The 133,984-nt window shown below is 42.4% G+C and overlaps 7 protein-coding genes, 1 long non-coding RNA gene and 5 other non-coding genes across 16 annotated transcripts; 8 read left to right on the top strand and 5 right to left on the bottom strand.

Annotated features, from left to right (window-relative positions):
- The first annotated feature begins 22,256 nt into the window (after window positions 1–22,256).
- fgd5a (FYVE, RhoGEF and PH domain containing 5a) lies at window positions 22,257–49,238 on the top strand. Its single transcript, XM_076096082.1, has 20 exons — window positions 22,257–24,955; window positions 30,549–30,666; window positions 31,700–31,758; window positions 32,143–32,173; window positions 35,505–35,659; window positions 36,683–36,839; window positions 40,769–40,859; window positions 41,440–41,490; window positions 41,703–41,761; window positions 42,513–42,584; window positions 42,770–42,838; window positions 45,302–45,385; window positions 45,474–45,553; window positions 45,683–45,779; window positions 46,471–46,608; window positions 46,835–46,937; window positions 47,061–47,197; window positions 47,878–48,006; window positions 48,364–48,515; window positions 49,202–49,238. Exons 1-20 carry the CDS (start codon window positions 22,257–22,259, stop codon window positions 49,236–49,238), a joined length of 4,518 nt encoding a protein of 1,505 aa, XP_075952197.1.
- Window positions 47,484–47,555, bottom strand: trnae-cuc (transfer RNA glutamic acid (anticodon CUC)). The gene has a single exon. It is a non-coding gene; the product is annotated as a tRNA-Glu (tRNA).
- Window positions 48,562–48,633, bottom strand: trnae-cuc (transfer RNA glutamic acid (anticodon CUC)). Its single transcript has one exon. It is a non-coding gene; the product is annotated as a tRNA-Glu (tRNA).
- Window positions 49,239–55,468: 6,230 nt separating the features above from the next.
- prkcdb (protein kinase C, delta b) lies at window positions 55,469–73,554 on the top strand. Its single transcript, XM_076096251.1, has 17 exons — window positions 55,469–55,559; window positions 64,222–64,349; window positions 64,592–64,864; window positions 67,231–67,399; window positions 68,392–68,423; window positions 68,522–68,607; window positions 68,960–69,089; window positions 69,190–69,290; window positions 69,435–69,519; window positions 69,727–69,842; window positions 70,694–70,867; window positions 71,066–71,157; window positions 71,280–71,342; window positions 71,598–71,736; window positions 71,889–72,077; window positions 72,229–72,357; window positions 72,476–73,554. The coding sequence occupies exons 2-17, from the start codon at window positions 64,241–64,243 to the stop codon at window positions 72,632–72,634; spliced, it is 2,046 nt and encodes a 681-aa protein (XP_075952366.1). The 5' UTR covers window positions 55,469–55,559; window positions 64,222–64,240; the 3' UTR covers window positions 72,635–73,554.
- On the bottom strand, window positions 65,335–65,406 carry trnae-cuc (transfer RNA glutamic acid (anticodon CUC)). The gene has a single exon. It is a non-coding gene; the product is annotated as a tRNA-Glu (tRNA).
- LOC142954902 (uncharacterized) lies at window positions 71,796–72,559 on the bottom strand. The gene is made up of 2 exons (XR_012955766.1): window positions 72,463–72,559; window positions 71,796–72,315 (listed from the first exon to the last, which is right to left on the bottom strand). It is a non-coding gene; the product is annotated as an uncharacterized LOC142954902 (long non-coding RNA).
- Window positions 73,555–75,470: 1,916 nt separating the features above from the next.
- sfmbt1 (Scm like with four mbt domains 1) lies at window positions 75,471–91,590 on the top strand. Of its 3 annotated transcripts, none has more exons than XM_076096365.1 (21): window positions 75,471–75,596; window positions 79,914–79,971; window positions 80,086–80,180; window positions 80,651–80,894; window positions 81,574–81,662; window positions 82,473–82,725; window positions 83,572–83,669; window positions 83,822–83,923; window positions 84,252–84,411; window positions 84,637–84,719; window positions 85,473–85,599; window positions 86,150–86,263; window positions 86,435–86,477; window positions 86,582–86,649; window positions 86,768–86,910; window positions 87,090–87,199; window positions 87,596–87,771; window positions 88,398–88,573; window positions 88,736–88,957; window positions 89,397–89,525; window positions 89,699–91,590. In XM_076096365.1, exons 2-21 carry the CDS (start codon window positions 79,947–79,949, stop codon window positions 89,837–89,839), a joined length of 2,598 nt encoding a protein of 865 aa, XP_075952480.1. In that variant the 5' UTR covers window positions 75,471–75,596; window positions 79,914–79,946; the 3' UTR covers window positions 89,840–91,590. The 3 variants fall into 3 exon arrangements, with proteins under 3 accessions (XP_075952480.1, XP_075952478.1, XP_075952477.1); XM_076096363.1 differs by having other exon boundaries at window positions 75,472–75,596; window positions 86,771–86,910; window positions 88,395–88,573; XM_076096362.1 differs by having other exon boundaries at window positions 75,472–75,596; window positions 88,395–88,573.
- Window positions 91,591–91,835: 245 nt separating this feature from the next.
- Window positions 91,836–103,160, top strand: stimate (STIM activating enhance). Of its 2 annotated transcripts, none has more exons than XM_076096360.1 (8): window positions 91,836–92,792; window positions 94,713–94,761; window positions 94,857–94,952; window positions 95,064–95,185; window positions 95,434–95,546; window positions 96,972–97,049; window positions 97,249–97,392; window positions 98,170–100,426. In XM_076096360.1, the coding sequence occupies exons 1-8, from the start codon at window positions 92,591–92,593 to the stop codon at window positions 98,212–98,214; spliced, it is 849 nt and encodes a 282-aa protein (XP_075952475.1). In that variant the 5' UTR covers window positions 91,836–92,590; the 3' UTR covers window positions 98,215–100,426. The 2 variants fall into 2 exon arrangements, with proteins under 2 accessions (XP_075952475.1, XP_075952474.1); XM_076096359.1 differs by lacking the exon at window positions 98,170–100,426 and adding an exon at window positions 101,237–103,160 and having other exon boundaries at window positions 91,841–92,792.
- Window positions 100,045–100,117, top strand: trnar-acg (transfer RNA arginine (anticodon ACG)). Its single transcript has one exon. It is a non-coding gene; the product is annotated as a tRNA-Arg (tRNA).
- Window positions 103,161–104,719: 1,559 nt separating the features above from the next.
- On the top strand, window positions 104,720–107,621 carry mustn1b (musculoskeletal, embryonic nuclear protein 1b). Its single transcript, XM_076096361.1, has 3 exons — window positions 104,720–104,954; window positions 105,073–105,196; window positions 106,506–107,621. The coding sequence occupies exons 1-3, from the start codon at window positions 104,946–104,948 to the stop codon at window positions 106,619–106,621; spliced, it is 249 nt and encodes an 82-aa protein (XP_075952476.1). The 5' UTR covers window positions 104,720–104,945; the 3' UTR covers window positions 106,622–107,621.
- trnae-cuc (transfer RNA glutamic acid (anticodon CUC)) lies at window positions 105,575–105,646 on the bottom strand. Its single transcript has one exon. It is a non-coding gene; the product is annotated as a tRNA-Glu (tRNA).
- A 1,179-nt stretch (window positions 107,622–108,800) lies between the features above and the next one.
- On the top strand, window positions 108,801–117,391 carry LOC142954669 (inter-alpha-trypsin inhibitor heavy chain H3-like). The gene is made up of 22 exons (XM_076095826.1): window positions 108,801–108,914; window positions 109,186–109,215; window positions 109,436–109,459; window positions 110,154–110,308; window positions 110,392–110,496; window positions 110,619–110,781; window positions 110,934–111,044; window positions 111,189–111,317; window positions 111,561–111,677; window positions 111,762–111,930; window positions 112,048–112,173; window positions 112,579–112,760; window positions 113,539–113,724; window positions 113,832–113,971; window positions 114,200–114,360; window positions 114,545–114,571; window positions 114,678–114,746; window positions 115,301–115,414; window positions 115,575–115,776; window positions 115,874–116,046; window positions 116,764–116,875; window positions 116,995–117,391. The coding sequence occupies exons 1-22, from the start codon at window positions 108,801–108,803 to the stop codon at window positions 117,131–117,133; spliced, it is 2,748 nt and encodes a 915-aa protein (XP_075951941.1). The 3' UTR covers window positions 117,134–117,391.
- Window positions 117,392–125,097: 7,706 nt separating this feature from the next.
- On the top strand, window positions 125,098–133,688 carry LOC142954670 (inter-alpha-trypsin inhibitor heavy chain H3-like). The gene is made up of 22 exons (XM_076095827.1): window positions 125,098–125,211; window positions 125,483–125,512; window positions 125,733–125,756; window positions 126,451–126,605; window positions 126,689–126,793; window positions 126,916–127,078; window positions 127,231–127,341; window positions 127,486–127,614; window positions 127,858–127,974; window positions 128,059–128,227; window positions 128,345–128,470; window positions 128,876–129,057; window positions 129,836–130,021; window positions 130,129–130,268; window positions 130,497–130,657; window positions 130,842–130,868; window positions 130,975–131,043; window positions 131,598–131,711; window positions 131,872–132,073; window positions 132,171–132,343; window positions 133,061–133,172; window positions 133,292–133,688. Exons 1-22 carry the CDS (start codon window positions 125,098–125,100, stop codon window positions 133,428–133,430), a joined length of 2,748 nt encoding a protein of 915 aa, XP_075951942.1. The 3' UTR covers window positions 133,431–133,688.
- The last annotated feature ends 296 nt before the right edge of the window (window positions 133,689–133,984 follow it).

The following is a 133,984-nucleotide window of genomic DNA, read 5'->3' as shown; positions in this document are numbered from 1 at the left end:
GATACACCTGAGATCCAACAGGTGGCAGCATTTACCTTTTATTTTTTTGTATGGCTCAGAGACGGACAGTACATTTGCCACTGTGCATACCGATGATATCAAACTATATTTCGATCACAAATGTTAAAAGTTAAATAGTGTATTTAGCACAGATGTCCAAATGTTGGCACGTTTTCATGAAAAATGTGCAAGTTTGTAAGAGTGTAGGACATTGGAGAAGTGGGTTTAATAATAGCAAAGACAGTTAAATAATTGACTCTACTAGTAATTACAAGACAATTGCTCTGTTCTGTATGGTTCAGCCCTCTAACTTAAGCAATTACCAATAAAACCATATTACAGTCAAGGAGGGACATGAGGAGAGAAATGGCCCATTTGAGTTAAATAAACCTGTTTCAAGAGCATAATCAAATTGTTATGGATTCAAACTGTAGCTGGATCAATAATTTAATCTTTCAATTTATTTACAGCACTTGTCGTTGTGTTGTTATTATGTCATCTATTTACAACAAACATCTGACTGCATAAGGATTAATTTTGTCACAGATTTATTGCTTTGGGTTGCTTTATTGTGAATGGCTGCATGAGGCACTTAGCATGAATAAGACATGAAATTAAGATCTTGTTATTAAGCTTAATGACTTTACTAGTGAGGGCATCTCCCTCACGTATCTGATTTACGGCGTCCACATTGTGCTAATGAATCTCGGTGTTTAATGTCTCATTATAGAATGATTAATAAACCTTGGACGGGCTTCTTTGCATTTTAAGAGACATGCCTGCGGGCACATGAACATAATTAATCCATCTGTCTGCAACCTCTCTGATATTATAGGAAATGTAGTAGATACCATTTGCAGAGGTCATTAAATGTCTGCCTAATGTATGTGCACTGATAGCATGGTGGTGCTCTCAAATGTTTGGGAATACTGTGTGTGTATGTGTGTGTGTGTGTGTGTGTGTGTGTGTGTGTGTGTGTGTGTGTGTGTGTGTGTGTGAAAGAGAGAGAGAGAGAAAAAGAGCGAGAGCACGCACAGCATGATATAGAGCTTTTTTTCCCCTCAGAGTTTTGATGATTTGAATGGTTTGATAGAGTATCAAGATTTTTTTTCAGATCTTTAATGAGATGTTCCGAATGACAGCCTCTGAAAACTGATAACTAAAAATAACTGCTGTGGCCATGTCCTTCATAGCTGACTGCCTGCCATCTCAGCCCTCCTCTCTCAGCCCTCCTCTCTCTCTCTCTCTCTCTCGCTCTCTTTCTATTTGTTCTGTCTGTCTTGTCCTCTTTCATTTAACCTCAGCTATGTTCTCATGTTAAACAAAAGGGAAATGAGATGAAATCTCATCAAAAAAAGATGGAAGATAGAAGCCCACGAGACACTTCAAAATCAGTTATATTATGAATGAAGACTATTGCTGTGGGAGTATTGTACAAAGGCACTTCAGTGATTGTGCCCAGATCTACAGGTTCAAGCAATGTTGTTGAATGCAGACTGGATCTAAAGTAGGGCAGAAGGGGGGTAGAAGTCAAAATATCTTCCATTGCTGACACATTTATAGATTCCATTGAAATGCCATCTGTCATTCCCCCACCATAAGCAGGGACGCTCTGAATGTCACTGCCGTGCCTTTGAGGTGACCCAGCTCTCTGCCATCTATCACAGCCAACTACAGTTAGCGCGTCCACGCAGAGATTGAAGAGTCCAGTCGTAAACTTGAATTACTTGATCATAGCGGGCTATCAGTAATGCGAAAACCTTCCTGGGAAGAAGAACCTCAGAGGAGCTGTTGATGTTTTCCACTATTTCCTCATCGAGCTCTCCAGTTATTCAGAAAACCTTTTCCTCTTGCATGCACCCACATGGGAATCAGGGTTTGTCAGCTTTACAGCCTCATATGTCTCCATATCCATTTGCCATTTGATGGCTCTCTGTCAGGACGTTCAAAGTGGTGTTGATTGTGCTAATGATAATGTGTCAGCAATGTGTCCCGTGTTAGGACCAGAGCGGGGCTGCCAGCCAGAAGACAAGGAGACGCTGCTGGATGATGTTGTGTTCTGCTGTAGTAAGTGATTGATGACTTTCTCTGTTGTAGTGCTTTGATTAGGACTACAGTGATTTATAGCCACTGCTCACAATTCAATTCGACTCCATATATACACTCAACAAAACAGTGTTGTGTTGCTATATGAGCCCAATATGTGTGAGTTTGTGTACATACTTGTGTGTTATCTTCATATATTATTACATTATATTGTGACGTTGTGCATCTAAATGCTTCCCAAATCTGTCTGAATAGATTCTGCAGGGGGAAAAAAACATACCCCTCAGTTCACTATTTTTTTCTATTAAAGCAGGAAATGTGTTGCATGTGAGGTATTTATTAAATAATTTAATATGTGATGGATGTGTTTACCTTTAACGGAAATTGCCTGGAGTGTATTAGCTTCACTATTGCCAAGAAGCGTGATAAATAGATCTCATGTGCAAATGCAACCATGCTGTGTTTGATGGTTTGGGACTGTGGGTTTTGGTTTGTCTTGATCTCTTTAGTTTGACTGAAGAAGAGACAAGATAGCAGATGCCATGAGTGAGGGGTTGCGACTCATTCTAAAATGTGTTTATTTCAAGTAAAAAATTTCATATTATTTTCATATTGCTATTTCGAATGCAGATGCATTCTTTTTGAAAATGGAGTATCGCAGCAATAACAAATAGGGTCCCACTGCCAATGTCAACAATATATCTTACATGGGGTTGTTGCAACATCACCAAGGTGTTCAACAACACAATCCATCTTCCTTGCGTGAGGGGTGTGGCGTCATTGCTGGTTTGCACTTTGTTCTTCCTGTTTCCGATGGGCAGAGCCCCACAGACGATTTGTGCTCGGAACTTCCTGCCTACAGGGGTGGAGGATTTGACCTTGCTTTACATAGATCCCCCCCAATGTTTGGTCCATTAAAGAGTTATTTCTAGACGATTTGCACCGAAAAAGTGCCCATCGTGTGGAGACTCCCTCACCACACTGATGATGATATAACTCAGTGTTGTCAGACTATTAAATGCAGCATCTGCATTGGTTAGTGTGTCTTATAGGTTCAAGTCTGACCCAAACACTGCAGTTATATTTCACATTAAAACGTGTTCCTTAATGACTGACTATTGTTTTATTTAGCTTTAAAGGCAACCAGTGGCGGGCCGTGTATTTTATACCTGGGCCTTCAGTGCTGTCCTACTACAGTTGAACCACCTCCTAATAACCTCATTGTGATGCCAGCATGACGGGATGCTTCGTCAATAACAGGCAATGCATATCATCAAAATCCATGTAATTAACACAATGACAAGAACAAACTCACAAGAACCAGTCACATGTATGTATATGACAACAAAGCAGGTAGAATAACACAAAACCTAAATAATACGATTCAACAGGCCTCTGCACATTCCAGCAAAACTGCGGCGCTAAGACACGCATTCCGCCACACACTCAAGGCCACCATTCAAATATTATTCACATCAGAGGGAACGATATTAACCATATCATAACAACGGTGCGGTTCAGTTCCAGGAAGAGGTCCTTCTCGATTCATGGACGCCAGTGATGACGGTCGAGCCTCCCCAGGTGTATTTCTTGAATACGTTTTAATGCATTTAATAACGGCTGAAAATGTCAGCTCGAGAGAGGCAGTAGATATTGGGATTGTCACCGCCAAACATGCCAAAACGCTAAAAATGTAATGTCACGTAAAAACTTCTTACATATCTTTAAACTTTAACTCTTACAACTATAAAGTTCTGCTAGCTAGTTTCACAACAGTCACGCTAGCCCACTGACCAATCAAGCGGCACGTTAATGCTGACGTACTTGTAGGCCAGCTGGAAGGCTCTGGAATGTCAAAGAATACGCCCAACATGTCAAACTAAAGATCTGACTGGTTGAAGAATATGATAATCAACAACAGCTAAACCATTTTTTTAAATAGCCACCAGATTTTTAGCGCTGTTTTTCAATGGTTTTAGCACTCAGACTTGTGTCCATATATTACACAGACCGCTCAAATGTCACAAGACAAACAATTGCATGGACCCATGTCCCCATTATGCTGATTTGTATCAGTGTAGTGTTAATATCAACCTTGATACATTCCTCCTATCAGATAACTCATCTTTGGGAGAGGCTCGCTCTCTGTGTCTTTCAAGGACAGCAGAGGAATTACTTGCAGGAGAACCTTAAGACAGTGAACGGAAATTTCCCTCCGGCTATTTCAACAACATTTGTTCCTGCTTGCGCTTCCTATTTCCTGTCCTCCTCAGCATGCTTCCTGCTCGACCATTCCTACTGTTCCTCCATCACTATTGTCCCCTCCTTGCTAAAAAGAGACATTGTGCATTGTGAAGACAAACATCCAGTTTGTCAGCAGTCACCCAAGAATTTCCCTTTCAGGAGTGAAACACACCTAGAAATGAAGTGGCAGACAACAGACACTTCAAGGTTCAGATTTTACATCCAAGAAGGATGACAGAGAGGGTGCTTATAAAAAATGAAGCTCCCTTTTTCCTAAAATGTATTGTGTGGTTGGTTTTATCCAGAGTTGTCAGTTAACTAATGCAGTTAGCCTAAGTACAATGTACACTAGACCAGCAGCACTCTGTCAGCCCAAATACCCACATGGTCACATCAAGTACCACTCTAATGTCACCTTAGGGAAAAAATGAGTGCAACCATATCCTAAGAGTCCATTTCTCATTCCTGCCCCTGACAGAGTCTGTGGCGCAGGGAATGAGATTTTCCTTTTCCATCAAAAACTCAAACTTCCCATTGATCCTGTATATTTTGATGTGACAAAGCAGAGCAATGACTCATTACTCATTTGATCAACGGAGGAACGTTGCGTCTGGAATTTCCTCTGACCCTTTTATTTGTGGAAGTTCTGCTTCATCAAGTAAATCCAATGCAAATCAAACCAACCAAGCTGGAACTCACTCAGGTTAAGGCATGACCAGTTACCTTATAAACAGCCATGATATACGATAGAGACTCTGTCCGTGCTGTTCCCACCCTCAGGTTTATCCCCCATGGAGTCCCTCAGCCCTGCATTTTATGTTCTCCTCTTTCCTCTGCAGAGCATGGGGCAGGTTGGAGCTTTAGGAAGTAGGGTATATCCTTCCTCACCACTGAGAATATGACTGAGGAGAGAGGCTGGAGGCCTGAAGGACTGGGGCTCTGTACCAGCGATAGGACGACAGATACCACTAGCTACAGCTTATCTCCTCAGTGGACCCACACATTTACAAGTAATATTCACATGAAACAGTCACAGGAGATAAAGTATCCTGAAATCTTTCCCCACTCAAGTAATAAACAGCAGTGCACCTAGCGGCCCTTTGAGTTAAATTACCTGTAAGATTTGCATTGTAAAATTGACACCTCAAAGAAAACATGCTCTTCTGTCATAAAAACTCCATTGCAGCAATAGTGTAATAAAATGTTTTCAGCCTTGTAATATTGTAGTTATCTCCATTCAGATCAGTGATATTTAGAAGATCCATCCACTAAAACAATTGCTCATTTTTATATGCACTCATATGGGTGTTTAAGATCGTCTATATCACATAATGAAAAGAGTAAAGAAATTGTATTTGCTTTTCACTTCAATTCATACAAAGTGGCCAACCATGCTAATAACAGCGGAGACTGTTAGCTGAACATTACTCATGTTGACATATCACACATGAATGAATCATAAGATTATTCATTTGTGTTTTCCTCTTGACTTTTAATCTTTATGTTGGCTGTACATCTGCAGCCTGCATTGTAACGAGCCATAATTTATTCCATTAATACACTTTTTCACAAATTTATCACCACATTAAACAGCCATAATGAAAATATGATGTGACTGCTTGTTAACATCTCAGTGGTGGAGTGACTTGAGCCTGTTTGAATTCCTCTTATCCCTTAAATGGCAAGAATGATGCAGTTTAAAAGACACTCCAAGTTTATTACAACTTGGATTGTATTTCTGCAGTTTTGGTAATCATTCCTAGCAGAAATATTTTGGCGATGTGAGATCATGGAGATAAAAAGTGATGGGGCAAACAATGTTCATACAGTTTTTATGAAACCCCCAGGTTAGCCAAACATCAAAAGCAAATGGTAAAATGATAAAAAAAAAATAAAAGAATTGTCTGCAAACACCCATAACAGTTAAACGCTTCTATAATCAATATTTGTTTCTATGGAACAATTTACCTTCTTTTAGCTCATTGTTTTGGTTTTGCAACCAGAATGTTTTGGTTTACTGTCACCGCTCTCATCAAACCCACTGCGGTTTTCAGTAACAGCATCAAATGGCAGAACGACAAAGTTAGCAACAAGCTGGCGAACACAGTGGAGCATTAAGCTGCTAAAGAGCCTGATATTTTTCTCAGAGTTTGGTGGAGACCAAAACAGAGCTAAAAGGACAGCAACTATAAGACTGATGTCAGGTGGACACAAAGACAACTCCAAATGAATTGCTAGCTGTCGATAACGTATTGCCAACATTTCGAATGTGTTCCCACTTTTAGTTTTAACTTCAAATGAAGTTTTTGAAATAATATGACTACGTTTGTATAAACCTGTCTGGATGTAGCTGTTCATGTTTCGTGTCACTGTGTTCCCAGATCTTAGCAACTACTTTAGTGAGTGTAGTATAATCATACCTAATAGAAATGATAGCCAAAACTATGATAAATAAGACCTGTTTATAAAAACAAACATTGAATTTATTCATCAGAATGATACAAGGTAAAACTTGTGATTATCACGGATTGAGCTCGGTTTGATGACACAACAGAGGATCCCTTAGTGCGGGGCGACTTGCCAACCAGTGTTGAGCTCATTGCTCTCCCCAACCCACCATAATGAATTCATTAGAGCGGAAGTAAAATGAGATCTTGATTAAAAACAATTTGGGTGCTAATTTATTTATTAAGGTGGTGGCCAAGTGGTGTTTACCAGCTCCTGTGGGCCACTCAGGAAATGAATGGTCGTCACATGACTTAGTATACTGAATGAATAATACACAAACACAGAGGCAGGCACTCACACATTCATATAACACTTGCAAGTGTATGTTGCACACATCTCTTTTCTCAACTCAGGCCAGCTGGCACCTCATCATCACCAAACAAATTATTGCTCTCTCTCTCTCTCTCTCTCTCTCTCTCTCTCTCTCTCTCTCTCTCTCCCCCTCTCCATCGTATGTCACTGTCTCCCAGCATCATCCTGAGTGATTGCCAGTTCTGACACCCACCTGCTTGTACCACTAACCCACCCAAATATCCTTGAAAATGAAATGCTCCGCTGAGGTAATAAAGAGAGTAAATCCTGGTTGTGCTCTCGGCCGATGGCCTGGGTGTAGTGGGGGCAGGTATTACCATATTAAGCCAAGGGCAGAAGGGGATCAGAGCCCAGCACTCCCTCATTACACCTCATCTAGTGGGGATTTATTGCTTTTCCAAAAACAGCTTGCACACAGCTGTAGTTTTAGTCCGTGCTGTGTTTGGATCATATGCCAGGTAGTTCATGTTTGAGCACAAAAGTTCTTAGGGAAATAGTTTTGTGCGTTTTACTGTAAATTGTTGAAAGTGGTGGTGAAAGTCCTGCTGCTCTGCTATGCTCACATGGCATGTTGGCTTTATGTATGAGAGGGTTTTGTGCATATGGGATGGAGACAAATTCAAATCAGACGCTATTCACATCATTAAATGTCACCTGAATCAGTATATGATGTTTAAAATATTCTTTCTCCTGTAGGATTTTGTATCTTTGACCGTAAGACCTAAAAAACAGATTAGAGTTAATAGTAATATTATTTTCATGATAGTCATCATACTTGTGTCTGTTCAGTATTAGCTAAGGCAGTATGACCAGCTTGTACAGTGACTACAACAAACATGATAAAACCATTCATTTTGAACCGATTTTCCCTCCTGATAACAGCTGTCGAGGAACAGATTAATAATGAAGTAGAAAATGAGATTATACTGATCCATTAAATTTATAACCCTCTGTAGGAGTAGAAAATGGCTCTGCTACCGATCATAACTGTTGGCACAAAGTCTTTATGAGGCACCAACAGTTGTTTGTCTTTCAAAAGGGAAAGAAGTTAACGAAAGGGAAAAAACGTAAAGGCACAGTGTGTAGGATTTGGTGGCATCGAGCTGTGAGGTTGTACCCCTCCGCTCACTACTTCCTTTCCACTTTGGTAACGTGAGAGTGCAAATCTGTGGCAATGCCGTTCACCTCGCTCAGGAGCATCTTTACCATAATAATAGCAGCTGGCAGTACTACGGTTTTGCACTCAACGGCTCACGTTACCACAGTTTCACAAGCGTGTCAGAGAACTACGGAGGCCTTCAGGTAACATAAAAGTGCAAAAGGCTCTCTCTTGAGCCAGTGTTTGGTTTGTCCATTCTGGGATACTGTAGAAACATGGCGACGTAACATGGTCATGTAACCTGGCGTGTAACATGGCTGTGTAACATGGCTGTGTAACGTGACGATGGCGATGTAGCATGGCAATGTAACATGGCAATGTAACATGGCGACGTAACACGTTGAACTCCATGAAGGGGACCCGCTCCCTATATCAAGGCCTCATTCTAAGCTAATGAAAACACAGTTATGAATAATATATTCCATTTCAGCTAATGGATCCCCCTAAATCTTTCACACTGGACCTTAAAAGGAAGAATCAGTTAACTCAGTTCTACCCTTAAGATGAGACAAGAAGACTAATCTATAGTTTCTTATAATTCCGCGGTTTACATTTGAAATGTTGTGTCAGGTGCATTTCATTTGTACCCTTTCATCGCTGCTCCACAAAATGTAGCTCACTGATTAAAAAACTGTAAAAGTCTCCTGCCAGGCGTCTACTCCATTTCCACAACAAATAGAAACTTTTTACACACCTAACTTCACTAATGGCCCTGCAGACACGTAGTAAACAGCCCATGGCGTGCCCACTGAAGGTTTTAGTTGTATCTATTTGTATTTTACACATTGTCTTCCTGGAGTCGTTGAACCAGGCTGTTTTAAGAGTGAAGCAATCCATTGGCACAGCAGGGGACAAATGTTTGGCATCAAGCTATATTTTTAACAAATTTATTTACCACAGAAGATGGAAATTAAGTGTATTAACTTTTTGAATGAATAATGACTTTGTATTTGGGAAGGCACGTTTTTAAACAATGAGAAATGCACACCTACCAATTTTACACACGACTACAGTAAAATATGAGGCAGCAGTTAAAAAATGGAAGCTCCTAGTTTAAAATATATGTCTGCAAAATTCTGATAATTGCTCTTTCATGTCAGGTGTACCAGAAAAACAAACCCTTTGTTGAAAGTTGCATTTTCATTCTAAAACTAGACTCATTTGCTGACCACAGATTTCTTCATCACACATAATCCACAGGCAAATATGTGTTCAATCACAGTTGTCAAGATGGGGATTTAGTATGTGGGGTGTTGATGGAGGATCAATACAACTCCATCATGGCTAAGCTGTCTTCTCACTGCAAATAAACACAAACCATTCCCCACTTTACGATGTTCAGGGACAAACCGAATCCAACACACACTGGAATTCAGGGGCATGATAAATTAACAGAGAGGTGCTTCTGGGGATGTGATCACACACATCACAGTTGCTCATCTTGTGTTTGTTTGTTTTTTCTGCTCAAATCTGCCCCAAAATATCTCCAGCATTTGATGCCTTGCCTACAGCTATCTCAGTGTTGAACTAAAGCATCCCCTGCCGCCGTATGATAAGAAACACAAAGGCCTACTGTACATGCCTCGATATGAATGGTGAGAAATCAAATAAGAGCAGGTGTACCAATGCCATGTTTTTCATTATATGATATTGCAAGTTATATATCTGTGAGTGCAGGCCCTTGCTGAAATACGGGGACCCTTAAGCTACTGTGTGATAAGAGCCATATATTTGTCTCGGTTATATTCTTCCCATGGTGATACTGAGGTTGAGAAATCACACCATGTGTTAAAGGGAAAGCGATAAAAACACAAATGGGTGTAAAACGGAGGAGATCATTGTTTATTGTGGTTGAGGATTTTTCATATTGCCTGAAACCGGTAACATAAACAGAAATAGAGATTGAGATTTCCAGGGTGGTTTATATGAAACATATATAAAGTTCTCTCAGATGGGAGACCAGTCCTACATGTGGGCCCAGCCTCAGGTGGATCAGCACAAGATTTGCTTTGTCTCTTGACTTAAAGCCTGCAGCCACATACTACAGTTTTACTCCTGTCCCACAAAGCAGCACCTTCTCGTAGAGTTTCCTCCCTTGTGTGTCGAGCGGAAAAGGTGAGAGACTGTAGCAATTAAAAGAAGAAGAGCAAAAGAGAAAGTTGCTAATGGGGGTGGAACATAAATCAAACGCATATATTTTCTGAAAAGGAGGAATGGGAAGGTGGTATTGGAAGGGGGAGGGTGTGTCTCGGGGGGGGGTTGGCAACCATCTGTGTGTGTGCACGAAGTGGTACTGAACACTGGCATTAAAACACATGCTCGAGTGATCACAGATACTATATATTAGATCACTAGGTGTATTTGCTGAGGTGGGATGTTCCTGTGAAAGGCTGGTGGCTCACTGGAGGTGTTTTTTTTGGGCGACTGCTGCTCCCTTCAGATCCAATCAGGATGTCAGGCTGTCAGGCACATAAATAATTGTTATAATACGCTTTAAAACCTCACACTCAGAAATTAGCATAGACTTATTGTTTATCACATATCATTCCAATCCATCCGATATCATCTGAGAGAAATACAGCTCATTCTGTAATCACTGCATGTATTATGTGTGATATAAATGTGAGAAGACATAAAGCTAAGGGAATGTTTTCATATTTTTTCACTTTATCATTTTGTTGCTATGCACAATGTTTTTAGCAACGCTAGTAGCAAAGCTCTACCGATGACAAGTCTGTCGTTTGCATGCTAACACACTAAACTAAGATGGTGAATGTGGTAAACATTAAAGCTAACATTGTCTTCATCAGCATATTGACGTTAGCATTTAGCTCAAAGCATTTAGCAAGCAAAGCACAGCTTCACAGAGCCACTAGCATGACTGTAGTTCTTGAACTACATTTGCTCGTACTCAGACTTCTTGCCACTTTGTGTGATTAAAAGCACTATTATCAATGTATTTTCCATATCATGCCAGAGGAAAATCATAGTTTTACTCCATAGTGGTTTGTCATCACAATGTGACCCCCTTGGGAGTGTTTAATCTGAAATTGAACCAGGCCATTTGGATGCTACAAATATCTACTACAGTACAGGTCTCTTACATGTAAAATTGTGATTCTAGCTAATTACATTAGCTGACAAAGTGTGAACTAAATGTTGGCATGATGAATTGTAGCCTGCCAAATCCCCTCACCTCCAACTCCATGCGTCACAGTGATTGAATAGCTTTAGAAGTATCAACAACATTCACCAATCACTTGTCTGCCAGAAGTGAAAGTCAATGACATTATGGCTATTTATGTGTTTTGATTAATTGTTGGGAATTGCCTTTTCCTTGCACATCTCCCTGGCACTGAGAGGTGTAGCTGTTGGCAGTCATTACCATAATCATGTTAGTGTTTGGCTCTGCCCTTGTAGTGGCTCTGTCCCATTATAATTCCACACAGTAGGGTAATGGATGCACATCGGAGATGAGATTGTGACAGCCTTGTCCTCTGCAGGTTAGGACACATGGTCACAGCTGAACAAAACAAAAATCTGTTGGATAAATGTGCTTTGATTATATCAGATTTGATGCTTCACATTTGGAAACATGCTGGAATTCCCTGTTTATGTGCACCCCTTTAGCCTGATGTCGCTGTAGCGTACAACCCACTGGTGCAAATGCGTCTGTCTTATAATTTACGTTGTGCTCTGCTGACAGTCTCTGCAGGAAGCTCAGGGGCTCTGCTGTTAGCTTGCTGTTATCTATCTGACTGAGACATCTCTTGTTCCATCTCAGCGGCCACTGAAAGCTTCATTTCCCCACCTCTCACCGTCACAGCTCACTGTCTGCCGCAAGGACGCATTGGTTTGATAAAAGCCACTCTGCCACGCCACATATTACATCTCATTTCACTGACACTGGTTGCGCACCTATGCTGTGAGACCCAAGCCGACCTCACCCCTTGACCTCGAGAGAAATGAAAAGTGCAGCTGTGGATAATTGTAGACCACCTCCCTGTGCGCACACACACACACACACACACACACACACACACACACACACACACACACACACACACACACACACACACACTCACATTCACACCTCCCAAAGGCAGGAGGGGAAACATGCTGGAAGGTGTTGTTGCTAAAGGGAGCCGGGGCTTGTTCAGCACAATAAGCATGTGTCCATCCTGAGGAGAACAGGAATCCAATAGCGAGGTTTGCCCCAAGGATGATATCTCCGGTTTTATGGCCTGTTTATGTCTGTGTTTGCACAAACTTTGTAATGGAGGTCATAAAATGTGCATACTGCTTGAATGTACAGATTTTCTCACAGTGGGGACCTATTGCTGCTACAATGGAAAGAACAGTGAAGCTTGTACTTTCTGAATATTATATTTTATCTCATTTATTTTCATACATTAACAACACAATTGGCAAAATAATATAATTTATGACAGTGAGGCATTCATAGCTACATTTTCAAGTGATACATATAACTATTATATAAAAATCTGCCTTGCAACATTGTCATCCTTATGCCAACGTTAAATCTGTTTAATATGACGCAGTCTGCAGAGCTGGAGAGGCTGTAATGATGGCACTGACAGTTGTGTTTTATTACAGTCTGCTGGCTAACTCAGTGCATTGACAGCAATGCCATTTGAATATATCTAGTTGATCCAATCAGTCACATTTCATTGGCTTAGCCTGAATTGTTGCTGCTAGTGCAACATGTATTTCTCAATAACAGTCAGATATGTTTTTCCGCGGCTCAGTACTTTGGGTTGAATTTGGCTTCACAACAGGAGAACCTAACTTAATTGAATAAAACATGACAAATGAATGTATGCCGTGCCCATCAACATACAATACAGCTGGAGGTTATAGCTGCACCACATTGGTGGTCCTGCTATAACCTCCAGGTGCCACTTAACCTCATTAAAGAACAATGAAAAAAACTACCCATGCACACACACACACACATGGAATATTACCAAATATTTCACAAATTACTCACTCAAAGCTTAAAAAAGGCACTTTCTCGACAGCAGTATATCTTTATTACCTACTTACGCTTTAAGTGGCTCCATCACCTGACATTTAAATCTCGGTTACTGCACTGGCGCCACAGTGCTGGATTCATGAACCAATATGATCCAGCAGAGCCAAGACCCCTCTCAAGAAAACAAGTGTGAGCATTACAGACAATGGCCGCTGGGTCAATGAGGGGTGAGCAGAGAAAGTGAGTCCCAGGAGACGGAGCAAGAGGGTTTTTCGCCGCACCAAATAATGACAACTCGGGCAATATAACCCTGCCAATGTGTTGCGACGACAGTAACGATCGGTTGTGGCTCATTGTATCAGAGCCGACCCTTTTGACCTCTAGGTTGCCATGGAAACACACGGTCTCAATAGGAGTGAAAGCTGCTGATTGGTTGAGAATGACACCCATCACTTGGGGCAGATATTACTTATAGATAATGCAATCGTAAGCGTCCTCGCCCTCTTCTGCTCCCCATTGAGAGACAGTTTAACCACACCACCGGACTGGAGCAATGTTGTGACCTATGCATTGTTGTCGTGATAAATCGCACGATCAAATATACACGCAGAAGCATATTACACACTTTGGTGGTTTTGCTTCTTCCATAAATGAAAATTGACCGGGCCGTTTGTGCTGATGTTGGTAGAAAACCCCAGCAGTTTGTGCACGAAGCATCCTCCCCCCCCCCGCCACACCCTTCATCCCTCGAGGCTCACTGTGCATGAGAATACACGAGAGCCCGGCTTAAACCACCTCAGCAAAATATCTGACCAGCGACAGGACAGGACCGCTCATGTCCCTTGAGAGTGTTTCACTGTGTAGGTGTGTGAGAGAAAAGAAATTAAAGAAAGGAAACCGACAACGTGAATGAGGATGTTAATGGCAATGAAAAGAGAAAAAACAAGGGGGAAAATAGATATTAACAGTCAAATATATAAAGAAAAGCTTCCACATGCTGCCATAACAGCCTCCTATAGGGTCACCTTGTGTTCACAGATTGGACATCAATGTCCAGGGAAATATAGTCACAATCACAATGACCTACAGTCAATCAGTTGGCACGACATACATTCAGAAAGGAGACAAAAACAAACACCGAATAGATATAGAGGAGAAAATGAGCTGGCTGAAGTGAAGTTAAAGGTGAAATAAGAATTAAAACTGATGAAGGAAAAAGACTGGTGATGTTGTATTGTCAACAAAATTGCCAACAATTAATTGATGCTACTACAAGTACTGTCTGTGTTTGCACAGCTTACTCCTCTGTGCCATAGAGCTCCATTGTTGTCCGAAAATTAGAAACACACCAGCGAGCCACGCTGTTGCACTGGGGGACATGTCCCTTCATCACCGTGAACATGGGCAGTTTGAGTCAACCCCACTTACACCGTCACGATGCTGAAAATACTTATTTGAAATTCAAAGGTGTATTGATCCACAGCTAAAAATAACCCCCAAGAAATGCTTCATTACTCCCGTTGGAGTAACATTTTCTAAAAACTATACAGTGCCCAGCTGTTAATGGAATTTATTGAGTTTTCTTTAGTAAACAGATGTGACCCATTTTAAAAGATCTGGTTTGAGTCTTTTCATTAGTTTTCTTTCATGTGCAGTCTTATCCTTTAAGATATATAATTTAATGATTTTATCTCTGGCGTCTGAAAACACATGGAATGTATTAAAGTAATCTACATCATCTACACTTGCTGTCGGAAAGCTGAGGCACACAGTACAGAGATGCAGAGTGTGAGTAGAAATTTAAACAGCACAACGATCCAAAGTGGAGGCCAAGTTTGTATAATTTTGAAAAACTTAATTCAAATTCCTTGTGATGAACACAAATCAATTTTTTCTGATTTCAATTTCAAAATTTCCTCAAACTTATGATCTGCACATGTGTTGCATGACATGAACAGCGAGTCTCCTCTGAGTGCAAAATATACAAGACCAGCGAGTTAGAAGGGGTCTCACATTGTTGCGATGGCTACATCTCTTATTTTAATGCAGATCTCTCATTTCCTGTCTGTCACGGACCCGTCTTGATTAGAAAGGACTTAATCATTCCAAAACAAAAGCCTGGTGGAGACACAAAAAGGGAGGTTGTGGTGCTGGCTGTTGATATTGTTCTATCACACAGCTCTCGAAGGGAGGAAGTCCTCTGTCTGAGCTGCCAGGCCTGGCTGTTTTTTGGGCGGGGGGGGGGGGGGGTCCTGGGGATAAGAGACCGCCCTGTTATCTTTGTGAAAAAGGTCACACAGGTCTGGCGGAAGAAGCAAAAGCAACAACCATCTGTGTTTTCCACACACTCTGGTGCGTCCATCTAGAGCGAGGACAGCCGGGCTGAGTGAACACACACACATGCACACAGACATCACATCGCTCACTCATATCTGTGCATATCTGTGATGAAACATGCATTGTCACAAGAAGTTGGAAAGCCCCCAGATTTGTTTTCCCTCTTGTGATGTGTGCGTGGGAGTATCATTTTTTTTGAAGCGCACACAATTTATGCACATGCCATTGCTCACAATGAATGGTACTGATTTATCAGAGGACTTATGGTTTGTGCTGATATTGTGTGTTATTTTTTTTATTCATGTGACACCTCCAAGGACGATATTTCATTTTGCAACTGTCAAGTATCACAAAGGAATAACTGCTTTTTGCTCTACAGCGAATGCACTCCAGCATTATGACGGACACAGCCTTGTACATGGGTTTAAATCACACAGTTTCTTCTGTTGCACGTTGTTACATAAGTCATACAATATTGCTTACACCCACAGCTAGACTTGCGTGAGACTGTACAACAGCTCTGCCAGAGGCGTGTGTTTCACTAGCAGGAGTATCTGCATCCTTCCAGTCTCAAAACGCAGGAGTAAATTCTGGCTCCGGGCTTTTTTCGGGATCCTGTGCACAACCAGAGTGGCGGTAGTGGATCGCACACACACACTTGCTGTATGTACACTCATACAGTATGTACAGCACACACTTGCATGGACACACATACACCTTATGTTCAGAGCAGATTTCATGTGGGGATTGTGTGTTGTATTGCCACGTGGGACATGAGTGTTCGAGGCCATTAAAATGGTAAACACAAACTCACCGTGGAGATTGAGGAAATATATAATGCGGTAAAACCCTACAGAGACACAGACCACATTAACTCAATGGTCCCTCACTATGAAAAGCCTTGACGATGCTTGTTAATCTGTGACGCCAAAAACCCCAGTATATAATGTTTTGACTGTGCTATTGTGCTTTATTTGGAAAGGACATACAGTAAATGCTTCTTTTTTTTATAGGGCTCCTTGTGAGTTTTTATTTTGAATTAGTAAATCATTGTTTTTACAGTGCAGTTCGGAGGATTGTCTCTGCAGCAATAGAGAAAAAGAATAACACACTTCATCCGGTATCAGAGTCTGACCTACTCTCTTGGCTTCTGGCTAATTAACGGCAGTGTGACAGCTATTGTGCCTTAGCCGTGGCCTTTTACTGCTGAGCAATAATACTTTGTTTTTTGGTAATGGAGTAGCACCGCCACTTTATCTTAGGTCAGGTTCGAAGGCTAGACTTAACACAAACAGCTCTTCTGAAATTAGAAGTTAATGTGATCAAATGAGCCACTGATATACCTCTCAATCATTTTTAAAAAGTGCCTACACATGGGGAAAGTCCACATTGTGATGACTACAGCACTGTAACAATAACACGCCTCAGACATTTTTTAATGTAATATAATGCGTCTTTGTTATTCAAATGACAACAATGATACGAGCCAGTTTCATTGATTTGCTTTGGAGTTCTGAAGGCCCTGTGGGGAATTAAACCTGTAAGTGCTGACTTCCATGGTCCACCTGTTTACTGCAACGCTTTGTGTGTGTGTGTGTGTGTGTGTGTGTGTGTGCGTGTGTGCATGCAAAAGCAGTCACTGGGGGTTGGTGGGAGGGGATCCTGGCTTAATATTGTTGGGAGAGTGGAGTATACACTGCTGACAACAGGGTTTTCTTATTTCACTCAGGTTACACAAAACTATTTTTCTGCATGAAGACACTTGAGTTTCTTTGGCCCCAGCGGTTGATGTGGTTCTGTGTGATAATGCATTATCTATCTTATCGCAGTTCTTTGTAAACACAACCAAACTCCATTAATCCGAACATAAACTCTGCCTGTGCGGTTTTCTGACATTTTAATAAAGTCTGATGTCTATTGTCTATTGTCCTCTTATACACATATCCTATACTCCGAAGTCCCTTTATCAGAATCTAAAGCTCAGGGCTGTGGTCCCACCGCTAGGAATCAATAAAACATGTCAATAATGATTTGATCCGTTACAGCAGTCAAACGCTTTGCCATCCAATTACAAAGGTGTTTGGGTCACTTTAAAGAGTGAAAGCCTGATTGCCCTTGAGTATCACATAGATCAATACCTGAACTTATTATACTATAGCTAGTTTGCATAACGGCGTGATTAAGTGCCTTCTTTTCTTAGAAATATTTTCTCTGTTGCAAAGCCGCCACTGACATACATTAGAGAACACACTGTGCCACAATGGGGGCAAAACCCAAACCATGTGCTTTCCAGTAATCAGCAGCATTAAAGTGTGATGTCACATAGCTGTAGTCTCAGAGGGGAATAAAAACACTCAGCACATTCATTGAGTGCAGTGTCCAGTGGCTGGCAATGCAGGTGTTTATAGATTGTCTCAGCTCTGGGAACAAGTTGCTGACCCCTTTCCCTGATCCCTTTCCTGTTTGGCATTGTGTGTGCAGCCGAGTTGAGGGGAGATAGAGTCTGTTTGTCCCCTGCTACTATGGCATGTTTTTCCTAATGTCTCCATTCCCCTTTTCTCTCCCAGTCAAGTCATGTTCCAGGTGGGGTGACAGAGCACAGCATGCAGCTACAGGCGGTCCAGGAAATTTTGTGTCCTCCGTCCAAAAACATGTTTTGACCGTCTGTGCCACATCTGGAGGGATATTTACTCCTAAAGCCATTCTTTTCTGCAGCCACATGACACAATACTCTTGACAGGTTCTATTTGCGCACCCTGCAAAAGCAAAACATATTTTGCACAAATGAAACAAAAACAAAAAAGGTTGTATGTAGCAATTGTGAGTAGAATACTCTTGAGAGAGGCAATTTGGCACTGCCAAAAGTCCAGAGTGGAGCTATCTTTAGTCATCCAGTTCAAAAACAAAAGATTACTTTATGGCAGCTATAAATGTGCTACTACTGACACATTAGAAATGGTCTTGGCATCAACACTCCGTAATGGTGATTACGTGGGAGCAAAACAATTGACTCACAGTGATTTCATTGTTTTGGTGGTGTAGCATATTGCAAAATTCATGATTCAGCATCCTATCCACACAAATAAACAGCTTAATTACTGCAGCAAACACAATGGGCGCATCTTTAACAGAAATTATTTCATTTTTAATACCCTCTTTAGTGAGACGCTTAATAATTTAGAAATGGTATCATTATATTTAGCATTTAATGAGATACTGTAAAGATAACATGAGGTGATTATGACATGAACTCTCTCTAACTACCTCTTTGAGTCTGACAGAGCTCTGCACCTGCAGCAGGGCTTAATTCTTCCTGCACCAAACCATCTGGAGTGAGAATTTTGCCGTGTGTATAATGTATGGGCATGTACGCCGCTGCAGCAGCCAGGACCAGAGCCCCGTGGTGCTACAGCACAGCTGATTCTTCTGTTGAGCTTCTCTACATTTCAACTCTGCTGGAAAAATCCCCAAAGTCTGCTACATTGTTTGACCTTCAAGGTGTGGGTGTTTAACCAGTGTTGGGAGCTGACAAATGAAAGTCCCCAAAGTGGGAGACGATCAGCCCCCCCCCCCGTGTTGCACAAGGTGCCTCTGCCCTTGAAAGCCCACATTGAGTCCCAGACTAAAGCTGGTCAAGGTTTGTCTTGTTCCTCGAACCATCAGGTTCTGCACAGCACCAGTCAATCAGCTCTGTGAGAGGTTACCTAAGGGGTTAACGCCGCCAACCTTTCCCATCTGTTGCTAAGGAAGTGTTGCCTGTTGTGCAGGAAACAGGGAGAGCGGTTTCCTGTTATGAAGAGAGGTTTTTAAAGGCTTGCATTCATTCAATCATGCAACAGATGCCGGGCCAGGAAGCCCTGCCAATAGCAAAAGCTTTGGTGTCCTAGAGAAATTGTATTTGGAAACTGCTTTTAGGAACCTTTCTATGCACTGTTCTGGTTCAGGACATAATAGCATAGCAAAACAGGCTGGAGAAAACGCTGAGGAGAATATATGCTTGATTTCTGATACATACTCTATGATCCTCTCTACATGTGTTCCAGTCCTTCCAAGCATAAAGATGTGATCTAAAAAAGCAGATTTAAAGCTGGCCATCATCACAATGAAACACGGGCTTATAGTCTCATATTTTTAGTCCAAATCTCTCACACTGAGTGGATTTGGTGTCAAACCGTTCCACCTCTAATATGGCACAGCACCGTTGCCCCACATCTGTAGAGCAGTGTCCTGAAACGGAACATGACCAGATGTGAATATACAATATCCCAGATGTAATGATGTGCATTGAGCGACACATATAGAGAGTGGGTTTGGTTCGCGCTCCGTGCTGTAGGCTGGTCCTGCCTCAGGAAGCGCCAAGCAGCACCTCCCGTTTCCACACAAGAGCGCACCAGTTTACTGCAGCATCAGCACTGGAGATGATGCACGCCGGCTGAAAGCTCCGCTGCAACTCTGCGAACAACGGACGTCTTCCACGAGTAGACTTTCACTGGAGAAAACAAACAACATGATCCGAAAATCTTTCTTTACCGCTTGATTTTCCCGCAATGTGTTTGTATCTGGATTAAGTTTCCACGTCATTTCGAGCGACGCGGTCGGTGTGGGGAAACATGAGGATAACTGTCGGTTCCCGTGGATGATGATGCCCCATAATGAACACAGGTTGGGTTTTTTTTTTTTTATATTTAATGCTCATGTTAAGAGTCCGGAAAGCAAACTTTAAAATGTTTTCACAGCACACAAAGTGAGACAGCGCGAGTGTGTGTGCAGGTGTGTTTTTGTGTAATTCTTGAAATTGGTTGATCCTGTCTGAACACTGTTTATTTTCCACCTATTTCACATACAAATTGATATCCAATGCATCTTGATGCAGCCTGTTGTATTAGTTAGGCTACGCCATAGGTAAAGATACATTTTCATGGAAATGATGGTGCATGGTTTTTACCATAACAACAATGCAAATGTGATGAATTCTATACACAGAAATTTGGTGTGAGTTTAAATCCATAGCACTGGATAAAGTTGCTTTCCGTGGAAGACTCCACTGGGGAAATCTGTTCTAGAATTAGTAATAGGGTTAGAGCTAGGATTATAATCCATGTTTGTGAAATTAGACAGAGAAGGTCACCTGTCTTGCAAGTGCAGTGTCCTGTGAATTTATTAAGTGAAAATATAGTTTAAAATAGTTCTCTTGTTTGTGATTTCTGTCAAAGGAAACATTTATTTTGAAAACAATGTCTCATTTTTGTTCTACAGCCTTGTCACATTGTATTTTAGACGGGCATGTTCAGACTTAACGGGTGACATTTCATGATGAGACAGGGTCTGAAATCATATCCTGTGAGTTTGGCACAGCCAAGGTCCCAGTGTCTATCTCTTCCTTTGTTTTCAAACATTTGTTTTAATTTAATTATTGTTGCATAATTCATATCCTGTTGTTTGCAGTTGGGTGCTTTGTCAGAGCGGGACCCTTGTTTTCTCTTCCAGTTGTATTGTTCTTTGACGCACTCAAAGGACCTTTTCAGAAAAAAAGTGTGTGTGCCTATGTGCATGTGTGTGTGTGTGTGTGTGTGTGTGTGTGTGCTGCAGTAGGAGTATGTTTCATGAGAATCAGGGAAGAATGACGAGAAGGAAGTCCATTTGTGTTGTGAAAATCTGTACTCCTAGAGAGGTTCATGGAAGAGGGATGGGGGGCCATGGCGTTAATGTCCTCCCCCCATGGACATCCTGCGCGGAGTCCAAGGAGGCTCTGCCGGAGCAGCTAATGAACTTGGGAATCTTAAAAGAAAGAGCGCGATGACAGTAATAGAGAAAAAATATGTATAATTGTGGGCGGAAAGCTATATGGCAAAGAAGGGCAGTTTCATCAAAAGCTCATATTAGACTGAGAGAGAGAGAGAGAGAGAGACCATGACAGGGAGAGAGGGAGAAACACTCAGAGATAGCCAGAGTGCACACAGGGTTTAATAGGATGTGCGTCAGGGCAGGTACTAAATAACAGGAAGAGACAAGGGGTGTACACACTTTATTAAGTATGGGGTGTGTTTCATGACAATTCTAAATTTTGCAAGAAGTGCTCTATAATGACTTCACAATTTTTAACTGGAAACTAAACATAAAGTCTAAATTCAAAAGCAACACATATAGACGCTCATTGCCAAAAGCAGGATGTAGTGATTTCAGATTAAAGCTGTAAATCATCCTTCATGTTTCCATTTCAATATATTAAAATGAATATAAGGACCAATAACAAAATCATCTTCAAAGGTTTTGATGGCAATTAGCCATCATTTGTTTAATCTGCCATAAGCATCCAACCTGCATGTGTCATTTCCCAGACAGGGAGATGTTATTGTTCCTCCTCTAAGTACCCTGTGGCTCTGTTGTTTTTCCTGCTGATAATGTCCCCTGCAGCATTCTGCATGTCACTGACTATTGTACATGACTTGACTTCCTCTTCTATACCAAAGCAGGACCTACATTTTTATCCTTGTGTAAGTTGATATTATGTAAAAGAATGTAGAAATATTTTAAGTATCTTTTACTTTTTATTAAATTAACTTTTACTCTCTTTGCACAGATTTTCAACATCAACAGCAAGTCCCTCAACCAAAGGTTCGCAGTCATCTGACCATCAAAGTGCAGTCCAAACTGATGTCCAGGCAGTGTCCCCCTGTCCGTCATCCGAAACCTCCTGTCGCCCCCAGACCCCTGTATGAGCCTCATGCACAAGGGGAGTCCTGCCCCCTACAGAGCCTGAGTAACGGAGACCTGGCTCACTCTGATGGGGAGACGGAGGATCTTCATGAAATGGCTGCAGAGAACCAGGACAAAGAGGAGAAAAGCGAGGATGGGGTTAATGACACCGGCACCGGGCACAATGACAAAGAGGACATAGCAGAAGGAGAAATTGAGGAGGAAACAGAAAAAGATGTAGATATATTAGATAATGATGGCAACCGCATTGGTTCTGAGCATACAGTCGAAGCTGATGATGGTTCTAATGTTGATACTACTGAGGATGAAAACACTGACAATGACTTCATCAAGCCTGCAGTTGGAAATCACACTGATGATGAGAAAACATCAACGCCTTCACTTAATCCTGCTGAGATGGAGGATGAAACGGGAGAGGAGGCGGAAGAGAAGGAACCAAGTTTTAGTGAAAAAACTGACATAGTTTGTGATTCTTCAGGACACGAACATGTGGAGAAACAGAATCTTGACCAACCACAGTCCCTCAGTCAGGGTGATGAGGACAATGATACTGGACGTAATGAAGTAGACAGTGAGCAAAGTGAGGACTCTGTGCACTGTTTACACACAGATGAGACTGAGCTAGAAGCTGGAGGATTTTCATTTGGATTCAGTGTGCTTCCAACTGTAACTGAGGAGTATCCCTACGATGTGATTGGCCCCACAGATGATGCTAGTGATACATGTGAGTCATGTGACCCAGCTGAAACAGGGGAAACAGGGGTATGGCAACCAGAACGGGCCACCAAGGACCTCTCTGGCTGTTTCCGATTCACATCCAGCACTGAGGATGTTTTTGGGCCTTATTCGTTCATCGAAGCTGTTCCACCAGATATGACCGGCACCGCTGACCCAGAGTGGAGTCAGGATGATACTGATGACAAACCCTCAAATGAACCGCAAACGGAAGGTGCTTCTAACCAGGAACCTTACTATGTGACATCAGATGACGTGGACAAGCTAGAGGATAAGCAAGCCCTCTCGGAACAGGGTGAGATTGAGGAGGGCACAGAGGAGTCGAATCAGCACGAAGGCAAAGCAAAGGACAGCGAGTCAACAGATGAGTATGCAGATATTGACGATTCACTCTGCCTTCAAGCAGAAGACAAGCAGCTGGAGTGTGTCTCATCGGAGGATTACGTCGAGATAGGCGATGATGACGAAGAGGAAGAAACGGAAAAGAAGCATATTAAAGGAAAAAGTGCAAAAAAGAGAACGGCTAAACGTGACGAGGCTTTCCTCAGCCAGCGACAGAGCTGCCAGCCTCGCCTCAGGTTGTGCAACATCACAGTGCCAGCAGACCTAGATGGAGGCCGCACCCCGGAGCTCACCAACAGGGTAGTGTTTGCCCACACCACTGAAGCCTTTGAAGAAGACATTGAGGAACTGGACTGCCATATTGTGCCTTACGATGAGGACACAGACTCAGACGGCGAGGACCATATATACGAGGAGGCGGGGTTTGACTCAGAAGGGGAGAACTTTTTGACAATTGATCGGAAGACAATTGTCACACGATCACGCTCTTATTCTGGGAAAGTTCCAGGTTATGTCCCAGAAACTGTACCAGAGGAGACTGGGACGGAGTACCAGACTCATGACTACTGCACAGTGGCCTTAGATAAAAACAACGAACCACTTAGCGATTCACAGCAGCCTCGGGTCAAGTGTTCGATCCCGTCTATGAAGTCTCAACGTTTGTTGTTTTATTCCCGATCTGCAGAGGGTCCAGAATTGACCTTGACCACTCCCACAGAGATCAACCACTCTCTGAAGGATGGCATCCGGATGAAGAGGAAAGATGATACGCTTTCTCTACCATGTGTCATAACCTCTTCTGGAAGCTTCTCCCAGCGTAGCCATCAATCATCCAGTGGTGTTTCCACGCCAACCTCTCTAGTGGACATCCCACCACCCTTTGAGCTGGCATACATCACTAAAAGACCAGTCACCAAGAGTTCCCCATCCCTCCTGATCCAGCATGATCCCAACGACATACCTAAGAAGAAGTCCTCCTTCAAGCGCTTCCTGGCGCTCAAGTTCAAGAGGAAGACAGATTCGAAGGGTTTCAGCGATGGAAGTGTCCGCTCTTCTCGTTCTTCCTCCGAGTCCAGCCACCACGGCCCCGGGAGAGTCATAGAGCTTGATCGTAGAAGCACCGGCAGCTCTCCTCAGCTTCAGAACCACATTGTGAACCCCCAGCAACGTCCTTTAGAACTGCCATCCCCCTTTGTCCTATACAAAGACCACCAGAGGAGGAAAGGTGACCCCAAAGCTTATGGCGGAAGCGTCTCCAGAGTGGAGTCCTTCGAGGAGCGTTCTCGGCGCTCCCCCATGCCGCTGCCTTTAACCAAACCCCGCTCCATCTCCTTCCCCAGTGCGGACACCTCAGACTATGAAAACATTCCTGCCTTGAGCTCAGACTATGAGAACATCCAGATCCCTGTCAGACCCACCAGATCCCACACTGTCACTGAGTTTTTTGAGGACCCAAATCGCACTACAGTCGCCTGCAATGAGAATGATGGCTATGTGGATATGAACAGTTTCCCTGGGATTGAAGGCATAACCCAGACATCAAAAGACGACACTGAAAGGTAAAGTAAAAGCTCTGTAAAGTTAAAATGGCTTTGTATCTTCTTAAGTTAACCTGAAAGGGTGGATTCACTCAAGTTGCAAAAAACACATATTACATTATCTCATGTTTTAACTTTAGTGGTATAGCCATACAGATACTTGCCGAGATGTTTCTCTGAAATGTCTGCAACTCACTGGACCTAAAAGAACCTCTCAATGAAAACTGCTGTTGAACTTTTTTCACCTTAATTGTATTGGGGCTGAAGCAGAAATTTCAGAGATCTCTTAAAGTCTGGGCAAATAAAACCAAAATTACCTGCATGGCTGGATACCACAGACCTGGGTATACTGACCCTTTAATGTATTACATATTATGTATTAATCAGCACTATCCATAACTAAGATTAGAGATAGTCGATTGAAACCATTTTCCAACAAAGGTGCCAAATGTTAACTAGTTTCGACTCCTCAAATGTAAATATTTGCTTGAACACATTTGGGTTTTGGACTGTTGGACAAAACAAGCAATTTGAAGAAATCAGATTGGACCCTGGGTAACTGGAATGTTAAGTTTTCACTACATTATGACATTTTATAGACCACACAATTAATCAATCTGCATAAGTCAATAAAGCAAACAGTCCTCAGATGCAGCCTTAGATTAGATGTCTTCAACATAATAAGCCTGAAATGTGTTTTTGTTTATGATCGAATGACTTTACAGCTAATCTTCTTATACATGCCAGGATTAAACTATAGAAACGAAGCAGCATCTCCTGCACGTTGTAGTCTATAAAAGAGGCAAGCATGTTTATCTCTGGAACCCCTCTTAAAATAGCTGAGTTGTTAGGCCTGGACCTATCTCCTCAGAAGGGCAATCTTGACCCCTGAACAGCTGACGAATATTCCCACACTGTATCTCAGATGAGCGGAGGGCACCTGGCTGAGTAGAATCGGATCTCCCTCTTGTAGAATAGTGTTCAGTGAGAGATGAGCAGCTTGCTGTGTCAGGCATCACTGGCTTTGGGAAGATGGACAATGCTGGTGGGAGAGCTTACTCCTGTTTTTCATTTGGTGGATTAAGAGGTCGCATCTGGTGCCGCTGCTTCCCATGCAAGTCTGAGGTGATAAAACAGGTCATAGCGATTGGGTAGCTCACAGAGCGCAGGTTACTCCTCACACTAGATAAAGTCATTATGGGCTGCAATTAAAAGTGAAGAAATGTGGGGGAGTTCCTTTCACACAAGGAGGTGGAGAAGGATGAGAAAAATGTGAGAGAGCAAAGGGAGGGAATGTGTTAATATGAAGGTGCAGAAGAGAAAGAATAGAGGGAGAAAGGTGATAAAGTCATATAGAGGAGGGGGAGGGGGAAGTAAGAACGGGAGAAAGGGAGCAAGATCAGCTCTGGTGTAATTGCTCTCCTGTACCTGACACTTGTTGTTAAGTTTAGGAGGGCTTTTATTAAAGTAGCTCTCTCCCGAGTGCTTCTCTTTCATTGGACCCTTAAGGGGCCGCAGGATTTACTGCAGTGTGTGATAGAGTGAGGAATCACCGCGGTCAGACTGTACAAAATTACCCCGGCCTGCGCCTCAGCTTTAGCCACTACGGGCTACAGTCTTTCCCCAGTCTTAATAAAATAGTTGTGTTTGATGACCTGTGTGTAGTCAAAGAGACAAGCCATTACCACGAGATTCTTGAAAGGCTTAAGTTAATCTTGGGGCAAAATGCTTCTGCATTTGTTTTTATTTCTTGTGCTACACTTTGTTTATATTCTTTGTGCAGGCAGCTTATTTCACCATTCTATTTTGCTTACATACCGTCTTTCGTAACTATTATATCATGTAGAAAAGGTTTCAGCTTGCAGTTAAAATCATTTATACAACTTTTCACACCCATAAAGCTTGTCTCCTCCAGTCATCCTGTGCAGCAGTAGACACTATACCATGATTTCCTTACTGTTTATTTATAGTGTACTTTACACTTTACGTATATCTCAACATTTAAAACCCTTCCATTTCCCAGACAATGGTCCCTCAGTGAGGGCTCTTGTTCTCCCGGTAATGTAATCGATGTGCATCATTGTGTGGTGGAAGTCTCACACCACTCACAATGATGCAAAGAACCTATCTGTCCTGTCGCCTTGCCTTCACCGCATTCCCCCCGGAGACGCTTCTGTTGCCAGGGCCACTCTTTGGTGTGTCTATACTGGGCTTTTTATGTTTATTTGAGAGTGAGTGTATGCATGTGTGTATACACTCAATGCAAGTCATGTGTAGTGAGCGTAGGTGTTTGTCCCTGCCTCTGTGTGTACGTCTTACAATAAACTCTGTACAAAGCTTGACATCGCTGCTGCCCCAGAGCACAGCACACAAAAGGGCCGTGCCTACAGTAGCAGACATGCATTTTAAGAACTCACAAAGTTGCTGTTCCTAAGGCTTGGCTTGTTTCCACCTTGTGTGATTAATGTATAGAAACATTCAGACATTACTTCTGCACAAACATGCAGAGTATGCAAGGAGACATATTCATTAGCAAGCAGTGTACAATGGAAAAAGAACCGACACACTAATGATTCATCTCAAACCCAACCAAGGTGTGTGTGTGTGTGTGTGTGTGTGTGTGTGTGTGTGTGAGTGTGTGTGTGTGTGTGTGTGTGTGTGTGCGCATATATGTGCATGCACACTAAGTTACAACTTAGTGCTGCTTCATCAAAGATGAGGCTCCTGCTGATAATGCAGTCTCAGCTGAATTGCCCTCGCTAAGTAGTCTTGTAGCAGCAAAAGAGGCGTTTTAGCAAAGAAATCCCAGGATTTGTGATTGTGCTCAACTAAGAGTCCATTAAGTGCTCTATGTCAACTTTAAGCAGTTCCAGGTAGACTTACAACAGGAATGCAGATGTGTTGCCCCTAGTAAACACAGCTATGGTGTTATGTTCAGCACGATACTGCTAATGCATGCAAACATGCACATCTCTTGCTTACCGTTTGGTCTAATTTTCACTCCAAACAGTTCAACACAAACCTCTTCAGAGTGATGACAGAGCCCTGCCATGGCCTCTAAAACAGCTCCTCCACCCACTGTGTTATGTTAGCGTTAGTAGTGATGAGGGAGCCATCTTAAGTACATTGTTGTACTGGGTGGTGGCTGTGTGCTGTGTGGCGAGGTGATGGACGGGGCGTGTCGTTGGCTCGCCAGGTCTGGTGCCATGCGCTCTGAGGTCATTGCCAGGTCATCCCCGGGGAGGAAGTGTCCAGCCTAGGAGCTTCCCACCAGTCTGTTTACAGGAAATGCAGGTCGAGGGTGGGGCACTGGCGGGAGGCAGGGAGGTGGAGACAGGAGAGGACAAATAGGGCGAAGGGAGGAGAAGGGGGTCACCGTGGAGGACTAGGGGTTCCCACAGACTCTCCCTGGAACAACAAGAGGAGGTGTGGTTCCGCCAGGAATGCCAGGTCTGCTGTTATTGTTGCTCCCGTTTGTCAGGAATGCCTTCAGCCTCCCACTTCATACACCCTCAAAGTACTCTTGATACAGTGGCATAGTGGGTTAAACAAGTGAGTAGAGGTTATAACACTGTTGCTTATGAGGCCCTGAATCCCATGATGTGGGGTTATTATTAGCCAAAGACGTCAAAGGTGAGACAGCAGCAGTCAGCGTCTTCACAAATCACTTCATCAAACAATGTCACAAAAGCAGCAGCACAACAGCCACAGGCTACATGTAATCATCATCATTGAAAGGAGCAAACAATTTAAAACTACCCACAATCTCTTCATCACCTCTTCTATAGTTAGCAGGCTAATGAACCTATTCAGCTGCTCCCATTTCTTATAATAGTGCCATTACAAGTTGAAAAAGACCCGTCTGATTGCACCTAATACATATTTCAATACTGACTGTTGAGCTCAATTGAATTACATATTACAGGCATCATCAAATTCACAGGAGAATAGTGGAATATTGGTCTTTTTCACAGAGAATCATTGTGAGCTGGGAATCTGACACAGTAGATTTAACTCTGCCATGTTATAAAAGACATTGCAATCTGCTGGAATAATAGCATCACCTTAATGGTCTTGTTAAAGGGCTTCACATATTACCATATTACATATTCACCGATTTGAATATGGACACGTTATCAACTGAAGCTGACTGGAGCTAAACTAACGCTATATTTGGGATTGTTATGGCAGGAAATTACCTATATTGGTTTAGAAGAAATTCAACTTTAAACGTTATTGTTTTCTGTCAAAGAAAAGTGACATGTAATTCAAAGAAGCAACTATTTAATTGTTTTTCAGTTTTCTGTTGGGCTTTTCTGGGGAACATTATTATAGATTGAACAGAACCCTCCATTACAGCACGGAAGGCGTGTTTTCAGAGACTGTGCTGTCAGTGCTCTCGGGTGAAACGGTGAAGGTGAGAATCTGCGGTGCATTCTTCTTGAACACATGAAGGAATTCCCCTCACTCGCAGAATAAATCAGACCTTAAGAATGAGTTGAACGAAGACCCATCCCTTCTGCTCTCTTTCCCTCCCAACATCACCCAGGAGCCCACACCAGGTTGATCTGTCTGCTCTGAGGTCAAACATGAGTAATGGCCTGTAGATGCTTTCTTCAGCCCACCCAATGTGTGTGTGTGTGTGTGTGTGTGTGAACCTCATAAACTGCGACTGAATGGAGATGAAGTCCGTTGGGTAACTCTGTTAACCTTTGGTCCTCTAATAGCCGTCTACTCTCTGCACACACACACAGGGAGCTGTTTAAGACATCAGGACAAACATTCATTATTATCTGTAAAACGCCCGAAAAAATTGAAACAATCACAATTCCCGTAAACCCTACGTGACGTGAGAGCGTTTGGCATTTTTGCTCAAAAGGATTTAAAACCCATAATCGATTAGAAAAATATCTCAGATTATTTTTTTGTTAAACGACTGATAGTAGAATCCGTAACTCGTTTGACAATTATTGACAAAATAGCACGATTAACTTTAAAATCTTTTTCTTTTTTCTGAACTTGTTCTTTACAACAAATCAAACGACAAGCTGTCCTATAGCTGCTTTGAGCATATCTGTTGTCCAGTTATCATTGTGGCAATGTGAGTTTGGTCAAACATACTGGATGGGTCTTAATGGGCCAGAGGCCATTAATAATTACCACAGGTAGCATTTAAAGGGATTACATGTGAAATCACCTACAGCGTGCCCCCCTCAGGTACAGCAGCACACAAAAGGATTACCAGTGTGCCAACACAACGGCGCCATCTGTGAAAAGAACTAATGATGAAAGAGATTACAGTGGGCCACTGGAGGACGCCATATGAGGAGTGGAAATGTTCAGAGACACACACAGGAAAAGTGTATATTTATAGTATAGGGGACATATTGCTCAGTGTTTTGAGACTATGCTGCTGCAAGGATTTACCGTAAATTTGGAATTAGTGTCATCAACGTCTCCTCCACCCCAACTGAAAATATTCAGTGTCTTTCTCTACGGTTACAGCAATGCTGTTTAACACGTGCTGTAGTGTAAATGGTGTCATAGTCATAGTCATATTAATATTTACTGGTCCTGTTTGCTGTGTTCATACTACCTTTTCTTCCCTTGGCAGTGCCTACACAGAGCCTTTCCCACTGAACCCCGTCTCTGCTGGGCTGTCAGCGGACGAGGACCACGGGCGTACGTCAGAGGAGGAAGAGGGGGTGGCTGAGCAGAGTTATGACACACAGGTGAGATATGGCACTCAGAGACAAATGAAAGCAGGGTAGAAGGTGGTTGAATCAATCCTTTGAGCTCCCAACTGGCACAACAATTCAACATGATCAAATGATGAAGTCCAATTAATAGGCCCTAGATTGGACAGTTGTTATTGAATAAAAATGACATCATAGCATGTGAGCAACAGAACCCTGCATAATTACTGTGCACATTTCTATGGGAAGATGATTATGAGAGCTATAGCTCACATTCACAAGCCTACATTGCTTTGCTGGAGCGTTATGTGGGACATGAAGGTCCAGAAAGATCATGCTGGAATGTACCGCCTCAAGTTCCCCAGACTTCCGTACAGTAAAAAGCAACCATTTTACAGTAGCTCAGAGATGGACTCCACCCGTCCTGCTACCATAAAAATATCAGGCCACAGCTCCCACCATGCGACACGCATTTCCTTCTTTTCTTCTTCTTCAAATAATAAAAAACACAATAAATTGAGGAAAAAAACAGAGAGGAAAAGAGGACCAGATAGACTTGAGCTGGCCTCAGGAACAGTTTCATTTAATGGAACTGTGTTTTGTTTCTATTTCGAGGAAATGAGGATCAGCGTGCTTTTGATGCAGCATTTGTGAAATGGCCCACATTGGAAAAAATAACACTGACAAAGCACAGGAGCCTTTCCGGTAAACCTCTAAATGGCTTCAATGTTATGTTTTGGCTCGGATGTTTTCAGACCCTGTGATTAGCCTCTCAATCAATGGGCAGCATTGCGGTCGCCACACACACAGCCGCTCATACATAATGTATCTGCATTTAAAAGTCCCGTATTTGAGAAAGCCCTCATGTCTATGCAGTACTTTAATGGAATAATCTGTCTTATTTTGACAGAAGAAATTCTAAAAAAATAGTGAATTTGCTTTTTTCACCAGTCTTCTTGGCTGCTGCGTCGCTGTTCCCATTAATGTCCTATAAAAGTGTCCACAGAGAGCCTTTAAACATTTGCTGTGTTCATTCATCCTCCCGCTGTTCTCTCTCGCTGTCCCCCAGATTGATGGCCGATCGCGAGCGTTCTACGTCGCCAAAGAGCTCGTCGACTCAGAGAGACTGTGAGTATCCCCCCGCTCGTGGATTTCCCCATTGGCACACTTCCCCTGTATGTCTTTCATCACACACAAACATCTGATGTATTGTCTTTTCATAACCTTGTATCTACTCTCCTATTCCTTCCAACTGTATCTCCCCTGCTCCTTAGCTAATTCATCGTGTGTGTATCTGACAGCCAATTACACGAGTGTCTCGTGTAACCTATTAAACACACCAGCCTTGGCCTGCTACACACTTAACCATTCTTCTGATGGCGTTTTCTCTATCATGCATAATTTAGATCATTTTAATGAGCCTTGCAGAAAGATTAACGTATTTGTGTATAAAGTTGTGAATTACTTTTCACGGCGTAATTAAATCTTGTGTTTCACTCTTTGTGTTTTCAGACACGTCAGCGCCCTCAAGTACCTTCAACAGGTACGAAAAGCTTCGCTGACACCACAGAAGTGTGTCACATTGGCTTTAAATGTCTCCTGCCTATTAAACCTTCTTGAAACCCTACTGATAACATCATATATCCTGTGTGTCTGCTCCCTAGTCTCTGTCTCCGTCTTCTCCTCCCCCCATTATAAGGCTCTGCTCAGGTTTATCAGTGTTGTTGCAGCAAGATCTACTTCCTGGTCTTGACAAAGTTGACGTGTTGCACTCTGGAGTGGTCAGTAGTACGATGACGCAGCGGGCGTACACCAGGCGCTGTTGCTGATGCTGTCCTTGTATTCTTACTCAACTGATATGTGTACTCTGATACTCAGCTGGCGAACGGCCACAAAAAGGCTGCCGAGGTCTTTTATTGTGGTTGTATTGGATGCACGGTATCAGCCCCTATTAGAGTCCTCCAAGAAACCCTAAAATCTCGGTTTCTCAAAGTCAATTGGTTTTATGAATGTGTTTTTTTGGTTACATGACTGAAAAAAGGTCTGTGGTTAACACAAGCTCAGGAGATAGTTTTGCTGTACGATATAAAATACAGCAGTAAATACACCTCTTGTGAATTTTGAAGCGTTAGCTTTTTACTTCTGCCGAGTGCACTTCAAAAATCATGAAAGTTGTGCTCATTTGTGAAGAGTAACAGATGAACCAAACTTGTAAGTATCATAAACTCAACAAAACTGTGTTTGCCATAGAGTTTATTTTCTTCATCAATCCCCCCAAAAATGTGACTTTTTGTCGACGGAACGAGTGGGACGCTAACTTCCGGGGTTGGCCTACAAAAACACGTCCTCCATGCAGCACTCTATTACCTGGTTGGTCATAGAATGGAGAATTTGTCTCTGACTAGAGTAGCGTAGTTAATGCTAGACAGAGGATTTAAAGGTGAGCTGTGGTAAGCCTCTCCAGGTTGTCAATGCACCACTATCAAAGGTTGTCATCTATTTCCATCGTTTCTCACTCACTGCCCAAATGACGATCAAACATTTAAAGCATTTATTTAATTCAAATCAGAAAGGAAAGTCGTACAGGAGAGGTCAGATAGGCAGCAGCTTTTGAAGGGTGACGTGGAAGAGTTGCTATTAAGGTGATGGTTGCCAGTACACATCTGACAGGTAAAGTCATTGAACCCAGAGAGACCCATCAGTCAGCCTGAACCTTATAACCTTGAACAAGGTCCTAACCTGAATGTCTTATGTGTGCCCCTCACCATGATTTATGAAAGCCTGATGTGGATTCAAAAGCAGCTGTCTAGTGTAATGTGTAATGGTGATGCCATTAAACAGCAAGTAATGCAAATATTATACAATGGACGGCTATAATAATCATAAATCTGCAATCTCATCATGATGCTCAATTATACTAATTAGCTGCTGCATGCCAAAGCACAGACGGAAACAAGTCAATATGGGCATCAGTGCCACAGAAGTGACATTTTGATAGTGTAGCCTGAACCAATGAATTACATTGTTAATAGTAAATTATCTGTTTTCACAAATTCTCACTTTCAAAAGATCCTGAGTAACCTTGGCTTGCGCTCCTCTTCAGTGTTACCATACCACCTAATTGAATCTCTTGGCCACCTTTCAAAGGTGACATTGCTTGCTTGTGTTATCAAGCTGTTGCATAATGCATTGGTGCAGTGCTATTATTCAAACTTCAAACCGTGATGTGTCAACGTATTAGTTACTGTTTGATGCAGACTGATGTCATAATTAGCATGAAACTGAGCAATTCAGCTGGGAAACAACATGCACAAACACTGGGGGGGGGGGGGGGGGGGACACAGGAGCAGTGTTAAGTGAGAGGCACACAGGGGCTATTGTTCCATTGTTTGATAAGGAATAACAAGAATACAAAGAATTTCCAGACCCTGTCTCCACATAGGAAGGGAGGCCATGCTCCTCTTTTTAAGGACTTTCCCTGTAACAGCTTCAACATATGTACGGCTTAGACTTATTATTTGTTGTCGTTTGTAGCCCGTGACCTCTGAACTGATTCTCTGTGCTGAGTTATGACCAAGCATGACTGGATGCTCAACCAACTGCTTAGCGTTGCTTCTTGACCCGCCTTACGTGAGAGAAATAGGGATAAGGTGGAGAGTGGACCGGCGAAATTGAGAGCAAAGCTTCTCTCATTCATGGATCTGAGTGTGTGTGTGTGTGTGCATGTGTGTGTGTGTGTGCGTGTGCGTGCGTGTGTGTGTAACCTGGGAGACAGAGCCAACCAGAGCCGTTACTGTTCTTCTCCCCGGCAGATGTGATGAATGTTAACTCATACGCCATTGATTGTGTATGATGAACGGCATGTTCTGAAGCACCCAGTGTCACCACATTATCTTTCAACCGACTGGGACAGCTCTATTTGTTTTATGTCTGTGCTTTACACAAAACTGGAATAGATGAGCTCCAGACACTTATCCCTTAAAGACATACAGAAGCTATATATATATATATATTTTAAAGCATGTTGACACACGATTCACCTACCTTTATATGTGTGTATACATATATAAAAGTAGGTGAATCGTGTGTATACATGCTTTATCTCTGTTTTCTCTGTGGAGCCAAGCTGTCTGGCAAACTAATCTCATATATATACGCTAAAGTCATGTATATATATATATATATATATATGACATTAGTTTGCCAGACAGCTTGGCCCCATAGGGAAAACAGAGATTATTTTAAAAGCATGTTGACACATGATTCACTTACTTTTATCCATTTCTTTTCTTAATTTGCTGAGTAGATAAATAACCTCTCCCCTGGTTTTTTCTCTCCCATGTGCCATAACTCCTCATATTAGTCCTCTTAGTCTCTGACACTGCAGCTATTAATGCCTATTGCTTATGTTTTATGTGTGCTGAATGGACTTCAGTGGACCTGAATTCATTGTATATGAATCAATGTATCAGCTCGTGTCTTCAGAGAAATGAAAAGTGGGGGACTACGTACAAAACAGCATTATGTCATTGAGTACCAAGGTCTTTATGCAACAACACCTTGGTGTGTAACTCTTGTGCAAGCAGTGCCGCCTTTCCTGAATGCCTGGACAGAGCCCAAAGTGGCGAGGAGGCACTGAGGTGATTTGAAGGGAGGGTGGCAGGAAGGATGTTTAGGAGGATCTGACCTTCCTTCCTTCCATTTTTCTCCCCTTTTCATTCCTCATTCCTCTATGCCTTTCATGTCTCCTGCTCTCCCTCACTCCCTCCTTTCATCCTAACAACAATTTCCTCCATTCCTCTCTTTTTCTACCCCACATTTTAGTCTTATTATAAAGCTCTCCTCACAAATTCTTGTTTCCCTCCCTTGTGCAGGACTTTAGGTCCGCAGTGACAGAGGCGGCAGTGGGTGAGGAAGAGGAGCCTGTGCTGGAGGAGCAGAGGTTAGGAGAGATATTGGGCGTGCTCCCCCAGGTCTACACCCTCCACAGCAGCATCCTTACTGAGCTAGAGGAACGCATTAGTCAGTGGTAAGAAACAGCATGGGCATTACCGTTGGTTTGGCTGGGGTCTGTTGTTGTGCACTACAGTTGATGCTGAGTTTTCATAGTGGTGTAGCCGCAATACCCTTGAAACTCAGACAGACTTATGCAGTATGTTAAAGAGACTTCAGTTATAGCCATCATTCATTCTCCACTGAGGTCACGATAATCACTCTACACTATCTTAACCCTGCTTTTAAAAACACAGTAGGATGATATAATAATTTCAGAGGTCTTTCTTCAACTAGGAGGCTTTGTATGGCGGCAAACTCCACCGCACTGAAGAGCTTTGGAGCAAGTCATTAATTAGCTCTTAAAGCATCGGTGCTGTTTTCTAAGGGATAGTTTTTCATTTTGGGAAATAACCATTTATTGCTTTCTTGGGGGAAGTAAACATTCTGTACTCTTATGTATTTGCACTAAATTTGAGACTAGTTTAACTTAGCATAAATACTGGAAGCAGGGGGAAACACCTATCTTGTCTCTAGCCTAAATCCTACCAGCACCTCTAATGCTCACTTCACGTTTGTGCTAAGCTAAGCTAAGGTAAGCTAAGTTGATTTTATACAATAAATGGACAGATATGAGAGGTATCAATCTGACTCTAGGCAAGAAATCAAATAAGCATATTTTCCGAAATTTCAAAGTAATTCCTTTGAACCAAAACATTAATGGTATAGTGTTTGGAAACTCTCAGCAATAATTTATTTCTAGACTCAACATTTTGAGATATTCACAATCATAGGGAAAGAGGCCATAAGAGGCCATAATATAATGCAGCCACAATTAATTTAGTAAACTCTCTAACTCACACAATTTACAACTGAAAACTAAATGTTTGTTCAAGGTTGTCGAGCATTATTATGGAAAATGTGGGAAATCAGTAATTTGGGGAGAATTAGGCTGGTTGAGGAGAAGAAAACAAGCTACAGGTTCTTGGGACGCAGAGCACATCGTAGACTTTGTATTTTACATGAAATGACAAAAGACAATGTTCTTCTTTCTGTGAAGGGAGGAGAGCCAAAGGGTAGTTGATGTGATCCTGTCACGTCGGGAGGACTTTGGGGTGTTTGACACCTTTATCTCAGAGTATGATCGCAGCATGTCCTTACTGGAGGAGAGCTGCAGGGAAAACTTGGCCTTCGCCAACATCGTCAAGAAATTTGAGGTAAAACACTGAATTTTTGTGTCCGTCCTTGTGTTGTTATGTGTTATTATTTAGCATACTGAACGTGGATTCGGACCACTGCTTAACACCAAAAGATCCCCCCTTCAATAGGGTAAAAAGTATTTTGACAGTCACATATTCAAATCTCGGTTTTAGTTAATGTTTGTGGAGGGAAAGTTAAGCCTTGTGCTTGTTTCCAGGGAGCAGAAATTTAACCTGGTATTTCCCTGGCACTCACTCAGCAATTCGCAACTTAGATGTTGTCACCCAGCTTCCACGGGGATATAATGGCCTTTCCAAAAAAAAAACTCAATCCCGCTCCTCTCCACGGGATTGACCTTTCCACTGTCATGCTCGCATATTTCATACCCACTCGACACCAAATACTCATCTTTTGTCCAGCATGGATCTCTTCATCCTTTTTACTCCCTGGAGAGTAGGCAAGTGGGATTTCAGTGTTGGGATCAAAATTCACAAAAAAAGCTCATTCTAAAGCCGTCCACAGATTGTGTGCCTGGTCGACCTAAGCAACAATTTATCCTTATGTCGAACAGGAATGGGTATGGTCCAAGCTGGTAACAATGCAATTGACTATTTTATTTAAAAGACAGGATATTAAGAGAGACAATAGATAAGACCGCAGAGATACAGCAATAGATTTTTCATTTCCATGCGGCTGTGTCTTGCTCTGTAGAATTGATTCCCAATTTACAGAGATTAAAACCGCTATGTAGCAGCACACAGGTCACCCTGAGTAAGAAAGCCTGGAAAGGCTAAGAAAGAAACTAAATGAAAGCCTTTACCAGGCTTCTGTTTTTTAGTTGAACTTCGGGTTTCATAAAGCTACCTGCTCAACGTTGCACCTTTCTCCCCAAATGGACCAATTACCAGTTCCACGCTTCACTGTGAGTGGCTTCCACAATGGTTCCAGGCGTTTCTAGTTTGATAAGAAAAGCGAGCGGACAAGGCACCAACCGTCTCAGCTCATGAATATTCAGAGGCAGCTGCCCCTTCCCAGCAAAACTTTGGCTCTGCCTGACTTTGGTGGAGCTAATGTAAATAGAAGGGAGTGGAGGTGAGGGATGGAGACTGTAAACCGTCACGCTGACCTTTAGTATCTTACACACACCTGAACTAAGTCAGCTAATAATGTTGCCCTTGATAACCTCGATCAAAGTCAATAATGTGCCTCTTGATTTTAGCCTCGTGAAGTTGATATTATATCCCTTTTCTCACACCATAAACCACTAATTGCTATCTGGAGTAGCCATGAAAGGCTTGGTTTGCAAAGAACGATAAATGCATGAAAGGATATCATCTTGTTTAAGGACATAACTAGATTTCTTCCTCTGCAGTAAGGTTGCTCTGTTTTGTTCCTACTCCTCATATGTGTCCATGTAAAGACTGTGATTCCTCTCACACCTCTAAAATAAACACCCAGAGGCATATTCAATCCTTTTTCTCAGTCCGCTGGCAGATTCACCGCACTGCAGATTGTGTTTATGCTTCCCATATTGCACATAAGTGTATAATTTGAGGCCTGTACTCCCCACCCTCCCACACCAGGACATTATGTGTGTGTGTGTGTATGTGTGTGATGGATGCTGCGTTAAATTGGAGCACTGCCTTGGGAATTGCAAGGTGTGTGTGACCCCCACTGTAATGAGCGAGAAGGTGGGCCGAGGGAGAGCAAGGAGGATCGTACAGGTCATGGGATACCCTATATTTACTACTGAGAGGGATGTTAATTCTTCATCAATTGCCCCCATTTCATTCTCTTCCTTTGTCCACGACTTAAACCCTTAGCTCCCTCAACACGTCTCTTTCCTCTCCACCCTCCTGCTCCTCCCCAAGCCAGAAGTACAAGTGGTAGTAATTTCATTGTGGATGTGGCGATGACAGTGATGAAGTAGCCACAGACCCTGATCAAATCAGAGCTAGACCCTTACAGGCCTTAAAGCCACCTCTCCACAGCCAGTTGCTTGTTTACCGCACCATCTAGAAACATTTGCCAACCAACAGAGTGCGATGTGTGTGTTTGTGTGTGTGTGTGTCCCTTTGTGTGAGAGGGTTTGCTCCTCGTTATACTGGTGTCTGATCGTTTTGCAGGGGCATGTGCATACACGAATTGTGTGGATCTTGCAAAACTATTTTTATCTTCAAAAAAATGACGTGCTTAGGAAATCTCTTTCCAAAGCACATCATCTTGGATTTATATTCATGCCATGGTCGGTGTTTGTGCAAAGCCTGTGTGTGTTTTCTCTTGTGCAAGAAGCCCATGAGGAGGAGGCTGTGCAGCAGGTGGACGGAGAGCGATAGAGAGAGAGAGAGCAATGGAGTGAATTCGTTGTAAAGGCAGCTGGGCAATGAGGCAGACAGAAGCTAATTAGAGAAGCAGCCTCCTTTACAACCCCCCAATTAGATCAGTTGTGTATGTGTGTGTGTGTGTGTGTGTGTGTGTGTGCGTGCGTGTGTGTGTGTCGGCGTGTCGGCAGAAAATCAGCTGGCTGTGACAGAGTGTGAAAGATGTGTTTGTTTGTCTGTGCCTGTGTGTGTGTGTGTGTGTGTGTGTGTGTGTGTGTGTGTGTTTATCTCCCAGCACGAGACATCACACGCTCCCTCTTCTCTCCTCCTCCCTTTGGCTCGCTCACCCAAACAAACCACGTGCTAATTACCATCTCTGGAAAGCCACTTCCTCTGAACAAGTGTCAATTGGATGACAATTTACAAGCGACACTTGAGGAGAGCGGAAGTGCTGAAGCCAAGTGGGTTTAATAATGGAGAGCTGGTTATTATTGTACTCGATGCATCATGCAGTGAGCAGGAGAGAGGAGGAAGGGGGGAAGGAAATGTGAGAGAAACTCAAATCAGAGGTTGTTGCTGAGGGCCGAAGTCAAAGGAGAAAAGGATGATGAGAAATAAACAAAATGAAGCTAGTATTCACGGGGGGGCTGCTCATTAAAAGAAGCATCGGCTCTTGGTTTTACTTTTTGTCTCCTGCACTCCAGATTGTGTTAATGACGACAAAGAGCGGTGTTTAACTCGCCTCCCATCCCTCCCTTTTACAGGCCAAATCAGTGTTATCTCATCGCCAGCCCAAGGTCTGTGTGTGTGTGTGTGTGTGTGTGTGTGTGTCTGCTTGTGTGTGGGGGGTGCGCATCATCAATAATATATTGTATGTGTTTGTGAATGTGCCTGAAATGAGTACAATGTGTGTCTGCGTGGGCTCTTGTGTGTGTGCAGTGTGTGCAGCTTAAATAAGATGAAGATGCTGTTTCCCGCAGGGTGCTATCTGTGCCTCTCTAATGAAGGATAGGACTTCATTGGATTAGAAAAGACTGTGTGTGTGTGTGTGTGTGTGTGTGTGTGTGTGTGTGTGTGTCCCCTGTTGCTCCTCCACCGCTCAGGGCATAAATACCTGTCAGAGACAATTAGATCCTGATTGATTTTCTAAAGCTCTCTTTGATTGTGTGAATTTCTGTCCCCTTTCACCTGCAAATGACTACTCTGAGAAGAAGAATGGGAGTTGTTCAGGGTATTTTTTGTGTGCTGGAGAGATGCGTGAAGGTCATCCAGTCCGATAGTGTCCCAATGGTCACTTGTGACCTCGACCTGAAGCAGCGTATTGTAGAGGTTACCTTCACAGAGCTGTGGTTTTCTGGGTGCACTTCAGGGACGCCCTGAGGTCCTTCGATTGGAAATCACAATGAACAAGATTTTTTAATTTCAGCAGAATGATCAGATGCCAGTTGTGTATTCAGATAAAAAAATCAATAACTGAACACTTATGAAAACCTACAATGTGTCACATTCAAGCATAGAATCTGGGTCTTTATAGTATCTGGCAGACATTTTTGTCACCCATGTAAAGTGGTGATATCTGTATAATTTACCTCACTTTCTTTGTGTGTGTGTGTGTGTGTGTGTAGAAGAGGAGCCCAGAGGAAGCTGAAGTCCCACTGAAACACCAGCTGCTGCAGGTTATTGTGAGAGTGCTTCAATATCGAATGCTACTCACAGGTAACACACAAACACACGCACGCACATAATAATCTTTAAAGCAAGCCCGTGTCATTTTTTGCTCAATAATGGACATTGAGGCCAGCAGTAGCAATTATGGGATAATAATAACTGTTAAAACTCAATACAACAGCAGCACATGTAGATAAGAGTGAGCTGTATTATTAATTCAGAATTCTGTTTGGTAAGTCTTTAACTGGAACAAGAACGAGAGACACTGCACTGGCTCTTTTTAGGATTGGGTTTTAAAGTTGTTTGACTTGTTTACATGGCTTTTAATGGTTTGGGACCAGCCTATATTACTGATTATTTGAAGTTTTATAATCCTTCATGGCCTCTTAGATCCTCTGCTGCCAGTTATTTAAATATCATACAAATAAGAAAATCAGCGGCTCTTTTTTAAAGCTATGCGCCAAAACAATGGTATTCTCTACCCAAAGCATTAAGAGATGCAAGTTGTATGAACATAGACATGTACTTTTACAGACAGTTAAAGAAATTTCACCATTTTTCTTTTCTTTCTCACTTTGCATTTAAATGATATTTTCATGTCTTGAATATTTTTCCGCGTCTTCTCTAGATTACCTGAACAACCTCTCTCCTGATTCGAAAGAATACGAGGACACGCAAGGTAAACCCGCAGAATATAACTAGATATTAATAACCAGAACCATTATGGTGATGTTTTCTCAGCAGTCAAAGACATACTGACACACATGCATACTCACTGCAGCTGCTCTACATGCATCAGGCCCTATTTGTTGAGTCACAGTCACTGAGTGTGTCTTAATTGAATTGGGCTGCGCATAAATCTCTCTCTTTCTTCCTCTGTTTGTGTTGCAGCTGCCTTGGTGATCGTGTCCGAGGTGGCGGACCAGGCCAATGACAATCTGAAGCAGGGGGTGAGTTCACTCTGGATACGCTCCATGTGTTTAGACCATTCCGACTGTTTAGCTCCCGTTGAGTTTGATATATTCCCAGCCCAGCGTGCCGTTATAGAGACACCTCCTTATATTCGGCCCGACAATGAAAGAGCAATTTTCGGATGGAGATCAAGCGTGAAGAAGTTAGACAGCTGAGGTTCTTCTGTGTACGAATATCTCTTCTAAATGACATGTTGGGAGTGAAGGAGAGGTCTATTCCTCTTTGGCGGCCGGCCTCCGCAGCTTGTTGATTAACGCAAGGGGTGAGGAAAGATAATGCCATCACAAAGTCCCAGGTGTATCGTTACAAAGGGAGCAGTGTGAGGGTGGACATGACTTACGCGCCCCCCCGCCCCCTCAAACATGAGCTGTTCATGGAGATAATTTACAACCCCCCCCTGCCACTGTTTTTCTCGCCTCTCACTGTCAAGATCCCCTGTGCCTCCCGTTGGCTTGCCTCTTCTGTTTATCACACTCGCTTTTTTTTCGACTTATATGCACATGAGGCGGCACACACACAAACACACACACACACACAGGCTGACAGACAGTGGAAACACAGGCTCCCTCTATCTCTGTCCCCCCCCCTATTCAGTTTTCAGTATCACATCCCTTTCCGCCTCCCTCCCTTTCATTCACGAACAAACAGGGACAGTTTCATTCTTTGTCTCCTCTTCCGTCCATCACTGGATAATCTCCCTCCATCTCTGTGCTCTCTCTGCTCCCGCAGGAGAACTTGCTGCGTCTGGTCCACATAGAGTACAGCGTGAAGGGCAAGAGGGACGTCCTGAAGCCCGGAAGGGTGAGCACCATGTGGCCAGTGTTACTGTCTCATTCGCAAAACACGGCAGAACATTGTTCTATTCTGAAGAACAGTATTTTGGAGGCCTTCACGGCGTCTAAAACATAGTGGATGTAAGCTGCAATTTGACAGACAAACATGCTTTGCTTATGCTTTTTCTTTGTGCATTTTATTTCTTTTGGCAGATGTTTGTCAAAGAAGGCACACTCATGAAGGTCTCGAAGAAAAGCAGGCAGCCGCGACACCTGTTTCTGGTAATATTCATAACCACTCTCATATCTCACAGCAAACAGTCGAATAGCTTAGCTTAGCATGAAGACTGTAAGCAGAGGGAACCAGCAAGCCTGGCTCTGTCCAAAGAGTAAAGAAAATCTGCCAACCAGCACCTCTAATGTTCAATAATCACAGTTTATTTCATTTATGTAAGGATTACAAATTGTGTTTTTCAGGGGGTTTTGAGCCTGGCTTTTTCTTGGCCAGGTGCAGTGACTTCCTGGAGTCTGTAGTTTTCTGGCAACCTCATGTTTTTGTACAATTTATTTATATGTGTATTTACCTTTGGATAGAGCCAGGCTCAATGTTTTACCTGTTTCCAGTCTTTAAGCTAACCACCGTCTTGTTAAAATCATTCACTGTCTGACAGTATATTCTGTAGCTTGTTCCGTGTTTTCGTTGAGGCTAAGGACAAGACTTATAAATTTGACCTCAAGACTCCATGTTTGCATCATTTTACACCCACTTCCCAGAAATGTAACCTCACATATTTTGTATATTTGGAAACATTGGGATGTCCGCGGAGATTAAGATAAAGTTCTGTGGGATTGAACAATATTCGGATGCACACCATGAGTTTGTAATGACAAAGGGGTAAACAGTTGTTACATCTGGCAGTAGAAAACACCTGCCATATTGTTGAAGCAAACACACAGCGAGGCCTATGAAGAAATGGTGGAATGTTGGGTGGAGGTCAGTCTGCGGGGTAGGTGAATTTGGGAGGGGGGTGCACGAGGCCAGCCAAGGCTGTGAGACCACCACTTGGCACCACACCCATCCAGAGAGAGCCTCCCTCTCCGCTCCTCTCCTCCCCTCTCAGGACTTGTTTTCCAGGGCCCCACTTCCTTACAGGATGTTTGGTGTGGGTCACTGGATGCTGGCTTCCTGTGTATTGGGAGGGGACTGACAGCAAAGTGAAGGCCAGACACCCTGTAGAATGCAGGGAGGCGGAGGTGGCGGAGGAGGGGGCGGTGGTGCTACACAAACACATAACGTGAAATAGAGAAGCCCAATCTATTGTTCCATGTGCAATCCGTGCTGTCTTATGTTATGAATTATCCTGGAGCTGCATATCTCCAGGAGCAGCTTTTATGATTTTGGCTTTTTCTAGCTGATCCAAATAGAATATAACGTGAAGATATGGATTTATGTATCTCTTTTTTTATCTTCAATTTGCTCTTTTCCATCATTCTCCCGGTCCATCTAAACAGAATTGCAGTTGAGCGATAACCAACAAAGGTTTGTGGTTGATACATTTAGGCTATCAGGGTTATAAAGCCATTTGCTTCCTTGAAGTTGACGGCTTCAGTGGGTCAGGTGTTATTTATGGGCTTTTAAGGGAGGAGAATCCAGACAACATTGAAGATGAAAGCCATCACTCACCTAAGCGACGGAGAGAAGCTGCAGCCATGTCACAAGCCTGGGCTCGGAGAAGAAAGTGAAGCGGGGTGAATGAGTGAGGGAAGGGATTAGGAGGAGGATGGAGGTAAAGAAAGCTGCCAGAGGGAAGAGAGTACGAGTGAATGAGGTGAAGGGTTCGTGGACAAGATGAAATGCCACGGTTAAATTAAATGTCTTAGGTGCCAAGGGGTCAAGTAGGTGCATGTTGTGTCTCATCTGGGAAAGTCGTTTGTGAACTATGTTAACTTGGCACTTGGTTGGGTTTCTGTGGAAGGAATCTTTGAGTAAATTGCCGGCGCAGGGTGGAGCAGACGAACTGCGGTGGCCGCAGCCCAGAGGTCGCAGGCAGGGCCCGGGCTCACGCACTGTTTTGTCTCCAGCCAGTCGAGCCAGCGAACCCGTAACTGCGGCTGTTTGTGTTGTTGTTGTTGTGGTGGTGGTGGTGAAGGTGGCCGGTTCCACCCATTCCTGGTTCACAGAGTATAGCCTGAGGAGGCTGGGAGGGCGAGGGGAGGCCTGGAGTCCGGAGCAGGGTGGAGAATTCCTGGATGCTGCTTTTACGGCCCCAGCGGATGTTTAGAGCACACATTAGGTGTGACCAATGATGTCATCTCTTTTGTCTGGGAAGAAGTTAAATGCCTCCCACAACACAATGGACTTCTCAGCGAGTTCAGGCGATCACAATACTTTTGGTCTGACAAGCAAATAAACACCTGTTTTTTGTTGTGTGCATACATGGGAATGTTGCACTGAGGGGCTGCACAGACATGTGTGAATGCTGTGAAAGGAAACATGATCAAAGTAGTTGGGCCCAGAAAGTTGCTTTCAAGAAAGAAAGAATAAACAAAGAGGTGCGCGTATATATATATTTCTCTCGAGGTAACACCACCACCTTGTGGAAATGAGGGGTTATTACATTCTGAATAGCTGAATATTTGTAACTACGATTTTACATTGTCAGTTATCTGCTATGTTGTTCTTTGAACCTCTTTGAAACCTAACATAATATACCTTTTCTTTCCTCTTTCTATGTTCTTTATCAGATGAACGATATAATGCTGTACACCTACCCTCAGCAGGATGGGAAATACAGGCTCAAGAACACACTCTCTCTGTCTGGGATGAAGGTACATTCATTTATTCTTTCTCTGACAATCTCCAACGTCATCAATGTCTTTTCGTCTGACCTGTGATGTGTTTTTGCTCCTCACACAGGTGAGCAAACCGGTTCTAGACAACGTGCTGAACTGTCTTAAGATTGAGGTGTCTGACATCACTATAACACTCTCAGCAAGGTGAGCATCTGACGGCAAAAACCTTGAAATTAACGTGTGTGAATTTGTTTAGGACTTGCCCAAGACTCCTTTTGTCCAATCCAAAGGCTTCCGGGTCAGGTGTGATTGTTTGTCTGCTTCCCTCTTCAGCTCAGTTGGAGAGAGGGAGGACTGGTTCCACACGCTGAGTCGAGCCATAGCAGACCATGCTGCAGGACTCTGTACGTTTGGTGGACCCTGCAGTGAGGTAAGAACAGTAAAGAAATGCTGTTTGATGAAGTTAAAGACATTTTTTCATTTGGGTTGATTCATAAAAGTTTACTTTTGAAATGATTTCTGCAAAAATGCAGTTATATTGCTTTCACGAAGAGTAATACAGTTTTTGCAATTGACACAAACACTGGTACTTATCTATATAATATTCAAAACTAAAAGCCTGTACGTGTGTGTGTTGTTTACTCAACACTGCCATCAAAATACCACACTCAATTATCAATCGCTTGCACCCAGAATGCACCTGTGAAAACATCTGCAATCAATTAGATCACGTAGATAAGAGCTTGAACACGATAATGGGATTCAGGTTTGCTCTTTCGTGTGCACCATAATGGAGGCCAATGTATTGTTAACAGTACAACACAGTGACTATGTTCATGTCATCTTCAGTTGAAGTAATTGTGTCTGATACAGTTGTCTTTGTTTCCCCATCGCATTTGTGTTCATAGTCTATATTTACAGAATGCGACAAATGAAAATGCCAAAGACTCAGTTGGCATGTGGACATGAGTTTATATAGTTTTGAATGAAGTGTTTGCTTCCCCGAGAGATGTCAACTATGTAATTATTTTGTGCATATCTTTTTGGTTTCAACAAAGAGGGCCCTAGTTTCAGAAATTGTGTTTTACATATATTGTCTGCTTGTCATCATGTGTCCACAGGCCCGTGAGAAGTTGTGGATGGCCCTGGGTGAGGCTGCTCCTGTACTGGTGCCAGTTTCTCACGTGATGATGTGCATGAACTGTACCTCTGACTTCAGCCTCACGCTGAGACGACATCACTGCAACGCCTGCGGCAAGGTCAGATACACAGAACTGCAAAAGCCACTGTGACTTGTTTGTGTTTCACTGTACTGGAGTTTTAGGAGATCACTGATCAGGACGAGAGGTAGAAAGGAAAGGAAGACAGAAATTGTTTATCCAGTAAACCCATGATCCTAGGTTCCTTTAAGTAGACTTTTGATTATTCAGTGAGAGTATTTATTGCTGTTGGTTGCAAATCTTTGAATTCTGTCTCTGGGAGCAGGTGGTGTGCCGTGCTTGTTCCAGGAACAGATACCCACTGAAGTACCTCAAAGACAGGGTGGCCAAAGTGTGTGACCACTGCTATCCCGAGCTCAGGAAAAGAGGTGAATCTCAGTTTTTTTATTTATGCGGTTGTGTCTCAATGGTGGGGCAGTACAGCAGAAAGAAAAACATATTGGTGTGACTCTTCCTCTTTGATATGGTATTAACTGTGTGTGTGTGTGTAGGTTGCAGCGTGTCGGGGGCGTGCGGTAACTCCAGCCCACGGACTCACCGGGCCAGCCGTCCCCTCTCTGCTGTCTTCCAGAGCCTGCAGCCCCCGAGTTTGTGGAAGAGCAGGAAAAGCACCTCCCCTCTCAACCAGGTGGCCTACACATGTCATCTGTACCACTTTTTCATTTCAAACATGCATTTGATGAGCCTCAAAATATGACAGTTTACTAGCCTTATTTGATTACAAGTTACAGTTCACTAAATCCAGTTCAAATTGTAATTGTACATATGGATGTGATATAAGTTTAGGTGATGACTGACAAGTTTGATGTGACTTCAGTGTTTTGTTGGAATGAAAAACATGTTCACTTTCAACATAATCGCCTTCTGCGGTACTATGTCTGATGGTTGTAATTCAAATATTTAAGTAAATAATGTTCCCTGACCGGGAATCGAACCCGGGCCGCGGCGGTGAGAGCGCCGAATCCTAACCACTAGACTACCAGGGAGATGAACTACTGAGTGTAGTGCACAAAACCTGCCAGCAGGGTTCACTGTCTACCTCTAGAGGGCCCTTCATTCCTATCTTTAGGGGTTATACTAAATAACAGGATTGTAATGTAATCCCGCACCTGCATTAAAAACGACATGTGGTATCCTTGTTGTCCATTCTGGTTGACACTGTCAGAGAAAAAGTGGAGATGGATTTTGTAGTTTGTGGTTTTGTTTAGCTGGGTTACATTATACAAAAGGTTCCGGTTGTATTATGCAGTCCCTCTAGCTGTATATTATGCATTCATTTAGGCTTTAATGTGTCATGCATTTCATCAGATGTCGCTTATCGTGGAGGGATCCACCATGAGCGGCAGCCTGCAGCGCCGGAAGAAGAGCAAGAGGAAGTGGAAGCGTCTGTGGTTCCTCCTCAAAGACAAGGTGCTCTACACCTTCACAGCCCATGAGGTGAGGGGGCACAGAGTCTCCCGCACCAGCCCCAAAACACTCGCGCACTCTCAGGCCTTTCCTCTCAGCCTTTATCTAACCATTTTCCTCTTTACATCTGGCCAATTGCAGTACAAAACTATTTAACACTCCCATGTCCACTGTTCAACCTTCCCTCCAGGGCAGAACACTTCATGTGACTAATGAAGGGATTCTCTGTGCTCTCTCTTGTTTCTTTTGACATCTGAATGTTGCACTGCTTTTGTTCTTCTTGAAGCATGACATTCTTGTTATTTGCATATTGCTGCTGACAGCGAGATTGGCGGGTTTTTTTTACTTGTTTGCCTGTGCTTGATGTCTTCACTCTGGTTCCTTCAGGATAAAGTGGCTTCAGAGAGTCTACCGCTGCAGTGCTTCACTGTCAAGCTAACAGAGAGGCCAGAGGGAGAGGAAAGCAATGTGTTCCACCTCTACCACAAGAAAACCCTGTATTATACCTTCAGGGCCGAGGATCCGCAAACCGCGCGCAGGTTAGCAGCATGTTTATGACTGAAATCTGAAGCTGTCAAAACTAAGTTCCCTGACCGGGAATCGAACCCGGGCCGCGGCGGTGAGAGCGCCGAATCCTAACCACTAGACCACCAGGGACCTGGTTCGATCCCCGGTATGGGTAGCGCGCAATTACTAAGGGTTGACCTCAGTATGTCATGTGGAACATTACTGTCTTAAATTATAGTGAGAGTGCCTCAACATGGGTTGATTTTATCTATACCTTAATCGGACATCTCTTTTTTTTTAGATCCTAAAACACTGCTATGATCTAATTCCATGGTGACATATCTGCTTTTGTGTTCCTCAGTATGTTTTAACTTGTTTGTTCTACCTGTATATGTGTTCTTTGATGGCAAGATGTTTTGTAAAATGTGTCAACCTGACATCATTTCAGTCTGTATCTGTGAACGATGACATCAGGCTCAGGAATTGCACAGAATTAGTTGCCGTTTGTGGCCTTCCTGTGCTGCCGGTAACCAATCAAGTTGACAAACCACAAAACGTACAATTATAAAATCAAGAAAAAGACATAAAACACAAATAGTTTTCAGATCCTTTATAAAGATGTGTAGCGGTTTGTTGGTAATACAATGCAAGCCTGAATGTCCCATTAAGTGTTCAGTGAAGCGTTGTGTTAAAAGGTGTCATGTTTCTTGTGTTTCAGATGGGTCAATGCCATGGAGGAGGCTACTGTTTTATAGCGCCCGCTCAGTAAAACGAACACGCCCTGCTGTCTGTGACTGCTACAACTCCTCTGTGGAGCACAACATAGCTACCTGCTGCTTCTGAACTCAGACCACCAGTAAGAATTCATCACATGTGACCTGTTTGTGCGGAATATTATGTGACAATTTAATCACCAGATCAGGCTGCCACCCGACGGTAGGACGGTAAAGGTGGGGGGTTACCTCTTGTTGGAGAATGATCTAACATATGAAACCTCTACTGGTCCAGCCGAGTTCACAGGAGCCTTCACTTTTTAGGAGCAGCTTCATCAAATGCTTCATCAAAACGAACATTTTATTCCGACTGTTTCATCTTCTTACACGGCGCATCCCGCAAAAAGAAAAACAAGCTTTTTTTCTCAAAGTCAACTCTTTCAACTTTGCTGTATTCTGGTGTCTTGTGCCTGAGGTTCCACTGGATTATTAAACCACTCTTTGGTTCTGCAGGAGAACGTTACATCCTTTACATTTTTTTACATGTGAAACAGTTCCAGCCTTTGTTCTGTGATGGGTATAACATCACAAACAAACTTTGCTTTGTAGTCGTATTTGCAGCGAGTGAAAAAAGAAAATATTGGTCACCGTTTCATGATAATTGGTATTCTGAATATATATTGTGAAATACACACTGCAGATATGAAGTGAATTATAGGGTTTGTATATAAATGCTGTTACATGATGTTCTGAGTAAGAGGTCATTTTAATCGTCCCAGTGCGTGTACATTATATTGGTTGTGGAGTTTAACACAATGTTAGTTATATTGAATCTACAAAGCTACGGAATGACCCTCGGCATGACTCTGGAGTATTTCTAAGGATGAACACTTTCAAAGATGCTTTGTATCTGAATCTAAAGGTTTAAAAAAAAAAAAAAAAGTCATACAGTTCTTAAGTGCCAATTGATTTCTTCCAGTTGAATGCAGTGCAATTTGCAAACTGATGATGTGCCTGAAATTAAACTGTACCCCTTTTTTGGTCTTTATATTATCAAAGTACTTTACTGCCATGTTGCCGGAAGAGACCTTGATAACATTGGCCTTTTATCTACTTGCATATACTTTAAACCTGGAGTATTTTGGAACAGTTTGGTAACAGTCCAGTAACATCAGAAAATACTTTTGTGCCATTTCTATTACTGCTCTTTTCTTGCTACATATACACTGCTGGATAAAATCACTGGGTTTAATGAAAAACACATCGTCATACTACCTTTAAACTGCCAGTGTTAGGAGTCATCATGTCTGGAGTTTAGCATAATCCGACATGCATAGATTCTCTTAAATAACCTACCTAAAGACTTTATCTACTCCATTCGGCTGTCAGCTGTACTACATGAGATCTTTCCACCGTCAAACTACATTATTTCTAAAGCCCACATTTGTTCATCGAGTACTGTTTGGCTTTTCTACCTGTTTCTTAGTGTTATAATGGACTGTACCTCTTGCATATAGTGCATTGTAAATGTTTGTGTATATAGATACATATAGAAATAAACTCCTTTAAAAAGTTTACTTCACGTGCTTTCACGGTGCTGTGCTTCCTGTTCTTACACATGAAGCTGTTTCTGTGTTATACGTTACAAAACATAAACTGAGTGGACACAATAACATGAACACCTTTACAATGATGCCCATTGCAGGACAGTAGGCCCCTGTATACGTTTCCTTTATAAAGTGCAGTGTTCCTTTGATGAGAATTGGTCAGATTTAAGTCAGTATTTTGTATATACAAGATTGCATGTTATCAGTCAGTCTTCCTACTCAATCCCTACATCTATATTTTATTGAAATATAATTTAAATGAGTACAAAAACGCTGCACGCTCACAGTAGGCGTATACAGTCGTTCAGACACGTGTCTGACTGACACAATCTCAGCAGCTATAATTATGAGCCTCACAAAAGCAGTACTCACGGAAGTGTTGACGCTATGCTGTGTGTTTCTTTGTACAGGTGCTTGTGTTGCGTTACACGCCTGTCAGTGATGACTTCTGGGATGATGCTGAATACATGCTGTACCTGTTTGTGTCCATTGTTTGAGACATCGGCTCACAGTTTAGTTAGATGTCTCTTTCATCCAGCAGAGGGCAGCAGTCCTTCATGCCATTTACTATTGCATGACATGTACTAATAATTCAGGCAGCACTGTTTTCCATCATTGAAGGAAAATCAGAAGAAACTTGAAGTATTGTTGTTTTGAAAACATGTGCAGCTTTAGACAGAATAAAAGGGGAAAGAGAGAGATTGTATTTGGAGTAGTGTGACGTGGATCACCAGGTGTCCCCTTGTATGCTGCAAATCTTTTTACACAAACAATTAACACACAGACGCATAAGATGACATTTCAGTTGATTTTTCGTATCACGCTGGTATTACCTTTGCCTAGGAATGATGTTGGTGATTGTAAGGATGGCACATCGAAGTGCAATATTGGTGCAGATTGTGTTTAAGATTCAAACAACTCTATCTCTATTATACAGATGTGATTAGACAGTGGCATGCAGAAATAAAACAAGGGGGGACTTAACACCACTCACCTCTTACTTTGCAGGAAATGTGTGGGATTTCATTTTTGGAAGCAGTTTGCAAGACTCTACTTCTGATCATTGTTACTTTTTTGGGGATTTTTCTTTTCATTACTGCGATGTTCTGAGGTTTCACAGTTCTTGTCATCAACTATATGTATTATTTCAAAGGTCTATGATGCCCCCACTAAAAAACAAGACATGCTGTATTTGTCAAACCATTTTTACTTCATGCTGGATCAGAATTCAACGACATTTCATTCCATTAATTGTCTCTACACTGATTGACCCAAGGGAGGCACTCTAATTTTAGGTCATATTAAGGTGACATATTTGTATTGCCCAGAGGGATAACACATCATTGCTGCTAACTGTTGCCTTGTTGCTGATTTACTTTGGCCAAATATAAAACAAACATTCCCATCTCCTTCCAGTAGAGACCATAATGAGCCCTTCTTTTCCCCATGGCTTTCACTTCCCAGCTCCGGTCAGATTGCTGGGTAATACGAGCAATCTCAGATCAGTGATTTATGCCAAAGACTTCTGCTAAGCTGGAACAACCAAGTCACACAGCGAGGGACTGCGACCAAGAAAGCAGCACTCGCGTGTCATACAGAAAGTAGGCAGAACAGAAAATAGGAAGATTGGGGTTGCTCTAGTCTAGATAAATGATCCCAGGAGCGTCAGTGACCCAATACTCACTTGAAGTACCAAAAAGCGAGAGAGGAGTGAGAAAAAGCATTGTAAGCGTGGAAAGTTGTTAATTTCCTTCAGGCACCTGAAAGTTAAAGACACCTTGCTCCACTTCTCCCCTTGAGCATGAACTCCGTGACATGGTCTCTTACTCATGCGAACACATTCACAAAACCTTACCCTTGGTATCCAGGCAACCAGAGATGCACAAAGTGATTAGGTAACGGCCTGCTCGTATGAATCAATAGCTTCAATTTCAGCAGTCGTAATTGTAAGAAGAGGACCTCTTAAAATAGAAAAAAAAAGGACAACTTCTCCTTGTACAAACTCAAAAACTTTCAATTACACATCCGGGAGGTCAATGAGGAATTCAAGATGAAGGGCCTGTTTTGCATTTCATAAACTACTTTAATATGCAGTCACAAAAGTTCAGAATCAAACTGAGATCATTATAAGTAATCAATAGGAAAAGCAAAGAGGGTGTGTGAGATTTAATTCCCGATAAGACAGTGATACTGTATGCAATAAATGTCAAAGGAGCCGGTCTTCCCAGGCTGAGCGGCCCACATGACAACACCAACGTAGGCAGTTGAGCAACTTTCCACGCCGTGATCATTTCCCATTGCAATACTGTGAACACACCAAACTTTGAGGTGAGGGTTTCTTTTAAGGGGAAGTTCTCCATTTGATCTCTGACCTAGTGTAATGCTCTGTACTCACAAGAAGCTGAGCACACTAATGGACACAACAGGATGCACCAAAAGCCCTGCTTATATTCCAGCTCAGGGTGTTATCTGAACAACATTTTAAAGCAGAGACAACACAAACACTTTTAGATGTTCTTTTATCACCACTAAAGAGGAAAGTCACTTTGAAAGTGAGGAGAGTGACGTTACGCTGCTTTTAGAGAGATAAACCACCCTCGAGCCAAATGTTAAATGAGCTTCTCTTTGTCTACAAACATGCAGTTATCAGCCTGGCAACATGAAAACGGAGCATAGGAAAGAGGAGGGGACTGTGAAAGGCAAGGAACCGAATAACAGCTGATGAGAGAGAAGGAGACGTAGATGAGGACAGATGAAGAAAGGCAGAGTTAGTCTGTGGCATGTCTCTTGATGAAAGGACTATTTCTCTCCTTTCTTTTTAGGGATTGTTTTTTCATCCCACCCTCCCTCTGTTTGTTCCTCTCATTACTCACTCTGATGTTTGCCCTGGCACTGCCGGGTCGGCAGAAATGGCCATCACAACAGGAACTGTCTGGGTCCCCTGCCCGGATACTGGTCTAATTCACAGGGAAAGTATCAAGCAATGAAAGTAGTTTCATACAGTTTGCTGTTTCACAGACACATTATATAACCCACATAGACTCGACAGCAGTCAAAGTGAGCTAACTCAAGCTGGAATCCTTAGAGCAGACAACGATGCCACGATTTAAACTTTAAAGCTGCACGGGTTAATTTGGCTTTCCTGCAACCCCAGGTGTTAGCGAGAAATGAACTTCATTTCTGTCAGATAACTTGTGACTTTTAGAATATGCGTCTCTCTGTCCTAAATTTCTTCCTTCAGAAAGTGGTGATGGTGAAAACATCTTTTGTATTTGCTCATGTTAAGGAGAAAATCTTGCTTCCCGTATTCGATGAAGTTCCTGTTGAACCAGAATGCTGGCGGGAAAAACTAAAAGGAGGAGTCACTAAAGTTTAAATCCAGGGGCAGGTTTATATGATGGGAGAGGAGGGCAGGGGTTACTGATTGAAAGTCTGTGATAGGTTTACTGGGTGGAACATTTTATTTACAACTACTGGTGCAGCATGAGGTCATCCGTAAAGATAAGACAGTTTTCCAGGACGTGAAGGTAATGGACTTGGACTTGTTTTTCTGTCACATGGTAAATCCTTCGAATTAGTGGAAGTAATAGGCTAATACTCTTTGTCACAACCACAAATTCTAGTTTTGAGTGATCTTGGAATTACTAAATTGTAACGCTTGACTGCAAATGTATGTCCAGTTTCCAAAGCCCTCCTTTTGTACTAAAATCTATTGTTCTTCCTTTCAGTAGTTGTCCCATGCGCCAAATACGTGTGGTGGTGATGACATGATGAGTAACTCCATAGTCTCTCTCAGCATTCAACCCTGCCACCTACTCTGCCCCTCATTGTTGTGTGCTTTTTGTAGCTATAAATAGCTCTTTAGGAGTTGAGACAGGCTGTCTAAATTTACTGGCCCATTCTCTCTTATAGTCATACAGTTTTGGTGGGTGGGGGCTGATGACTCAGCACCACGTGGATGTCTGTGTGGAGGTGATGTGGGCAGGGCCAATATAGAAAAGCTTGGCTGTCACAGAAGGGATCAACCCTATAACTGAATTCTCCCTGAACCTGTCTGTGCCGTGAGAAAGCAAGAGAGAGAGAGAGAGAGAGAGAGAGAACAATTGTGTATCTGAGCATACATGTTGCATTGATTTCCTGTTTCTCCTGATATGTTTGTTTGTTTGTTTTACTTGAGGGAATACAAATTGTTGGGGTTCATTAACGCTCAATGTGCAACTGCAGAGCGTCACATCCACCTCTATGGTTTGCATTTAAAAACGGATATGTTTCCACAATGTCAAGTTCAAGGCAAGGGTTTTAAAGACACAAAGCGTTGGCCTAACTCATGATATGGTGGCTAAATGTAAAAATATCAGGTTTCCCATGTTGTTGGTCCAGTGAACTCTGCAGTGTCAGAGCCTGAAATGTAAACAACAAGCATTTGAACACCGACCCTCTTGTGACTTGCTATCCACTGCAGGCACTGCCACACCATACAGTCTCACTTCTGTGTGTCATGGGTGTGTGTGTTTGGGAATTCACCTGGCTGACGTCACACACGAACTGCTCCGCACATTGAGCCGCAGTACAAAGTCAGTCACAGACGGAGAGAGAGGGAGCACGAAGTAACAGCTCGAGCAACGACTTGAGCACTTCCTTAAACCACTGGTGAAGACTTGTTATTTTTAAAGTCAATCCTCCGGGAGAACTGCGGTTCCAAAAAAACTCAAACCCGCGACAAACAAAGACACTTTTCCTGCTCAGCTTGAAAGAGGTAAGTCACAGTTTGTTGCGAGAAGAGGTTCAACTTCATTGTAGTTTTTTTGGGGGGGGGGGAGGACAAAAAGTACACGGTGTTGTTTGACAGCACAGCACTTGGTTACAAAGTACTGCGTGTCAGGAGTTGCCTGTTTCATACTGTGGGCGCGCTTTGGCTCATGCTTTGTCGCGTAAAAGAAGCAAAGCGCGACTGCAAAAGCCTCGGTTGGCATCGTTAGTAGAAGTAATGTGACTGTCTGTTGGGAAGGAGAGGAGTTGCTGTCGAAGAATGCCTCCCTCTCTCGCCGTGTTTCAGTTGTAAAGTTACGTAAGAGAAAGCCATGTTTCTGTGCTTTGCAGGTCCGGGCTAGTGTGACACACACTCAACGCGTCTCCCCCGCTACTGGGGGGGGAAGCAATGTTATGTACATATATATATATATAACACTGGGAAACCGGTTTGTTTGCTTCATAAATCCGTCTCGCCACGTGTTGTATTCTATGGCAACAGAGAGGTCCTTTTTTTTTTTTTAGTGATGTAAACTTTGTCGAAAATCAAAATGGGGCTAAACAATGGCATCAATCAAGATACGAACGACCACCACAATGAACACATACCAAATACAAAAATCACATTTAAATGAAGTCCTTAACACCCTTTTAAATGTTACATTTTTATTATATAACAGGGGACACTTTTCCCTTTGAAACACCTTAACTCTATGCCTCTGATGTCCCTTTGTGTGATTCCGGTTTGTATACAGGGAGTAAATATTGACAATCCACAGTTTAAGATTTACTGTACATGAAGTCACAAAATGTGGAGACAAGCCGAAGTTCTTGAAGTTCAAGTGCAGATAAAGTGAGTTGACTTTGCTCAGTGTGGTCTAACTTGAACTGGAGCTGGTTTGCCTAGTTCAGCTGAGCCTGGAGTCCATGTATGTCTGCATGCCCGTCAAAAGTACTCATCCTTGCACTGAAGTGTAGCAACTCAAATTTCCATTACATAACACCCGTACCATCCTTCATCACCTGTTCTGGGTAAAGTCAGTGATTGAGAAGCAGGCCGCATGTAAAACACAAAGACAACAACTATTTGTGGCACCGAAAATAAGTGCCATGTGTCAGCAGTCTCTGTTTGAACACTTGTGGGTGTAAACAACTCAGCCTTCTGAATCCACAGTAGACAACATAACTGGTCAGCTCCCCAGACACTCTAAACACATTATCCTATTTTGAAATATTCCTTCCATCGCTTGCGAAAAAAAAGACGTGTCACAAACTACAACACATTTCTGCCTTTGTGGCATGCCCTGTTTCCTGTTGTTATCGTCTGGAGGCGATGCCGCTTTGTGAGCGCAGGTAACACTATCTGCCTGCATCTGCCTGCGGTTACTGACGTGTCAATATTGGCTTGAGGCTTCATGGGCTGCTCCGAGGACGCGGTTGGGACATCTGCTCAGTGAGGAGTTGCCCTTCCGGCAAATTATAAGTCCATCAACCGAAACCATCAACTTAGAGCTGGGTATTGATCCAGTACTTTCTAAGTACCATTTTAAACTGTGTACGTTAAACTGAATATTAAAACGGTCACGTACTGAATGTCAACATTAGTCAATTTTATTTATTTAAATGACATATTTACACACTTGAATAAAATAGTTTAAACTCAATAAAGTGGTGTTTGATTTTAAACTCAAGTATCATTTTGGCAATAGCATAAAAAAACAGTATCACCAAAACTGTAAACGGTTTGTTTTGTGTGCCATTAAAATATGAAAGGGACAGTAGTAGCCATACTGCAGCACTTCTGTTCCAATGTACAATAATACATGATACTAGTTAAAAGAGCACCTGCTGTTTATGCATAAGTACACACACAGAAACTCACAAAAAACACAGCAGTTTGGCATGCATTTAGTAAATCAGCACTGGGAGATGATAGTTAAGCTACTTGTCCTTGGCCTCTTGTCACTATACCGCTCTCTCTGTCACACACACTCAACATCATGCTATCCTGCTCTGCTCTCCTTCCTCAGATGCTATTTTGTCTGTCTTAACCAAGGCTTTGTGAACTGTGAGCGAGGCAGAAATGGACACCGCTCTTAATGCATGTGGAGAGGAGACACACACACACACACACAGAGAGTAGAAGCCGGATTCATTCCATGCTGGTATAGCAGGTTTGACAGTGTGCCAACAAGCTCAGTGATGGGAGAGAAAAACAGAAAAGGTTTCTATGTACTGTCAGTCTGAACAACCAATAAGCAGTTATTAACAGCTTGTGCTGATTTGGTCTTAGGTCTTAGACACAAAGTGAAATGATAACACGATCACTGGAATAAATTCATCTCAACAGCTACTCATCTGACTGACCTTGAACCAGCAATGTCTGCTCTGGTCTCTTTCTCCTTCAAATCTCACTTTTCTTTCCTGTCCTACTTTGTCCTGATAGATGTGTGTGTGCAAGAGAGAGAGGAGGGGGGGGGGGGACTTTCTTTTTTGCCTGTAGGTGTTGGTGTCTCCCCAGACAACATCTGTAATATGTCTGTTGACATGACGTGTGTGTGTGTGTGTGTGTGTGTGTGTGTGTGTGTGTGTGTGTGTGTGTGTGTGTTTCTTTCATTAACCTTGGTTAGTGAAAGAAAGGAAGGCTTTGATTCTTGCAAGCCAGTCCCCACCGAAAATTCATTAAAGGCTCCTTTGTTCAAGGTTATTAGTGTGTGCACGCGCACAAGTACACTTATGTGCTTTCGAGGCGGTGCTAATGCGGTAATAATACATGCCACCGTGGCTCAGCCAAAGGCCGGTGGATTAAAGCAAGTTTTTGTGAGAATTACGTTGCTTTGTTTGAGCGAATTCTTCAAAATCGGGAATGAATTCAAAACATCAAGTGATTGTTTGTGCTCAAACAGTTACCCTATCTCATGTTATTACCTCCACCAAGATACAAAACAACTGAAAGTCATTAAAATGGTAAATTTCGGGGATTGGGCAGACTTGACAGAGGTACAGTATGTCCTTTCTCGTATACAGAGCAGATACCCACAATCAACAGCGCTTTCATAGTTCAGAACAATCCCTCTCCGTGATCACTGTTTGATTTCCAATGCGGAGGGATTGTTTTTGTTTGAGCCATCATAAAGAGCACTTTCATGATTCAATAAATGTTTATTCACACAGCTACACACCAAACAGGTTATTAGGTTCAGGTGCGAGTGTGGACTGCCTGACTCTGGCCATGCTTGTTCAGGTACATAATCGTGCGGAGCGTGTTTGTTTAGCTCTAATTTGCCAGGCAAGGCCACGCCTGGCCCAGCTCCATCCAGCCAGGCTGTCCTGGGTCTCTTTCACTCACCCTTCCTCTCTCTCGTCATTGTGTGTTGACAGCACAGTCTCTTGAAGGAACTGGAAAACGGGGAGGATAAGGAAACCAAAGTGTTTGTAATTCTTCAACTGAAAGGTGTTTTGAGCACATGGGGTTCATCTTCTTCCTTCACGTTTCTCCATGTTTCCTGATATTGATCACCATGTATGTTACAGACAGTACGGGAATGTGTCAAACACTTCCTGGTTGTGCTTGACAGGACCACCAGTGAAACCTGACGCACACTCTCGGAGCGATTGTGATCGTGACATGTGGTTTTGCAAGTCTGAAATTGTCCGAACAGGTTGATCTGTTACCTGTGTCCTATATTTTTCATATTCTAGCTTTATTTAACTTCCTGTCAGGACAGTTTTCATATTCTAGCTTTATTTAACTTCCTGTCAGGACAGTTTTCATCGCTCAATGTCTTCCTCTGTTACTGAGGCAGACATCTATTTTCTTTTTACCAAAGCTCTCGCGCCCTTTTTTTAGTAGACAAACATCGGCTAACGAACCTCTATTGAAAACACATGTGAGGATAATGACACAGTCAAATCACGATATCTCAATGTACTGAGTTGAAGGAGCCTGTTTGTTGCTGGTTTTGATGGTTTCTCAAGATTTCTCATCTAATTGAGTTTAATCAACTACTGATTTCACAGCAGGCCTTTTGGCTTGTCATAGTAGGAAAAGCCCAGGCGTTAGTAAAAGTAACGATGGCCTTTTTTGTCTCCGTAAGCTGTGACAGTGAGCCAGCATACACAATACCAGAACCCTGAAACCGAAGCAGCCAAATAATATCCAGCCAATTTTTTTTTAGTGTTTTTATTAAGACCTGTGCTTTTCCATCTGTGACATGTTCACTGACATCTTCCATGAAAAAAGGCCTATAGGTATTGAGTCAGCAGAATTGAAACCTGGGTATTAAAACTTTAAATAGACCTTTCTTCACTGCGGACAGTTTGGCAGGTCACAGTAATAAAAAAGCACAGGTGTAATTCACGACATTGATAATGGCTGCATTCCCTTTAGCTGAGACAATTTCGGGGTCCAGTTTTTTGTGCTATGCTGACTCACTGGAATGGCGTACTGCGAGATCTATTGACACTTACTGTAACTGTGCCATTGTTATTTGTTACACCTGTGCGTTTCCTCCTATGACAAGTCAAAATCTCTGGTGTGAAAACGGTATGTGTCCATGTTTAGATCTAAGTGCCTTTAGTCCCGAATGTCTTCTATAGTTAAAAAAACCCACCACTGCTGCCTTTGATACTTCTAGATATACAGTCTAAAAGTGCTGTGCAGTCACCAAGTATTTGTACATTTCTGTTCCCTCTTACTCCAGCGCACTGAGGGTATTTACCTTCACATCACATAAACAATTTAGGAACTGTAGCCCTTTTAACATTTAGACTCCCAATTTAAGGGGACATACTGTAATCGGACAAGTTACCATCAACTCAACTCAATTCAAATCATAATGTTTAGTATTTGGTTCCTTTGCATCAGTGGACACTTGGTACCTTCCCTGGTGATGTTCTAATAAGCCTGTACTGCAGCCATATTCACGTCTTGCTTGTTTCAGGGGCTTTTCGCCTTTTAGCCTGGCGAAGGAAACGCGTCCTCAGTTGGACTGAGGACGGGTAACAGACTTCACTGTTCAGTCAAGAACATCCCACTGACGGCCCATAAACACTGGTTGCCTTGTCTACATGTTTAAGATTGTTGTCCTGTTGGATTTTCCCTTAAATTGAGGGACTGTGGAGTAAAGAATGGGCTCCAGGTTCCACACTGTTTCCCCAATATAGATGCATGCAACGCGTACTCTTTTTGATGTAAATAAACCTTCCTTAGAATTATGTAGCGAAGGGGTTAAACATTCATCAGTGCTGTGTTGTCAAGCATTCACACTGTAGAAAGAGACTGAATCTCTTGCAGCTGTTCTGCAGGTTGCTCTATGAGGGGATTAAAACTGTATATTAGTAATCTAATAATCTCTTCCTTTTGATTTGAGGATTTCCCAGTCAACTATGCTGCTAGCCGAATTCAAGGTGCTGCAGGAAGGAAGGAAACTCCGTTGTTGTTGCTCTCTGTGTATTGTTGTGCCTGTCTGTGTTCATTCCTAATGATTTAAAGGTTGACATGCAAATACATTCCCCAACCTGCTGGACCTGCTTGATCACTTGTTCCAATGAAATGACATTCCCACAAACTCGGCGCATACCAAACCCTTGACTTGTTTGTGGTGCTTCACAGAACATGACTTTGATGATGAGTCTGTCTATTGTAGACTGTCACGCATCTCAGCGATGCGTTTCATAAAGCATGCAGTGTGATGGAATATTGGTTTCACGTCATCTCTACTAAAGGTCGCTTTTCTTGTTGTGTAATAATCTACTTATTTTATTATCTACTTGCTAAAAATGTGTGATTCTGCTGTCCTGTTCATCACATGAATAACTTGAGGTTGTCATTAAATGCTGATTCTAAAACATATTGCGCTGAAAGCATATATTTTATAAGTTATGTAGTTCATATAACCTCCTCAGAGCTGATAAAACGAGTGACAGGGATGTTCTCGTCAAGTCAAAGTGCCATTTAATGACACCTTCCTTACTTGTGAAGGCAAGTCTGGTTCTATCATTGAGTCTCTGATTTCTCCTCATGGCCACTGGCCTGCCTTCCACTGTGTTTTTTTTTTTTTTTTTCTTTCCCTCCCTTCTGCTCGTTTACTCTACCCACCCCTTCCCCGATTGCATGTGCTCATTTTTTCCACCCTCTCTGGAGAAACAAGGCTCTCTTTTCTTTGTAGCAATGCCTGTCTATGTGTAGGCCTACATAAGAGACTTTGTGTGTGTGTGTGTAAAGTGGAGAGGAAATGGACTCTAAAAATGTATGTCTAAGTGTGTATTTCACATCTGGCAAACTCAATAACTGTGATTAATATTATCTTTGTGAGTGTCTGTCTGTATGAGTTGTATTATGAGAGCTCGGAATGGTTTCTCGACCCTCCCGACCTCACTTGGAAACAGTTGCTTGTTTAGGAGGAAAAAAAAATGCTTGTCTGTATTTCAAATTATTTGTCTTAGGTGCAACCAGCAGTTGCTGAAAAAGTTACAATCAGTCACTACCAGAAATATAAGTCAAAGACTTTGTTCTCGTGCCATTCTGGTAGCACGTTGACTTTAAAGTAAACTGAACTGTTTGACATTCTTTCACCTATTTCCTGGCTACTGAGTAAGCTCTGACTTTTGGAGCAGTTAGGGGGGCTAATTCCTCCCCAATTCCTCCTACACACTACATATCCTGAGTCAGTTTATCAAGAACCATGTTCAGCTGCACACATTCATACTGCTGCACATACAAATAGCACCTGAGATCTGTTCAGTGCTGTCACGTCTTGTATTGCTAAGCAGCTCCACATCGTGATTTAGAAAGAATTGGAGACAACGTTTCCACTTTCAAAAACCTTTCATCACAGTAAGAACATTCTTGAGAATAATCATCGTGTCTACCTTTTGTAGGCTGAGCAGCGTACATGTACATATTTCACAGCACACACCGGTTCAGTCACTCAGGACCTGAGCTTGACATTCAGCAATGTTGAACATGTACACAAACAAAACTCATCCCTTTTATGGATGATCAATTATACAGGGGGGGGCTGCAGTACATTCCTGTCCAGGAGTCTATGTGAGAGAAGGACATGTTTCTGTGCATTACTGTACAGAAATGTCATTTCATAGGGAAGCTAAACACCATTGTGTAGTAAAATGAGAGATCACAGGTGTGCCGTGTTGCAGAAGTGACTGTTAAACCAAGATTATGTTAATGGTGCAAGAGACTGAAGCCACGAGAGATCAAGTTAAGGATCTTAAAAGCTCACAAACTGTGCACTGTGGAGGAATTCTGTGGGATCTTGTTGGATTTTGGATGTGGGCTGATGTGCCCTCTTGGTCCTTCTAGTCTGTGATGTAGCGTATATGTGTGGTGTGAAACAGCTTTGCCAGCAAGAACGGTTCAGTAAGTGATTGTGATTACAGTTCCATTGCAGAAACCATTCATTAACGCTTTGTACTGCTTCATAGAGAGACTCTGCCACACCACTTGATAATGATTGTGTTAAAATGTATAGACTGGACCAGGTCAGCTGGGCGGGTTAAGAATGACTTTAAGAGGAAGTGGATGAAACGAGTGCTGAACAAATCTGTCAGTGGAACAATTCAGCTTAGAATGAAGCAAGCGGGCGGGCGGACGCTTTTGCAAGCTGTGGTTTCTGTTTCAGTTCTGGTCACTTTTGAAATTAAGTGTAGAACTCTTAAGAATGAATACATTTTAGCACAACTAATACATCAAAATACCTTTTGTGTAAGGTGAATACCTTTACAAATGAGTTGAAATGATTGAATTAGGTAATTTGTCTTTGTCAGCGTAATAGATCTAATCCTGCATTTTTCATATTTGATTTAGTCTTGATTGATTCAGAACTAAGTAGAGACAGTTAACCACAACATCAATGTCCATCCATCCATTATCCAAACCGCTTATCCTGTTCAGGGTCGCGGGGCGCTGGAGCCGATCCCAGCTGACATTGGGCGAAGGCAGGGTACACCCTGGACAGGTCGCCAGTTCATCGCAGGGCACATATAGAGACAGACAAACATTCACGCTCACATTCACATGTGAGCGTGAATGTGCCTACGGGCAATTTCGAGTCTCCAAATAACCTAAGCTGCATGTCTTTGGACTGTGGGAGGAAGCCGGAGAACCCGGAGGGAACCCACGCTGCAACGGGGAACATGCAAACTCCACACAGAAGGACCATCGGGGATCGAACCCGGGTCCCTCTTGCTGTGAGGTGACAGTGCTAGCCACTACACCACCGTGCAGCCCACAACATCAATGTAAACATTTTAAAGTAGCAAAGAGACTTTACTGCTTATCTTTTACCCTTTTTTTTATCTTATACCCTAACATTGAGACTGTTTGTTTTGGAAATGTGATCCTTTTTGTCTGTTTCTCTCTGGAAGTCCCAAACTGTGCACATGAGAGCAGGATAAAATGAATGAGTCAATTTCTTCTTTCCTCATTAATGGCAGGTAGTTTCCAAAGTTGTGTCTTAAGTTGAAACTTCCTCTGTGGTTCGCACCCGAGGACACTGTTGGCCACAGACTCTCTTCCTTCTTGTTTTAAGTGCAGAACTTAAGCAATCCAAGTACTTGCGTGTCAAGTCCTTTTAAGTACATTTTACTTTATATTGCCCAATATCACAAATTTGCGACGTTCTAACTGTGGCTCTTTTTTCTTGAAGGCTTAGGTGAGTAGTCACCATGGCACCCTTCCTGCGTATCGCCTTCAATGCTTATGACGTGGGCGTTCTGCCTCCTCTGTCTGAACCTCCCATCTGTGCCATCAAGATGAAGGAGTCTGTCAACACAGGTATGTACAGATGCACACACACACACGCAGTCCTAATTTTACCTAGATAGGGGAGCTCCACAGCGAGCAGGGAGACCTGACGTCCCAAGTTCAATTGCTTTAACAGCCACCAGCTGCTGAGCTCACAAATCCACAAGCAAACTCTACATCTCCAGCCACTTTGTGCAGTAGTTGCTCCGCTGCTGTGACTTTACTGAGAGAGTAAAAGACAAATGTTTTATTCCTACTGATCTATTTCACAGAGCGAGGAAAGACCTTGGTCCAGAGGAAGCCCACCATGTACCCACCCTGGAATTCCACTTTCGATGCTCACATCCATGAGGGGCGAGTCTTAGAAGTGGTCCTCATGCAGAGTGCAGAGGAACCGTTGGCCAAGGCCACGGTTGGAGTCTCTGTACTGGCAGAACGCTGTAAGAAGTCCAAGACCAGCAGCCGTGCTGAGTTCTGGTTGGACCTGCAACCTTCAGGGAGGGTCCAGATGGTTGTGCAGCTCTTCCTTGAGGACACTGATGCAGGTAAAACTATTGCATCTTAAAGCCTCTGGAAACCTGGTTTGAACTCTTTCGTATTATTCTAACATTAGATATGTATGACTGAATAAGTCTGTTAAAGTTCAGAAAAAAAACATTGTTTGATATTTAATTGTTTAGAGTATTTCAATCAAAACTCTAACCTGCTTAATCAGGACCATGTGGGTGTGGTTTGATCAGATTAAAGCGACAGTGGCCCAGCAATTTCAGAGAGAAACTCCACAACTGTCATCGCACTTGGATTCAAATATTGCTAAATCCTGTTTGGAAATATGTGACATCACAGCATCACCTTTTTCTCGATTAGCCCAACCCAGTTGAAACAGCACAGACATACCCCATCTCCCATGTGAAATAATTCAAATTTAGCCAATAAATTGCGTGTTGTTTTAGGACCCTACCACTCGAAGACATTTTGAATTTGCCAATACTATCACTCTGCATTAAAAAGTAAGTTCCCTGACCGGGAATCGAACCCGGGCCGCGGCGGTGAGAGCGCCGAATCCTAACCACTAGACCACCAGGGAGTGCTGAGACAGAGAGGGAATATAGTGGGGTAACCTTAGCTCTTAGATCCCCTTCCCCCCCCCCCTCCCTTTTTCGCTCCCTCCTCTTCCAACCACACTCATGTAGATCCACAGAAAATCACTCTCCTTCAGTGTCTATATGTGCCCTCTATTCGCGGAGGGGATTCCCTAGCTAGTGTTCATTTCATTGCACTTTCCACACACAACCACAGCTAAACATGTTAGTTATTGTGGACCTCTCTGGAGAGTGTGGAGTCGTCATGCTCCGGGCCAACTGCCCTGCAATAAACTGCCTGCCTCAAACTGCCAAGTGTTAATCCGCATGCTGACATGTGCCAAGTTAAGCTTGTCAGCTGACTACAGGTGTGGCCATGTAGCCAATGCACTATCACAGTCCTTCTAGGTGATATACTGTAGGCACTACTTTGAAAATGTAGCAAACATACTGAACACAGCAATGAATATATATGTATATGGCACAGCACATATAACAAGAAGGGTTAATTCCTGTTTCTCTTGATGCAGTGTACAAATGTCTTGACAATGACTACTCTGGATCATATCGTATATCAGGCCTATATTAGTATTTTATTACAGATTCAATATATTTGTCTTGTTCTTTAATTTATGCTTTTTTATTATGTGTTTCAATGCAGAGTTTTAGATCTCGGCGGTCTATCCTTTCAGGAATGAGGCGGCGGAATTATTGAGATTTTTTGGTTTGATAAGGCCACTTTATGATATTGAACAGCACCTCAAATGAGCTCTCACTGGCAGCTTGAGTTCAAAATCATATAACCATCATTATCTGCTTTCAAAAACCTCTTTTAGTTTCACTTCAGCTGTAGGAAGCAGAAGTTAAGCAGAGCAGTACTGGTCAGCAGTGTGGCAACTGCTAGCTCACCACCCCAGAAAGGGAACCTCGTCTATGGCCGTCACTGCTGTCTGCCAACATGGGAGTGCGATCGAGTGAGATTTACAAAGCGGGAATTTCTGCGTGGGAGTAGCACAGTCGGGGTTCACCGTTCAGGGTTGGAGAGGGGTCATGAGAGGGGTGTGCGTCTGCTGTTATGAGGGTTAGGCTCCATACTCCATCAGCTCCCTCCTACACACTCCACAGGTTTCCTGAAAAGCAGCCCGGAGTATTTTTAGGCATGTGTGAACAACCCCTCAGCGCTGTCTGCCTTCTTTCTCTTGCCCTCACTCTCACTCCCACCGTCTTGGCTCAGCTCACTGGCGCGCTTTCCAAACATAAACATCTGTCGGTAGAGTGGCAGAGAGGAAATTAGTTTATCTCGTTCTCCTCATCACTCTTCCCACTTTTCCTTGTCTATCTATTGTCTCTTTAAGGCTACTCCTTTTATGAAGTGTCCCCTCTATCTCTTCTCTCCCTCACCCCCGTCCACCCATTTACCCACCCGATCTCTCTCTGAGTTGTCCGCCTTCTTTGTTTACCTCTCTCACGCCTCTTTGGCTGTGGTCTCTGGGTGACTTTTGACCCCACCCCACGTCAGTCGAAGCCGCGTCATACAAGATGGTATTTTTTTGTGTTTACCCCGCATTTAGCAGCAGTATGGGAGGCTCCCTTCTATAGCTAGTAGGGCTTTTTGACTAAATAGCCCTTAGCTATTAGAGCTGATTTAAGCAACGTCAATAAAGCTCATCAGCTAGATTGTAAAAGATTTGGCTGGTTAAATAATTGGTTAAATAATTCCAACTCAATGCATTCTTTTTCTTTGGAAATCAATAAAACTTTAAAGCTGTTTGAAAAACATAGAGGTATAAATACAGTAGTTTGATTTGTAAATCAATCTCTCCCCTCAGTGTCGTGTCAGCCATCAGTGAAGGGTTCTTGCGAGGATGGACTCACGACCCTCACCAAGAGGAGAGGAGCGTTCAAGCAGGCCAAAGTTCACATCATCAAGAACCACGAGTTTACCGCCACCTTCTTCGGCCAACCCACCTTCTGCTCTGTCTGCAGAGAGTTTGTCTGGTGAGATGCCATGTTACATCTGTCACTATTATGTCATCAAATGCTTCTTTTACTTTGACCGTCAGCTTTTTTTTTTTTTTTTTTTATTGCTGCATTCCAGGGAGGGAATATGGTAGTAATTTCCAATGCTCCTCTTCCTGGGCACGACTTATCCAAAAGCAGACAATTTTGTTTTTCTGCAATAATATTACATAATATTACACAATATTACACAATATTACACTGGCACAGCTTTGATAATTCCAGACCATTTAAGCTGTCACCTACTGTATGTTCCCTGGGTACCACATGAGACAAAAAACATCCTTTGTCCAATAAGAAAAGTCCAGCCCCCCCCACGGGTGCTTCTCAAAAGACCAATTAGTAGCGGTTCTAGTTTCCTTAATGGAGCCGTGTGGGGGTTTTGTAATGGGAGAAACAGCAGCAGGACTGCTATTGTGAGAATGAGTCACTGTCTTGGGAAGTCCCACAAAGCTGTCATGTTGCCTTCCAACTATGTCAGCAGCACTAACTAAGCTCTTACTACTACTATATCTCACTTAGAGGCAGGCAGAAAGAAATCTGATGTTTTCTTCAGTTCTGATCAATTTTTAGATATAGAAGTTTCAATCTCATGATCTAACATGTGAAAGATATCTTGTAAACAAATCTAACCCATGAGTCATTGCTGTGCCAACTCCAGTAACGAGTGTCCGATGCTGTTCCCATGCTTGCTTTTGCACTTGCATAATACTTTGGAGAAGAGTTTGAAGAAAGCACAGATGTAGTTTGGTAGCTGTTGCATAAAGGAGAAGGTAAACGTGTGCTTTACTGCTGCCAATTATCTGCACGCTGGCTACAGTACATCACTGTCATAACCACAAGCCTACTGTTGCAAAACCATTCTGGATATATTGTTTTAATATCAGCAGCCATATTTTTCTTAGTAATGGCCGACGAAAATCCTTTTTCTGCTTCATCTCACCCTTTACATTCCTTTTCTCCCCACACAGGGGGCTCAACAAGCAAGGCTACAAGTGCAGACGTGAGTGTTTTCACTAAATGCTATCTGCATTTTTATCACATTTTACCCTTTTGTATTCTTCACAGTTAACAAAATATGTATTCATTTGTTTCACCCAGAATGCAATGCGGCAATCCACAAGAGATGCATCGATATGATCATCGGCAAGTGCACTGGGACAGCAGCCAACAGTCGGGACACTGTGGTGAGCAAAGTTAATGTTCTCCAACATCTGTGCAAAACCTCACCTCAGATCTGACACTCTTTGAATTTAGAGCATTTATGCACTGTTATTAAGCAGTCCATTAATCATTCATGTAGTCAATGTGTTTTTTCCTTTCTCAAAAACAATGCAAACTGTTTTTCATGAGTCAGCTTAATTCAGATTCAAACAAAGTTTACAAACAACATCAACATATAGATTCAATAAGAGTTGGCTGTGGAATTTCATTAATCTCAAAAGCAACTAAAACTGGCAAAACATAGTCCCACATGTGTCTGTTTTATTATCAGATAGCAGCTTCCTGTGTGTTTAATGGATCTCTGCGTGCTTGTAGTTCCAGAAAGAGCGCTTCAAGATTGATATGCCGCATCGCTTCAAGCAACATAACTATAAGAGCCCCACGTTCTGTGACCACTGTGGCAGTCTGCTCTGGGGTCTCTACAAACAGGGCCTTAAATGTGAAGGTAATGTGTTTTCATACTCTGTCTTCAGATGATATGTCTGCATTTCTCCTGCCTCCTTCCATGCCCATGACTTTTTTTCTCTTTCATTGTATCCGACCAGAGTGCGGCATGAACGTACATGCTAACTGTCAGAAAAAAGTGGCCAATCTGTGTGGAATCAACCAGAAACTACTGGCAGAGGTTCTGTCTCAAATCAGCCAGGTTTGTACTCTAACAAACTGTTTATTTCAGTGTACGTGGACTTTCTGTTCATTTTCTGCCAGTCAGCGATAAATAAAGTGTAAATTACTAATTGTTGATGTGCAATGTCAAGAATGTTCTAACACACTTTTTTTTCATCCTTAGAAATCAATCAAGAAGTCTGATGACTCCAATTCAGAAGATGTTGGGATCTATCAAGACATCAATAGAGCAACAGTAGACCCTAGTGGTAAGATGGGTTCATTGTAGCGCACACAAAGTTGTTTGGTTTAAATCAAGTTTTGTCATTAAAGGTAAAATAGGAATAGTAATGTCTGTGATTGTCTTTTTAACTTTATTCACATCCTCAAATCTTTATCCTTTGTTTGAGTTTGAATGCATCTTTGCATTCAGGTTTGCATGCGTATTTACTCTTTGTGCAAATGTGCATTTATAGCAGACGGCAAGGGAGGCGATGGCTTGAGCACAGATGCACCTGCAGTTCCCCGGGTACGCCTCAACATGAACCACCTGGTATTCCACAAGGTGCTGGGAAAAGGCAGCTTTGGCAAGGTAGGCCCCATGGTCTCCATCTTTAGATCCTTTCCTGGATTTAACATGAAATGATTGTGTCGACATAAAAAATGGAAAACACTTCAAACTTCAAACGTTGTACAGACATGTTATGTCAATGATATAACACATATATGGTGAAAAAAAATTCTTCCCGGAAATTGTCTCCATGTGAATGACTCAAAACTTGACCCTGTAGATGACCATTATCTACCAAATATGACAGTGATAGTCCATATCTTCATGAAAGAAGAGTGAAATGATGAAAGCTGAATTATAATTCAAGCAAGCTCTCAAGGACACACACTTTCAAGACGATATTCTTATCATGTCTTAATAACCATCATCCTTCCTTAAACCATATTTGATATCATTTTTTATTTGTGTTTAGTTTATAATTCATTCATTTATGACGAGCTCAGCTGTTGTTTACCTGTTTTTTGATCAACAAAGTTTGTTAGATCAATACATCTACTCTCTGCCCGTCACATGACTTCCCTCAGATCAGTGTTGGGGGTGGTTTTCAGATGAGAAAAGAGCTTGGTTATTTATCAATCACTATAGATGCTAGGCAACATTTGACAAAGACATACACACTACATGAAGGTTGACCTATTTGAGAGAACAGAGAGGCAGATGATGGAAGGTTCATCTGTATCCAGGCCCCATCAGGCCTGGTGGCAGTGCTTTTCAGTGAGATTAACATCCAGTGTCCATGTAAGATCACCAAAAGAGGGGGAGATATAAATAACCTCTTTGTTTTGATTTTGCCTTTGCTATCAGTGTACCCCATGCAACTGGTGTCATCACACTGATGAAGTACTCACTCTAAGTGGCTTTTGACACCCCAGGTGCTGCTGGCAGAGCTGAAGGGGCAGGGCCAGTACTTTGCTGTGAAGGTCCTGAAGAAGGATGTCGTTCTCATGGATGACGACGTGGAGTGCACCATGGTGGAGAAGAGAGTCCTGGCGCTCGCCTGGGAGAACCCCTTCCTCACACACCTCTACTCCACATTCCAGTCGAAAGTAAGCACACGGATACTGAACATCTACTAGTAAAACTTATAAAAGCATGTTCTCTGATGGGGGGATCCACCCATCCACTCCCAGTTGTTGTTGTTAAAGACCCCCAGCCCCCCTTGTCTGAATCCATTTTCTCTCTCTCTCTCGCTCTCACACACACTTCATGTCTCATTTGTTGACAATAATGTGTTGTTTGCACAGGAGCACCTCTTCTTTGTAATGGAGTACCTGAATGGAGGCGACTTGATGTTCCACATCCAAGACAAAGGCCGTTTCGATCTCAACAGAGCCACGTGAGTACACTCAAAAGAACTATGAGCAATACAGCAACTGTCCACATTGGAGGATCTGTAACTAGCTCTTGAGCGCAGTAAAGCTGTGATTTAATGGTTGTTTTGCATGTTTCAACATTCAGATTCTACGGTGCTGAGATAATAGTGGGACTGCAGTTCCTCCACTCAAAAGGAATCATCTACAGGTAAGATCCCACAGCCATTCTGCACAGTTGTCTGCAGTCTTTAAATTCAACTTGTTACTGCAACCGAGGAGGCGGGAACGGAATCTCTTTTTCTGATTTTTGACTACAGTACTCCAAACAGAATATACTGTACTGGAAATGGTTGTACATTGTATATATATATATATATATATATATATATATATATATATATATATATATATATATATATATATATATATATATATATATATATCTTCCTGTGTCTTTCCTCAGAGATCTGAAGCTGGACAATGTGATGCTGGACAAGGATGGACACATCAAGATAGCAGACTTTGGCATGTGCAAAGAGAGTGTGTTTGGAGACGTCAGAGCCACCACGTTTTGTGGGACACCAGACTATATCGCACCAGAGGTGAGATTCAGCGCCGGACTTACGTTACATTTCATAAAACTACTTTTTCATTGAATTCCTGAAAAAAATATTTATTCTGAAATATGTTTAGAATATATATATTCTTGTCACTCATGTCTAAAGTGTTTTTGTGAAACTGTCTCTCCTCTCAGATCCTGCTAGGACAGAAGTACACCTTCTCAGTAGACTGGTGGTCTTTCGGAGTGCTGGTGTACGAGATGCTGATCGGTCAGTCGCCGTTCCAAGGCGACGATGAGGACGAGCTGTTTGAGTCCATCAGGTCGGACACCCCTCACTACCCTCGGTGGATCCCCAAGGAGGCCAAGAACCTCATTGAACTGGTACCTGACAGGATACATTTGTCATTATTAAGCAAACTTTGTTCCACATAGGCAGACAGTGTTTACATTATTCACAATAATTGATTTCAATGCGGCCACTCCTCCTCTTCCTCATCAATGTCTGTCTTCTTTCTCTCCATCATCATTCCAGTTGTTTGAGCGAGATCCCAGTCGCAGGTTGGGTGTGGTGGGCAACGTCCGTGCTCATCCATTCTTCAAAACCATCAACTGGCCGGCACTGGAGAAGAAAGAAATGGACCCTCCTTTTAAGCCCAAAGTGGTACGAGTCTATGAGTATTTTTTTTTAAATATCAATGTATGAATCCAGGATACCGATTACTTCAGTGTGCTTTGTTACATTAGCTTATTAACTGAAATCCCTGACCTGCCACCCACAGAAATCCCCCAGTGACTGCAGCAACTTTGACCGAGAGTTCCTGAGCGAGAAGCCGCGGCTCTCCCACGCAGACAAGAACCTCATAGATTCCATGGACCAGGCAGCGTTCGCTGGCTTTTCCTTCATCAACCCCAAAATGGAAAACATGATTAGCAAATGAAAAACAATAACTAAATGGCTCCTTTGGGAACACGGTCTTAGCCCTGGACTTGGAAATAGGCTTGAGGTTCAACTGGATGGATAACAAGAACATGAAAATATTTGGGCTTGACTATGACTTCTTTAGTTCGTCCATCAGAGGACGAGAGATAAAGTGAAACCAGGATGTATGCTGGCGTCTAAAGCAAAAATCTTGTCTCGGCTGTCAAACTGTATAGGTGTATAAAAGAATACAAAGCTCCAGGAAGTTAAGGGAGATTATTATAATCAATGCTGGGGAGGGATAGTCAATGATGCATTCTCTTTTCTTACTTTTCTGTCATTTTTCCTCGTGATGACACCTTGAATCTAAACAAATCATCGAATGTACTGTATTTAGATTCACAGGACTTAAATCCCTCTGAATTGAAGGAACGTTATTGCAGAACCGAATAAGTTCCTCCATCACTTACTGCACTATCTTGAGAAATTGGAGGTGCTCTAAGCACATCCCAGAGTCTCGCATCACCTGAAAAGCGTTAATCGGTTTTAAATTTTGTCAAGTATTTTAACGTGCCCTTAGTGTCAAAAACCTCTCGATGAACATCAAACTGAAGCATCGTGCAAACAATCGCTCTTTTTGATTTTCTGCGCTGTCACCACTTATTGGACAGCCGTGGGATGGTACTTAACCTGCATATGTGTTGAAGGATGTGTTATTTTGTGTGGGAGGTATGGGCATTCCACTGTAAGCATTGGGTCTTTGAAATGTGTTATGTTACTTTAATGTAGGGCTTTTAACATGAAAATAATAGTGCTGTGTATGGAAAATTAATATGTACATTCTAATGAACTGCATGTGAGTTGTGGGTGTCTTTTTTGTTTGTTTTTTTACTCATCTTTTACATCTGATTATAAATAAACACATTGTAAACTCTTAAATCCCTGTCAGCCAGTGTCACTTGATTACATTTCGTTTTTCATTTACATTGTGTTGGAGCGTGATGTATATCACACGGCTTCATGTGTAGACGCTCTTTCAAAACAAAAATGATTTTGTAAAGACTAGCATACCATAGAAATTCCAGTACTAAGCACTGCATTCCTGCTGTTCTGGCGTGGTCCTCTGGTCGCTGCTGGTTTCCAGCCATTGTTTGCTAGATTTTAAGGAGCCGACATTGGACACAGTCTGTAGTGCCTCGCCTCAGAAAACCTGAATTGCTTTGGAAGGGCACCAAAACATTTCCAAGTACCACAGGGATTTTGTCAGCACCTAAGAGAGGGAGAGAAAGACCAGCCTGGCTTTACTGACATCTAGTGGTCAGGTGACATAACTGCACCTCCTCGTGTGGACGAAAGGCGAGGAGACATTCCTGCAGTGCGCACGGCTTACGACCTGTCCTCGTCCTCTGTCCCCAGCAGTAATCCCCTGCCGACTGCAGGATGTGGACAGTGAACAAATAACTAACACGAGGCGAATAACGGCGACCTCTACTGAGCAATAAACCAAGTCAAGTAGTTGAGACATGTGCCTTTATGCAAACAGCATCATAGACCAATGCAGCATTGAAGTTGTAGACCCTTAAAAAAATGAAATGACCCCACACATTTAAAAACCGAAATAATAAAAACAACAAATACGTGTTTTTTTTTTTCTTTGTTTATTTACTGATCCTAATTTCCTTATAATAGTCGCCTGCAGTCTTTTGTTTGAAAGCTTGAGAGCGCCTCTGCAGTTAAATAAAACGACTGAATGAATTTAGGAGTAAATGCCTGCCCCCTTTTGATGTATTCATGGCTCTCCGATTGTTTCGGCTGTTCACGATCCGATAGGTTTTCTGTTGCCCATTTTTATTGTAGGCGACTGTTTTCCCCTCAACGCGTGCATATTTTTTTTTCTTTTGTTGTAACCATCCGAAGGGTTGGTCTATTGTGGAGGATTATAGCACATATATGGTCCAAGTGAGCTGCAAAATATGTGTCTGGCTCATAGAAGCGCTTTACAAAACGAGAAATACGCGTATTTAATACATAAATTAGATTTATAATACGAAATGAATGGACTTTGAGCATTGCACTCACAATGTGAAGGCATATTTCCAGCAGTTTCTCCCGCCCTCTCCTCCAAAAACCCGACTTGACAGCCTTGTGCAGCAGAAGTACCGAAACAGCGATGACATACAGAACTGAATTCAGTCATCATGACAGAGCGTTATTGTGCTTGATTTAAAAAGCAATTGCCCATTCAGCCTTTTATTGGGAATTGTAGGGCTATTTTATGTCCTTAAAATATAACAGTGAATGAAAATTAAGCAACTCGAGGTCACCTTCAATAACACAATCTACAGGCTACTTTATTCAAGAACAAATTGCTTTTTCGTGGCAAAAAGCACTCCTATCGAAAGTGGGTCGATTATATGTGCAACTAAGTGTTGATTCCGCTGGGGATAAAATACGAGTAGACATGTTGACCCTCGTGTCTTTGTCAGAAATAAAGCAAACGAAAACCATTCTGCTTTATTCTGTTCTTTTCTTTTGTGAGGTTTTCTAGATTTTTGGTCTTGATTCTCGACTGAGTGGTATTTTAATGTGTGTGTGTGTGTGTGTGTGTGTGTGTGTGTGAAGATGGAAGTCGTTGTGATGTAGTTGGGCTCAGAGGCATAGAGGCGGCAGAACATGCGCAGTGGCCATTTGTGCCATATTGGGAACGAGGTCGTGAACGAGAACTGCGTCAAGCTAGCGGCACGCGGCCGGAGCGACACCGGAAGTGTCACGATTTATAACCCTCGACACAAAAAGAGCCACCGTTGCTCTGACGACGATTTGTGACTTCCGCTCTCGTAAGCCATCTTATTTTGAAAAGCGCCACCGGGGGCTCTCGGTTTTCATTCGCGTTAGCTCTCAAACGTTGCTGCGAGCGAAGCGAGCGAGCAGGCGAGAGAGGAACGGCATCTAAAAAACCGACTTGGAAAAACTACTTAGCGGTAAGGGGCGAATTTTGCGACTAAATATTCACGTACTCTGTGTTGTCTGTCACACATCCCTCGCGGTGTTTCGCATTATGGCGGCGCATTCGTCTTTTTTCCCGTCTCTCAAAAAGATGAGTCGGGCTCGGTCGAGTGTAAGCGCCCTTATTGCTCGTCAGCCTGCTCTTATTGCTCGAGCCGTGTGACGTTCAGTAACTTGACTCGGACACACGGGCGATTTTTTTTTTATACCATGTGTCCAATGAGTCCCACACGGCCGCTGGGCATTCACGACCGCGTGTTTATTTATTGGACAGCGATTTAATAAATCCCTCAATCGGTATGTGATGTTCTCCTCATTGTGAAAGTTAGACCGTCGGCGCTGTAGTCTCTCTCTCGCTCTCTCTCCCTCTCTCTCTCTCTCTCTCTCTGCGTTAGTGGCCCATCAATGCGGCGGTTAGTCTGTACAAGCGGTGCAATCTTACGCTAGTTTCAGTTCAGACTGTGTGGTTCTCCTCCAGTGATTTTGCGCTTGTGTGTCAGTGTATTTATTATGTGGAAAGCCTTACATAATGACGGTCGCACGACCTCAGCCGATTAGTGTTTGTGTGCAGCTCTCACCTAAATAAACTAATTTGTTTATAAATGCCTTTAGCTTCGGCGTGCTTTCAACAGCTGATGGGTCAGGAAGGCTGCTCTGAAGGTTGTCGTTTTTGTCGTTATTGCAGCCTATTTTTTTTTTGTATTGTTTTTCCTCTTCTGGCCGCTTAACTTCCCCTATTGTGCAACTTGAGTGATCCGCTGGCAGCGCTGCCCCGGTTGACGTGCCGCTATGCAATGGAAACGAGCACCGTGATTGCATTTGCAACTGAATGAAAACTCGTCTCGTTATTTATGCATGCTGTGTGCTGGAAAGGTGGATTATTTTGGTCTGCAGTTGTAGCAGTTAGATATATATATATATATCTATATATATATATATATATATATATATATATATATATATATATATATATATATATATATCTATATATATATATAGATATATATATAGATATATATAGATATATATATATAGATATATATATAGATATATTTTGTTAATTACATTTTATTCGCTACAGCAGCATTTATGGTACAGGTAAAGCAATAAAAAAAGTACAAAAATGCAAATATAAGAATGAAAATGCACAATATATACAATAAAAATACCAGAGTAAAAATATAAAAATGCACGATATATACAATAAAAATAACAGAGTAAAAATAGAAAATAGAAAAATGCACAATATATACAATGAAATAGAATAATATTAAAATTAACTAACTAAACAATAGTGCAAATATTTAACAAAACAAAGAGTGTAACAGAGTTATAGTCGTTAGCAGGCTCCTTGGTCTTCAGAGCAACCGTAACGTGATTATTAATGATGTTTAGGGTATTTGAAGTTATTATTTGGGCTGCCATGGAGTGTAAACCTGTCTCAACTTTATTTCCCAGTCCCTTTTTAAAGGGTCATTTCACCTACATTACAAAAAAAAAGCCCCTATATTTTCTCACTTGGTGCTATTGACCCGTCATCAGACAGATGTTTTTGGTTTTATGGTGTCAAGTCATGAGACGTCGGTCAATGAGATGTCTGCCACCAGTCCAATACAATATGGGGTGAGTTGAACTAATATTTGTGGGGCTCACAACATTGCTGTTAAACAAGATCATCCACGTGCTTCCCTGTAAACAGTTTTCATTGAAACTACTTTCTACCAAAGAAATAGTTCCTACGAAAACTGTCCACAGTGTTGATTATTTAGAAAGAGATGTTGCTGTTTTTACTGCAACTTTTAAATGCTTTGAGCTCAACAAGCAAAATTGCGATCCATTCAGTTTCATACGGTGAAAGCAGAAGTTTCCCCGACACCTGCCACCACGAAACCAAAACTAATTGCATGGCTTGATAGTACTACGGGTAAGAAAACATTGTTTTTTGTACTTTGATTGAAATTAACCATGGTATGAAACCAATGCAAATAATAATTAGAAAAACAAAAAAGTGCTCTTCTGAAAATAGGTTTAGTTAATGTTAGAGGATCAAACAGGAGGACTTACTAATGTTCTGCCACATTGCTTCTTATGTCATACTGGTAATCAGCAGAGGCCATTAAATCATGTTTGGGGGAAATGTTTCAACAGCTAATTTCATTTTATTGAAAGTCGACTTTGATTTTATTTCCAGTAGAAGCCGTCCACTGTGTGTGATTTTGTTTGTTTGCATTTCCCACCCGGGGACCGCCGAGGTTCAGGAAGGCTCATTGGCATTGCATGCTAAGTGCAGATGAGAATATGATTCAGCGAGTGCTTGTAAAGAGGATGTAGTGTGGCTCTCAGTTGCCTGTGTGTGTGTGTGTGTGTGTGCGCTTGTTTGTACGTGTGTGTCTGCGTGGGTGTGTGCACATTTGGCCCTTTATCTTTCAGGTTCAGTCAGTCTCGGGTGGTGCAGAAAGATTCAGACAGACTGCTGCTAGCTGTCGTCCACACGGACCACTTGCTGTATAATGAAACGGGGGAAGTTGCCTTTCTTCCTGTCTGCAAGTACACGCTGAGGCCTTTGCTGCTCTGCGAAAGTTAAATGCTGCAGAAACCTACAGCTTCGGCAGAGCAAATACCGACAGCTCGTCTGTGGAAATTTGAAACGGTAGTTTTAATCGATGTACTTCTCAGAGAGTGTATGCAGACACTATTTCATTTTTTTTTTAAAGAATGACGGATTCAGTTCACACACACAAAGAAAAGCCACAGAAGTGATTGTAGAGGAAAGGCCCCAGGAGGTAGACCTATCCGAAGCACCAAACAGAATCAGTTTAAAATACCGCCATGAACTCATAAATGCTCTTAATAGTATGCAAGCTCAGCATCAGATGTTAGAATACTGCTTCTTAACTTTAGGCCTGTATTTCTACTCCGCTCTTTTTTTTTTCTCTCACTCCTATGTCAGGAGTGTGACCCCCGGGGACAATAAGGCCCTCTGGTGTGTGTGTGTGTGTGTGTGTGTGTGTGTGTCAGAGGGAGGGGGGAGAGAAAGACAGAGGGAGTCTGGGGCAGGGTCGCGGGTGAAAGGTGGCGCTGATCCCGGTGGAGCACGGGGGTCGCGGTGGCAGTCCGGTCGCCGGGAGCGGTGTGTGGGGGGGGGGGTGGGGGGTTCTGATGGCGGCCCTGGTTTTAATAGAGACGTCAGACATGACAAAGACGGGCCTGACAGGCCGGCTGAATGGAGCTGCGGTGACAGAGCGGCTATCCTCGGCTGTCCCATACACCGCTCTCTCCACCTTCGTCACGCCCAGCGCTCCCTTCTGTCTCATTCATGCCATCGCTCTTATTGTATTAACTTATTTCATCCCCGTTTTGCACAATGCCCTCCGTCAGTTCGATGTGTCAAGGCTTGATGCGTGTGTCCACATTCACGTCAAGGCCCTGTTTGAGATCTTCACATCGGAGCAGGAAAAAAAGGTGTACGATTACAAGACAAGCCCAAATGAGTTTCACAAGAAGAGATGGAGTTGGATGAGATTAGCATAGTTTTTAATATATTTCCCTGCGATCACGTAGCCTACCATCTGGTGTGCTGCTTAGGTGTTAGCCTGGGCCGCCCTAATGAAAGGCAAATGTGCGGCATATAATTTGTGATTTTATTCATCACCACCGCTCTCCTGTTTTTTATTGATGAGTCCAGGACCAGATAGAAGCACTTGCATATTGATGTAGTAACTTAACCAGCTCTAAAATCAAGGTCTCCTAGGCCTTGATTTTAGAGCTGGAAAAATCCAAACAAATGTTACTTCATTTCATTTTGGCTTTGAAACGGGTTTTCTTTTAATTACGGCTGTTGAATTTTGTCTTTCATGACCTTGCGTGTGTTGTGGTTGCTAGTATTAATAATATTTTTTGTATCCATAGCTGTTGGCTGACACATTGCATGCCGATAGATGTCATGTGTCTTGTCGTTGTAAATGCAGTAGCCAGATATAGTGCGTCTCGCTCTCTGTTTCCGGCTCTTTTGTGTAACTTTTCGCTGATACAGTTTGGCTTGTGAACTGCTGAGCGGGGCTGTTCCAAGCAAAACGATATATATAACCTGTCTCATTAATCTTATTGACAACACTAGCGAGTTCACTATTTACTGACGTGGAGATCTGCGTGAGTGTGGTAAGTCACAGCGTATCGTGCTGCAGACGACTTGTGCAATTCTATGTTTTCTTCTCTTGGCCGGCAGGAGTTTTGGACCGGTGCTCGTTCATTTACTCGCTGGATAATAATCCTTCTCCTCTGTTCCTCCTCAGAGCTCCTAGTCTCAGCCTTGAGGGGGCACCAGCATGAGTCAGGAGTTGCTGGAGTCTGGTAAGACCTACTCTGTGAACAGCTGCGTGAAATGAGTAAGATAGCATGTTGGAAAGCGGGTTGGAAAAGATAAAAATGTGTGTGTGTGTGTGTGTGTGTGTGTGTGTTTTCCAGACAGAGACTCTGCTCAGGATGCATCTGACTTTAACTGGGATGACTACCTGGAGGAGACTGGAGCCGCGTCCGTACCCCATCACGCCTTCAAACATGTGGGTGCTGACAACGTCCACAGCTTAACACGCATCACAGGATAATCTTGAGCCAGTTATTCATTATCAATTACTAAACATCTGTGCAAAGTTCTGAGGAAACCGCAAGTTAAACACTATGTATTAAATCTGAAAGTGTGACTCAAATTTATGAAACGTGTCAGCTGGTAAAGCCCCTAGAAATGGCTGTCGAAGTCATAAAGCAATCAACAGCATGAACACAGAAGTCACTGTGTTATCACCAGTAGTAACAAAGCTTCTATGAATACAGATTTTAACACGTGATACTCAGCTGTGGGCTGGCAGATAAAATAGAAGCCGTCCCTTCTCTTCTTTAATGTTCTTTGTCCACTTTTGTACATTGTTTTTATGTAACCAGCTGCAGAATACAAATAAATGCTGTCTAACTGAGAGTGTGCCAATACAAGTTAATGACTCCATGTATCTCTGTTCTTCTGTCCTGGTCTCAGGTGGACCAGGACCTGCAGACAGGGCTGACTCCAGGCATGAAGCTGGAGGTGTGTGTGCGCTCGGAGGCCGATCGTCCTTACTGGGTGGCCAACATCATCACCACATGTGGCCAGCTGCTGCTGCTACGCTACGAGGGATACGAGGAAGACCGGCGTGCCGACTTCTGGTGTGACTTAATGACGGCGGACCTCCACCCGCTGGGCTGGAGCCGCCAGCACGGGAAGACAGTGAGGGCCCCCGAGGGTGAGGCCTTGGCTGGTGTTAGTTGTGAGAGATGTGGCATGAAAGTGAAATTAAATTCTCTCACAGTTAGTTCTGATGATAACTTGCAGATGTCAAGTTTATACATCTCTAGTGTAACTTTAGTACTACCACTTTAAGATGTTTTTTAAATTAGTTTTTCTGTGAGTGCTTCAGGGACAGACGAGCAGTTTTTTGTACTGTGTTCACAAAATTCTATTTTATGGTGGAACTATGAAATATGACTTTTTGCTCTGCATAGCGAGGAGTAATGATTGTTTCTGTCTCTCATAAAGTGTTGTCACCGTTGTGTTGTCTCTCTGATGTTCTGGTTTCATGATAAATAGTTTTCTCTGGGAAATGAACACGGCGCTGAAGCAATTTCACTGTTTTTCTTCTGTTCATTTTCAGTTAATACGACCTAATTAGCACTTATGTTAACTTGTTGAAGAAATGTTATGTAGCGAAATAGCAGAGCAACTGAAATACTTTGCCCGTATAGATTGTGATGAAAAAGTCCTATTAGATGTAATGATCTAAAATGTCTTCATCAATTACAGTATTACTTATTTTATAGCTGATGACTAAGAGAGACCAGGCACAGGAGTGTATGTGTATGTGTGATCCTGAGCCCACCGCCTTGTTTAATGAACTAAACGCTGTATGTGTATGATCCACCCAGGTGTGCGTGAGAAGCACCAGGACTGGGAGGCTCTGCTGGAAAAGGCACTGGCCGAGGAGTGCAGCGCTCCTGCCAACCTGCTGGAATTGGTAAGACAGAGGAACACAGCAGCTGTTCTGAGGAACTCCTCACACACCACATGTGGGGCGTTGTTTTTTGTCTTTGTCTCAAGTCTGTCATTGCCAAGAACAATCTCCTTTGTCGGTGCTGATTTAATGAATCGTACGACTTTAAAACCGCATAATGCAGTAAATAAAACTGCCGAGGTTGTCATAATAAATTCAGACTTTCCCCTTTACTGTTTTAATCTCACTTGTAAATGCATCTGACATTAGAAAAACACCAATTGGACTGTTCATACCCTCAGGTGATCAGAACTGTGACTCTGTGTTCTTAAAACTCACACAACTGTTCAACTGTTGTGTTTTGTTTCACTGTTATTTGCTACTTTTATAGCGTAGATTGTTGGTATGTTCGGTATGTTTGCGCCCATTTTGATATGATAAAAGCACGGGGCAAAACCTTCACACTTAATATGTCCTTTTGAATAAAGTTGATCTTGAACTAAATATGATTTTATAGCAATTTTGAAGTCTTGCGTGCGTACCCTGAGTGAAGTCCCAAAGCTACAAATTCACAAGGCCGCGAGCTTTTGTTTACAGCACCAAGGTTGTGCTGCTGAAAGCAAATTTGCTGTAGGAACAGCCTGTGACATTCTTTAGAGCCATTAGTTAGCTTTCAGTGACTGTGCTTCAGTTCTGTCACTTAGGCATGCAGTGCTTTCTCTCCAAATGCAAATTCCTCACCTTGCCTAGGCATGTGTTCATTTGTATTTGTGTACGTGTGTGTGTGCTATCAGCTTCTAATGTACCACCTCTCACCACCCCCCCCCTCCACAGTCCCAGCGTGGTAGAGACCCAGTGGAGCTCCTGTCTGCGGGCTGCTACGTGGAGCTCCAGGACGGTGTCGATCCGGGGCTTGCCTGGGCTGCTGAGGTGGAGGAGAACGTCGGAGGGAGGCTGAAGCTGCGCCTGCTAGGCACCGAGGGCCTGCCAGACACGCCCGCAACCCTCTGGCTCTTTTACCTCCACCCACGCCTCCACCCACCCGGCTGGGCCAAAGAGCACGGCTGCACCCTCAGGCCTCCTTCAGGTCAGTGGCACTGACACGGGTCGGATTTATATTTAGAAACAAAAGGCAGGACACATGAAGAAATCACACACTGGATACATGTCTAATTATAGTATAATATTAATTTGTATAGAATCGCTACATCAGAATCATTGTGTAATTACTACTTATTTTGAGACTTATATCAGCATTTTGAACCAATATTCAAAGTGTGATGGTGTCAGTACACCTTGAAATTGATTTTCCATGCAGGATTAAATAGATTATTGTTTTCAGGGCCATGATGCTCTTCAAGTGAATAAAGTTTGTTAATATGCAAGATGTGAGAGGCCCCGGAGGCTATATCTCTCTCCTGACACAGCTGATCTAACTTCTGGTTCCACTACAGCTCAGCTTTTGTTGATATTTAATGCCAGTTAATGTAGTGAGCAGTAGTGGTGCATTTAACGGATTTGGAACATTTTATAGTGTTAGAAGTAATCATAGCCTTTTGCATTACTTGTATTTTATTGTTTCATAAAAGAATAGAGGAGAGATAATGTATTTCTTATATGTAATTAAGGGTAACAACCGAAGGTCAGCCTTATTTATTTTGCTCATCATCTTGTTTATAAGGCCGTCTGGGACCTCTTGCCGGGTGATAAGAAGTAAATGTGTTTTTTGGTTGCACATTTTGTGGAAAGACACTGTTTCTTGTTTGCTTGTTTTATTAATTATGAGCGACCTAATTTGAGGTCCGGAACAAGCAACGCACACAGGTTCAGGTATTTACATAACAAAAAGTGTGCAGTATAAAATTCAATCAGATGTATGTTTTACCATTCTCCTTAAATATCTCTCTGATTTGGGTGTACTTGTTTGTTTCAGACCTGTTGGCCCTGCGGACCGAGGCAGAGTGGGAGGAGGTGAGACAGAGGATCAGTGACCTGCCTCAGGATGAAGCTCTGACTGCAGAGTTCAGTAAGGTACTGCCAGCCATGCTCTCATTCCTTCCCACTGGCCCAAACACGATTTGATAAGTGTGCTTCAAGCAAAGAGTCCTGACGTTCTCCACTAAACTGGATGCTGAAGCTAAGACCTGAGCTTTTGAAAATGACGTGTGTGTTGTTTGTCTCAGGATCAGCCGGCCATCGCTGCTCATTGTTTCAAAGAAGGAATGAAACTGGAGGCTGTTGACCCCGCGGCTCCTATTTCCATCAGACCTGCCACTGTCACCAAGGTAACAGACTTTCCTATCAAATCTGTCTCTCCAATGCTGCAGTGTTTATCTCTTTCTTTGCTGCTTAGTTGTTTATGCTTCCTGACTTCATTCCCACACTGTCTTTACTCGCTAAAAGGCAAATGACCCCCCCCCCCCCCCAGAGTCTTGAAAGACCACAACCATGGCTGAAACTACATCTTTTTGAACGTTGCTATTTAATCGTACAGCCTAGTGGATCTCCTGAGCTTGACACGGTGTTTAGTGTGACTCGGTGAAACGAAACAGGTGTTTAAAAACTTGACAGCTGTCAAGAAAGTGTCCTAAAATGACCTCCTCTCCACTTCAGGTGTTCGATGAGCAGAACTTCCTTGTGAAGATGGACGACCTGTGTGGTATTGAGGAGTCAGAGGGTGCCGGGAGGTCCTTTCTGTGTCACAGAGACAGTCCAGGGATCTTCCCTGCTCAGTGGAGCCTAAAAAATGGACTAACGCTCAGCCCTCCACCAGGTCTGCTTTGACAAATGTTGTCCCTTTTTATAACCAATGACTTAATCGGTTATCAGTGATATCAGAACGTAAGGAATGGCAGCGATTAGATCCCTCATGCTTTCTTTCCCTCTCTCTCTCCCTGTCGTTATTTGTTTCCATTATCTGCTTCTCTCTCTCTCTCTCTCTCTCTCTCTCTCTCTCTCTCTCTCTCTCTCCATTCTTTCTTTATTTTATCCTGTGCAGGATACCAGGGTGCGGACTTTGACTGGGCAGATTACCTGAAACAGTGCGAAGCCGAGGCAGCTCCTCAACATTGCTTCCCAACTGTAAGTCAACCTCCGTTTTTAAGCCTTCTACACAGAGTTCACACTGGTCAGGCTTCAGTGTAGAGGGCTGTCTCATGTCTGAGACTCGTGTACAAACCTTCCACCAGATGCTGATTTGTAACACTTGTTGTTCAGTGAAAGGGTTAATGTGAGATGAGCTAAAACTGGCTCCCAGTGGAGTCCTCTCCATTTGTCATTGCCAAAATGACAATTAAATGTGAAATTGTAGGCTGCTGTTATTATACTGCTGTTGCATGAAAGCTGCATGACATCTGTGCTATGAATGAATAAAATGTTTATCACTATTAACAAGCTGTCAGCGCTAAAGCCTCCTTCTTATTACGTGGGTTGTATTATCCAAGCAGTAACTCAGGCTACTGTAGGAAACTACTGTAGTATTTGAATTGAAACAAAATACAATATTTACAGGTTCAGTTTGTATGTGGTTTTTAAAATGAGAGACTGAAATTGACCACATTCCTCTGAAAGCATTACACCATAGCAGCCTATAAAGTACGACACCTACTGTATCTCATGCCCATCCTGTTTGGAGACAGAGGTTTATCATTGCTCAGATCAATGCTATAATACTCTGAAGCAGACAAGTGAGCATGTTGTCAGGGCTGTTTGCAGCAATTGAAACAATTAAACTGTATCCAGTCAGAATATGGCTTTAACCCATTTGATAGACGGCATAATGGCCTCGCATAACCCTCTCACATCCAGTATTTTCCCTCTCTGTTTACCTGCCAGGAGCAGTGTGAGCACAGCTTCAAAGAGGCCATGAAACTGGAGGCTATCAACCTGCTGTCACCTGAGAACATTCACGTGGCCACTGTCACCAGGGTCAAAGGGCAGTACCTCTGGCTCAGCCTGGAAGGTGAAAAGCAAGACTTAAAGAATGTGTTTATTTTAGGTGGATGGAAGTAGAAAATGTGCATGTGTCATTTCTGTGCAGTCCCACAGCACAGGTTAATGCTTTACATTTCCTGGCTCCCTAGTTGAGTAGCTACATTTAAATTTTAAACGCTAGAATTTGCGAGACATAGGTGATAGTATTCCACACGAGTACATACACTAGATGACTTCTTCTGAGATTATGCATTAACTAGTGTTGCACACTTCAGACAACATCAACATTTTCTGCTATTTCAAGCACTTTAAAGTCTTTACAGATGCAGTATGGAGGATAGGGTGACCATATTTTCAAACCCCTAAACGTGGCCCCTTAAGTGTACCGCATGTTCATGCTTGTGCAGATGTACGCGCTTATGCGTGCACCATAGCCGTGCTATTGGATATTGCTATCTGGCCGTCTTAATATGATCGTTTGTATCGGCATTCCAGGTTAACGCCAGGTTAAGGATGTAGTCTGAGTTATCTTAACTGCTGCTCTTGTCTAATAGCTGTGTGTGTGTATGTTTGTACAGGACTGAAGCAGCCCATGCCAGAACTGATAGTTCATGTGGACTCCCTCGACATCTTCCCCGTCAGCTGGTGTGAGACAAACGGCTATCCACTCATCTACCCAATTAAACCCTCAGGTATACAACATGAGTCATCATCGTGGACTCTAATGATCTTCACACATCTGCCTTTACGAGACTGTTACTAATGCTGTAACAAACACAATACAGTTTGTTTTGTTATCCTGACTAATTGGCATAATGTAATAGTGTGACTGGGAACACATTAGACTGTCCTTGTTTTTCCAGTTGAAAAAGAGAGGAAGATTGCTGTGGTGCAGCCTGAGAAACAGTGAGTATAAGAGGAAGGGTGGGGGTGTTGACCGGTTTATTGATTTGAATGGTTCGTGTCCTGTTGCCTTTCCACACCTGACTCGAATTTTCATCACTTTACAGCCGAATTCCACCGAAGTCATCGTCATCTGACACTGTCAAGCAGCAGATGTCCAACCAGTCAGAGACAGGTGCGTGCTACGTCGCAGGTCCCATTGAAGGATTCCAAACTGCGACGTGTCCCGTCTACTGACTCTCCGTGTAGTCTGTGGTTGTTCCAGAATCTGTATCTCATTTTGTGTCCACCAGCAGGGCAGGGCAACAGGAAATACTGCTGCCCCAAGATCTACTTCAACCACCGCTGTTTCTCTGGGCCTTACCTTAACAAGGGACGCATTGCAGAGCTTCCTCAGTTCATTGGTCCTGGAAACTGTGTCCTCGTGCTCAAAGAGGTGAGTGTGGCTAGTCCAGCTGCTGACTGTATGAATACGTCACGAAGTTTGGTACAGCCGTTCATGGTTCCCAGAGGATGCATTAATTGCTTAATCAGTTGTGATTTTAAAACACAGACAACCTCGGACCTGCAGATAACCTGTAACTGTTGTAATTTGTCTACATGTCCTGTATCCAGGTTTTGTCTCAGCTGATAAACTCTGCATACAAGCCCAGCCGAGTGCTGAGGGAGCTGCAGCTGGACCAGGAGAGCCGCTGGCAAGGCCACGGAGAAACGCTCAAAGCCAAGTGAGGCGAAGCACCGTTTAATCCGTAGCTCAAAATACTCCACTCTGTAAAGAACCTGCAGGAATAATTGTAGTGTTTACAGCTGGCCTTTTAGAGGACATGTGCTGCTGGATTAAACATGTACTTGAATTCACAAGTGGAAATAAATATCTGCACAGCAGAACCCAGCACAAGACACTTCATTAAAGCAGTGATTTAGCCGACGACAGCATCTGAGTTACTTTTAAGAGAGACTTTGCAACCTTTTTAGATCAAACATGAACATAATTGGAGGTTTAGTGAGTGGGACGAGTCCAATACGTTTTTCTTTTTATACCTTTTTAAGCTAATATTCTGTGGAAATCCGAAAGAGTTTTCACTAATTATTTACGGTTCAACCTTGCTTTTTCATATCAGGTACAAGGGAAAGAGTTACCGGGCCACTGTGGAAATCGTCCGCACTGTAGACCGCGTGGCGGACTTCTGCAGGAAAACCTGCATCAAGCTAGAGTGCTGCCCCAACCTGTTTGGACCTCGCATGGTTCTGGAGCACTGCTCGGAGAACTGCTCTGTCCTCACCAAGACCAAATACAGTAGGTGATTTACAGAACTAGAGGCTGCTGATTGTCGAGACTTCAAAGGATTAATTAGATGATCTGGGGTGGCAGACAATGAACCTATCCTCTAATTGCCATGATTGTAATAGCTTTGAAATCTCTATACATGCTTGTCAGCTGTGACCTTAGTTCGCAACATTATTCAAACGTCTTCAAATTCAACACACAGCTCATTAATTTCTCTTTTTTCAGAAACCTTATGAATAGAAATGATCAACGAGTGCACCCTTAATGAATAGAGAAAGTCTGCCGAGTAGGCAGGGAATGTATGATTTGCTGAAAATATGTGTTAGAATTCGCCTCTTTTGTCTTCTGCTGAACTATTTTTCGACGGCACAAAGCCACAGATTTGTTGATATTTTTACTCGATGCTACACTGCGGTGTTGGGGTTAAGAAAGTGACGCAATTTGCCAGCAACAGACACTTACTTATGTTTTCATTTCTCTCCAGACAGCGCATACCCTCCACAGACATGCTTTTACATCCTATATAACGTCAGTTTGATCGATTTAATATCCATCTATCTAAATGACGTATTAGAATCTTACAGACATGTGAAATGCGTCATTTCACAATAAGCCTTTTGTCTTGTCGCAAGCATATTACTATGGAAAAAAGAAGAGTAAACGCGTCGGCCGTCCACCCGGGGGCCACTCCAACCTGGAGGGTGGAGTGAAGCGAAGAGGGAGGAGGAGGAAGAGGAGGAAGCAGCTCTTTGTACACAAGAAGAGACGCTCCTCAGCCTCAGTGGACAACACGCCTGCTGGGTCTCCACAGGTAACACACACTCGCACACTCATATTTCCTTCATTAAAAGCATTATATTAAAGGAAGCATAAGTTGTATCACTGTTAAACCAACACTGTAAACTTTGATTCTTCCTCACACTTCACTTGAATCTGTCCTAAAAGACTTGTTGTCCTTGTGTTTGGCTCACAGGGCAGCGGAGAGGAAGAAGATCTGGATGAAGATGACTCCCTGAGTGACTCTGGCTCTGAGCTGCAGGACGATCTCCAGGAGGATTCTGAACAATCGTTTGGGAAGTCTCAGCCCACCACGCCGTCCCCCTCCCCTCCAGCGACACCCAGGCCCACACGCCGAAGACGGAAACCCCGCTCGCCCTCATTCTCTGATGATGAGAACCGACCTCCTTCACCAAAGGTAACGAAAGTCACCAAGACTTTTGAAATGACTAGGTATCAATAAATGTGGAAATATTTTCAAAATGTTCATATTCCGGTATTTTTACATCAAAGTTTACTTTCCAAACAATGTGTCTTTAGTGAAAACTCTTAATGTGTATCACTGGGGGTAAAATAAATATTCCCTAAAGTACAAAATTAAAGATGTTATACACAATGCCCCTCCCATTAAATACAGCTGCCTTTCTTCTGCCCAACTAAGCCGTTTCAAAAACATTTTAAATGATGTTTTCACCGTGACCAGAACCGGCTAATGAGGAAATCAGCGAAACTGAAACAGCCAGTGTTTCTTTTATGAAATGTTCAGGTTTGATACCCTTCTCATCAGCATGAGCTGTGAGCCTCTCCACCTCAGCTGGGAGATCTCTGTCTGACTCACCCTGTGTGTGCGTTTGCAGACCTCAAAGATCGAGCCTCCTCAGAAGTTGTGTTTGGACACCAGCCCCCTGGAGTGGAGCGTCACTGATGTGGTTCGCTTCATCAGGACCACCGACTGTGCACCACTTGCGCGGATTTTCTTGGATCAGGTAAGAAATACTCAGAGACTTAATGGCCGCTCAGGATGAGAGCTCACTCCATGCGACTGCAATAAGGGCATAACACACTTGTATTGTATCCATGGTCACAAATACAAAATACCACTTCACCAGCCAAAACTAATTCAAGAAACTGCATCTGATATGAATTAATGTTTTCATAGGAGATTGACGGACAGGCACTGCTGCTGCTGAACCTGCCAACAGTGCAGGAGTGTATGGACCTGAAGCTGGGACCAGCCATCAAGCTGTGCCACCACATTGAGAGGGTCAAGCTGGCTTTTTATCAGCAGTTTGCAACGTAGCGGACGGGGAATGAACACGGACGTGACTACATACTGTTCTGTGTATTAATTCCGTGGAAAACTATTTTCCAATTCCTACTTTTCCAACACTGGACATCCTTAAGAATCCTGAAATATACCACATTGTGTCGTTAAAAACACGGCCGTGAGGTGAACGAAGCAACATCTTGTGATCATTGAAAACAGAACAAAGAAGAAGAGCTACAAAAGGTCAAAAAGTCATTAGGAAAGACACAGGGGTGGACTGAAAGACAGAAGAGACACTTTGATATCATAAATAAGTGTAAAAGCCTTTATTGACTTCAGCACGTTTTACAAAAAAGAAAAAAACCACAAAATGCAAGCCGTTTTTAGCTCTGTCCTAATGAAGGCTTCTTAACTTATTGTGTCTTCAGAGTGTCTCCGATTCTCCTCTTTTATTTATGCGGATGAATGAGTGCCAATGCTACAACCTGCTACAACTTTCTCTGTCAACATTGCGGCCATTTGTGATTTCCAGCCTGCCCTGCTGTCCCTGAAAGTGGATACCACTGAATCACAGCTTTTACTTGTCATACTAAGGCCTAAAATATTTGGTGTCTGCTTGTCAACACTTGCTAAATCTCTGCTGGAGTCAGAAATGAGGTGGTCTTGCCTCGTAATCTGGTGTTTTTCACACTGAAGTCTAATTTCGTGGAGAATATGCTTAACATTTCTGGTGTGGATGAGGCTAAACGCAGTGTATGACAGCCTACTTTTATAGAAACACTTAAAAACAAACGTTGTTTTTTACAGAATCAAGCTCCGAGCTGTATCTTGGAGCTTTGGCTTTGTGCTTTCTAGTTTTAAAAAGAGACTTGTTTTTATCCTTTTATCTATTCTATAGATAGTTTGGCGCATTAATTAAGCAATCACGAAAATAACTGTTTGCACACTGAAAGAACTACAAGTTGCCTCGAATACAGTTTTCAAGTTTCTTGAAAGCCAGAGGTAATATTCTACTAGATATACATCTGGTAGTTTTGGAAAAACAGTCGTAGTGTCCCATTGCCAGGAAAGGAATTTGATTTTAGTGTGAACACCAGGCATGTATACTGTACTAACATCATTTGCAAATGTTATCCAACTGAATTAAGGTACACTCTGGTCAACAACGGATATAAAGGGGGCCTTCAGCTCAAGAGATCAAATTGCTTTATTGTTCTAGCTTCTACAGTATGTAAGAGCAGTTTACATTGTAAGGACTCTAATGCAAGCACAAGCAAAACCATGTACTGGTAGTATGCAAATATGACAGTGCATGTTTGTATATAGTGTATATAGTCAAATATCTTTTAGTGCAACAGGGTGATTAGAAAGAAAAAAAAAACTATGGAGCAATTAACTTTCTGCATAAGCAATGTGTAAATCCCTTAAATATAGGCTACAGTATATTTGCACAGAATACGCCTGAACTTTCTCATATGGGGTGTATTGTTAAAACTAATCAGGCAACAGTTGATTATTTGAACCATTTCATTTTTAAGAATTACCTTAATGATACATGTGCAGTTTTAAAGAAAGACAATATTCTCAAACTGCTTCTGTAAATCAGTTTTTTCCTCTTACCAGTTGTGTGATTTACTGTGACGTGCTTCATTTTTTTGTGAGAAAAAACAACTTTGTAGTGTCTTTGTTTACTAACTTGCTTGTGGAACAACTTTTTATTCATATTTGAAAATGATAATGGCTATTTAAAAAAAAAGACTGCAATTAAAACTGTGAACAATGAATTGTAGCAGACTCCTTGTGTTTATTGGCAAACAAACATTTGCAGAACATATGTAGGAAGTATAATACACACACTAAAACAAGATTTAAGGACCGTTATGTTACACACAAATGTATATATACAGCTATTAACAGACTGAGGCATCATGGGGAAATGTGGGGACATTTTCCAATAGGGTTTTACTTTTTTGTTCAGCAGTGTCATACATTTTCCAGCATGCATTTCGTAGTGACGTGGGCCACGTGACCCGACGTCTGCCAACATGAGTGTGCACTGTTGGGCAGGGGAGCAGCTGGATGTACGCAAACCGTGACCTGCAATTATTCCTTTTTAAAGTATATTAAGACGAGCTATATTTTTCGAGCGTTAGAGTCACAATAAAAACCGCTGCAACCGTAGTTTGTAGCGCCAGAGACTGAATATGTGTGCTAGCCTTGCGTTAGCTTAATGCAGCTGAGTATTTAGCTTGGAGCTAGCTAGGTGAGCAATGATAGCATCAGCCGATGGAGCTCCTTTTTTTCCCCACACTGGAACTGCAAAAATGTCCCTTCTGGTTGGCCTGCATTGTGCAGCACATTTTAAATAAGTGACAGCATTGGTTTTGTCTGTTTAAGTAGCTGCATGACACGTGTATGTGCCGTGTCTGACACTAACGGTAGCCATCATAGTCCAGGTCACTGCTGCACGGACCTTCTAAATTAGCAACTGATTCGTTAATGTTGCAGTGTGTGGACGAGTAGGCTTAACAGTTACTGCAACTTCTAGTAACCTTTTGTGGCTTTACTTTAATCACAACACCCGCTATGACTGAAGCAGGAGGATGAGTGTGCGCCTGGAAGGCAGAGGATGCCACCATCTTTCACCGAGGACTGTCCAGCTTAACATATCGATTAGCTGACCAACAGTCGCTGGAGAGGACACAAGCACACAAGGAGTCCGTGAAAAAGCTACTGCTCTCGGCTTTTAATCAGCTAGTTCTCGTCCTCCAGCTCTTCTGTCCCATGGCTGGAGTCAACATGCTGTCCCAGCTCGGAGAGGTGGCGCTGGCACGTCCAGGACCAGTGTCCATTGCCAACACGTCGGTGTCCGCCACTCCGACGCCCGGTACCGACAACCGGGGGTGCGAGAACGGCGCCTTGATGGACTCGTTCGGGATTTTTCTGCAAGGACTTCTGGCTGTGGTGGCTTTCAGCACCCTGATGTGTGAGTATGACAACCACATACCTGACACATACTGACGTGACCGGGCAATTATCCAATAGCATCACTCAGTTAATCAAACTCTGTCATTGATATCAGCTGTGAGGCTCGTGCCCGAGTCTGTTACAGGAGAACAACAACAATAACACGATAGACAGAGATACAGCAGGCTCAGTGCACGAGACTTCTTCTGTTGAAGTTATTGGCTGTGGGTTTAATAAAAGCTGCTTACTCTCTACACACCTCCCTGCACATGTTTGAACGTCCCTGCTACATATGTGCGTCCCTCAGGTTAAATTGAGAGAGGTTCACACGAGATTAGGAGTTGTGTTTTGCAGATGGCAGTCACAGTTTGTTCAAAAAAGTAATGAAGTCAGGGGAGAAATGTCAGTTTCTTACCTTGATGCTCACTCAAACTGTGATATGCGCCTGCAATAACAATTCATTTGTGTAATACTGATTTGCAGACAAAAAACTGTCCCATAGTAGATATAAGAGAAACTTTTTACGAAGTAAGATACATTACCAGCTGCTTCACAGTAAAGAAAACATCATTATCCTCTCTCTTTACTGGGAGTGTTATGGAAGAATTGGTAAGTCTGCATTTCAAGAACATACTGCATTGCACACACAGAAAAATCACACTCTGGCTTAAGCCTAGGTTAAATTCGGTCAGCACTGACAGCTGTGTGACCTAACGAGAGCACCTTCAGTTGTGTGTGTCCCAGCAGCTTCACAGGTATGAGGAATGTTCAGCATTTTAGACTTTCTTTTTTTCTCTCTGAGCAGAAGGGAGGAGGCCTCTGCCTCCATTCACATCACACCCAGCTGAACACAGGGTGTGTTTAGTCTGAAGTCATACTTGAGCTCAAAGCAGAAACTGAGGTCACAGTGTAGCTCGCCTGCATGAAAACACAAAAAGCCTTGAGTAAATGGTTGGGGCGACACCACAGTATTTAGTGAGAGGGGAGGTTGTTCTCTTTGTGAAGTAAGGGGCTTGTGTAGAAGGTAATAGTCCAGCTGAGGTATCACAGCGTTGACCGACGATGTTCTAATGATGATGTGTCTGATGTTAGAAAATGTTCTCTCATTATGCAGCTTTGTGTAGGAGATAAAAGGAGATGGTAGTGTCATGAAAAACAAGCCGCAATTGTGTTACACTGTGAGCCTTCTCGCTTTAAAGCCTTGTTATTCCTTTACACACAGGGATTAATTACAGTGAGGTCTTCTAAGAAGCCCATCATTTAGGCACCACATTCATACATTTAGTAAATTGTAGAGTTTGTTATCTTTGTTACACAAACAGCCCAATCTTTGTCATTTTATTCCTTCTATGTTTCTTAACTTGGTGAGGTTGTGAGGTAACACCGAAGTATTTAGAGTCTGATCCACTTCTCCCTTTTGGCCATCTTTAAAAATGAAACATGTCTCTGTTTCCTGTAAACTTAGCAGTGAACTGAAAATACGGGGATCAGATTAATCATTTCACAGCTGCTGCACAGCGTAGTAGGTCATGTGTTGCGGGTTCTGGTCTCGGGCCGTTAGTTCTGCTTCCTACTGTGACCAACAACATATCGCCATTAGCCTGTTTTTGTGCAGTCTGTCTCACAAATAGATGCTATGCAGTTTCACGTAGGGTCGATGAGAGACTGTTGATGTTGTGTGATGGTTAAACTGCACAGAGGGGAACGTCAGCCCTCATTTCCAAAGCATAAATATGTCAGTTGAAGGTACGATTTTCAATGGAACCAAACAAACAGCCTCCTATAAAACCAACGAAATGCTCATTGGACCCATAACAGCTCGCCTGAGGGTTGTAACTCGGTTAAATACAAACAAAAGATATCCTGTTTGATTGATTCTGTGTTCCTCTGTGTTCATGAGTGATCTGTGTTAAAATCCCACCATCTCTTTTCTCCACAGTGAAACGCTTCAGGGAGCCAAAACATGAGCGGAGACCCTGGAGGATCTGGTAAGGCTGAGCCGACTTAACATCATTTCTCTGCTAAGGCATCAAATGAATCCTGTGGAGCATATGAACCGTCCTGTCTGTCTCTCTCTCTGCAGGTTCCTGGACACATCAAAACAGGCCATTGGGATGCTGTTTATCCACTTTGCTAACGTCTACCTGTCAGACCTCACAGAGGAGGATCCTTGCTCTCTGTGAGTCAATCCTGTCTTTGAAAGTTCTAGACATCGTGAATCATCAGGTTGTCCGGTAGGAAAGCTCTGACTGCCGATTTAAAATGACATTCACTCCTCTGTCTCTCCCAGATACCTCATTAACTTCCTGTTGGATGCTTCTCTGGGCATGTTGCTGATCTATGCTGGGGTGAGAGCCGTCAGTGCGATTGTAGAGTGGAGGCAGTGGGACTCTCTGCGTTTCGGTGAATATGGTGAGGACCAATGTGTGAGAGTTGTAAAGTGGCAGCTTGCTGCCCTCAGTAATGCAGTGCTGCGATGTCATTTCTTACAGTGCCTCTTTTGTCCCTGAAACACTTTGTGTATCACAGAAGCAGAAAACTTGTAAACAATCTGTGCTGCATAAACTGTACACATACCTAAGCAGATTTTTTGGACAGAAATCGTTCTCTCTTTTCCTCTGTGTGTGTGTGTGTGTGTGTGTGTGTGTGTGCACGCGCAGGAGAGCCAGTGCAGTGCACAGCGTGGTTGGGCCAGTGTATCCTCTACATCCTCATCATGGTGTTTGAGAAAGTCCTTATCATGCTGGTCCTCCTCATCCCCCAGTGGAAGAAGGTCAGAAAAATAAAGGAGTTAAACCCATTTGAAAACAAGAGTCTCCAGAAATGTCATGATGATCATGAAGTGTTCTCTCTCAGTTATTATTAGCCTGATTTTGACCCCATCAGAGGGATTTGTCAAGGAAAAATACCCTTTATTTACACTATAATAAAGACTATACAGCAGCAGCTCTCACTCCCCATGTTGCTCTGTCAGCTCCCGTCACTGTCGCTGTTTGCTCCATTTGAAAATACTTGGCGGGTTTTGCATTAACTTGCTGAAGATGCAGAGTATTGTGATCAACAAAGAGTGAGAACTAAAACACTTGATGAATTTGGAAAAACTCATTACACATTTGAATTGACACTTCTGTTTAGGTTTCACACATTAAGCTGGTTTCATGTGTGCATGTACTGTGTGTACACACCTTTTCTTGAAGTCAAAGATAAGTGCTTTTACATTGGGGATGATTGTTTAGCCTTTTCAGGGCATTCTCTCTGTAATCCCTGGTGTAAATGTGCCATCGTTCCTGCTATTTCAATGTGAATGTAGTAGGAGCGTAAGTGGCCCGTTTGTCTTCGCACATGAATGGCGAGGTGATCAAGTGGTCCGGAAAGCTACGGTTCAACACAAAAGTCTCCAGATAACCCTCTTCAATCTTATCAACAAAGGTGTTTAATGCTTAACCCCTCCCCCCAAAAAAATATGCAAAAGCAGATTACTGTATCATTTGCATCCATATTTATGTGCTGTAATTTTCCAGCTGCCTTTCTTAGCGCTAATGTGTTTCTTTGTGTGTTTTCCTCCACCTGTAGACCAGTGTGGAACATGAGTGTGTATCGCTACACCTGTCTATGTAGTTCTGTGTAGTTCTTAGATATTACACAGTGTGATATCCACAGTTCTGAACGTAACATTACAATTGAGAAAGACATTGCGTGTTCCCTGACCGGGAATCAAACCCAGGCCGCGGCGGTGAGAGCGCCGAATCCGAACCACTACTAGACCACCAGGGACATCTGTTGAAGCTTCACAACATGCCCTACTAGTGGTCTGTAGAAACAGCACCAATGACTATAAATGTGATACCACAGTAGTTATTTTAAACTTGAGAATAAGTCCTATTTAGCTCCATCTACCATGCACATGCAGAAATGTTTGCATTTTGGTAGCCTGCCAGGCATTCAGCTTTTCTTTTGTAAAGGTCGAAGGACATCATTACAATTAAACATTTTAATCTTTTATTGATGCATATACAGATGATGATGATGATGTTCCAAGTTGTGTTGTGTGCTCCAGTCGACCCTCCTTCTACTTTATTATTGCTCCTACTGAGCTCTGAACTTTTAGTCTGAGGCCTGGAGTGCTGTCTGTGTTTCTGTGTATATGCTTATGTCTGTGCTTGTGTGTGTGTTGTATATGTTTGTGTTTTTGTCGCAGCTGACTCTCCTCAACCCCATAGAGAATCCTGACCTGGAACTGGCCATCGTCATGCTCATCGTTCCGTTCTTCATCAACGTAAGTCTGCTGTTACCATGTGTTGATCCGGTTACACCAATACTGCACGTGTCTAGAGTTTGTTCGTTTACCCTGGCCACTCTATTGTGTGTGTGTGTGTGTGTGTAAATGTAAAAACATTGTCTGAGTTTCAGTGTATAATATAAGAAAAATCCCCTCTTTTAATATCATTCACAGTATTTTCTGTGTTTTCTTTTAGGCCCTCATGTTCTGGGTGGTAGATAATTTCCTAATGAAGAAGCACAGGACAAAAGCAAAGCTGGAGGAGAGAGAGGAGGACTCACGGGGGAACAGCAAGGTGCGCTACAGACGAGCTCTGTCCCATGACGACTCCGAGTCAGAGGTAAGTCTCACTAGTAATGCAGACACCTTAGTGACAAGAAAGGAACTTGCTTGGTACTAGTTCTGCACTCGCTCAGTCTGAAGAGGAACGTGTTCTCGAGCTGTTTCGGTGGCCTAGATCATGGTTCACTACCAACCATCCGTACGCCCACCAACACATGAAGTCATGACACCAGTCTGGCACGAGCTTATTTCCATTTCAACGTTTACCCTCGATGTCTCACACAAATCTGGGCTGTGGTTGAAAAGTGTTTTTTTACTTAGGACGGTTCCTAACTGAGTGAAATGACCCGAAAGTATTTTAACGATGAGAGCTAGTCGAATTTTCTAAATGCTAAGGAAAGATGCTTCATTGCTTCCTTTCTTATCTCCTTAGCTTAGGGAACACTGGAGCATCCTTTACGAAAAGGAAAGGAGATAATACCACCCCCCCCCCCCCCCCCACACAAACAATTCCTTGCGGCAGCAACCTTTTGAAGTGACGCACCCTTCAGCCGTCCATGAAAACAAATTCTACGCTTTGTTTGCACTGATTTAGAAATTATTTTCATAAAGTTCTATTATAATGGGACTTATGTTGGTGAATGTGAGTCACAGTGACTCATAACCAACAGCCATTTTGTTTAATTTGATTCATGTGTATTTATTTTGAACATGTAACAAATCATAATGACATCATCAATATTATCATATTTAGTGGAGTCGGCTTCCCTGAGCACCGCAGTTGTCTCTTCCTGAAACCTTATGAATCCTCCTTCATATCTTTCCTCCACCTCAGGACTTTTCGACCGTAGGGTTCTTCAAAGGCCGCATGTATGAATGATGAACTACAACACTGTTTCTGATCACGCATTCTTGATAATATGATGTTCCCTGACCGGGAATGGAATCCAGGCCGCGGCAGTGAGAGCGATGAATCCTCACCACTAGACCTCCAGGGACGTCTGTGTATGTTCTCATTAATAATAATAACTTTATTTAAGGGATGCGCTGTGTAATCTCTGGCCTTTGATGGAGTCGAACAGTGGTCGGAGTATCACATACGGCCTCTAGTGGTGTTCCTGTGGAACTTTGTGATATCTGGTACTGAGACGTTTTCACAACAACATAAATAGATATTAGAGATGAATTATGACCTCTTTACACTAGCTCTAAGCAGCTTATAATACATTATTAAAACTACTAATTACAAGATTTGTTTTAATTCATAAAAATACAATCTTTTATTACATCATCATTTAAATAGTGTTTTTTCATGAGGAAAAAACCCCAATATAGGTGACTTAACAAAGTCAAAGGATATATTTAGAATTTTTGATGGTTTACGGACTTCAGAGTTGTTGAAATGATTATTGGGACGCTATAATCAAACAACAATCTGGATCATCAATGATTGGTAGTTAGTATCGGTGGCAAAAAAAAAAAGTTATATTTGCTCCCTTTTTATCTTTTGTGCTGATCCGAACCGTGAGTTTTATGATCCGTTGCACCACAAGTTGTCACTCAGAACTTCTATCACAGAGAAGTCCAGCACGGTGGAAGGACACTCACACTGATCAAATTATACCGATGATTTCATACAAATAGATTTCAACCACTAATTCATCATAGTCACAAGCTCCGGCCACTGTTGCTCATAGCAAGTTGTGGCACTCTGTCTTTTGTGTTATCATTGTAATTGAGCTCACAAGAAGACAAGGAAGAGGAGGATGAACAGAAAAAGAAAGGAAGAGGGAATAAGGATGATGATAACTTAAGTGACCTAAGAGATGATGATGATGATGATTTTGTCTATTTGTGAGACCAGAAGGCTCTTAAAGAGCAGGCAGCTGATTTAGTGCAGTAGCTGTGAAACCCTTGAAAGATTTGTTCCCAGGCCGGGAATCGAACCGGTGGCCACGGCGGTGAGAGAGCTGAATCATAGGCACCTTATCACCAGGGAGCTGTGGGGGCCTTTGTTACACCATGACCACCAACTGAATCTGTCATATCTAATATTAATTTGAACAGATGAGTCCCTTTATGTGAGACTTAAGTAGGACACTCTGTTATGACCAGTTTAACAATACAGATATAAAAAGAACCCGTCACTTCCTTCTTGTTGGAGTTAACAGCAGCTCGTAATGAATCGTCTCCTCATTTGTTACGAGTGATGTTGATTTATAACCCAAACATGCGTCACTTCTCTGTTTAACTGCTGTTGAACGGGCTGTTGCACACGGTGGTATTGTTCCTTCTATGGTCCTATAATGAGGCCGAGATAAGTACAGGTCAGACAGAAGTCAAGAGGAAGTAATCACGTGTGCGTGCAGGTTTGGGTTTTCTGATATTTGTGAAAGTTATTCGTTGTGCAAAATGATTTAAACAACATGGTGTTGTTTCTGTTATGAATACTAGTTGAATTTCTGGTCAGTGGGTACATTTTTTCAGATCGTGAAAGGAAATGTAAAGCTGCTTTACGGGGCTTTTTAACATGTCAATAGTCAAAGCGGTGCAAACAAAAGCCAGCTTCATGGTCTAGTTTACTAGTCGCTTGTGTTGTGCAGCTAACCCTGGGGAGCATGCTTTCAGCAGAGCGCTGAGCGGTGGGGGATGGGCGAGCTCTGCCGAAACAGTTGTTTTTCTGTTCAGCAGCAGAGTGTGATCAGAGGCCGGGCTAGTGGCGCAATGGATAACGCGTCTGACTACGGATCAGAAGATTCTAGGTTCGACTCCTGGCTAGCTCGAATTTTTTGCTCTTATGTGCATATTAGGCTGAAATGTTTCACTAGCTAATGTCATAAGGGACAGAAAATTACTGTTATTAATAGATGACTAAATGTATGCCAAATGTCATGTTCTATTTTTACATTCAGGGCTTCTATTGAGGTTTTTTGAATGAAGCTTTGAAAGTCTGTTATTATGTGGCGAGCCTCTCCTGTGTGTGTGTGTGTGCGCGCGATGGCAGGCGTTAATGCTGTTTTGAGAGGCTGAATGCCAACAAATATGTATTGAGGCAGGATATTGCGTGAGATTAAAACCTGTTTTGAACTTTTGCAATGATTACATTTGTCTTTTTTTCAATGCATTCATATGTTTTGGACTGAGGACTGAGACAGCACTCACTGTACTCTGGGTGTGTTTTTTAATATTCAATATACAGAACAAGCTTATAGGTTATGCATATAACAGGGCATGTAGAGAAAAGATGAACAGAGACACGTCACTTTTCATGTCAACCCACACAAAGCAGTATGTATGGAAACCTCTGCCACCCGGGTATGAATGTGTGTGTGAATGGGTGAATGTAAAGTGCTTTGAGTGATCGCTAAAACTAGGAAAGCTCTATATATATATCTATATATCTATGCATATACAGTATGTGCATCCATTTACCAGCCCCGTAGGTTTGGTTCTCCTAAAAAAGAAAAACATTAAACAATCACAATAATACTCATCCAATGCCAGCTCACAGTGTTTCACTGCTATGAATTTCTGGAGACCCTCGACTTAATGGAGGTGAAAAACTAAATAATTTTATTAATCACAGCAAAGTCCCGTAGTTTTACGTCACATCCTCAGTGCAAGTGGAGAAAATCAGGCGATGTTGTGTCTTTCAGAAGCTCCTCTGTGCCGCTTCTCCTTCCCCCATTATAATCCAGTGTCTGAGGATTAAGGATGTACCTGTGATTCGTGTTACAACATTCAGCCATTTAAAGCTGAATATTTTTACCAACCAACCACAATTTTGCAAAGATTAGGCCTTTTTTTTGGTGGTCTATTTTTGTGAAATGCAGTCTGCCTTTCTAGTGGTACCATGAGCCTGTCTGCCTACTATGTGTCTGTTTCTCTCTTATGTTTTGCAGATCCTTTTCTCAGCAGACGATGAGATGGACGAGTCCGATGAAGACGATGTCCGACGGCTCACCGGCCTGAAGACGGTGAAGAAGAAGAAGAAGAAGCTTCGCATGGGGATCCCCGTTTGACCCGTGTTCCTCGCTGAACTGCTACGATCACATTTCCTCCGGTAGCTGTCGTCCTCTCGCACAAACGTTCCCCGCACCTCCACAGATCCAGTGTCAGCGTTGGGAGTTGACCCAATCTTTTCACACATAGGATGACAGAAGAACTGAAGTCCTTTTATTGTTGACTCCTGGAGGACTTCTGCATAAACTAGAGTCTAGCGTGGGAATTTATTTAACACGCTGGGAGATATTGTTTTTGGTTAACCAGGTTACATCGGATCACTCCTTGGCTGAGTGTTTTAAAAGAATGGGGAAGAGAATCCCACCATGAACAAACATAACATTGTTAAATCCTTCATGTATGCATAATAGGAAAAACCTTAACACTGGTCTAATACTGTTTGGACTCTTGGTGGCAGTGTGTACCGGGGGGGCGATGGTCCAGGATCAGTGACGAATCTAAATGGCCACAACAGAACCAAACAGCATGCAAACAAAAGTGTTCAATGGGTTTGTTACATGTGATAGTCTAACGTGTCCTCTGAAATGATTGTATTCCTGATGTAGATTCCATTTAAACTTTGTCCTTTGTTTTGCCATATAGATGTACCACCATGACCTGTGATGCCTGTATGAGTGTGTGTGTGTGTGTGTGTGTGAGAGAGAGAGAGAGGGTGTTTACAGACACGCCTCTAATTTAGATAGGCATCACGTCAGAGTGCTTGAATCACTGTATTGATGCAACTCCGAACACTTTCCAGTTACACACTGAACTACATATCTTGTGTTGTACTGTTGCTCGTGTCAAAGGGAGCACATTAACGCCTGCAGCAACCTTCCGTTTGTATCTCCTGACCTTTCAACTGTCAAACCTGCAGGACTACAAGTACCACAATGCAACATCCGTCTAATATCAGCTCCGCATGTGTCGTCTCGTCTGTAGACTCAAGACTGCCGTCTCCGTTTGTTGGTGACCGTTTTACTGATGTGCTCTGATCGTGTGTTCTTTGTCTCTGAATGTCTTTTGTCTCATAAGTTGTCGGGTTGTTTTTTTTAATAGTGTGTTTTATTTTTGGGCCAAAAAGGTGACTATGCTTCTTCCAAAAGTGTTCTTTATTCCTGAACTCCAACAGGGAGAGTAGATATGCACAAGTTCCAATTCATCACAGCTTTCACCTTTCCTTTTGTGTTTGTGTGATTTTATTTTTGTTACAATAATGTGCCTGAGTGAAATTACCAGCAGGTGTTTTTTTCTTGGTTTGATATATATTTTTGGGACTGTTTTATCCAGAGCTCCAGATGTGCAGGCATTGAAGCAGCATTCAGCTGGCTCTGATGTTAAGAATGTGACATGCAAAGACCTTGAAACTGTTAAGTTACTGTGGACCAGACAGTCGGGGGGGAAAGGGTGTGGGTGTGTGTGAGCGTGTGTGCGTGCGTGTGTGTGTGTGTGAGCGAGCCCATGCCAGTGTATAGTATACCTGCATGTACTGGCATGTGCTGGATGCATGTGTTCACGTGGGCGTGTCTGCTGGTCCTCTTTAAAGTAAACGCAGAGTGACATGCACTGTGACTGTGGTAAGTTCGGTGATGGCGATGATTTCATTTTGATGTTTTTGGCATGTTGGCAGGGAATAAATGACATTTTAAAAAGAGCAAAAGTGTAGCATCTTGCAGCTGTTATGGTCACTCTCTGCTCAGCCAGGACAAAGAGGGCTTTAAGTATTTAGCAAAGTGAAACTAACTAGATGATAGTTATAATGGCAAGTGACGGAGGTAAGTTGTCATTCTAAATGCTTTTTCCAATAAAGAATGTGATACACTATCATGGAAGCTGATTCATTTCTACTACAGCTTGTATGAGAGTTAGAGATTCTTCCCCGTGTCAGTACACAAGAAACGTAGCACCATCCTATTAATGTGTGCATTGCTGTTCTTCACCACTTGAGGCAGCGCTTTGACACACACCACAGATTTGGTTAGAAGTGCAGTCGCCACTGGAGCCATCCGACCTTCAGTCATGAATGATTCTATGTCCAAAAATACATCCAGCTGGTAACTTCTTACAAACAGCGAAGGGAAGACGCACATTTAGCATCAAGCGTCATTGTCTTCCTTCAGAAGCTCTTAAAAATCAATGACATCATCATATCCCAGTAACACCAGCATCACGATTTTGAAGTACAGGTTGTAGTAGCTACTATGGCCCATCATAGTTTAACTTGCGAGAGGAGTTTGAGAGAGATGTGCGACAAAACACTGATTACCTTAAGCCTTGCACGTGTAAGGCTCTAATAAGCACCTCCACAAACGTGTATTTTATTGTGAGACATGCAGTGATGATGGCAACTTTGAGAAGATTGATCAGGAATAACCACATGCGCGTGAGATTGTGTGTTGAGTTTTTAAATCTGTGGAGGCAACACTCTCCGACTGGAAGACTATCCTGGGACTGTGATGCTACTTCAATGTATCTTTCAGATTCTCTCTGCGTCGCCCAGTTTGTCGTTTTTAAAATAGTGACTCAGTTTGTCCGTCACCGCACAGTTAACAGTAACGCCTCAATTTCACGTTATGATGCCAGGTGTTCTGACCGCTCAGTATTGCTTTAACTGTCTGCTTTACTTTAATCTAATAAGGGGAAAAAAATCAACTTGGCTCAAAATAAATCTGTCACACACATTATGAAGTAGAAGTTTTAAGATGAGAATGATGTAATATTATGAATTGAGCAAAACAACGTGTTCACAACAACTGAACCCTTCATGTTTATATTTATCATCTGCTATTTTATGATAATGTGATAATTTAGTAAATGAAATAATAACCCCAAATAATATCTAGGCTACTTGGTCTTCCCTACTTGTCTTTATACATATTTATATACATATCTTTATGCATATACTGAATTCTAACACCAAACCAAACCTCGCTGTAGACCTGCCGAGGCTAAAAATACAAGCATCCATTTTTGTCATTTGTGCTTGTTAAGCACCTGATTATTGCTGTTGGATCTGTAGATTAACTAATAAAAAAGCTACTCTGGGGCCACAGCTGAGCTGAAGACTATAACTCATATTGGAAAAGCATTGATGGACCTCATGTAACTCAAATCAGACAGTTTTCTCAGCTCTCCTGGTTTTTGTTGGATCATGTGGAAATGCTTTTTACAAGACCCCCCCCCCCCCCCCCCCCCCCAAAAATGACTTTAATCAAGTTGTAGCAATGGACAGGCAGAGTCCCAGCTACTGGAGCTGCAGGGAGGTGGTGGACACAAGTCCCACAACAACATTTAAAAAAAGGGTATCTTTACCAGGGGCAGTCACTTATGTTGTGTCCTGAATTATCAGCTGTTGGCCTGTAAGCTTATCGTTAAAAGGTGGGAGACCCATTGCAGCTGTACCATCCCTCACGTCACACCTAATAATACACTCTGACAACAGGCAGAGTGGGAAACAGGGTTAGGGGGCCTGACTGACTCACTGGGTCTGGAGCAGGACTATATATAAGGTCAGGCTTGCTGGGAGACAAAGACACACACTAGGAAAACAACCAGCGAATCTCACTGGAAAGAGGTGTCTGTGGAATCAATACGCCAACTTCAATCACCATGTCACAGGTAAATTAGGTTAAATATGGTGTTTTGATATTCACAGAAATTGAACACAGTGCTTTGAGACAGACCCTCTTAACACCCTTAACAGTCATAACCTTCCCGTCTTTGTTATTCACTCCAGCCAGCCGAGATGAAGAAGAAGAAGCGTCCCCCGATGAAGGTGGAGGACCTGAAAGGAGCCCGCAGTAAACTGGGACTGAAGGGCGAGGTCAAGAGTAAGACCTATGAGGTCATGGTGGAGTGTGGTGAGTAAAGCCTTTTGTTAATGCTGTTTCCTCTGACTCTAGAAAACACTCATGTGGCGTAACACCATGTCAGATGTAAATAAAAAGCAAAATAAATAAATAGAAGACGAAATGAATACATATGTAAATACTTAGATGCGCCATTAAATGAATAAATAAATGTTGGAAATGATTAGAAATACAGAAATGAATAAATGTAGATTTATAGAAATGTAGAAATCTATTTTCCAATTGATTAACAACATTTATTTATTCATGCATTTAATAAAGCATTTCTGTATCAATTTCAATATTTGTGTAGTTGCCCGTTGCTGCATTGGCTCATGCGAATCTTTTAATTATGTTAGCGTGACTTTAAGTGAGTTTGTTACAAAAGCGTTCCCTGACCGGGAATCGAACCCGGGCCGCGGCGGTGAGAGCGCCGAATCCTAACCACTAGACCACCAGGGAAGTCTATGACGTGTGTCACAGCAGAATTAAAAAAAATATCAAGCAGAGGACGCGCTAATCGGTTTTCTTCAAGTAAAGACATTATCGTCAATAAAAGACCGTTGGAGTCTGTGTGTTTAGCACATAACTTCGGTTTCCTATAGGTGAGCTGATGTTACTATACCCACAGCAGTGCTAGCTAATGCTAGCAAACGTTCTGCACTTGCATTTTACATCTGGCTGCTCTCATGAAAATTCTAATAATTAACCCTGCAACAGGAGGGGGATGTGGAGGTGTGTTACACAATCACTGGTGGAATTAATTACTTTTGCTCAAGTGAAATACCTCAACAGGCAGTTTGGGGCTCGCCTACTGCTCCACTTACAGCAAAAATTACGTTCATTTTGAGTTACTTCACATCCTCATATTTTACAAGTATACCATCTTAGAGACACACAGATATGTGACGCTGTCTAAATACTGTGCACATATCAGCTCTTTTTTTACTATGCCAGGTTGGATGTATTGTTGCTGACTGCTGTGTTACTGTAATGCCTGTTGTGGGATTTGTCAAATTGTTAAAACAGATTAAGCTGGAAACACAGCGGGCATTTTTGCAGCGTTTTCTCCACATAATCCAGTAGCTGACTAATGAAAAATATTTCCTGTGCTAGGCTTTTATATTTAATTATTTCTTGATTAACTTATTGCCAAAGTAATCTGCAGCTGCCTTTAGCAATGTGCTCTTGCTGACAGATGCTAACACCATTAATGATGCTAACACCATTAATGATACCCAAGTGGAGGCTGAGCAGTCACCAGGTTTAAAGCATTCTACTTTCTGACGAGACTGTTGTGTGTGTCTCCCTCTGCGTTCAGAGCGTATGGGCAAAGTGGCTCCGTCTGTGTTCAGCGGCGTGAGGACGGGGACAGAGACGGCTCTGGGGACGCCTGCTGCCGCCAAAGCTCCTGGAGCCAGTGTGTTCAGCAAGTAGACACAGGATACAAGAAAACACTTGAAGAAGCATGCTCCAGTCTTGGTGATGCTGCATTATATGGATTGCAAACATTTTCTTAATGAAGAGATGATGATTCAAGAGAGATACATTGTATACTTTTATGCCAAGCCTGGCATAAAAGTATGTTAAGACAAGCCTGTTAAGGCAAGCAGTTTAGTTACTTTGTCATTTGCACAGTGCTGCAGACGGATGTAGTGGGTTGGATTGTAATGTGGCTGTTGAAATGAGATGTGAGATTTATTATCAGTGTTGACAAAGATTGTCTGATTATTTGTTCTTTTTTTTTTTTTTACTGACCATTTTTCCTAAATAAATGATTTCTCCTGTATTGAAATTTAAAGTTGTTTTTTTATTGGTACTAAACTACAAAAAGAGGGAAATTTGTATGGAAATACAAACTTGAAGAGCTCTATGTCGATGCAGGACTGTGCTGTAACGTGCTAACATTATGGTTACAAACACAATAAGGCCTAAAAGCACAGAGCGTCTGTTTGCATTCATATACACATACAAGCAAATGGGAAGATTTATCTCAGTCTTATGGTTAATCTAAGTAAGCTTGAACCTTAATATTATTCGTCATGTTCGGACAAAGTCAGCACCTCTATCTAAGTGGCCAAACAATTTGTTATTGCTGGTTTTAATTTGATTGTTATTGCTGTATAAACCACTTAAATCATGGTATAAACTTAAATGATGGGCCTTAAGGAAACACAAAGGCCTTTATTGTTTCAGTTTATATTATGCTTACATGGTGCATTGTACCAATTTAAGTTTAGCTTAATCAAGTTACCACTAATACTGATCACTAACCAATACACAGGGCGAGGCACACAGCTTATTTTTGCCCCCCAGGACCTCTAGTGGGTTAATCCAGCCCTGGCTGAGATGATTGAAGTGTTTAAACCAATACTCAAAGCAACCTGGTTAACAACAAAGCCCCAAATCACCTGCTGTTGTGAGATGAGCTCTGAATCTATCACTGTATTATGACATCCGTGCTGCAGATTATCAAGTTTAAGAAATATGGCACAAAATGAGCAGGTCAGTTTTGCCCAGTGCCCGTCTTGAATCCTTTGACAACGCGAGCCAAACGCAGTGCCAAACAGAGTGCCATCTGACGACGATGACTTGCCAAAAATGGAGAGCAAAGGACGGCTCGCCCACATTAAAAAGTGTTTGTTTAAAAGGTTCAAAGTGGCATAAACCTGTTGAACTGTAAATGAGATGTGAGATTTATTATCAGTGTTGACAAAGATTGTCTGATTATTTGTTCTTTTTTTTTTTTTTACTGACCATTTCAAAGTGGTTCAAAAAAAGGTTCAAAGTGGCATAAACCTGCAGTCAAAATGTGTATGTTCAAGTGAAATCAATGTGGTCCACACAGATTTCCTTGAAAGGTTTATTCATCCCAGTATTACATCACAATGGTCTGATTCATCTGCATGCATTATACCTATGGGCCAAATCTACCATTAATCAGTTAACATTATTTTGGGGGTGGATAATTTAACTTAAGAAAACACACAAGAGTCTGTCTGATTTACTTACAGTCCTCTACTGTTTGCTCTCCGGTAATTGGGAAATAACATAAACACCGACATCAAGTGAAGCAGGGAAAGTTGAGTGACAGAGTCCAGCACATGTCTCTATCTGCTGATTATTCAAAAACGTTCATAAACAGCAAAAGACATTGTGATATGTCGATAAACCTATATCTTGTAACTGACAGTTATTTAAACAAATAGACAACATATATCGTAAATACAGATACAGCAACACAGATGTCTTGCTGCAATATGAACCGACTGCTGTGACGTATTGTACTGTGTTTGTATTTGCCTAAACTAAATAATATAACTAATGTATACTGATGCAAACGCTCTAGGTGTTTGCATGTTACCAAACGTCTTGTTAGGTTTAAGTTTAGTGTCAACCCAACTAACATTCACACACTTTTCAGCCCAGGCACAGATATTTCCACCAACGTTTACACTTCAGGGCCTCTTGCACTTTAAGCTTAGGTCTCTTGGTCAATACTCCAGGCCAATGCACACACAAACACACTTTTTGTCCCTCCTCCTCCTCCTCCTCCTGGACAGAGAGCTTTTTTTCTCAGCACTGAAGTCAGACGCTGTTCAGTGGAAGTTTGGTCATGTCTGGACTGCAGGGTGTTGCACTGCTGCTGCTGTGGGGCAGCGCCTGCCTCTGGCTGCCCGGCCTGGCCCGGGGGGCTCTGGTCATCTCCGGGGGCCATGAAGCTCTGCAGGTAACTTCACACACTGACCTTTTCTGAGCCTAATTTGGAAACCACATTGTTTTATACGAAAGTATTAATTTTCTCTGGTGGTTCCTGATTTCACCAAATTATCTCTGCACAAACTAGTTTGGAACTTAAATGCTACTTGGTTTTACTATCACATTATGCCTTCTAACTTCTGCTCTTTGTACGTATATACGACACAGAATGTAATGCTGTTTTTTGTGATAAGTTGGTTCATGAAATGCTTATCTTGGCATCTGCTGTATTTGTATTTCAGGAGACAAGAGGAGCTGCCAAATCACTGCAGGTACTTGTGAGAAACAATTTAAAGACGGACAGTCCTTTTACATGAAACTATAAATGTTGTTCCAAAGTGTGAAATATGTGAAAAAATAAACTAGGCTATGTTGATAATTCATATTATTTGGTAGCATGATGCAACAGTGGCCGATAAAATTGCCAGATTTGCGCAGTCTTGATTTTCCAACTGCAAGAAGAATCTCCCTTTTCTTTTTTCTTTGTTACAGAAAAGAAGTACGGCTGAGGCCACGGTAAGAAAACAATCTGTTAGTATTGTTTGTATGTATTGATGATGATGGTGATTAGAAATATTCAGTTCATTCATTCATTCATTCATTATCCAAACCGCTTATCCTGTTCAGGGTCGCGGGGCGCTGGAGCCGATCCCAGCTGACATTGGGCTATTCATATTTATATTGATATTCAGTTCAATGCAACTTTATTTATCCTGTAAGGGTAACGGTATGCAAATAAAAGAAAAGCAGCAAATTAACAGAGCAGAACAGAAAAAGATAAGGGAAGAATGATAAACTCTATTAATCAATATATCGGTGCTTCTCTGGCAGATTGATAAACAGGTCATAATACTGTCAATACAACGATTGAGAATAACTAAATTAACTGAAAAGGAGTTTAGTTTTCAAATTGCCACACTATCCCTGGATACAGCACCCAGGTTGACTCACCGAATCGCTCTCACACAACACTCCCAATGTGGAATCAGTGACGTAATGCCCTTCAAAAAAAAAAAAAAATTCAAAGTTGTGTTATGGTTTTCTTTGGCAGCAGTCAGGATAGCATGCTGTTTACTGGACCCAGGTGCAGTTCAGTTTGAAACCACAGCAGATCTTACAGTGCTTCATTGTGTAAAACTGCTGTATGTGAAATGCTTGTGGTAGAAGGCTTTCACTAGTGTTTCAATCGCTCCCTGTCCTTCTGTCTCAGGTGGAGGTGTACAGCGTGAAAGTGGACTGCACGGTGATGTCTCGTTTCGCCCACACCGTCATGACCTCCAGGGCTCTGAACAAGGCAAACTCCTCACAGGAAATCTTCTTCGAAGTGGACCTGCCCAAGACGGCCTTCATCGTCAACTTCAGCATGTCAGTCAGAATATAGTACATGTGACTATTGGAATAGATCCTGTCTTTCTTCACCTTTTGACAAGTGTCTTTGTTCCTCACAGGGAAATTAATGGTGAGGTGTATGTTGGGGAGGTGAAGGAGAAAGAGAAAGCCAAGAAACAGTATGAGAAGGCTGTTTCCTCTGGACAGACCGCTGGACTGGTCAAGTGAGTCATAACACAGAATGAAATACGCATTCAAAAAAGCATACTGCATCTAAACTTTCACTGACTTAGGGCAGATCGTGTTGACATGAGAGGCCGTCATTGGTGTCTGTGTTTCATCACAGGGCCTCTGGGAGGAAGATGGAGAAGTTTTCCGTGTCTGTCAACATCGCAGCTGAAAGTAACGTGACTTTCATTCTGACCTACGAGGAGCTCCTTCAGAGGAAACTGGGCCATTATGAGATTCTGACTCGAGTTAAACCCAAACAACCGGTGCAGGAGTTTCAGGTGAATCCATGTTCATGTTCAAATCTCTCTTCAGATATTCTGAATGTGTGGTTTACCTTACAAATGAGCCCTGCCTCTCTCTCTCTCTCTCTCTCTCTCTCTCTTTTTCTCTCTCTCTCTCTCTCTCTCTCTCTCTGTGTGTGTGGAGACAGATTGTGACAAACATCTATGAGCCTCAGGGCATTTCTTATGTGGATGCCCATGCAACCTTCCTCTCCAATGAGCTGCTCCCCCTGGTGAAGAAAACAGTCTCAGACAACAAGGTACACGATACAACAGGCCTTATTAAAGAAGTTGACTCTGATCCGTCTTGCAGATCCTCACTTATTTTTCTCCACATTCAATAAAATGATTGATCTAATAAACAAGAGTAAGCTAAACTAGTCGTATCGCTATCCCTTTGTCAGGCACACATCTCTTTCTCGCCAACTATGGAGGAGCAGAGGAAGTGTCCAGGTTGTGATGGAACGCTCATCGACGGAGATTTTGTCATCAAGTATGACGTGAAGCGAGCAAACAGCCTCGGGGACGTTCAGGTCAGCTGTCACTAAATACTCAGTATCTGCTGATGAATGCACATTTGAATCAGGCTTCACATGTAAAACTATGCAGATTCACTGTAATGTTGTTTTTCTGGAGGCTGAGTTGTATAATAAAATTGAGAAATTGACAAATGTGAAATGAATCAACAACATTTTAGAGGGGGAAATTCTTGCAGTTTTTTGCCTTTTCATTCTTTCGTGTACATTACTGCTCTTCATTGATTCTCATCCTTTCAGATTGTGAACGGATACTTTGTGCACTTCTTTGCTCCCCCTGACCTGCCCAGAGTCCCAAAGAATGTGGCGTTTGTGATTGACAGGAGCGGATCAATGAGTGGAACAAAGATGGAACAGGTGAGAGACCGTTCCGACAGTTAATGTGTCACCGATTTATTGAGGCCCGCATGCACACATTTTGACCTCTGACCTTCCTTGCAGACACGACAGGCATTGCTGACCATCCTCCTAGAACTCCACGAAGAGGACCACTTTGCCCTCATCCAGTTTGATCACAGGATTGAATATTGGAAGGAATCACTCACCAAAGCAACAAAGGAAATGGTGGCTGAAGGCATGAATTATGTCAGAAAGATAGTCGACAATGGAGGTTAATAGAAAAATAAGTCTTACAACTTTAATGCTAAATGTCATCTAAACTCCTTAAATGATAGAAATACACTCTCATACTAAACATTTTATGATTTGTTGTGTGTTTTCCTTCAAGTAACCGATATTAATAGTGCAGTGTTGAGAGCCGTGGACATGCTGGTCAAAGACAGGCGGGAGAAGAAGCTTCCAGAGAGGAGCGTCGATATGATCATTTTACTGACTGATGGAATGCCAAATTCTGGTGAGCATGCAGAGTGTGTACATACTGTAGGACCCACTGTATATTTGTGTGAGTGCACATTTGATTTATGTACTTTCTATTTAGCATTCAATTCTCGCATGTTGTATCTGTGCCTTTGAAGGAGAGACTTCCCTCCCGTCCATCCAGAGAAATGTTCATTCTGAGGACCTGAGGAAGATCCTTTTAAGATTGAAAAGTTGAACTAAAAAAAAAGTGAATTAACACAAACCTTTAGTGTGCTGAATCCCCTACAGATTTGTGAATGCAGCAATTTGATACACAATATAAATCAAAGTTTGAAAAACCTTAAGTTGAGTAAGTTGAGTAACTTAAGTCTTGTTTAAACTGCATGCTGTCATTATATGCTCACACATAACACTTGTGTGCCTGCTTGTGTACATGTAGGGGAGTCCAACCTGAAGACGATTCAGGAGAATGTTCAGTCTGCCATCGGAGGAAACATGTCTCTGTTCTGTCTTGGATTTGGAAACGATGTGGATTACTCCTTCCTGGATGTGATGAGCAAACAAAACAAGGGAGTGGCCCGCAGAATCTTTGAGGGTTCAGATGCAGTCCTTCAACTTCAGGTGGAGCCTCAAGGCTATGAATATATTTTCAAACCAATTCTTTAAGATTTTTGTTAAATGTAAATAATACCAGCTAATGTATAGAGATAGAGTGCTGCAGGAATGTGTCCTAAAACCCTAAAGCAATTCCTTTTCCCTCACCTTTTCTATTTTGTAATGTTTTTTTTATTAGATGCCTCAAATAAGGTCTGTGGTTAACACAAGCTGAGGATATTTTAATGTTTTGTTCTGCGAAATAAAATACGTCAGTAAATAACCCTCTTTTGAATGTTGAAGCTTTTACGTGTCTTAAAAAAGGCAGTTGCTAACAGGTGGCTGAATGGGACTACTAAACACTATCACACCGACTAGTCCTCCTTCACAGCCAAATTATGTATTCTCGAAATCATACGACCATGGTGTAGTTTGTTTAAAGGCTAACGTTAGCTTTTTACTTCTGCCGATTGTATTCACCCTTTAAATATCATAAAAACTGGGTTCATTTGTGAAAGTTATCTTGCTGAACAAAGCGTGTAAGTATCGTGACCTTGGGTTTGCCACTGAGCTTATTTTCTGCAGAAATCCAAAATGCAATCCAAAAATCACATTGACTTTTTGTCAAGGGAACCAGTGCGATGCTTACTTCATTGGTTGGCCAACATGTCATCCTTGCAGCAGTCTATAAATGTCACATTCTTCTACAATTGTGTAAAAAACTATTTTAGATACAATAAAAACTAGTTATATAGAAATGTTTTACAAATGCATGTAATTCAATGTATGTCTGCATTTGTTCCAGGGTTTCTTTCAGGAGGTGGCCAGTCCTCTACTTTCAGAGGTGGATCTGCGTTATCCTGACAACGCAGTGGACTCCCTGACTACCAACCACTACACCCAGTTGTATAACGGCTCAGAGATCGTGGTGGCCGGTCGGCTGATGGACAATGACCTGGGCAACTTCATGGTGGAAGTGTTCGGCCAAGGGGTGAGGAGAAGGAAATGGCAGAAATTTAGAGACAATGCTGAGTTGGAGGGAGGACATGTGTTTATTACTCTGTTTATTTACAAATCCTCTTTTTTTCTGCCCTATAGTTTGAGGAGGACTTCACGGTGCAGGGCCAGGCCAGTGCTTTGGACTGGGACGTGATGTACCCAAATGAGGAGTACATCTTTGGGGATTTCACAGAGCGTCTATGGGCGTACCTCACCATCCAGCAACTACTGGAGAAGAGGTCTGTTATTCAGTAATTTCACTTAAGCTGATACCTGGATTCACCTGACATCTTTGTTTCCCATTGGTCGCATGACCACCTTGTTAATGATACTTTTTGGGCACTGTGCTTCTCCCCACCAACTGAGGGCCCATGATTAATCTTGTATTGTTAATTCATAGATTCCGTTGTGGTTTTCTGAATGTCAGTGTCATGTGTGGCAACTTTGGTACATTTTCCTTCTTGCAGCAAGAGTGGAGCCCCAGACGAGAAAGCCAACGCCACAGCCAAGGCCCTGGACATGTCTCTGTATTACAGCTTCGTCACCCCCCTCACCTCCATGGTGGTCACCAAGCCTGATACTGAGGACGGACCAGGCAGCCCTCTCATCGCTGATAAACTGACTGAGGGTGAGGGAGGAAAGAGAGGGTTTCAAAAGTGATAACTCTGCAAGCTTTCCTGATCATGGCTGCCGTCAAGCTTTTTCTCTGAAAAGCAATACTGTAATACATTCACAAGCAGTACTGACTATTTTATTCATGTTTTCAACATATTATTTATTCAACTTGTCCATCTGTTGTTGTTTTTTGACAGAGCAAAGACAAGCGGCAGAGAGAATGTGTAAGACAGTTTTTTTTGTAACCATATAGCATAAAAATATAATTCTGGGATTAAGTCAATTCACCGTATTGCTTTCAATTTTAAATTGAATTGTTCCTTTTTCTAGCACATCGATATCGACCTCCTATGAATGCACCCCGTCTGTATTATCCCCCGGCAACACCCACATATTTAGGTAAGTACACTTTAAGCAATGGCAGCTGCATGGCTCTGGGGATGGCGATGTCTGTCAGTTTGTCACGACAGACATTAGATAGATTGCCAAGAAATTTATTGCAGACGTTCATGGTCCTCAGAGCATGAGTCCTGATGACTTTGGTGATCCCTGACCTTTTAATTAGCGCCATCATCAGGTCAAAATCTGTACCTATGTAGTGAAATATCTCATACTTGATAGATCCAATACCATAGTTTATGACCAAACACCTGCAAAACAAATGACATTCCCATCAAATTCAACTGTATTTTCTGATTAGGGCATGCTAACGCGCTAAACTAAAATGGTGAACATGATAAACATTACACCTGCTAAACATCCGTGTATTAGTATGTTGATGTTTACTAACATGCTGTTTTTTTTAGCAAGAAGCACCACTGTGTCTATATGTGCAGCCTCACAGAGCAGCTAGCGTGACTGTAGACTGTTAGTCTTGTTGACATGTTGTCATCAGCAGAACAAACTAACCTCCATTGTGTTTGTTACTGTCATTCTACTGGTGTCACCCGCAGTGGATGGAGATCCTCATTTCATGATAGAGCTCCCTGACCGAGAGGACGCACTGTGTTTCAATATCAACGATAAACCAGGAACCATTTTCAACCTGGTCAGAGACCCAACACAAGGTCAGCCTTGAGTCCTGATTATCATCATGACTTTTTTACCCCTTGACTTTTCACTACACATGTGGACTCCTTGTAGTCTGGGATTTTGGACACTTATGTGTTGGTAAATCATACCAAGCAGTTAAAAAGTGAGTGACTGAATCCCACGTTGTTTCCTCAGGTATTTTGGTCAATGGCCAAATCATCGGAGACAAGAAGATTGCTCCTGATGGTAAAGTTAACACCTACTTTTGCCGTTTTGGCATCGTCCACCGGACTCTGGGGGTGAGGCTGGAGGTGAGCACTCAGGACATCTCAGTGCTCCAGGACGGCAAACGGGTCAAATTGCTGTGGTCTGATACAGCTTCTGTCAAAGGACCCAAGTAAGGAAGTCAAAGAGATCTATCTCTCTACATGTGAAAACTAAAATCCAGTTCAAGATGAATAGTTGTCATCTCCTTCCCCTTATTTCTCCTCCAGCGTGGATCTTTTCTTGACCAAGGATCGCAGCCTAACAGTAACTCTAAAGGATTCGGTCAAGTTTGTCATCCTGCTACACAAAGTGTGGGCGAAGCACCCGTACCACCGGGACTACTTGGGTTTCTACACCCTGGACAGCCACCTCCTGTCCCCGACTGTTCACGGCCTGCTAGGTACAACATGACACACATAGATTGCATGTTTTAAAATTGAATAGCAGGTCAAAACAAGTGATGTGGATTGCATTTCTGAATTCCATGGATGGATTGCCGTTATATCCGTCACTTTGTTTGGGGATTGGCCCGATGTTGATTTACTCAGAGGCTAAGCAGAGTACTTCATTTTATAGTTCGCTTTGTAAATAGTACATTTGGCAAGTCATAATCGTGAACATTTGACAATTGCACATTGTAGTTCCAGCCCAGACAGAAGTCCACCTCATCGTGCACCCACTTAGGAAAATATAAAATAAGAAAAGTGAAAGAATCTGCCATCTAAATCTGCAGCTCCCCTCTGCTTTACAGAAATAAGAACATTGTTTTTATTTGTGGCTTCAAATTAAACTGGACAGTTTCCCTATGTGAGACCTTAAAATTGTACAAAACAGGACTAGATTTACTTTACTTCACAAACACTCACAGGAGGAATTTCCTGTGGGGATTTGTCAGATTTGATGATTTTTTGAAGGATTTTCTAAACAAGATCTGGTTTAAAGAAGTTACTAAACCGAAGACATAATCAAACAATTGTCTACATGATTCATGTTTCATATAGTATAAACAGAGGGATACAGTATAACAGATAGTTGGCATTTACTGGTGGAGAATTACAGGGCCTGAATGATTTGATTCTAAAATGATATTTACTTTAAATGGTGGTTTGTCCTCCAGGTCAGTTCTACCACGGGGTTGAATATGAGGTGTCAGACCTGCGTCCAGGTGAAGTCCCAGAGAAACCGGACGCCACCATGTATGTGAAAGGACAGGAGCTCAACGTGACCAGGTATACTACACCTACATGCACAGATACGTGTGCCCCATCTCAGCGTGGAAGAGTTTGCATGCAATGTGTGTCCTAAATGAATAACTGGGTCTGTGTGACGTTTCTGTCTCGGTCCACAGAGGCTGGCAGAGAGACTTCAGGAGGGATGTGAAGAGAGGAGAAAACGTTCCCTGCTGGTTCGTTCACAGCAATGGAACCGGCCTCATCGACGGAGAAGCAACGGACTACGTTGTGTCAGGCCTTTTTAAAACAGTTTAAAAACAGGTTAAGCATCCATGTCTACCACAGAAGTAATTAACTTGAATTCATACAATAAATATTCAAATCTGTCTGTACTTACAACCATGAATGCTCTGATATCTTGTACCCAAAGGCAAGCAGGCTTCATTCCCAGTATTGCATCGACAATTTCACAGTTTCTATCAGTGTAGTTGCTGGAATTATAAAAAAATGGTAAGTAACACTGTTCCAAAACAGTGAGAGGAACTGAGAGTGAGCAGAATCACTTGTACTACAATAAATGGGACAGTTCTTTGCGATGGACTCAGGCTGGACTTATTCATTTCATCTCAGTGTTTCATTGTTCCCAACATTGTCCAGCACAACAGATAAGATCGTTAATCTTTGTCATTTTTGAGAATGTCCAATAAAAACCCTTATGATGATGCTGGCACATCTGGCTTTACTGAATTGGTACAGTTAAGGAGTTTGCTAATGTCAGGAGCTAAGATATAAAGTGGGATCCAAAGTGTTTCCAAGCAGTGCAACTCTGATGACTGTGAGGTCTACTGTAGGACTCCTAAACCACATGATGCCAAATATATTTCAATCAGGGGGGACTTTATTAGAATTTAACAATGATTTATTATACATGCATAAAATCTGAACAGTGCAAAGTCTTTGGCCATTGGACTCCATCCTGAAGTAATATAGCCGAGGGTAGGGATGCTGAGGTCAGATAAGGCCTAATCCCCCCTGGAGTCCAGACACTGGTGGTGGTGGTGGTGATGAAGGGAGTTGCTGCAATCTGATGATGAATGAGGAGCAGGACTGTGATGCTGACTGGAGGTGACTGGGGTGGAGGAGGGTCTCATCTAATATGAGCTGAAATGACAACTGACAGCAGCAGAGAGGAGAACACTTTTTAAAGTTTGACAGCTACGATGTGATTGGCTTTAATTAAGCAAACTGTGCAGAGTCTGGTTGGTTAACTTAAAGTGAACGCCCACAATGAGCTGATCACAGGGAGAGAGAGAGAAAGAGAGAGGTATTTGTTTTGGTTGCCTGAAAGTAGGCCACACAAGCAAAGACTGCAGGAGTCGATTGGATTGCAATGTGTGTCACCAAAAGCACCCAGGAGTCCTTCACATAGAGTGGCAAGATAAAAGAACAACCTTTCAACAAGCCCAACAGTCTGTGAGCCCTCCAAGTGTCTCAACCACCATGTCTCAGACCTGCGGCCATATTGGGGCTGGTTATGAAGATAATTCCATCTTTTCTATTGTCGCTGTCAAAGTCAAGAGCCAGAGGGGTAACAAAACGGTGCAGACATATGCCTTCTTGGATCCAGGGAGTTCCGGCACATTCTGTACAGAGAACTTGGCAAGAAAACTGAACTTGAAGGGTAAAAAGACCAGTATTCTGCTGAGAACAATGAGTCAAAAGAAGATTGTAAATGCACATATTCTGTCAGGTCTTGAAGTGTCTGGTATGAGCACAAATGATTTCATTGAGTTACCTGATGTTCTAACTCAAAAGAGCATGCCTGTTTCTATACTCAACGTTCCACGACAGGAGGATCTTGATCAATGGTCTTATCTCAAGGATGTTAAGCTCCACGACATTGACGCAAGTGTTGAGCTACTAATTGGAACTGATGCTCCAAAAGTGATGGAGCCTTGGGAGCTGATAAACAGCCAGGATGAAGGACCTTATGCGGTCAGAACCAGAGTTGGTTGGGTCATTAATGGTCCACTTCGCGGCGGAAGCAGTAGGAGTAAGAGTGGCTGCCCTGCTGTAACAGCCAACCGAATATCTGTGGAACATCTGCAAGGAATGCTGGTTAAACAGTATAACCATGACTTTAATGAGAGATCAGAGGAGCAGATTGAAATGTCCAGAGAAGACATCAAGTTCATGAATGTTATGAGCAACACAACAGTATTAACTGGAGACCATTACTGTATTGACTTACCTTTCAGACAGGAAAATTCTGTCTTGCCTAACAATCGCTGTGTTGCAGAACAGCGCCTCCGAAGCCTGAAAAGAAAATTTGTCAAGAATGTTCCATTTAAGGAGGAATACGCCGCATTCCTAAACAACATGATAACTCAAGGATATGCCGAGATGGTACCTGCTGATCAACTCGAACAAAGTGATGGAGAGGTGTGGTATATCCCTCATCATGGAGAAAAGGCAAACTGAGAGTTGTTTTTGATTGTGGAGCAACTTTTAAAGGGACATCACTGAACTGCCAGCTCTTGCAGGGACCTGATCTTACTAACACTCTTATTGGAGTCCTCGTCCGATTTAGGCAAGAGCCCGTTGCAGTAATGGCCGACATCCAAGCCATGTTTCATCAAGTTCATGTCTCAGAAAAGCACATCAACTTTCTCTGCTTCCTCTGGTGGTCTGATGGTGACACTGCACAGTCTCCACTGGAGTATCGGATGAAAGTACATCTGTTCGGAGCTGTATCCTCACCAAGTTGTGCAAATTATGCTTTGAGGAGAACTGCAGATGATAATGTCCAACATTTCCCTCCAGAAGTGACAAATACAGTCAGACATAATTTTTATGTGGATGACTGCCTGAAATCCATGGCGTCAGAGGAGGAGGCACTGCAAATGATCAAAGATTTGAATGCTCTCTGTCATAAAGGAGGATTCATCTTTCAAGATGGATCAGCAACAGCCGCACAGTGCTGCTGTCAATCGCTGAGGACAAAAGACCAAAAGAAATGGTGGAACTGGATTTGGATACAGACCAACTTCCAATGGAGCGAGCACTAGGACTAGAGTGGTGCATTGAAACTGACAAGTTCAAGTTCAGGACATCATTACAAGAACAGCCAAACACCAGAAGAGGCATTTTGTCAGTGGTCAGCTCACTTTATGACCCTTTGGGATTTCTAGCCCCATTCAGTATGCCAGCCAAGCTGTTACTGCAGGAGCTTTGTAGGAGAAACCTGGGGTGGGATGATGCTATTCCCCACTCTTTCTCTGAACAATGGTCTAATTGGCTTGAGGACCTGAAAAGGATGTCTGAGTTCAAAGTGGACCGCTGTATTAAACCCAGAGACTTTGGAGAACCTGCTACAGCACAACTTCACCATTTTTCGGATGCCAGTCAAGTTGGCTATGGAACTGTGTCTTACGTGAGATTGGAAACTGATGATAAAGTAAATGTTGCATTTCTCTTGGGAAAGGCCAGAGTTGCTCCACTAAAGCAGACCACAATTCCTCGACTGGAACTTACAGCCGCAGTTCTTGCTGTTCGTGTGGATAAAATGCTTCGGAAAGAGTTGCAACTCAAGCTGGAGAAGTCGGTCTTCTGGACGGACAGCACAACAGTCCTTAAGTATATCTCTAGTGAAACCAGACGATTCCACACTTTTGTAGCAAACAGAACCTCTTTCATCAGAGAAGCAGCAGATGTGGATCAGTGGAGATATGTGGGTTCCAAGGAGAATCCAGCAGATGAAGCATCAAGAGGAATGAGAGCTGAGGATTTCCTGAAAAGCAGGAGATGGATAAATGGACCTGAGTTTCTCTATCATTCAAAGAAGGAGTGGCCTAAACTGGATGTGAAGCTTGATGTGATTTCTGCAGATGACCCAGAGGTCAAAAGGGACTTAATGGTAAATGCTATCAAGGATTTGGAAAATGCCACCAACCACCTGATCTACTATTTTTCATCTTGGACTAGACTAAAAACATCTGTCGCTTGGTTTCTGAAGGTCAAGGAACTTCTCCTGTTATTGGGACAGAAGAGAAAGGAGTTTTGTGCTTCTGCAGATCTCAGAAAGGACAATCTGAAGAATCAGGAGCATGAAGTGGAAAGAAAAATTCAAAGCTTTAAAGTCACACAAAAATGGACAAGGCCAAGAAGAAGCCTCACTGCTGGAGACATTGTCCTTGTTGCAGACACCACAGCTCCAAGAGGATCTTGGATAATGGGGAAAGTTTTGGATGCAAGACCAGATACAAAGGGGCTGGTGCGGTCTGTGCGACTTCAAACCAGGACCAGCATTCTGGAGAGGCCGGTGACGAAGCTCTGTCTGCTATTGGAAGCAGCAGACTAAACATCATGGACTGATGTTTTCTCCACCTCTATCTTTCTCGACCTCTATTTTCTCTCTCTCTAATCTTTCTCTTCTTGTTTGTTGTAGGTGTCAAGAAGAAGATTAACTTTAGGTCATGTTTATTGTAGGAATAGCTCGTTTGAGAATAATAATTGTGATATTATGCACAATTAGGGGCCGGAATGTTGGAGCTATTTATTTGATATTGTATTTTGTTATTTCATTTATAAGTAGTATTGTTTAATTATTGTAGATGTTTTATATATTAAGATTATTTTTCTCTTTAATAGTAATTTGTTTAGTTATATTGTTTTTTGGGTAATTACTGTGGGCACCTGTTGCTATATATATATGAGTAGAAGGATAGGACCAGCATGCACCGGGGTGGGCGTATAGTTTTTACCAGCATATCACATCACAGGAGAGACAGCACGACAGGAGTTTTGTTAGTTCGTTTGTTTGTTCGTTTGTTTGCTTTATTCAATAAACACAAAAATCGGAATCCTGCATGGACAATCCACTCTCTTCTGGTTGCGTAAAAATACCGATCACGGTGCATCAGTGGCGTTTGAGTATTGTTTGTTTAAGTTGGATGAAGTCGACAAATGGCCACTACAAGTATATCATTCAATGAGGCTATTTAGTTTAATCAGGAAACGAAAAAAAAACAAATAATAATAATAATTTAATTATCTATTGCAGTTTTTTTTCGGGGTTTGTAGTCTTTAAAAAATGAGGTTGATTGCGTGTTTCTTTGTTTTTGTTTTATATACTTATAATTAAAAAAAAGAATCTTAATTCGTTTTTTTTTCACTTGTTTTGGACCGTTTCTCCACTCAGCGCATGCGCAGGCTGCTCTGAAGAAGAAGAAGAAGAAGAAGGGGAAAAATGAAGCAACATTTTATCTGAGATAATAACCAGGTTCATCAGTGATGTCAGATGGACTATGACCTGTTATTACCTTAGTATGAGAGAAGTGCACGTCAATAAGGTTTCCTTCATTAAGTTAGTGAAACAACTTTTTGTCCCGTTTTTTAAACATGAAGGTTTAGACAGTGATCATGTGATGCACTGTATGAGAGGATACAATAACGCTATTGATCCATAGTTGACTCTAGTGGCCTTGGCCGTCACAGCAGCTTCATTATAGGCCTCATCTTTAAAATTATTCCTGCATAACTTGGTGCTCTCCTGCCAAGTGTGTGCAGTGTTCACCTCTAATTTATGCTTTACATTTTTTTTGAGAAATAGTGTTTTTTTTTCAATTTTTCTTCATTGTGCGCATGAGCCAAAAGTGGCCGAGGCACGCACCTCGCAGGACTTTGCAGAGCGAAAAACTGAAATAGGCCACATCCGGTATTTGCATTTTTATCTTTTACTGTAAATAAATATAGACATTATTAGACCAGAAATATCCCGAGTTAAAGGCTACTGTAGCTGAGCGCTGTAGGGATTGTGGTAATCCTGCAACAGCTTGTTTTACCAACAAAGCTGCTGTGAAGACCGAGATGCCGCTATATAACGTGAGAAGGTCAAATCAAAGAGTCGACGAGGGAAGAAGTGCGTTATTGGCTCCTTTCATACTATTGTTAATACATCACAGCACCGTCTAAACTCTTGTGTTTAAAAAGTCATCAGTGAGGCTGAAAAACTATTTAATCGACAATCTCGCAATAAGAAACCCATTCAAGACGCGGCAGAGACGCACATTGTTTTCCTTAATAGACCAGAATGCAATGCAGCTGCAAGAAATAATGCATTTCGACCAAGAAGGAGCAAGAAGGAGGTGTGTCATTGTGATGTTTGCTGCTCTTCTCTTCCTCTTTTCTTGTGGTCTCCTATGCTTCAGTTTCTTTAAGAGAGATAAATTGTATAGTTTTATGCCAATATATTGAGTTGACATTAAGGCAAGCAGTTTAGTTACTTTGTCATTTGCACAGTGCTGCAGACGGATGTAGTGGGTTGGATTGTAATGTGGCTGATGAACTGTAAATGAGATGTGAGATTTATTATCAGTGTTGACAAAGATTGTCTGATTATTTGTTCTTTTTTTTTTTTTACTGACCATTTTTCCTAAATAAATGATTTCTTCTTTTTTATTGGTACTAAACTACAAAAGAGGGAAATTTGTATGGAAATGGTAAAACCTCATCAAGTAAACTTGAAGATCTCTATGTCGATGCAGGACTGTGCTGTAACGTGCTAACATTATGGTTACAAACACAATAAGGCCTAAATGCACAGAGCGTCTGTTTGCATTCATATACACATACAAGCAAATGGGAAGATTTATCTCAGTCTTATGGTTAATCTAGGTAAGCTTGAACCTTAATATTATTCGTCATGTTCGGACAAAGTCAGCACCTCTATCTAAGTGGCCAAACAATTTGTTATTGCTGGTTTTAATTTGATTGTTATTGCTGTATAAACCACTTAAATCATGGTATAAACTTAAATGATGGGCCTTAAGGAAACACAAAGGCCTTTATTGTTTCAGTTTATATTATGCTTACATGGTGCATTGTACCAATTTAAGTTTAGCTTAATCAAGTTACCACTAATACTGATCACTAACCAATACACAGGGCGAGGCACACAGCTTATTTTTGCCCCCCAGGACCTCTAGTGGGTTAATCCAGCCCTGGCTGAGATGATTGAAGTGTTTAAACCAATACTCAAAGCAACCTGGTTAACAACAAAGCCCCAAATCACCTGCTGTTGTGAGATGAGCTCTGAATCTATCACTGTATTATGACATCCGTGCTGCAGATTATCAAGTTTAAGAAATATGGCACAAAATGAGCGGGTCAGTTTTGCCCAGTGTCCGTCTTGAATCCTTTGACAACGCGAGCCAAACGCAGTGCCAAACAGAGTGCCATCTGACGACGATGACTTGCCAAAAATGGAGAGCAAAGGACAGCTCGCCCACATTAAAAAGTGTTTGTTTAAAAGGTTCAAAGTGGCATAAACCTGTTGAACTGTAAATGAGATGTGAGATTTATTATCAGTGTTGACAAAGATTGTCTGATTATTTGTTCTTTTTTTTTTTTTTACTGACCATTTCAAAGTGGTTCAAAAAAAGGTTCAAAGTGGCATAAACCTGCAGTCAAAATGTGTATGTTCAAGTGAAATCAATGTGGTCCACACAGATTTCCTTGAAAGGTTTATTCATCCCAGTATTACATCACAATGGTCTGATTCTTCTGCATGCATTATACCTATGGGCCAAATCTACCATTAATCAGTTAACATTATTTTGGGGGTGGATAATTTAACTTCAGAAAACACACAAGAGTCTGTCTGATTTACTTACAGTCCTCTACTGTTTGCTCTCCGGTAATTGGGAAATAACATAAACACCGACATCAAGTGAAGCAGGGAAAGTTGAGTGACAGAGTCCAGCACATGTCTCAATCTGCTGATTATTCAAAAACGTTCATAAACAGCAAAAGACATTGTGATATGTCGATAAACCTATATCTTGTAACTGACAGAGTTATTTAAACAAATAGACAACATATATCGTAAATACAGATACAGCAACACAGATGTCTTGCTGCAATATGAACCGACTGCTGTGACGTATTGTACTGTGTTTGTATTTGCCTAAACTAAATAATATAACTAATGTATACTGATGCAAACGCTCTAGGTGTTTGCATGTTACCAAACGTCTTGTTAGGTTTAAGTTTAGTGTCAACCCAACTAACATTCACACACTTTTCAGCCCAGGCACAGATATTTCCACCAACGTTTACACTTCAGGGCCTCTTGCACTTTAAGCTCAGGTCTGTTGGTCAATACTCCAGGCCAATGCACACACAAACACACTTTTTGTCCCTCCTCCTCCTCCTCCTCCTGGACAGAGAGCTTTTTTTCTCAGCACTGAAGTCAGACACTGTTCAGTGGAAGTTTAGTCATGTCTGGACTGCAGGGTGTTGCACTGCTGCTGCTGTGGGGCAGCGCCTGCCTCTGGCTGCCCGGCCTGGCCCGGGGGGCTCTGGTCATCTCCGGGGGCCATGAAGCTCTGCAGGTAACTTCACACACTGACCTTTTCTGAGCCTAATTTGGAAACCACATTGTTTTATACGAAAGTATTAATTTTCTCTGGTGGTTCCTGATTTCACCAAATTATCTCTGCACAAACTAGTTTGGAACTTAAATGCTACTTGGTTTTACTATCACATTATGCCTTCTAACTTCTGCTCTTTGTACGTATATACGACACAGAATGTAATGCTGTTTTTTGTGATAAGTTGGTTCATGAAATGCTTATCTTGGCATCTGCTGTATTTGTATTTCAGGAGACAAGAGGAGCTGCCAAATCACTGCAGGTACTTGTGAGAAACAATTTAAAGACGGACAGTCCTTTTACATGAAACTATAAATGTTGTTCCAAAGTGTGAAATATGTGAAAAAATAAACTAGGCTATGTTGATAATTCATATTATTTGGTAGCATGATGCAACAGTGGCCGATAAAATTGCCAGATTTGCGCAGTCTTGATTTTCCAACTGCAAGAAGAATCTCCCTTTTCTTTTTTCTTTGTTACAGAAAAGAAGTACGGCTGAGGCCACGGTAAGAAAACAATCTGTTAGTATTGTTTGTATGTATTGATGATGATGGTGATTAGAAATATTCAGTTCATTCATTCATTCATTCATTATCCAAACCGCTTATCCTGTTCAGGGTCGCGGGGCGCTGGAGCCGATCCCAGCTGACATTGGGCTATTCATATTTATATTGATATTCAGTTCAATGCAACTTTATTTATCCTGTAAGGGTAACGGTATGCAAATAAAAGAAAAGCAGCAAATTAACAGAGCAGAACAGAAAAAGATAAGGGAAGAATGATAAACTCTATTAATCAATATATCGGTGCTTCTCTGGCAGATTGATAAACAGGTCATAATACTGTCAATACAACGATTGAGAATAACTAAATTAACTGAAAAGGAGTTTAGTTTTCAAATTGCCACACTATCCCTGGATACAGCACCCAGGTTGACTCACCGAATCGCTCTCACACAACACTCCCAATGTGGAATCAGTGACGTAATGCCCTTCAAAAAAAAAAAAAAATTCAAAGTTGTGTTATGGTTTTCTTTGGCAGCAGTCAGGATAGCATGCTGTTTACTGGACCCAGGTGCAGTTCAGTTTGAAACCACAGCAGATCTTACAGTGCTTCATTGTGTAAAACTGCTGTATGTGAAATGCTTGTGGTAGAAGGCTTTCACTAGTGTTTCAATCGCTCCCTGTCCTTCTGTCTCAGGTGGAGGTGTACAGCGTGAAAGTGGACTGCACGGTGATGTCTCGTTTCGCCCACACCGTCATGACCTCCAGGGCTCTGAACAAGGCAAACTCCTCACAGGAAATCTTCTTCGAAGTGGACCTGCCCAAGACGGCCTTCATCGTCAACTTCAGCATGTCAGTCAGAATATAGTACATGTGACTATTGGAATAGATCCTGTCTTTCTTCACCTTTTGACAAGTGTCTTTGTTCCTCACAGGGAAATTAATGGTGAGGTGTATGTTGGGGAGGTGAAGGAGAAAGAGAAAGCCAAGAAACAGTATGAGAAGGCTGTTTCCTCTGGACAGACCGCTGGACTGGTCAAGTGAGTCATAACACAGAATGAAATACGCATTCAAAAAAGCATACTGCATCTAAACTTTCACTGACTTAGGGCAGATCGTGTTGACATGAGAGGCCGTCATTGGTGTCTGTGTTTCATCACAGGGCCTCTGGGAGGAAGATGGAGAAGTTTTCCGTGTCTGTCAACATCGCAGCTGAAAGTAACGTGACTTTCATTCTGACCTACGAGGAGCTCCTTCAGAGGAAACTGGGCCATTATGAGATTCTGACTCGAGTTAAACCCAAACAACCGGTGCAGGAGTTTCAGGTGAATCCATGTTCATGTTCAAATCTCTCTTCAGATATTCTGAATGTGTGGTTTACCTTACAAATGAGCCCTGCCTCTCTCTCTCTCTCTCTCTCTCTCTCTCTTTTTCTCTCTCTCTCTCTCTCTCTCTCTCTCTGTGTGTGTGGAGACAGATTGTGACAAACATCTATGAGCCTCAGGGCATTTCTTATGTGGATGCCCATGCAACCTTCCTCTCCAATGAGCTGCTCCCCCTGGTGAAGAAAACAGTCTCAGACAACAAGGTACACGATACAACAGGCCTTATTAAAGAAGTTGACTCTGATCCGTCTTGCAGATCCTCACTTATTTTTCTCCACATTCAATAAAATGATTGATCTAATAAACAAGAGTAAGCTAAACTAGTCGTATCGCTATCCCTTTGTCAGGCACACATCTCTTTCTCGCCAACTATGGAGGAGCAGAGGAAGTGTCCAGGTTGTGATGGAACGCTCATCGACGGAGATTTTGTCATCAAGTATGACGTGAAGCGAGCAAACAGCCTCGGGGACGTTCAGGTCAGCTGTCACTAAATACTCAGTATCTGCTGATGAATGCACATTTGAATCAGGCTTCACATGTAAAACTATGCAGATTCACTGTAATGTTGTTTTTCTGGAGGCTGAGTTGTATAATAAAATTGAGAAATTGACAAATGTGAAATGAATCAACAACATTTTAGAGGGGGAAATTCTTGCAGTTTTTTGCCTTTTCATTCTTTCGTGTACATTACTGCTCTTCATTGATTCTCATCCCTTCAGATTGTGAACGGATACTTTGTGCACTTCTTTGCTCCCCCTGACCTGCCCAGAGTCCCAAAGAATGTGGCGTTTGTGATTGACAGGAGCGGATCAATGAGTGGAACAAAGATGGAACAGGTGAGAGACCGTTCCGACAGTTAATGTGTCACCGATTTATTGAGGCCCGCATGCACACATTTTGACCTCTGACCTTCCTTGCAGACACGACAGGCATTGCTGACCATCCTCCTAGAACTCCACGAAGAGGACCACTTTGCCCTCATCCAGTTTGATCACAGGATTGAATATTGGAAGGAATCACTCACCAAAGCAACAAAGGAAATGGTGGCTGAAGGCATGAATTATGTCAGAAAGATAGTCGACAATGGAGGTTAATAGAAAAATAAGTCTTACAACTTTAATGCTAAATGTCATCTAAACTCCTTAAATGATAGAAATACACTCTCATACTAAACATTTTATGATTTGTTGTGTGTTTTCCTTCAAGTAACCGATATTAATAGTGCAGTGTTGAGAGCCGTGGACATGCTGGTCAAAGACAGGCGGGAGAAGAAGCTTCCAGAGAGGAGCGTCGATATGATCCTTTTACTGACTGATGGAATGCCAAATTCTGGTGAGCATGCAGAGTGTGTACATACTGTAGGACCCACTGTATATTTGTGTGAGTGCACATTTGATTTATGTACTTTCTATTTAGCATTCAATTCTCGCATGTTGTATCTGTGCCTTTGAAGGAGAGACTTCCCTCCCGTCCATCCAGAGAAATGTTCATTCTGAGGACCTGAGGAAGATCCTTTTAAGATTGAAAAGTTGAACTAAAAAAAAAGTGAATTAACACAAACCTTTAGTGTGCTGAATCCCCTACAGATTTGTGAATGCAGCAATTTGATACACAATATAAATCAAAGTTTGAAAAACCTTAAGTTGAGTAAGTTGAGTAACTTAAGTCTTGTTTAAACTGCATGCTGTCATTATATGCTCACACATAACACTTGTGTGCCTGCTTGTGTACATGTAGGGGAGTCCAACCTGAAGACGATTCAGGAGAATGTTCAGTCTGCCATCGGAGGAAACATGTCTCTGTTCTGTCTTGGATTTGGAAACGATGTGGATTACTCCTTCCTGGATGTGATGAGCAAACAAAACAAGGGAGTGGCCCGCAGAATCTTTGAGGGTTCAGATGCAGTCCTTCAACTTCAGGTGGAGCCTCAAGGCTATGAATATATTTTCAAACCAATTCTTTAAGATTTTTGTTAAATGTAAATAATACCAGCTAATGTATAGAGATAGAGTGCTGCAGGAATGTGTCCTAAAACCCTAAAGCAATTCCTTTTCCCTCACCTTTTCTATTTTGTAATGTTTTTTTTATTAGATGCCTCAAATAAGGTCTGTGGTTAACACAAGCTGAGGATATTTTAATGTTTTGTTCTGCGAAATAAAATACGTCAGTAAATAACCCTCTTTTGAATGTTGAAGCTTTTACGTGTCTTAAAAAAGGCAGTTGCTAACAGGTGGCTGAATGGGACTACTAAACACTATCACACCGACTAGTCCTCCTTCACAGCCAAATTATGTATTCTCGAAATCATACGACCATGGTGTAGTTTGTTTAAAGGCTAACGTTAGCTTTTTACTTCTGCTGATTGTATTCACCCTTTAAATATCATAAAAACTGGGTTCATTTGTGAAAGTTATCTTGCTGAACAAAGCGTGTAAGTATCGTGACCTTGGGTTTGCCACTGAGCTTATTTTCTGCAGAAATCCAAAATGCAATCCAAAAATCACATTGACTTTTTGTCAAGGGAACCAGTGCGATGCTTACTTCATTGGTTGGCCAACATGTCATCCTTGCAGCAGTCTATAAATGTCACATTCTTCTACAATTGTGTAAAAAACTATTTTAGATACAATAAAAACTAGTTATATAGAAATGTTTTACAAATGCATGTAATTCAATGTATGTCTGCATTTGTTCCAGGGTTTCTTTCAGGAGGTGGCCAGTCCTCTACTTTCAGAGGTGGATCTGCGTTATCCTGACAACGCAGTGGACTCCCTGACTACCAACCACTACACCCAGTTGTATAACGGCTCAGAGATCGTGGTGGCCGGTCGGCTGATGGACAATGACCTGGGCAACTTCATGGTGGAAGTGTTCGGCCAAGGGGTGAGGAGAAGGAAATGGCAGAAATTTAGAGACAATGCTGAGTTGGAGGGAGGACATGTGTTTATTACTCTGTTTATTTACAAATCCTCTTTTTTTCTGCCCTATAGTTTGAGGAGGACTTCACGGTGCAGGGCCAGGCCAGTGCTTTGGACTGGGACGTGATGTACCCAAATGAGGAGTACATCTTTGGGGATTTCACAGAGCGTCTATGGGCGTACCTCACCATCCAGCAACTACTGGAGAAGAGGTCTGTTATTCAGTAATTTCACTTAAGCTGATACCTGGATTCACCTGACATCTTTGTTTCCCATTGGTCGCATGACCACCTTGTTAATGATACTTTTTGGGCACTGTGCTTCTCCCCACCAACTGAGGGCCCATGATTAATCTTGTATTGTTAATTCATAGATTCCGTTGTGGTTTTCTGAATGTCAGTGTCATGTGTGGCAACTTTGGTACATTTTCCTTCTTGCAGCAAGAGTGGAGCCCCAGACGAGAAAGCCAACGCCACAGCCAAGGCCCTGGACATGTCTCTGTATTACAGCTTCGTCACCCCCCTCACCTCCATGGTGGTCACCAAGCCTGATACTGAGGACGGACCAGGCAGCCCTCTCATCGCTGATAAACTGACTGAGGGTGAGGGAGGAAAGAGAGGGTTTCAAAAGTGATAACTCTGCAAGCTTTCCTGATCATGGCTGCCGTCAAGCTTTTTCTCTGAAAAGCAATACTGTAATACATTCACAAGCAGTACTGACTATTTTATTCATGTTTTCAACATATTATTTATTCAACTTGTCCATCTGTTGTTGTTTTTTGACAGAGCAAAGACAAGCGGCAGAGAGAATGTGTAAGACAGTTTTTTTTGTAACCATATAGCATAAAAATATAATTCTGGGATTAAGTCAATTCACCGTATTGCTTTCAATTTTAAATTGAATTGTTCCTTTTTCTAGCACATCGATATCGACCTCCTATGAATGCACCCCGTCTGTATTATCCCCCGGCAACACCCACATATTTAGGTAAGTACACTTTAAGCAATGGCAGCTGCATGGCTCTGGGGATGGCGATGTCTGTCAGTTTGTCACGACAGACATTAGATAGATTGCCAAGAAATTTATTGCAGACGTTCATGGTCCTCAGAGCATGAGTCCTGATGACTTTGGTGATCCCTGACCTTTTAATTAGCGCCATCATCAGGTCAAAATCTGTACCTATGTAGTGAAATATCTCATACTTGATAGATCCAATACCATAGTTTATGACCAAACACCTGCAAAACAAATGACATTCCCATCAAATTCAACTGTATTTTCTGATTAGGGCATGCTAACGCGCTAAACTAAAATGGTGAACATGATAAACATTACACCTGCTAAACATCCGTGTATTAGTATGTTGATGTTTACTAACATGCTGTTTTTTTTAGCAAGAAGCACCACTGTGTCTATATGTGCAGCCTCACAGAGCAGCTAGCGTGACTGTAGACTGTTAGTCTTGTTGACATGTTGTCATCAGCAGAACAAACTAACCTCCATTGTGTTTGTTACTGTCATTCTACTGGTGTCACCCGCAGTGGATGGAGATCCTCATTTCATGATAGAGCTCCCTGACCGAGAGGACGCACTGTGTTTCAATATCAACGATAAACCAGGAACCATTTTCAACCTGGTCAGAGACCCAACACAAGGTCAGCCTTGAGTCCTGATTATCATCATGACTTTTTTACCCCTTGACTTTTCACTACACATGTGGACTCCTTGTAGTCTGGGATTTTGGACACTTATGTGTTGGTAAATCATACCAAGCAGTTAAAAAGTGAGTGACTGAATCCCACGTTGTTTCCTCAGGTATTTTGGTCAATGGCCAAATCATCGGAGACAAGAAGATTGCTCCTGATGGTAAAGTTAACACCTACTTTTGCCGTTTTGGCATCGTCCACCGGACTCTGGGGGTGAGGCTGGAGGTGAGCACTCAGGACATCTCAGTGCTCCAGGACGGCAAACGGGTCAAATTGCTGTGGTCTGATACAGCTTCTGTCAAAGGACCCAAGTAAGGAAGTCAAAGAGATCTATCTCTCTACATGTGAAAACTAAAATCCAGTTCAAGATGAATAGTTGTCATCTCCTTCCCCTTATTTCTCCTCCAGCGTGGATCTTTTCTTGACCAAGGATCGCAGCCTAACAGTAACTCTAAAGGATTCGGTCAAGTTTGTCATCCTGCTACACAAAGTGTGGGCGAAGCACCCGTACCACCGGGACTACTTGGGTTTCTACACCCTGGACAGCCACCTCCTGTCCCCGACTGTTCACGGCCTGCTAGGTACAACATGACACACATAGATTGCATGTTTTAAAATTGAATAGCAGGTCAAAACAAGTGATGTGGATTGCATTTCTGAATTCCATGGATGGATTGCCGTTATATCCGTCACTTTGTTTGGGGATTGGCCCGATGTTGATTTACTCAGAGGCTAAGCAGAGTACTTCATTTTATAGTTCGCTTTGTAAATAGTACATTTGGCAAGTCATAATCGTGAACATTTGACAATTGCACATTGTAGTTCCAGCCCAGACAGAAGTCCACCTCATCGTGCACCCACTTAGGAAAATATAAAATAAGAAAAGTGAAAGAATCTGCCATCTAAATCTGCAGCTCCCCTCTGCTTTACAGAAATAAGAACATTGTTTTTATTTGTGGCTTCAAATTAAACTGGACAGTTTCCCTATGTGAGACCTTAAAATTGTACAAAACAGGACTAGATTTACTTTACTTCACAAACACTCACAGGAGGAATTTCCTGTGGGGATTTGTCAGATTTGATGATTTTTTGAAGGATTTTCTAAACAAGATCTGGTTTAAAGAAGTTACTAAACCGAAGACATAATCAAACAATTGTCTACATGATTCATGTTTCATATAGTATAAACAGAGGGATACAGTATAACAGATAGTTGGCATTTACTGGTGGAGAATTACAGGGCCTGAATGATTTGATTCTAAAATGATATTTACTTTAAATGGTGGTTTGTCCTCCAGGTCAGTTCTACCACGGGGTTGAATATGAGGTGTCAGACCTGCGTCCAGGTGAAGTCCCAGAGAAACCGGACGCCACCATGTATGTGAAAGGACAGGAGCTCAACGTGACCAGGTATACTACACCTACATGCACAGATACGTGTGCCCCATCTCAGCGTGGAAGAGTTTGCATGCAATGTGTGTCCTAAATGAATAACTGGGTCTGTGTGACGTTTCTGTCTCGGTCCACAGAGGCTGGCAGAGAGACTTCAGGAGGGATGTGAAGAGAGGAGAAAACGTTCCCTGCTGGTTCGTTCACAGCAATGGAACCGGCCTCATCGACGGAGAAGCAACGGACTACGTTGTGTCAGGCCTTTTTAAAACAGTTTAAAAACAGGTTAAGCATCCATGTCTACCACAGAAGTAATTAACTTGAATTCATACAATAAATATTCAAATCTGTCTGTACTTACAACCATGAATGCTCTGATATCTTGTACCCAAAGGCAAGCAGGCTTCATTCCCAGTATTGCATCGACAATTTCACAGTTTCTATCAGTGTAGTTGCTGGAATTATAAAAAAATGGTAAGTAACACTGTTCCAAAACAGTGAGAGGAACTGAGAGTGAGCAGAATCACTTGTACTACAATAAATGGGACAGTTCTTTGCGATGGACTCAGGCTGGACTTATTCATTTCATCTCAGTGTTTCATTGTTCCCAACATTGTCCAGCACAACAGATAAGATCGTTAATCTTTGTCATTTTTGAGAATGTCCAATAAAAGCCCTTATGATGATGCTGGCACATCTGGCTTTACTGAATTGGTACAGTTAAGGAGTTTGCTAATGTCAGGAGCTAAGATATAAAGTGGGATCCAAAGTGTTTCCAAGCAGTGCAACTCTGATGACTGTGAGGTCTACTGTAGGACTCCTAAACCACATGA

This window comes from Anarhichas minor, unplaced genomic scaffold (assembly GCF_050575085.1).
Source record: "Anarhichas minor isolate MPS153535 unplaced genomic scaffold, ASM5057508v1 ptg000021l, whole genome shotgun sequence".
Taxonomy (NCBI): domain Eukaryota; kingdom Metazoa; phylum Chordata; class Actinopteri; order Perciformes; family Anarhichadidae; genus Anarhichas; species Anarhichas minor.
This window is presented reverse-complemented; position numbering and strand designations above follow the sequence as displayed.

What these genes read in the sequence shown, in the direction of transcription:
- LOC142954670 (XM_076095827.1), top strand. Translation starts at nt 125,098, where the DNA reads ATGTCTGGACTGCAGGGTGTTGCACTGCTGCTGCTGTGGGGCAGCGCC. An exon ending in CAGACCGCTGGACTGGTCAA is followed by an intron (nt 126,794 to 126,915) that starts GTGAGTCATAAC and finishes GTTTCATCACAG; the next exon opens with GGCCTCTGGGAGGAAGATGG. An exon ending in CAGGAGCTCAACGTGACCAG is followed by an intron (nt 133,173 to 133,291) that starts GTATACTACACC and finishes CTCGGTCCACAG; the next exon opens with AGGCTGGCAGAGAGACTTCA.
- sfmbt1 (XM_076096362.1), top strand. Translation starts at nt 79,947, where the DNA reads ATGAGTCAGGAGTTGCTGGAGTCTG. An exon ending in TGACTGCAGAGTTCAGTAAG is followed by an intron (nt 83,670 to 83,821) that starts GTACTGCCAGCC and finishes TGTTTGTCTCAG; the next exon opens with GATCAGCCGGCCATCGCTGC. An exon ending in CCTCTGGCTCAGCCTGGAAG is followed by an intron (nt 85,600 to 86,149) that starts GTGAAAAGCAAG and finishes ATGTTTGTACAG; the next exon opens with GACTGAAGCAGCCCATGCCA.
- mustn1b (XM_076096361.1), top strand. An exon ending in TGAGGTCATGGTGGAGTGTG is followed by an intron (nt 105,197 to 106,505) that starts GTGAGTAAAGCC and finishes CTCTGCGTTCAG; the next exon opens with AGCGTATGGGCAAAGTGGCT.
- fgd5a (XM_076096082.1), top strand. Translation starts at nt 22,257, where the DNA reads ATGTCCAGGCAGTGTCCCCCTGTCCGTCATCCGAAACCTCCTGTCGCC. An exon ending in TCTCTCTGTCTGGGATGAAG is followed by an intron (nt 45,386 to 45,473) that starts GTACATTCATTT and finishes CTCCTCACACAG; the next exon opens with GTGAGCAAACCGGTTCTAGA. An exon ending in ACTATAACACTCTCAGCAAG is followed by an intron (nt 45,554 to 45,682) that starts GTGAGCATCTGA and finishes TTCCCTCTTCAG; the next exon opens with CTCAGTTGGAGAGAGGGAGG.
- prkcdb (XM_076096251.1), top strand. Translation starts at nt 64,241, where the DNA reads ATGGCACCCTTCCTGCGTATCGCCTTCAATGCTTATGACGTGGGCGTT. An exon ending in GTCTGCAGAGAGTTTGTCTG is followed by an intron (nt 67,400 to 68,391) that starts GTGAGATGCCAT and finishes CTCCCCACACAG; the next exon opens with GGGGCTCAACAAGCAAGGCT. An exon ending in AGCAACAGTAGACCCTAGTG is followed by an intron (nt 69,520 to 69,726) that starts GTAAGATGGGTT and finishes GTGCATTTATAG; the next exon opens with CAGACGGCAAGGGAGGCGAT.
- LOC142954669 (XM_076095826.1), top strand. Translation starts at nt 108,801, where the DNA reads ATGTCTGGACTGCAGGGTGTTGCACTGCTGCTGCTGTGGGGCAGCGCC. An exon ending in ACAAGCGGCAGAGAGAATGT is followed by an intron (nt 114,572 to 114,677) that starts GTAAGACAGTTT and finishes TCCTTTTTCTAG; the next exon opens with CACATCGATATCGACCTCCT. An exon ending in GGCAACACCCACATATTTAG is followed by an intron (nt 114,747 to 115,300) that starts GTAAGTACACTT and finishes TGTCACCCGCAG; the next exon opens with TGGATGGAGATCCTCATTTC.
- stimate (XM_076096359.1), top strand. Translation starts at nt 92,591, where the DNA reads ATGGCTGGAGTCAACATGCTGTCCCAGCTCGGAGAGGTGGCGCTGGCA. An exon ending in GGCTTTCAGCACCCTGATGT is followed by an intron (nt 92,793 to 94,712) that starts GTGAGTATGACA and finishes TTTTCTCCACAG; the next exon opens with TGAAACGCTTCAGGGAGCCA. An exon ending in CGGAGACCCTGGAGGATCTG is followed by an intron (nt 94,762 to 94,856) that starts GTAAGGCTGAGC and finishes CTCTCTCTGCAG; the next exon opens with GTTCCTGGACACATCAAAAC.